Source organism: Girardinichthys multiradiatus, chromosome 2 (assembly GCF_021462225.1).
Source record: "Girardinichthys multiradiatus isolate DD_20200921_A chromosome 2, DD_fGirMul_XY1, whole genome shotgun sequence".
NCBI lineage: Eukaryota > Metazoa > Chordata > Actinopteri > Cyprinodontiformes > Goodeidae > Girardinichthys > Girardinichthys multiradiatus.
The window spans coordinates 48951653-49072821 of NC_061795.1; the positions used below are offsets into that span (position 1 = coordinate 48951653).

Below are 121169 nucleotides of genomic sequence, written 5' to 3' on the forward strand. Positions count from 1 at the left end.
ACTGGGGGATGGCCTCGCGTCTCTCGTTCGGGCTTGGCCCGGCCGGGTCCCGCGAGGAGCAACCCGGCCACCAGGCGCTCTCCGACAAGTCCCGACCCCAGGCCTGGCTCCAGGGTGGGACCCCGGCTCCGCCGTACCGGGCGATGTCACGTGCCTCAATATTTTGTTCCTCATGAGGGATTCTTGAACCACTCTTTGTCTGACCCATCACCTAGAGCCTGTTTGCCATGGAAGACCCTACCAGGGGCATTTAGGCCCCAGACAACATAGCCTCTAGGTTCATTTGAGCACTCAAACCCCTCCACCACGTTAAGGTGGCGGTTCAAGGAGGGGTTCAACTTTTCTTTGAATGCCAAATTTGTGACTGCTACCTGAGCTGGAGTGACTGCTACCTGCAGCTCCTCCAGAGTCAACATGGGCCTCTTGGCTGCTTCTTTGATTAACTCTCTATTGCCCAACCTGCCAGTTTAGGTGGACGTCCATGTCTTGTCTGCAGTTGGTCCATCCTCTGTCCATGTTCAGAAGATGGATTGAACAGAGCTCTGGGAGATGTTCAAAGCTCAGGATGTTGTTGTAGAACCTAGCTGGATCAGGATTAGGAGACTTCTAAAGGACATTGGTTGCACTTGATTTTATTTGAGTGTATCAAGTATTTTTACATTTACTTCACAATTATGTTGGTCCATCACATAAAGTCATATAAAATACATTGACGATTGTGATTTTAGTTCCACAATGTGAAAAATATCCAGGGGTTTGAAAACTTTACACAGATACTCTTGTGAAAATGCAACTGTTTGAATCTAATTTCACACCATTTGTTGGTGTTTTGCAGTTTTGTGATGGTCTGAGCAGTCATTCTTTGTTTAGCAGCTGTCGTCTCTTGGCAGTGCCTCAGAAGCAAACTTGTAGAGAAACTCAGCATGCTGACGCCGATCTCTTGCCTCAAAAAAAGGTGCAGAAGATGGAAAGTGTTTTCTGAGGCCTCCTGGGTTTCTTCCTTCCACAGGTTTGTGCCCACTTGTTTCAGTAAAGTACAGATTAGTTAAATGAAGCTAGAACCTTGAGAATGCAACTTTTCTTCACGCATTGTATTTAATTTCCTTGAAGCTGAAACTGCCTCTCTGGTTCTTAAATCCATCAATCCACCAAAGGTGTTTTAGCTAAATGTCAGGTTTCTGGGTAATATTAATCAAGTTGGTAAAGTACATATATCCCACATCAAGAGCTCAAAAACAGCCCACAGTGTCACTGAATCCCAGAGAGAAACCCAAAGACATATGATCTCCATTAAGCATTTAAAAGAAAAAAAACGTTTTCAACTTGTTGTTTAATCACATTTGATCCCACTCATTTGTCTCAGAAGACATTCATCTTTGTTCTGTCACACATGTAATGACATTATTACAAAAAAAAAAAACGTTGGTTGCCTCTGAAGTACAATAATACATAATTATACCCTTGTTCAGTTCCTCTAAAAAGAAAGATTTTGGCATGTCCTCTTCCCATCAATCCGCCATGGTATGTGGCTTTAGCTGAGCAGTGAAGCACTGTGTGAACTTCTGTCTCTGAATGCTGCTGTGGTTGAAGCATTTGAATGAACCAGAATCAGCTGCTTTCGCTGGTGTCTTCTCAACTTAAACTGTCCTTTTACATATAAAGCAGCATATGTGAAGCTGGACAGCTTGTCAGCTGCATAAACAGAACTACAGAGCTATATAAATAAACCTGACTTGACTTGACTTACAAAGCAGGCAGAGACAAGTGGAGGAGGCATAAATAAAAAGTGAAAGAGTTAGAAGGGTGAGATTTGTGCTAAACGGGAAGGAGAACATTAGTATGCAATGCTCAACTCTGGTACTTGAGTTTTCTGTGACGCTGCAATCCACTGTGGGCTCACTCTGCTAATGATCCAACAGCATAGCAATGCACCAACAGAGGGCCCTCTGAGTGGTTCATGTTTGATTTTTACATTATGTGCAAATCTTGAAACCTAAAGCTGATGTCTGAACTAAAGATGTTTAGAAGAACAGCTCAATAAAATGATTTGACAGATGATAAAACTTGTTTTCACAGTATTGTCCTGTCAGAATATTTGTAAATAGATTGATGTTCTGGGAGTTTCTAACAAACACTTCAGTGAAGCAGATCCTCTCTGTGGGTCTGTAGCTAATGAGTACCAGCTTCAGCCAAAACAATCAGAGGAACCCACTGTCAGGCTTATGAACAGGTCCTAAGATTGCAATAAAGAGTGAGAAGTTCAGAATTGCAGTGGCAATAATTTTTATTCACCAAGTTTTTGAACAAAAACAAACAATCTTACTTCGGTTCTTTGTTCACAAGAAAGACATTTTAAACATAAATATAAAACAAGAATTGCTGGGAAAGAAAACACTTTTTTGTAATGATATAGATAGTCTCTTTACAAAAGAGGAAGACATGGTTCAAGTTGCCATCATAAGATGCTCAGAAGACATGTAGCATTTCTGCATCAATTATCATTTTCTTTGATGTTATCCTAAATTTGTTCTGTTATCCTCAGAATGAACAGTATGTAGGAAGGGATGAAGAAGTGAACTGGCTTGAAGCTACATTAACAGCAAAGAGGAGTGTTGTAGCTGTTCAATTCTCTAGCCATCTGCATCTGGCTACCGGCTATGTCATCCAGCTGATTTGTTCACTCTATTCAGTCCTATTATCCAGCTAATAAAGGGCTAAAGACAATCATCCTTGGCCTGTTCATGTTGCATGTGTAGTTCTAAAGGACAGAGCTTAGGAGCATGTTGTAAATGTCATCTCCTTCAGGAGACTCCATGCTGTTTGTTCATTAAAGTATGAGTGAGGAAATGTAATTAAATAAAAGCATAATGCAGCCCATCAAAAGCACAACAGAACATAGTTTTCTCAACTCAACCCCTACCAAGTGGTCATCCCATCCATTCTTTGTCTTCTGCTATCCAACATTGGGTCGCAGGAGACAACTCCAGACCAACCTCTTTCTGTGCCACAATCACTGTTCAACAAGTTAAATCTCTAAAATCTGTATTCTGAGGCCAACCTTTAAAAACAGGGGCATAGTGGTGAGACTGGGTCTTTAGAATCGTAAAGATTGAGTGACATCAGGAGGATAAATTGCCGATTGCGGCTATTTTCATTACCAAGGAAAAATGCCAGATTTATCCATTCTCGGCTACGATAGAAATATGATCTTAGAAGGGAACAGCTTCACAGGTAGAAAGCAGATGTAATCTGTCAGCATAAACAGATCAGTTTCCATGATAATGTATGGCATTTTATACAAATACATACATAGACTTTATTGATCTCACAATGGAGAAATGATCCTCTGCATTTAACCCATCCCTTAAGGAGCACAGGGCTGCCATTGTGCGGCACCCGGGGAGCATTCAGGGGCTAAGGGTCTTGCTCAGGCACCCAGAGTGTGGGATTCAAACCAGGGTACTTGTGGCCTCTCTCCAGAACGCAAACGCCCTGCATAACCACAATGCCACCACTCCCCCTGTTATGGCATTATTAATGTTGCATTTCTTTAGTGTCATAATGAGGTTTTTTGATGGACCAATGTGCGGTGAAGAACTCCTGAAGCTCGAGGTTTGCAGATATGACGAGTCTATTGTTCATGGCTGGACACAGACAGGGCAGCAAGCGTGCACACAAACACAAACAACACATAAGAAACCAGCGGGTAACAAAGGAAACAAATGGGCTTAAATACAGGTCCTTCTCAAAATATTAGCATATTGTGATAAAGTTCATTATTTTCCATAATGTCATGATGAAAATTTAATATTCATATATTTTAGATTCATTACACACTAACTGAAATATTTCAGGTCTTTTATTGTCTTAATACGGATGATTTTGGCATACATCTCATGAAAACCCAAAATTTCTATCTCACAAAATTAGCATATTTCATCCGACCAATAAAAGAAAAGTGTTTTTAATACAAAAAACGTCAACCTTCAAATAATCATGTACAGTTATGCACTCAATACTTGGTCGGGAATCCTTTGGCAGAAATGACTGCTTCAATGCGGCGTGGCATGGAGGCAATCAGCCTGTGGCACTGCTGAGGTCTTATGGAGGCCCAGGATGCCTCGATAGCGGCCTTTAGCTCATCCAGAGTGTTGGGTCTTGAGTCTCTCAACGTTCTCTTCACAATATCCCACAGATTCTCTATGGGGTTCAGGTCAGGAGAGTTGGCAGGCCAATTGAGCACAGTGATACCATGGTCAGTAAACCATTTACCAGTGGTTTTGGCACTGTGAGCAGGTGCCAGGTCGTGCTGAAAAATGAAATCTTCATCTCCATAAAGCTTTTCAGCAGATGGAAGCATGAAGTGCTCCAAAATCTCCTGATAGCTAGCTGCATTGACCCTGCCCTTGATAAAACACAGTGGACCAACACCAGCAGCTGACACGGCACCCCAGACCATCACTGACTGTGGGTACTTGACACTGGACTTCTGGCATTTTGGCATTTCCTTCTCCCCAGTCTTCCTCCAGACTCTGGCACCTTGATTTCCGAATGACATGCAGAATTTGATTTCATCCGAAAAAAGTACTTTGGACCACTGAGCAACAGTCCAGTGCTGCTTCTCTGTAGCCCAGGTCAGGCGCTTCTGCCGCTGTTTCTGGTTCAAAAGTGGCTTGACCTGGGGAATGCGGCACCTGTAGCCCATTTCCTGCACACGCCTGTGCACGGTGGCTCTGGATGTTTCTACTCCAGACTCAGTCCACTGCTTCCGCAGGTCCCCCAAGGTCTGGAATCGGCCCTTCTCCACAATCTTCCTCAGGGTCCGGTCACCTCTTCTCGTTGTGCAGCGTTTTCTGCCACACTTTTTCCTTCCCACAGACTTCCCACTGAGGTGCCTTGATACAGCACTCTGGGAACAGCCTATTCGTTCAGAAATTTCTTTCTGTGTCTTACCCTCTTGCTTGAGGGTGTCAATAGTGGCCTTCTGGACAGCAGTCAGGTCTGCAGTCTTACCCATGATTGGGGTTTTGAGTGATGAACCAGGCTGGGAGATTTAAAGGCCTCAGGAATCTTTTGCAGGTGTTTAGAGTTAACTCGTTGATTCAGATGATTAGGTTCATAGCTCGTTTAGAGACCCTTTTAATGATATGCTAATTTTGTGAGATAGGAATTTTGGGTTTTCATGAGCTGTATGCCAAAATCATCCGTATTAAGACAATAAAAGACCTGAAATATTTCAGTTAGTGTGCAATGAATCTAAAATATATGAATGTTAAATTTTCATCATGACATTATGGAAAATAATGAACTTTATCACAATATGCTAATATTTTGAGAAGGACCTGTACATAACTGAACAGCAGGGGGAACCAATGACAAATGTGACAAGACAATCAGGGGAAAACACAGAACAGGTGTGGGTTTGGGGTGCAGGGAGACAGAAAACAAAGGACTTGACTAGGTAATATAACAAAAACACAAGGAGGTATGACATTTAGATTATATGCACTGTAACTTTGATGTTACATATTTAAATGCTGTAATGTATTCTTTTTTTAGTCATGATAATAAATTCTAATACATTTCCGGGTCCTGACAGGATTGTCATAATTAATAACACTTGTGTTTCTGGTCCAGTCCAAAATATTTGTGGCCCGTCTAGGTTGTTTTTTTTCTGTGTGGTTTTGATGTAATGAATCAGAAACAGAGTGATATTATTCATCTTCATAGTATTCTTGAGCATGTTTGTTTTTTCCTCATTGGATTCTCTGTACCAGCTACAGATATCGTGTTCATACTGATTCATATCTGTTCTAACTGGTGTAGAGTCCAAATTCCTTTATTAGTGGCAACAATGTAAAGCCTTTACTTAAAAATGTGCAATCTGTTAACATTTTCAAGGTTTTTATACATAGTTAAGTTAACACTCATCTGGCATGCCTCCCTGACACAGAGAGCCGAGGAACCACGCTGAAGAAGCCTGAACTGAGGCTCTTTTGACTTGCCTTTCCTCTCCAGTCGTCTGCTGAATGCATCAGTCCAGACCAGCTGTAGTTCTCATCAGAGCATCTCTGGCAGAAGAGGAAATGTTGGATTCTGTAAAAAAAAAAAAAAAAAAGATGAAAACAGCTGAGATCGGTGTATAAAAATACCTTCTTATAAAGTGGCCTGCTGATTTAAGTAGCTCAGCAAATCATTTAGACACTCACAGCCTGTCCTTCTGGTTCAACAAGACCTCTGAGATTCACAGGGAGACAAATTCAAATATGTGTTCATTTGAATTATTGTATCTTTGTGCAATGAAATACTTCTGATATGATGACTAATCCAGAGGAAGTCATTATGCCTTACTCGCATATATCAAATGATAACTTGCAACTGAAGATGAATTTGTACAAAGTTTCCACATTTTGTCACATTTACACCACTAACTTCAGTTTGTTCTATTGGGATTTTATTTCATAGACCAACATGAAGTAACTTCACTGTGAAGTAGAAGACAGGTGATTCAGATTTTTTTTAATTCTTTACTATTAAAAATCTAAAAAGTGTGGCTTGCATTTGCATTTAACCTTCCTGAGTCAATACTTTATATAACCAGCTTTTGTTTGAGTTACAGTATTTTGAGGTATGTTTCTACCAGCTTTGCACATTCAGAGTCTGAATATTTGCCCATTTTTCTTTGCAGAAAACCTTTAGCTCCATCCATATCCTCATCAACTGTGAACAGCTTCACTGCTAAAGAAAAGCAAACCAACAGCATGATGCTGCCACCACCATGCATCAGTGTGGAGATGATGTGTTTAGGTGGATGTTCAGTGTTAGTTTTCCATTAGTGTTTTTGGCTGATCCAACCAGAGCACCTTCTTTCACATGTTTTATACTTTTACATGGCTTATGTCAAACTACAGGACTTTTTTTTTCCACCACTCTCCCATAAAGGTCAGATTTGTGGAGTTAACGACAAATGGTTGTTTTCTCACCAGATCCTCTCACCTGAGCTGTGGATGTTTTCATCCCCTCCCCTTCGCCTTCTCCTCTGACTAATGCTCTCCCTGCCCAGCCTGTCAGTTTAGGTGGATGTACATGTCTTGTTAGGTGTGCAGTTTGTCCATCCTCTCTCTATATTCAGATAAGTTCAACAGAACACTGGGAGATGTTCAAAGCTTGGGATATTGGTTTAGAACCTAACCCTGATTTGAACTTCTCCAGAACATTCTCCCTGACATGGCTGTGGTCCTTGGTCCTTGGTCTTCATGTTCTCTAAAAAACCTCTGAGGCCAGAAACAGAACTGCTACAGTTATACTCGGGTTAAATTACACACAGACAAACTCTGGTTTCAAGTTAGGTAACTGCTGAAGGTAACTGGTTGCACTGGATTTTAGAGTAAAGGTGGTTGAACACTAATATATGCCACACTTTTCATATTTATATTTGGAAAACAAATGCACTTTGTTTTTCACTACCTTATTTTCTTCTATCAGATAAAATGTTAATTAAATACATTGTGTTTTGTAACATGTTAAATAGTAATGAAGTTGCAGCTGTTGCTGCAGCAGAACCAGACCAGTGGGTTATAGTAAAAGTTAGAAATATCAGAGGATTCAGTGAATGGTTCGTGGAGAATTTGATTCATCAGTGGAAAGACCTTGCTGTGGGTAATTTTATTATGCAGACGAGCTCAAGTGCCCCTGCGGCCGTAGTGAAAAGGACGCAGGCGGCATGCGGCTGACAGGACACATATGGCACAGTCATCCAGACACCAAAACCACAGCAACGGTCTCTCCATCACTTAGAGTTATCTTGTTTCCTTGGGTTGAGCTAAGAGGAAAACATGGCACCCGGAAAAAAAACCACAGCATTCTTCAGACAATGCCCATGTCTGTATAGCATAAACAGATGGGAGCTCTTGGCTTTGCTGCACCTCAGCTCAACAGTAGTTAGTGATCTATTGTTTTTTTTAATTTTTTTTATTGCAGCCTTGTGCTGTGTTGGCATTTTCAGCTTGTGAAGAATTTGGTCCCTTGAAACAAAAGATTAGAAGCCTCTGAATCCTCCTTAGATGAAGGTAATGATTAAAACAAATATATTTTATTAACAGGATAAACACAAATAGTTCAAATGTATCATGGAAACAGCTGACTTTGTAAATGTAATCAGCTTCTGTTACTTTAAATTATAGTCTTCCAACTTCCTGTCCTATGCAATAGGTCCCTCGACTTGCATTTATCATCAGTCTCTGCAGCTGTGACACGTATCTTTGTTCTTAGCAATGCAAAAACAGAATGACCCCTCCATCTCTGCATCACCATTTAAAGGGATATCTAATCTACTGAAGCTTGCCTGGAAAAAACCAAGAATCTACTCCAGAGCTGGTGTTTCTTTTTCTCTATTTTATTTTAAAGGCAGCGCACACTTCGAAACCGAGATCAAGACCTGTCTCTGCTGCTTACACTTTAGAGGGAGAATATCAACAGGGATGCTGCAGCTGCTGCATGGGGAACGGGATCACAACAAGACAGAGCCCGTGTTTGACTGCAGATGGTTGTGGTTGTATCAAAAGCAAAAGGAAGAGTAGAAGAAAGAAACTGAAAAAGTATTGGGCAAGATCATCAACAAGATAACTGAGATGTGCTATGTTGCTATGTATGGAAGGTTCCTTTTCTGATCACAGGTTAATTGCTTTTTAAATTGAAAAGGTTTTTATCTCTGCTCTGCTGCACATTCAGATTTGGTTGGAAGATGATGCATATGTAGAACTGCAGCTAAATGGTTCTTGATATCAAACAAGCAGGCAGTTTGAATCTCCAAATATCAATTTGAACTATACAATGATCTTCTCCTAAAAAATCTATCAAAACTAAGAATTAATGGAGCTGCCAACATGAACAGACCAGCTAACTCTGTCATTAAAAATGAACAAAGGACTGTATGAATGAAATGCTGCCCCTTCGTGCTTGATAGACACTCTTCTCTGCTACTGCACTTAATCTGTCCGACAGCATCACACTCTCTCCAACTGCACCATTAGCTCTGAGCAGAAAAGCAATTTACTGGTGACAGTTTATTGCTGCGTAAGCTGTGTCAAGATGAATTTTCAGATTTGCACTTCCACAATACTGCCTGCATGTTTTCCTTGATTACAGGAGCCCAAGAAAGGAGATTCTCAGACTAAAGAAAGAAATAAATCATGTAAAGAAAACAACATAAAATTGGTTTAAATTCGGTTCAGTATTTTAATCTTCCACACCGCATCGAAGTTAACATTTATTTTACTCGTTGTGCATTGAGCAATGGACAACCTCATTCCTGCAAAATACTTAAATTATATTTTAGCAAGGACACATTTTTCATACAGAAATGTAACTAACTTAACTATGTTGTCTTTGTAATATTTATCTAAATACTGCAAATACAACATAGAAATTATAACAACTCCTCAGTATGCTCTTTGATTTTAAATGTAGGTGCTTAGCAGGCAGGGTCCTCAAAGAGAACCCAGTTGGGTTATTTGGTCTTATATGTTTTTGTAAGGGATATACTTATTAAAATGAAATACTTTTTGTAAAATCATGTATCACTTTATGCATAAACTTAAAATTCAATTTCTTTAATTGTATAATGGAGACTGCCAAACAAGCTGCACAGTCTCCACATTCAGTATGATCATTATGGACTGAAGGCCCTCTAGTGGTCGGTATTAGATTCCACATGGTTTTCAAGATAAAATAATCAAACCTCCAGTCTTTACAGATAAGATCGATAAACTGTCACAATCACCTAACTTTGAACCACAAAACTAGGAGTTATATTTTTTTTTATTTAAAAAATATGTGCAATGAACACAAATGTTTAAATTCAGGAAAGAGCATTGTTTACTGTTCTAATTTATTTATTTAATGTCTCCAGTAAAACCTTTGACCTTGAGCCTGCTGCTTCGTGAAAATGATCAGTTCCCTTATTTCCAAAACGTCTTTTAAAAGTGGTTTATTATACTTGTTTAGTCTTATTAAATATATATATATATATATATATATATATTGCATACAAATAAATAATAAGTAAGTAAGCTTTATTTATATAGCTTCTTTTACAGATAAAATCACAAAGTGCTTTACAGATGGGCTATGAATTTAATTGATTCTTTCATTTAATAAAAAAAAAAACTGTTAAAATGTGAATAATGTACATGCTTTGTACAAGTTTAACTGTTGGTCACATCAAGCAGCAGCCACAATTGTCTGAGATGATTTCTGTCAGATGTGGTGGATTTACTAATATCCTAAATCCTAACGTCTATCTGTCTCAGTCCAGGGTGCCATTATGTTTAGATATGTGAAATATATAAAAATAATACAATTAAAAATCCAACATTTGACAGTATGTGCAGAGAGCGACAGTGTTACATTTATATAACCCTGATCATCGCTGAACAGCATCTGTTTGATTTTAACGCATTGATCCAAACTTCTAAAATCCTCTGATCACAAAATTCTGACATGGAGCAAATTATTCTCACCACCTCTACCTGAGATTTACATGTGGTAGTCATCCTGTGTGCCTCTGTGTTGATGTCTAATTTCCAGCTCTTGATCAGGTTTAATTTGCCTTCATCAGGGATAAAACTCTTCAGACGCGGTCAGAAGTGACCCGAAACGAGACGAAGCAGTTTCTTTAAAAAAACATTTCTAAATAAAAAAGGATGGCTTTCATGCCCTTATAGATCACAGATGGGTTTTTTTAATCATTTTCTGCAGCCCAATATTAATGCGCATTGTAATAACTTTTGCTCTACTTAAGGCGCATGTCTCACCTCTGGATTTCAGGGGTCACCCCTATTTGTGACGTCACCTAAATGATGTCATGTGACTTGGGTGATGTCCTCGGACACAATGCGTTGGCGCCCTTAGCGTTGGGGTGGCAGTGTGAAATGATTTTAACTTAGCTGAGCCTGATTACCCGCAAACCCAGTAAACCCGAGTTCAGCTGCATATTTAACCCGTAGAACAACCTGTTATTGGCGACAGTACTTCATGCACTGCACAGTGACGGTAGCATGTTGAAGAATCCACTGGTTGTCATGGCAACTCCTACAGAGTGGGGATTTAAAGTCAAACTGAACCCCACACTGTTAACAGATCGCTAGTAACAGTTTTCAAAAACTCCGCATCGGGATTTAGAATCTGGATTAAACCCATCACTTGATGGCAGGGTGTGCGCATGCGCGGTAAATCTCCAGGCCACATGAGTTCGGGTCACAGAAGCGTCAAACTGGAAGAAATACCAAGAGGAGGAATGGATGTGGAGGAGGTGGCCGCCATAATAAAGCTCCAGATTAGGAAGAAGAGGAAGAAGAGGGACTGTGTCTGAGACGGGAGGACTGGATGTTAAAAAACTGAAGCAGTCAGAAGTAAGGAAATATAAAAGTATCTCACTATCTTACACATGTTCTGATTTTATTTTGGCTGCTGTCGGGTTGGCCGCAGAGCTTTTATTTTGAAAGACTAAGCGGATGCTGCGCCTTGATGACCAGCAGCCTGACCTCTGTCTGAATCACGACGTTTCTCCAGCAGCGGCGGCGTTGCTCGGAGCATCAGAGCGCTGATCCTCCTCCTCTTCTCTCTCTCTCTGTGTGTGTGTGTGTGTGTGTGTGTGTGTGTGTGTGTGTCGGGGAGGCGTGCAGCATGTTGTCACAGACCCACTGAACGCTGTTTTATTTTCTGCCTAACTCCCAGCAGGGTGTAAAGCTCCCAGCCACAGACCCACCATGGGTTAGACAGAAAGCCACCTATGGATTATCCACTTTAAGCACTTCAGCGAGGATGAAGGGGGGCAGAATGGACTTGTTTTCGCTGAGACATCCTGACAAAGACGGGGACTGAGAGTGAACAGTGACCGGGATCTGCAGCCCCAACCCGACCCGCTCTACACGTTTTTCTTTTGATTTCTAAACTTAAGTATTTTTTATGAATATAATTCCCTGAAGTCTGCGTGAAGCAGAGATGTTCGCTGAATTACTGTGCGGCGCCGTGGCTCTGGTCCTGTATGTCAACACGCTGGGAGCTGATTTCTGCTACGATGACAGGTACTTCCATGAGTGAATGAACAGAACCCGCGGTTCTAACATCTCTGTCCCTGCAGCTCCGCAACGCTTCTCAGCTGCACATAGATGCTTTATCTAGTTCTGTTGCTCCAACTGCAGGCGTGCAGCGTCTCATCGCATCAGCATCGCAGCTGAGCTTTTCATTAATCCGAGCAGCAGAGTAGCTACCAGAGGGCAAGCATCAGGTATCAATGAGGAATGTGTCTTTGAAGAGCTGCTGAGAGATGGAAAGGTCCCGGCTGCAGACACGTGTGTTTGTAGGCGTTTGGCTTCTTATGAAAACATCAGAAATACACCTTAAATATATTCTTCTGGAGCATGCCGGCTTTCTAAGATCATTATTTTAGTTTAAGGTTAACAGTGAAGTTAGTTTTGTAACCAGCATGCCTTCGTGCCTCAGAACAAAGAATGTCCAGAGAATTGGCTTCCTGAAAATATCTTTAGAATATATTCTGAATATATTGTTGTAGACCTGAAGCACTGCAGCAATATATAGTTCTAGGATTGAATATTTTTTCTTCAGGGCTAATAGTGAAGTGTTTTATGCCTCCAGAATTTGGACAGCTGAATTCATTGTTCCACAGTGTCTCTTGCTCCAGCATCAGCTTCAGACTTTTTAATTGTTCAGCCGTCTGAAACTATGAGCAGCGTTTTTCATTTTTCCTAAAAATAGGGCGAGTTGTCACCCTCTCAGCTGGAAGCCATCAGTCCATGGGGCTCGGTTGGCTCTCAGACAGGGTAAAGCATTACTCATAGCTGGCCTTTAGATATTTGATGGCTGAATGCTTGTCAGTGCCTCAGGCTCTTTATTCACCAGCCATGTCTAGATGTAGGTCAGAGGCATTCCCTTATTTTGTATCGGCTTCCTGTCATCACCTGATATGCACACAGTAATGAAGCAATTTTTTCTAATTTATTCACGTTAATCTTTATTTTTGCTTTAGTGCAGTGTGTACCTAACAGGTGCTTGAACCCCCCAGAGGATACACCTCAGGCAACAAACACAATAACACCCGACAAATCAAAAAGCTGTTTTAAAACACTTCCTGTTCAGGAAATTCTTAAAGGCCTTTTTGCTGACAGAATGGTAGTTTCGTTTTTCTTATATTGCTGTTCATTTGGACCGTGTGCTTAGCTCCTGTGACTCAGTTCATTTTGGTCCAATCATTGGTCGGGTTCTGGGAATAAGGTGTTAGGAGTTTGAAAAAGTTCTGGGTTTTAAACCACAAGAAATTTGTCATCATATTTATAAGATGCCAGAGAAACCCCTGCAGTGACTGGACTTTTCTTCAGCTGCGTGGCGCAGAGTGCAGCCCTATTCCAGCCTTTAGCTGCACACTGCCAGTCAGCTGGATAAAAAGTGGCTACCACACATGTGCCTTACTTAAAAGAACAATACACTTCAGACCAACAGAAGGTCTGTATTGACCAGGGTTTTCACCCCTCTCTTGGGTTCCAGGCCTCTCTCTCCATGTCAGGCAGGTCAGAGTTCAACAAATGATTGCATATGAAGGATTACTTGGTTCTGAGTCCTCCTGCTGAAGACACGAGGAAGAATTTTGTTATTCCTTTTGAAATAAAAGCTCTAAAGTCGTGTTATATTTTTTGTTTTAAATTGTGGTGTAAAAACAGTTATTCTGTGATATTTTTCTAAAGTTTTTCTTACCACGAGAACGTCATGCTGGGCCAGACCAGTTTCTGAGCTGTATGACAGTTGGTGGTGTGTGTCCATAAAGCAGTTGGGGTGCGGTAGCGCTGTAAAGAGGTGAGATGCTGTTGCTGCTGCTGCAGAATCAGCTGCTGTGGGGTTGCTGGGCTGCTTGTGAGAAAATCTTAACATGAGGTCATTTCATATCTGTTTTGGTCCAAGTAATTGGAAATTTCTTATGAAACATATAGATGGCACACTCTGCTAGCCCCAGCTGCAGACATTTTTTCCATCTCATCTGTCATCCAGTGTTATCTGTTTTTAACGCCATGCGTTCAGGCTTGCAATTAGCAGCCGTATGTCTCCACGGGCTCTGCTCAGGGGGAGTGAAGGAGGAGGAGAGAGGCAGGGTGTTGCACAGATTCATTTATTTATTTATTTATGAGCGAAATGTTCTGGGATGCACAGACTGATCTAACTTGCTAATGTGGTGTCAGTGTGGAGATAAAGCTCACATGATTCTGGTAAAGATGGTAGAGAAGCTGTCATGCTGGAACACGCTAAATGTATGATGGGAATAAATCAAGCTATGAACTTACACAAACACCCTGCAGGCATGTAGACCAGAGGTGAACATAATTTCCTGGCAAATACATCAGCCATAGATAATGTAACACCTTATTCAGAAAGCAGAACGGACTGAATTTGGTTGATAATTTAGCAGGAAATGATTATGGCTGTTTTGTCACAGAGCAACATTGATCTCTCTGTGATGATTGATGATGTCCCCTCCTTGATCCTGGTCTTTAATTGGTTCACAGACACAACCCAGAGTGACTGAAAGTTGACATTTAAGATGGAGCTGCTTTCTTATCCAATGTGTGTTCAGTGGTTCCACAGGAGGTCAGATTTTAACTAACAAAACATTTTACAAATGATAATAAATACTTATCCTGTGAAACAGACAGTCTTCTGAGCAAGCAGTCAGTTAAAGCCACTCTCTGGATACAAATTGGTTCCCGGAAGAGTGACCTGCTCAACCGTATCAAACCCCCCCCCCAGGGGATGCTCTTCCTCTTCCTCCTTTGGAAACACTCATCAATAGCACATACCCAGCTTTGACACCTGCCCTGGAAAATGGAAATAATGAGTCATTTAGTCCATAAATCTGGTGCTGTCCACTACTGGGACCGACGGCAGTGGACAGCACAGATAATGTCAGAGGAAACAACATTGGTGCTTTGTGTTTTTGTAACAGATATTTGTAACAGAGGTAACAGATATTTAATAGAGATTTTACATTGTGTCATGTTCCAATAACAAAGTTCAAAGTGTATTTTATTGGGAGTTTAGGTGCTAGACCAACACAAGATCTGTGACTGACCAGGGTTCCCTGCCTCCCACTCCATGTCAGGCGGGACAGAGTCCAACCTGCTGCGACACTTACAAGTAAATGCACAAACGATTAGAGATGAAATATTACTGTTTGGGGTCCTTATGCAAAAGGCACCCAAAGACAGTGATGTAAAGTCAGTGCTCTTACCTTTAAAAATCAACTTTTGAACATGACATTCAGTAATGTTTAATAGTGTAAGGACTGTTTATACAGTAAATCCGAAAACCATGGCATGTATTTGGGTTCATCCCCCTTTACTCTGATGCCCTAAATCAAATCCTGTGCATCATATTTGTGTCACCTAAAATTAAACAGAGTCCACCTCTGTGTGATTTAATCTGAGTATAATGCAGATGAAAGGAAAATACTTCAGTTTCTATATGTGCAAAACTGGTAGAAGCATACATCAAAGACTAATTGCAGCGTAAGGTGGTACTCCAAAGTACTGACTCGGGGGGGAATGAATACAAATGCACAATACCTTCTCAGATTTTTCTTTAATAAAAAAGTAGAAAACCAATTTTCTTTCCACATGATTAAACACATTGATGTTTTGCTTGTAATTTGACAAAATGTGAAAAAGTTCAAGGGGTATTGACATTTATACACGGCACTGTATGTTTCACCTTCATTCAGACAGACTGGTTTTATGGATCGTCCTTCTCTGCCAGGATGCTGATGGATTTGATACACTGTATCCTCCTCAGTCCTCTGTCCTGGTGTGGTCAGACCGGACTGTGTGAGGATGTGTGAAGGTTGCAGGTCAAGAGGAAGGACGCAACTTCCCTGGACGTAGGGAGTGATTTATAGTCAACAGTCAAAGTATAGTTAAAGGCATCGTATCAAAATCTTTATGAGAGGACATACTGTATGATCAAGGGCAGAAGAAACAGAGTTCTAGTTTCACCTAGTCCATTTCACATGAAGAACTGACTGTACTGTCCTGCCTGGCCCGGTATCAGCTTGTCCATGACTGTCTCATTACTGGAAGTGTTTCTCAGTGCAGTGATGTGGAACCACTCTCCTGTTGTCTTTACTGTAGGTGAAGTTGGTTGGAGCTGCTATGTTTAGAGCCCAAAGGCAGCAACCCAGCAGCATGAGTATCTCTGCCTTTTTCCCAGTCAGGCTTTCACTGTCTGCACCCTGTAATTACCTCCTGCCTGTAGACAGGGACTCACTGCATGGTTTAGTAAATGCAGTGACTCCGCTGTCTCTCTCCTCTCCGCTGTCTCTCTCCTCTTCAGCTTTTCAGGCCTCCAGCTCCCATCATCATCCAGTGCTTCCAGATGGGCCCTGATGGCAGCTGAGGGTTTTTCCCCTTTACCAGTGTGTAGAGATTGTTTGAAGTGGATTCAAACGTGAAATGTGGGGTTTTCTTGTGCTTGCCAGAATAGAGACATCAATGTTCCCCCTGACCTGGACAGCCCATAGTAGAATAACTGAAGATAGCCCTGAGACAAAATAACATGTACTCATGCATAAATTATATCAGCAAGGATGTAACTAGCATAAAAAACCCCACAAATTATTTATCGTCTGTTTTCACCGATGATGAATTTTTGAACAATATTCAATTTAATTTTGGCTTCATGGATAAAACATTATATTTTCTTTCTATATTCCACAGAAGCATTTCTATTTCACATGTTTACAACAGATGCTCTTACATTTAGTTTTTTTAACAACTTGCATTGTTACAGTTGTAGATGTATTGATTTAGGTTTTTTCATATGAAATAAATGAAACAATTTTTGCTCATGAATCCAGGTTAAATAATTGATTTGTAATATTGCACTTTTCTAAGTAATGTTTTTAGTAGAAGGTTTCTTTCATGTCTGCTCCTCCCTGATGAGAAATTACACACACATTTCTACCAGTTTTATGCCTAACAACATATAAATAGTCCACAAGAACAGAGAAATGTGTCCTTTTACTCAAGGTGGCAAGAACAAGACCAAAGTTCTTTCTGCAGGACATTTTATTCTTCTCAAGAACTCAAGAGTGGAGCTCCTGGAAGGTCCTACTGCAGCCTCATTTTCTGCAGTAACCAAACCCACCAGAAATTTCTGAACAATCAAACAATACTTTTTGGACACCACAATAGGAAAACGTTTTGCCCAGATGATGCATCAAGAATGAGGTGCAAGATCTCCCAAACTAGACATTTCTCTTTCTTTGCAGAGTATGAATGGACCTTTAATCCTAACCAAACAGAAGTAAACATGTTTAAAACTTAAATCTACTAAATTACAACTAAAATTACAACTGCTGAAGATCATGTAACCTCAGATTTTTGTAAAACTCTGACTTGCCCATTTATTTTAAGAACTATAATTAACAGCAACCAGAAATTTCTTTTCAAGGCTTTCTGCCACCAGCAGTCATTATTGTTAAACCAGCAGCAGAGGTGATGTCCCACTGTGTGTGTAGGAGAGCCTTCTCAGGGGTTGACTCATTTAAAATAAAGACAACATAAATTGGGGTTTACATTTTAAACCGTCAGCATCATATATTAGCCACTAGCATGACTAGCGCATGGCTGCACAGTTGCACTGTTGCCTTGCAGCAACTAGGTCCCAGGTTTGAATTGACTTTGTTTATGCCATATGCATGTTCTGTACATGCATGGGTTCTCTATGGGTGTTCCTGCTTCCTATAACAGTCCAAGAACATGACTGTTAGGGTAATTGGGCTATCAAAATCCCCCCCTTGTCCATGACCCTGCAAGGATATACAGTACAGACCAAAAGTTTGGACACACCTTCTCATTCAAAGAGTTTTCTTTATTTTCATGACTATGAATATTGTAGCTTCACACTGAAGGCATCAAAACTATAAATTAACACATGTGGAATTATATACTTAACAAAAAAGTGTGAAACAACTGAAAATATGTCTTATATTCTAGGTTCTTCAAAGTAGCCACCTTTTGCTTTGATTACTGTTCCACACATTCTTGGCATTCTGTTGATGAGCTTCAAGAGGTAGTCACCTGAAATGATTTTTACTTCACAGGTGTGCCCTGTCAGGTTTAATAAGTGGGATTTCAAGCCTTATAAATGGGGTTGGGACCATCAGTTGTGTTGTGCAGGAGGTGGATACAGTACACAGCTGATAGTCCTACTGAATAGACTGTTAGAATTTGTATTACGACAAGAAAAAAGCAGCTAAGTAAAGAAAAACAAGTGGCCATAATTACTTTAAGAAATGAAGGTCAGTCAGTCCGAACAATTGGGAAAACTTTGAAAGTGTCCGCAAGTGCAGTCACAAAAAACATCAAGCGCTACAAAGAAACTGGCTCACATGAGCACCGCCCCAGGAAAGGAAGACCAAGAGTCACCTCTGCTGCAGACGATAAGTTCATCCGAGTCACCAGCCTCAGAAAACGCAGGTTAACAGCAGCTCAGATTAGAGAACAGGTCAATGCCACACAGAGTTCTAGCAGCAGACACATCTCTAGAACAACTGTTAAGAGGAGACTGTGTGAATCAGGCCTTCATGGTAAAATAGCTGCTAGGAAACCACTGCTGAGGACAGGCAACAAGCAGAAGAGACTTATTTGGGCTAAAGAACACAAGGAATGGACATTAGACCAGTGGAAATCTGTGCTTTGGTCTGATGAGTCCAAGTTTGAGATCTTTGGTTCCAACCACCGTGTCTTTTTGCGGTGCAGAAGAGGTGAACAGATGGACTCTACATGCCTGGTTCCCACCGTGAAGCATGGAGGAGGAGGTGTGATGGTGTGGGGGTGCTTTGCTGGTGACACTGTTGGGGATTTATTCAAAATTGAAGGCATACTGAACCAGCATGGCTACCACAGCATCTTGCAGCGGCATGCTATTCCATCCGGTTTGCGTTTAGTTGGACCATCATTTGTTTTTCAACAGGACAATGACCCCAAACACACCTCCAGGCTGTGTAAGGGCTATTTGACCAAGAAGGAGAGTGATGGGGTGCTGCGCCAGATGACCTGGCCTCCACAGTCACCGGACCTGAACCCAATCGAGATGGTTTGGGGTGAGCTGGACCGCAGAGTGAAGGCAAAAGGGCCTGCAAGTGCTAAGCATCTCTGGGAACTCCTTCAAGACTGTTGGAAAACCATTTCAGGTGACTCTTGAAGCTCATCAACAGAATACCAAGAGTGTGTGGAGCAGTAATCAAAGCAAAAGGTGGCTACTTTGAAGAACCTAGAATATAAGACATATTTTCAGTTGTTTCACACTTTTTTGTTCAGTATATAATTCCACATGTGTTAATTCATAGTTTTGATGCCTTCAGTGTGAAGCTACAATATTCATAGTCATGAAAATAAAGACAACTCTTTGAATGAGAAGCGGTGTCCAAACTTTTGGTGTGTACTGTATGTACATATAGACAGTATAATAATGAATGAATGGATGGGTAATTAGCACAGTTAGCATTATTACCTGCAAACACCAGTCTATGCATGTACGCCACTGAGAATACAGACTCTTACCTTAAAGGGTGAGTTTGAATGTTGTGCATTGAGGTTACCACTCGTAGAAAGCTGTCATAAAGCAGACCTTGTTGGAAAGAAAAAAAAATCTCCAAAGTAGTGAAAACAAATTTTGAGCGTTTTTCTTCTTGCAATAACAACTTCCACACTGAAGAGCATGGTTGTTATTGTATCATTAACATATGGTTCATTCACTGATCAGGAAAAAGATGGTATTTTGGGGTTTCCTATTGGCCGGTCACCAGTCAGGAACAGTCAAGCGGAAAGTTGGCATTTTTTGGTCATCAAGTGATTTCTTGGTGGTCTCTGACAACTAAAGATGAGAGGAAAGTTATGCATTCTAGGTGTAACGTCTGCTCCTCCATGCTTTCTTAATGTTTACACTTAGCACAGCATTTAGCATATTATGATGCCTACAGATGTGAGATATCACCAGTGATTATCAGTGGAAGAATGGCATGGACATTCTCTCCTTTTCCCACCCACAGACTAATAGGGAGTAACATCTTTTGGCAGAACAGGAATGCACAGGATATGTTGCATACTATTCTTGGCTCTGTATGTTTTCTAATAGATTGGCTCAGAAAAGGAAGGGAGCATTCCTGAGCATCATATAAAGTCATTTGCTGTGTTCTAGTATATGAATGCTGTTTAATCTCACGTAAACATTCACATTCATTAAATTATGTTTAATGGTAAAATACTCTTTCCCCCAAATTTGTCATTTTCTGCTACAATGCCTTCATATCAAACTCATTGAAAACAAAATTTGATCATGATCATATTAGATGTCGTACCATTGAAACTCTTTTTATTTGAGCTACGTTAAAGCTGAAAAGCTTGGTTTTAGTTTCAACTGACAACAGTTTTTCTCCAAGCGCTGATTTTCCTGCAGATACCAAAGTAAGTTTTATTCTCACCACAAACTGCAAGATAAGATGCTATGTCAGAGGTTCAATTGTTCCAGAAAATATTATTAGTGAGGAGTCTTAATGTGTTTGTGAGGATCTCCGTTGACTCAGAAAACCCCCGAGAATTCAACCAGAAATGGATGAAGGGAGTTCATATTTAGGTTAATTGGAAACAACTGACTACATAACTGGCTCTTCGTTTTCTTGCAGCCATCAGCTCTTGAATATGTCTAAATCACTCCAGAACTCTGCCAATGAATTTCCAGGCCTGAGCACATTTTAGACATGTTGACCATTGTTCTGCATCTTCTGTGGTGAGGGAAGATTTGTAAAATGTGTGGAAGGAATTAAACATGAGTAAGTGTTTTATTGGAGGACATCTGTGCTTGTAAAAAGGGTGTAAACATGCATTTTGCAAGAATGCTGTGCTTTTCTAACCTCACAGGGAGCTTCATTTTCTTTACCATCTCATTCATGGTCTAAAGGTGTCTTCTCCACACCTTTGTGTGTTGGTTTTGCTTCTTGGTTGGTAAAACCAGCTTTATTTAGAAAAAATATATTTTGTCCACCACATGATTTAGTGTGAAATACAGTTTTTTTTATATCAGAATGTCTTATATGCTGGTATGGAAAGATTTAAGACCATTAAATATTCGGGTTTTTTATTAAGAATTAGCCCCATTGGCTAAAATACCTTCAGAGAAGAGCTTCTCATATCCTTTTACCATTGCTCTGAGGAAAGTCAGCTCCACTCCTCACTTCCAGCTGTGAGATGTATGAGGGGTTTCTTGCAGGTTCAACCCGTTTTAAGTAACCCCACAGCATCTCAACGAGATCAAGAGGCCTTTCCATTTCTTAATTCTCAGTCAGTTCTTGGTCATTTTCTTCAACCACCCTCTGATACATGGTAGAACTCATGGTGGATTCTATAATGGTGAGCTGCCCAGGTTCTGCTGCAGCAAAGCATCCCCAAACCATGACACGTCCACCTCCATGCTTCGCAGTTGCTATGAGGTTATTTTCCTCCAGTGCTGTATTTGGTTTATACCAAACATGTTTTGTGTTCTGGAGCTGAAATACTTCAATTTTCTGTCCAGAGAACATTGTTCCTGATGTCTTGATCTTTGTTATCATTCTCTCTGGTAAAGTTCAGTCTGACCTTCATGTTTTTCTCAGTGAGAAAAGGTTTTCTCCATGCACACCTCCAATTAAGTTAGGGTGAACTTGAAAGGAAAAGTCAGACTTGGGCATGTTGGCAGTCCCAAGAAGGTTTAAACTGGCAAATATCCTTCATAATGCAAAAAAAATATGTTCTTATTGATTTTTACTATTTTATCTAAGAATAAATGTGTTGCATTATTACATTTTACAGACACTTTGATCAGATTTTTGTTAATTTATATTACTTTATATTTATTATTGTACAATTGGTTATGAACTATCATTGTTTCCATAACACACACTGAATAGTTGTGTGAGGGTTTTCCTGTCTACATTTTTTCCACAAGAAAACTGTAAAGTTTTAGAATACTTTTTATCAAAATTAGAAAAAAAGATAAAATCCTTATGGAGATTTATTTAGATATTGCCTGAATTAAACAAAAAAGCAAAGCTTTGTTGAAACAAAATAAGTAAATCAGGATCCTTGAGTTTGAACTGACGTCCTAACTGTTGTGGTTCCGTCAGATCACATATTAATGGTTTGTAATACAGGATTGCATTGAGTTTGTGGTCCTGTGAGACCCGTGGAACATCTCGACGGAGCAGGTGCTTCTAATGTTGAATTGGAGTGATCAGAGTTAGACAAAAAATTAAAGAACAGGTCCTTTTAATACAGGAAACTATTTCACTATTTTATTCACAATAAAGTTTTTATGTTGCTGACATGTTGAACATTAGATGGAAGATGCAAAAAGGCACAAAGTTAAACAGCAGCAGGCACAGGCAGCACTAACAGAGCTTCAGTTAAGGATCTAATACTTAGAAGTGTTTGGCTTGTTATGAGCTATTAGGTTAGATTTTAAAGCTGTTTAATGAACAAATTGGCCTTTGATTTCTGATTAATTAATTATATGGATCAAAAGAATAAATATGCACAGGTACAAATAGGTCTACAAAATGAGGGCAAGAGCTTTTTAGATATTTCAATACATCAATAAGCTCAGTATGTAAACAGGTGCTGGAAATAATCACTAATACCTAAATTCTTGTCACATAACCACAGTAATCTTTAAAGTCATTTCACATGGAGAACATGGCACTTCCACACTGCTGGAAACCCATAAGCTCCAGGTCCAGATGGTGTCTAGACTTCCATCAGTGCTAGAGAACCGGCCACAGCTGAAGTGGAGCTGGTCTCACATTGGATTCAGCTTTTTTTCATACTGTCTCTGAATATTGCGATGATTATCAATAACTGACATTTTCCTCATGTTTTTCACCCTTTCCACAATTTTCCCACCACTCCTTTTGAGCTTCAGCATTTCGATCCCAAATAGATATATCAAGTGGTCATCAGGGCACAGAAGGTCTATCTAACATCCATCCACTGAATATACTTGCTTATTCTGCTAATCTATCTAACAATCAAAATACATTATTCACACACAAACCTTTGCTTCTGTGGTGCTTGAAATACAATATTCAGCGAAATACTGTGTCCAATGAGTCCTTTGTGATGGGATATTGTGAAGATGACTGTAATTTGATTGTGTGGCGCTGTTTTTGGTTGTGATTCTGTAAGTCGCTATGATCACAGTTCCTTGAAGCCCTCATGGCCTGCTGGCCATGCCAGGGTAAGCTGTTTTAAAGCTGCACTAATCAGGCTCTGATAGTCTGTAATCACTGGATTGTTCTGCTGTGGAATGAGAAACTGGCCATATGTAGCATCCATGTGGGGTTAGTTGCTTACTGATAGAATGACGCATTAATGATTGCCTTCACTGCACTGCAGAGTCCTCTTTGGGTATTTCAATTGCTTACGTGCTTTGCTTTTTTAATTAAAAGCCAACAGATTATCTTGCCTAAAACATCATGTGTTCACAGCAGCACACAGATGGACCACATGCTGCAGACAGTCAGAATCTTACAGATAATTGCCTTAAATGGGAATAGTTTGTTATATTAAACTGAGAGGTTCCTCCACATGGTCAGTTGTTTGTGGCAAAGATTCAGGACGGTATTCAGTTATGTGATAAAAGCATTACAGCTGCCAAGAAATACACGGAGTTAAAATGACGGATGGATTGGACTGTTTCAGCAACAACAGAAGATTAGCCAAGTTTCTAACTGAATAGCATTATCCATGTATTGTGTGAGCTTTGTGTGCTCCTAATTCAATGTTTTGAAATGATCCACCAATTAGTAACGGCTGGCTTTGGGTTACGCCGCTGACATGGGTTTGAAATGATTTGACTCCGTTGGCCTGAGTTGTTAATGGGTCCCGACAAGGGCTTGGATTTCCTGGACTAATGCTGGCTGATGGCTCTTAAGCAGTGGCCACTCTCAGGCTCTTGGCCCTCTTCATATTAATGGGATTACCAGCACTGTTGATGAGAGGCAACACGATGTGTAAGCAGAGAACCCCAAGCCATTAGACACAAAAAAAACCCTGTCCCCAATATCCAGCCGGGACGCTTTAGTTCAGCATGGAGATGGAAAATCCTTCTCTCCTCTGCATCTCTGGGGTATTATTCCCTATCAAGGAGCATTTTGAAAAGGTTATGACACAAGTTGGCCCATTCAGAGGCAGCGCCTTTGTCTATTGTTAGAAGAAAGGTTTGTGTGGTCCTTCTGTTCTCCCTGGACTTAGCGAAGGAGGGCAATGGTCGCCAAATAGAGGAGAATTAATCCCTTGTTGTTTATTAGGACAAAAAAAGCAAGACCCCAGTGTTCACTGGCTGAACAGAGCAGAAACCCACTGCAGCACTCAGTGACAAACCTGTCAGAACCAGCCGAGTAAACTCATTATAGTTGTATGTACTCGGGTACGCAGTTCTCAAAACTCTGGCTCTGTTTTAGAGGGACAAAGGATTCACAGATGATGAGCTCACAGATGCTATTGTGACATGGGTTAATCAGTGGAAACATCTGGAACCGTTAAAACACTTTGTGATCTCTCTAACTGGACATCAGTCGCGCTCGTAAAGTTGCCAAAACGGTCAGAATGGTTTATTTACAGGATTTATTTCTGTTTGTTAATTCTAAGCTGAAGTCATGAGTAACTGTAAACCATGTTTTGGTCCAGAAATGCTGACAAGTAGGCTTGGGTTTGTCTCAGATTTGTCTCAGATTCTTACAGTATGATAACCTTGAATAAAAATGTCAATTTCAGGTTGTCATAGGCTTAGTACTACATCAAACAGAAGTGCCTTGAGATGACCTTTGTTGTAAACAGGTGCTATAGAACTAAACTGAATTAAAGCTGTGTTACCTCAATAAGAGCGATTGTTTCAGTTTGTTTAGTTTTCACACCTTGACTGTTTTTATTGTGACAGTTGGTCTCTTCAGTAATTATGAGAAAAACTTAGGAACCTTATTTCAGCCAGCTGACTGGTGATGTGCAGCAACAGGTAGGGGAGGGGTTTTGAAACCATAACTTTTTAAAACCTTGGTATTCTTCTGGTTACCAGCTTATGATTTATGTCATACACTAAAAACATCAGCTGTGAGGGGAGTGCCTGCTCTGCTGCATCAAAGGGAGTAACTTGATGGTTTAGGCTTCTGACCAGGATGCCTCCTATAGACTCTTCAGGCACATCCCACTGGGAGGAGTCCCTACAGGGAGTATAGATCCCTTCTGGCCTCAGAACACCCTGAAATTACCTAGAATGAGTTGGAAAGGGATGTCTGGGTTTCCCTCCTTGACCTCTTACCTCGACAACCTAACCTTAAATTAGAGGAAAGGGGTGGATGGAAGGACGCATCCAGCAAAAAAGTGGCCAGTGTCAAAAAATTTAAATATATTACGTTCATTCTAAAACTAACACATTTCTGGTATATTATTTCAATCCAGTTAATTTCCTGAAGGAAACATGTTTGAAATATTTTGTTGTAGTTGTAGGTTTTAGTGCTTTGTAGGTGGTGTAGATGACGCAGTTACAGCTCAGAAGAGCCTGTGGTTTGTCAAACAACCTGACCTCCAACAATGAATCACAAAGATTTTCCTCTTGTAGCATTTACTTTGATGCAATGTTCTCCGTAATTATTACCATTTGCTTCCACTGGAAAAAAAGAAAAATGGGGATTGGAAGGCCTTAATTGTTTTTTATTTGAGAACATTAAAATCCAAACTTTAGAAGACCCAGCTGGATGCATCCTCCTAGTCTATTTCCTCATTCCCTACCTCTTACCAAGACCACAGCAGCAGAGGAAGGACATCTTCTCACAGGCTGCCTCTAATTGATACTGCTGAGCCTTGGGAAAGCAGAGTGTGGTTTCAGTCTTTTGTAGAATGCGTGCAAAGCACAACAGCATGCCTGCCACCCTCTGGGACACCACATCTTATTTGCAACCAGACATCCAGTCTGGTCCATTAAGTGCTGTAGCTTTAAGTGAGGATGCAGAACAACAAACAGATCCACCACACTTTAGTAACACCGTTGCCAAGCATTTAGTCAGATAGGTGCACTGGTAGAATCGAATCTGGAGCTTCTCTCAGCCTAACGGGACTTTTTGCTAGTCTGCAGGATGTAAAGGGTTGACAGGATATTATTACATGAGATGCTGATCTTCGTCATTTGAAGTTTTTGCTTCAGTTCCTACTCGTCCATTACCATGTCCATTATCGGCAACCTCTCCAGATATTTCAGATGAGTTTTAGTAAAGTGTTGAATTTTGGGTATTTTGCATATTTGAGATGTATATAATGATTACGTAAAGCTGTGCATGCCACAAGGCATGGGTCACTATCAGGTATCGAAGTTTATTAATGTTCTAAAATAGTAACTGCTAAAGTATTATCTCATACTGTCTCTACAGTCATTTTAATGAGACACCAGATAAAATCTCAGATTGAAGAGTTTTCTTTATCTGTATCGATTATAGAGAAATGCAGCGGTTTAAACTAGTCAGCTGGCTGAAAAAGGCAATTACACTTTTTCCTTGTTCACATAAAAGATAAATCCATCTGTTTAGAAAGATCTACAGTTGTGAAATGGTGACAGTCATGGGTTGGAAACCAAAGGAATGCCACTCATCCATCTTATGAAGGTTATTCTGTTTTAAAACAACGAGTTATGAGGGACATGTCTCTCTACCTGAGCAGATAGCCCAGTGAGGAACATTTAAAATAAATGTTACAGGTAATAATATTATAACTGTAATTGTCAGGATGTAATATTATTTTAGCTGCAACAGAAGCAGTTGGTACCTTTCTGGTTTAAATTATTTCAATTAGATTATGTTTATGGCTGCAGAAGATATACAAATTTATTATTGCAATATCACTGTATGCAAAATGCCTTTTGCATGAAACCGCTAGGACTGAAATAAATGTTAGCTAGTTTCCTGAGCTAAACATTAATTCAGCATAACAAGTTTTAAAGTGGTGGTGAAACCATGAAGAAACTACAACTAGGTTGTTTCAATGCCAGAACAGTAGTCAGCCAGTAGGGATGGATATTTATCGTATCATTTATCATTAGCTTGAAAGATTTCTTATAAGAATTTTGATTTATCATGACAATGGTAAATTCCAATTAAAGATGTTTGAAAACCGTCAAAACTGCCATTATTGTTTGAACTGTTATTTTTGCTATTTTTCCAGTGTTGGTTCCATTAGAGCATCAATATTTAAAAATATGATTAAATACAGTTACTGTGTGCAATTTAGTGATAAGAATCACATGTTTTATGCCATTGTTATCCTGAAGGAGCTTATATCAAAATGGGTATGTTTCTTCAAGAGAGGCATTTGTGTTTGTGGAGCTTTGACAGCAGTACATGTAATCACAGCTAAACTGTTGCCTAAAAGTACGATGGAGTATTGGGGCCAGGCCAAGAGAATTTATTTTTGGAAACTACGATAATATGGTCTGAATTTTACAAGAACATAGTCGTCATTTTTATGAGAACTCTTATATAATGTGCAGTTTTCCATGTGTTAAAATGAGGAATGTTGAGCATCTTGTGAAGTTATACTTTGGTATCAGTTTCACAAATAAGAACATTCCTAATTTTGTAGCACATCAGCATACAATTATTAACAGTATCTGTACTTTGAAATGATTGTGCATATGACTGTTTTGAAGAAAGAACCACACAGACTGAAGAAATAGCTTGTTTTGTGGAAGATGAGCTGTCATTACTATTTTATTACGACTTTATTCTAGTGACATTACGTGACATTATGTTATTGTGATATTGCAACTTTTTTCTCATAATATTATGACTTTATTCTCGTAATTTAAAAAACATTTATTCTCTTAGCCTGGTCCTAATACTCTGCCATATAAAAGAGACTGAAAACAAGTTGTAAATAATTATTATCATCACTTTAATCGTTATCTCTTTAAGAATTGTGATAACATTTTAAGTTCATAATGCCAACTACTAGCAGCCAGAAGCTACTTTTTCAACCAGTAGAGCACTCAGAGAGTTCAGACTTCCTCCATGGCCTCTGCATGCCTGCTGCTGACAGGGTCACAAACCATGTGGGAATTCCAAGTTGTCACGCTATGGTCCAGCAATGACAGAGAATCCTTCGAAACCATCCTGGATCCAGATGATGCACCACATAATCACCAAAATCTAATCATCTGTTCCTTGTCCTGATACACACCTTGTTTGAAATTGTCATCAAAATCCGTTCATAACGTTTGAGATATTTTGCAAACAGATGGACAAACCAACAGCGAAATAGTGAATATTTGTTTTTTAAGTAGCTGGAGAGATAAGTCATGATCTAGGGTCTGTGTTTGCTACTGTTTATTTAGTTGTTCAATATCACAACGTTCACCAATATCATCACGTCGAATGTTTTCCTAATATCCTGCAGATCTTATTATGTTATTTCTTTAGTTTTAAACATTTCTGTTATTGGATTGAAACTTTATGAAATCAAATCAAATGCAGATTGAATGAATTTAGTGGACTTTGTCGTAGCCTGGTGATCGGGACATAGCCACACGGTGAACAGCTTGCTTTGTATTATGTGTCACATTTCACCAGCTCTCTCATCAACTGCTTTTCTCTCCCTGTGTCATCATGAATAAAATCAAACCAGTGACTGATTGATGGGACTATGGTCGCTCTCAGGGTTATTTTAGCTTTGTTCTATCAGTATCTGTGGCAGAGATATTTCTCCATCTTTGACCTTTTACAGAGCCCGAATTTCACCCCTGACCTTTATGGGAAGTGAGGTCTCCCTCAGCAGATGGATTCAGGTTTTTGGGCTCTGAGAAAAATGTCCAGGGTTGGCAAAACTGAGCATCACTGTTTCAAATTCCACGCATTGTCCTGACAATGAACTCTTGCAGAAAGAAACTTGACAATCATTACCTAATGAACTGCTAGAACCTGCACCAGATCCAGCAGAGTTAACTTCTGCAAACATGTCCTGCATTAACATTCAACACATCTTCCTGCTGCTCATGGCAGAACCATCAGCAACCCATTTAATTAAAGCTGGTTTACTGGGGAAGTCCATTTTCAGTTTTGTTGGCTTGCAAACTTTATTTTCATTTGTGTGAGTGACTGATGGAGCCCCAGATGAAGACCCTAACCCTTACATATCTCAATTTAAACAATCTGTCACTCAGACACCTAAAACCTTTGCTTTATCTGCCAGAACATGTTAACCTCTCAGAATCATGGACCCGGTTTATTGTTTTAAGCTTTAAAAAGTCGTTCCTTCAGGTTGGAAAAGGACAACGGACTCTCTGAGGGGAAGGGCGGGCATATCAGGGCACTTCTTCAGGCAAATTGGTTCCATATGAGAAGATGTGAACTAATCACAGAGGCTTCTCTTCACTTATGTCAAAGGAAATACATGTAAGTTAACATTAGTTTATCTGTTTGTCTGAGCTGGTTATTTAGTATCATCTAGAAACATTCGCTTATTCAGCACAACTGATGGAGCTGCTGACTAATGCTGTTCCACCTTGCAGCTTCAGGAAACCAGGCAGACTGCACTTATCATCCTTAGCAACCTGTCCACTTCCTGGAAACGTGGCCCAACTCCTGGCTGTGAATAGACTCTGATTGGTTGAAAGCTGGTGCCATTATGTTCCTACCTGAAGCTCTTACATTTGTTTTTCTCAGGAGGTTAAATCTAAAATCAGAAACTCATTGAGAAAAATACAGCATTTTGTTTTAGAAAATAATTATTCATATTTTTCCAGTAAACACCCAGATAATAATGATGATGATGATTTGATTTATTCTTAGTAAAGCCATTCATTCATTCATTCATTCATTCAACCAGAGATTTAACATTTTCATAAAAAATAAAAAGTTTCCTTTTAAACAGTTTTTTTTTTTTTTTTTTTTTTTTGCTGAAAATATCCCAAGTTCAGATGTAGCGTGAAAATATACCCACACCAGACATCCTTTAGAACAGTGGTTCTCAAACGTCACGTTCTGGATTACGCCTGAACAAATACTGATAACTTGTTTAAATTGGCTGTAGGCAGGAAGGATCTCCTGTAGCTCCATCTTACAGCAGATCTGAAGAAGCCTCTGACTGAAGACACTCTGTTGTTGTAGGACAGTCTCATGAAGAGGATGCTCAGGGTTCTCCACAATGTTCTTCATTTTATGAAGAATCTGTCTTTCCACAATGATCTCCAGAGGTTCCAGAGGAGTCCTCAGAACAGAGCCAACCTTCTTTATCAACTTGTTGAGCGTTTTCACGTCCGTGGCTCTGATGCTGCTTCCCCAGCAGATGATGGCAGAGATCACACTCTTAGAAGCAACAGAAATAAAACTTTATGCATGTTTGTTTTTAGACCAACTAATCTAATTGTTGATAGTAAAACAAAATGTTCATTCTGATCTTTACCTTAAGCTTAAATACTTTATATGACACACTGAGGTCAAACTTACAGATACGATAACATAGCAACCTAGTGCAAAAAAAAAAAGTGTTTGCCTTCAAAAAGCTGCCTTAACCTGAGACCTTTACAAAGTAGTCTGCTGTTTGGAATCCATTTTATTTCTCCCATATCAATTTTCTTGCATTTTTAATTTTCAGAATTCCATGTTTTACAAAGCAAAAAAATAAAAGATAAGTAAGCACCTTTCACAGATAAAATCACAAAATGCTCTAGAGTCCAAATAGAATAGATAGAAATATAGGCTTAATGTCAAATAGAGACAGTAAGAACAGCTAATAAAACAATAGGTAGAACATTTACCTAAAGGTTTCTCGAACTAAAACCTTAAGAATATATATAATTGAATGGATAATGTACACAATTTCAACAGAATAGGCAAATAACCCACATTTATTGGGATTAATTTCTTGTTTTTGTAAAGCTCTTAAAAATGAACTGTTATCTAGAAGTAATTTTGTGCTCCATAAAATTGATCCATGCTAAATGGTCTGCAGTAGTAGTACCTGAGTCAGCTATAACTGTAGCCTTCTCTGTTCCAACACTAACTGGGTTGACTGGGTTAAAGAAAGATGCTTTAATGGTTTTTCAACACTTCAGCAATATCTTGGCACAAACAGCTGCACAGTGTGCAGAGGTGCCAGGCTAACAGTAGCATGCTGCCTCTCAGTTTGCTTCATAGAGATAATTTGGTTCATAGCAAGTTTGATTTGCAGTTCTAATTAATCAGCTGTGGGCAAAGCCCACACAAAGAGCTGTTCTCCTGCTTCATAGTGAAGTTATGTGCTTTGAAGATTGGACCTAGTAATGACGTGGACTCTATCACCGCACTGGTCTGCCCCACTGAGCTGGGGCTAAACGGCTTGGACTGGACTCGGATTGACCTGCAGCTTGGTCCTGATTTGGATCAAAGTCTGGAATTTGAGTTTATTTATCTAATTCATGTGGACAACCACATGTGTGTAGAAGACCGCTGTGTCTCAGAGTTCTGTGACGGACATGTCTGGCTGTAAATCCCAAGGATGAATGGTTTTCACTGTAAACAGATGAGTTTCCAGGAGACAAACATTTTTCACTTCCTCAATGAGTTTTTAGTTTTCGGTAAAAACTCGACCTCAGCGAATCAGAGAATCAAACCCCTGTGAAGAATTACACGAGGAGTTACTGAAGCTGTTGTGAAAATGCTCCGGATTTAAATTTGACTGTTTATTTTCCTCGACTGCATTTCTGTGTTTGATTTTTATTGTTGCATACCATGTAGTGCCTCAGCTAATATTTACCTAATAAAGAAAACTAAGCATGAATTTACAGTAAATGTAGTCGACAAAAACTTAAAAAGGATTTTACATGGCCAAATTGGGACTAAATCACGTTTAATTCTAAATACTGTGACCCAAATGAACCCTGCTGCAAATATAGCTGTGCCATTTTTAGGTCCTGTAGTTTTCCAATAATAAAGCAAACACACAACCACTTTACAATGCAAGTCCTTAACTGCCCTTTTCCACTGATTCAGAGGAACATTGGACTTCTTTATAAAAACGTTCACTAATTTAGAGTTTGTGTCTGCTGCGGCCCTAAAAGAACGTTGGTGCAGAACTGAACAGCTGCAGGTTAAAAGAAAATACACTCGAGGCAAGACAAAGAATTTGTAAAACTGTTTAAAGGAATGTATGCAGCTAAGCATTCAGTGAAATGGCTAAAACAGAATATTGTCTCATATTCAGTTCAGTCGGAATGTAACTGTTGAGTTGCTGAGCTGAAAATGTGTTTTGCTCTTCCACTATTTGCAAAAATCCAGAGCTAGACTAGTGTATCCCTACAGGTTGCTTGATCAGAACCACATCTGAGTATTTTGTTACAGCAACAAGACTCAAAGGGACCATTTCATACCTTTAGCCTCTTTTAAGTCAACGCAGATGGAGGATGCTACAGTTTTAATTTTTTTTATTTTAGCAGCTGCATCCTTAAAATATTTCCAAGTAACTGCTTTTTATTTCACACTGTGTCTGACTTCGGAGACTTCTCGTATTCATTGTAACTGTCAGTGACCTCTTAAGCTGAATCAGTTTCTGCTCCTCTAGAGATCCACAGTCTAAACAGATAACTGTTGAAATCTTTCAGCCTACGTTCAAAAACAGTGTTGCATTTCTTAGTATGACTCCATGCATTTCTCCTGAGGGAGTGATTTTATGCTTGTACTGTAGTTAGTTCTTAAAGGTTAAAGCTGTAAACATTAAAGTAATCTGAATCAGAGATTCTGTCGTAAAACTGATCACTGGGATCAGTGTGTGTCCAGACTAGGCAACTATTTAGTTCTCCTTGAAAAAGGATAAGATATCAAAGAATCAAAACTGTTTTAAACCAAGCAAGAGAAAGAAAGATGAAAACCAGCTCATGTTTGCACTGTTTCGACCTCCGCACAGTGAATGTCTTACAAACACATTCTTTGAATTTATTTTCTGAGAAATATCATGTTAGTATGAAAGCATCAGTGATTAAAAAGGGACAGCTGCTTACCTTAAAGATATTGCAGTGCTTGTGCATCATAAAACATCCCTGCAGTCTCACCACGTAAACATGATGGATCAACAACGAGTGCTGCATGAAGAAAATTATAATTGAAGAGTTGGCACAGATGAGAGCTTTCACCTTGACAATCTTTTAGGGCCGCAGTGATGCGAGTTCAACAGCTGGGGTTGCAACCTTTGGCAGGTTTATGAATCTCCACAGCATGCTTTGTGCAGCAGCCAGCATTATTCTCAGAGGAAAATCCATCTGAGCTTATCAAAGGAGACTCCATCAACATTTCATTTGCTCCTCTTTCCAATAAAAATTCAGTTTGCTCTTGAACTCCCTTTTTAGCCGGTCTTTACAAAGTTTTTCCTTCTCTATGGGGCGGGCAAACAGATGATTGATTGCTTTAAAACTGCAAAGCAAGACGAATGGACTATGATGTATGTATGTGGTCTCCTAAGAGCAGTGACATGTCCTCCTGCAGGTCAGATGTTTATTATGGTTTTAAGTTGTTTAGTTGGCTCTCTTTATTGCAGTGGACTCACAGGTCCAGTAAAACAGTGGCTAGATGTTCAGCATGATCTACATGTTGTTTGGTTGTGAGATTATTGAGTCAGGGTTAACAGGAAGCAACTGTTAATTATTTCCTGAATGTTTTATGATTATTAGGACTGTGAACAGGAACGACATTGACTAGAAGTAAAGTGATTATTCTGATGATTTTTCCCTAGTTTGCAGATCAACCCCTGCTCTCATAGAATATATTTTAGAGGTATTTCATATGGAAGCAAATAGTTACCATATTTCAAATGAAAAAGCATTTCCAGAAATGCCCATAAATAAAATTAGTAATCAATCATCCTATTTGCATTTGCGTTTTCTTCTTCACGCCTGCATATTTTATGCCATAATCAAAAAGAAAACAAAGCAGACATTGTTTGTGGTCTGCCCGCAAAGTACTGCCCAGAACTCAAAAACAAAAAAGCATTCCAAGCGGCGGGCGGAGCAGAGTGACGTCAGCAGCTGCTCTTCCTCAGCTCCCTGCTGACCGAGCTACCCATCTTGTTCGGTAGGGGGCGCTGTGCACGTCTGCATTGCATTACATTGCAAACATGCCGAGAAATTGATTGAATTGCAGCAGGGCCAAGCTCAATTTGTGGCAGTGGCAGACAGAACTGGTAGTTCTGGTGGCAGGCTGTGGCAGCCTCGTGACAGCCTTATGGCCTGGGACATCCAGCGTGTTTTTAAGCATTTATTTATAATTTTCTGTGAGTGACAATTCAGAATAGTGCTCTATAATAAATCGGCTGTTTGTGCAATAAATCTTCGTCATCCTTTCAACACGTTACACATACACATAGTGCATAGTACACATACAATCACCTTATGTTATGGGTCTAAAGCTGTTTATTAAATAATAATCAATAATGAAATCATTATTTCAAGGTAACAGGCTATAACAACAATGGCATCCCTTTTGCCGATAATCAGCATTGGCAAGCTTTTATGGCCGGTCTGGCACCTTCTGGCATCCTCGCGGAATCCCTGCCACCCTGCGGCAGCCTGTGGCAGCTTCGGTAGCAGGCTGTGGTGGAACTGCCACAGCAAATGCAGACGTGCACAGAGCTTTGTTTTCTTTTTGATTATGGCATAAAATGTGCAGTCGTGAAGAAGAAATTGCAAATAGGATGATTGATTACTAATTTTATTTATGGGTCAAATAATGCAGCCACATTCTTAAAATGAAAAAGCATTTCTGGAAATGCTTTTTCATTTGAAATATGGTAACGATTTGCTTCCATAATTTTACTCTGCTTTAAATCATTTAGTTATATTCTACACAGCCTTCCCAACCCACACAGCAATCTCTTCCACCAGGAGAGTTAACTTTTCCATGGCTTAAAAGCTCCAGATGTTGGATGAAATATCTTATCACCTTCTGCCTTTTTAACATTTGGTTACACCAGACATAATCATAAATGACATGTCCATCCACTTCCATTCCGACCAGCATTTAGCATCTTCTGCACTGTACATCGCCTAATCAGCTAGAAGCATTGAGGCTGTGAAGCAAAGAGCTCCTGGTTGCAGATAAAACCATAATTAGCTGATCAAGTTATTTACCAGAACTCGCTTTATTATTCTGTTTAAGAGGCCAAGTTGCCTGAGCAACATCATGCAGTCAACTATTGCAAGAAGCTGCCCAGTATGAGCAGCAGGCGAGGTAGTGAGCTTTAGGTGTGTTGCTCTGTAGACACGAGACGAATCCTGCCGGACAGAAAGAGACAGTGGGCAGACTATGGTCTGACGGATTGGTAAAACAGGTACAAAGATAGATAGATAGGTTTTCATTTTTATGTCCATATATCATAATTAACCACTGCCTGTGGTTCAGGTTCTTACTTTGATTTGGATAGTCCATTTACCCTGGTGTGGTTCACTGTAAGTGTCTTTATATCTTTAAAATCAGCGGCTGTTTTGTTCGTTTCCTGTTTTTTAGTGTTTTTTGTTTTTATCCACAAAGTGTTTGGTGTCTCATTTTCAAATAACAAGAGCAGAATGTTTGTTTCTCTAAATGGAGCAAAGTGTAACGTTGTAACATGCAGGACCAGGCAAGGCATCGAAAAGAGAGACCAGGGGGACTGGTAACTAATTTGTTACAGCATTCCTTCTGACTTTCACAGCTACAGTCCTGAGGCATAGTGGAGTTGGAAATAAGTATTCTGAGACACATGAAGGTCCTACATCACAATGCTGGAGCTCTTTGATCTCATGCAACCTTCATCAAACAACCATTTACAGCGCTAAACCTTGAAGAGTAGTACCCAAAATAAGGAACGCAAACAGTTTTACTATATTTAACATCCCGTAACCCAAAAATAATTCTGTTTTAGCTACTGCTCGTTGAAAGTGATTCTCGATAAAGCCATTGGTTGTCCAGAACTTTAAGAAGGACTCCATTAACTAATCTCAGTTTTTGACCGGACGGTGGTGTACCTTACAAGTCAAGTCAAGTTTTTTTATTCAGCACTTTTCAGCAACAAGGCCCTCAAGGCGCTGTACATAAGGAAAAACATTACAATGATACAGAAAATTAAACAACAGAGGTAATTAAAAAAGTAAAATAAAATAAAGAGAATAGAATGATGGATAAGAAAATGAAAGGAAAACTGGACTGAAAACGGAACTAATAATGTTTAGATGGCCCAGTCAAAGGCCACTCTAAACAAATACGTTTTTAATCTTGATTTGAAGCAACTTAGGATTTTGGCGCTTTTCCAGTTTTCTGGCAGTTTATTCCAGATTAGTGGAGCATAAGAACTAAAAGCTGCTTCTCCATGATTGGTTCTGGTTCTGGTTCTGCAGAGTAGATTTGAGCCAGAAGACCTGAGAGGTCTGGGTGGTTGATCCACTGACAACAAGTCTGCAATATATTTTGGTGCTAAGCCATTCACTGATTTATAGACTAACAGAAGTATTTTAAAGTCTATTCTCTTTAGAACCGGGCCGATGTGCTCCACTTTCTTAGCTCCAGTGAGGACGCGGGCAGCAGCGTTCTGGATCAACTGCAGCTGTCTGATCCACTTTTTAGGCAGACCTGTGAAGACACTGTTGCAGTAATCAATTCTACTAAATATGAACGCATGAATTAGTTTTTCAAGGTCCTGCTGAGACATTAGTCCTTTAATCCTGGAGATGTTCTTTAGGTGATAGAAGGATGACCTTGTTACCATCTTTATGTTCCTCTGAAGGTTCAGGTCTGAGTCCTTCACTACACCCAGGTTTCCAGCCTGACTGGTGGTTTCTAGCTGTATTAACTGAAGCTGTGTGTTAACTTTTAAACGCTCTTCCTTTGGTCCAAAGATTATTACTTCGGTTTTGTTTTGATTCAACTGAATAAAACTTTGGCCCATCCATGCATTATTTCTTCTTACGTCTAAGAAAGACGCTCTCAATAAAATTAATGTCTTTAGGACAAGGCTTACAAAGTTCTGTGGGAATAGCATAAATAATGTAGCAAAGAATTGTAATGTACACATACAGTGAATAATTTTTTTTTAACATACATTTGTCTTTAGCTTTAAAACCAGCAGTGCAAACTTTGGCAAGATTTGCTTCCAAGTCAGTAATTTTCAGTCAATTGCAAGTGGACTTCAAGTCGCAAACACCTGTATAGAATTATTTTCTGTGGCGTTTACAGAGAATAGCTCACCCTGAGGAAAGGCAGCTGCAGGGTTTCAGGGAATAATGCTTCACTTTGCACCTCATAAAGGCAGAGGAGCTCGGCTCAAGTGCTGCTGCTGAAGACCTCTCACTGAAGATTCTTCACAATGATCTCTCTGAATTAAAAAAGTTTAGTAAGATCTTTAAATTGATACTACCTGTCTCTATGCAGCGTCATCTTTGCCCTAAAATGCAGCTTATTCAGAAAAACAGTGTCATCATCATCTAAAAGTGCAGCTGTAATTCCCTGCTGGTTCTTCGGCGTGTCCACAGCTGCAGACTTTCTAGAGCACTAAAAACTGCATTTCTAAGCCACAAAGGCAAGAGTCTGGCATGGGTCCTTTGCTACTGATTTAAACTAAGTGTGTACATTGTGTGGCTTTTATTTTACCGCCCAGTTTGCATGATTTCTGATTTTCTCTGGCAAGCTCCATGAAGTGATAGAGCTTGCCAGAATGGTATGCAGAGATAACTGTCCCAACAGAGAGCTAGGTATTCATTCTAGAAGCACCTACAATAATTAAGCAAGAGCTGGAAGTAAAGTTCAGCTCATAAATACACACGGGTCACAGACAACAGGGCAGACCCGGATTACGCTGTAGGGACTATCCGTGCCTTCTGCCCTGGGAATGTCTGTTCCCTCCTGGACCTGTTGCCCTTGTGACCGATTCTCAAATATGTGGAAGATGATGACAATGAATGGATAGAAGAATGGTTGCCTGTGTCAATGTATGCTGAGGTTTAAATGTTAAAGTTTTGAATTGCTCTTCTTGCTTCTCCTATTGTTTCTATTTTCTTTTTTTTTTTGATGAGATGCCTCTCCCATCTGCTGCTACACACTGTTGGTCAGCTGGCTAAAAGAAAAACATTTATCCCACAAGAAAGACAAATTCAGTCATTTGGAAAGATTTATTGCTGGGAACACAAATGTATTGTCATTTTCTGGAAACTATTACCCACCATTTTTATCAGCACTGTTTTAAAAGTTGTGTTAAACATCTCACTGTAGGGTGGCTTCATAAGCAGATAGCCTAACTATCAACCAACTATTACCTGTGTTGCTCTATAGAGAACCGAACAGCAAAAAGATGAATTATTCTGGGCAAAAAACTACTGCTGAATGTAGAAGTTGACTATTTTGTAATTTTGCTTAATTGTATGTGTAAAGATGGATAAAATATGAATAAAATATTTTTGCTGTAATAATTGAGATTGAGAGGAGGAATATAGAAAAAGACCAGATAGTTAAAGCTTTAGGGGCTCCTCCCAGATACACCTCCATTGTTTTTCAAGTTGGGAAGAAAAGTTTGAGATTATCACCTTGATGAAAGATGCTGGTCATAAAGCCACCCTACTGATGTAAATGCTGTAATAACCTTTAGATGGATGTCTTTCTCTGTATCTGGACAGTAAGATAAAATCCAAAAATGAGATGAATTAGAGTTTGGAGCATGGGACCAGAAGTGTTCTGGCTGTAATTGTAGTTCTGCTTTATAAATGACTTGCGAGGCTGTAAGGAATCCTCCCTCTTCACTGACTTATTTGAGGTCAAACAGTCAGAAAATGTTTTCCTCTGAGAAAGCCCGTCCTACTCTGAACTCTGTTATCAAGAATCTCTCTCGCTCGCAGGTTCATGTGATTAAATCCCCTCTGTGTTGTTCACAGCTGCATGCAGCAGTCTTACATGCTCCTTTTTTGTCTTGTTTTGGCGTCCATGTTTTGTATCATACATCATTTCTCCACAGCAAACAGCATGTAATCACGAAGAGGTCATACTTGTCTCTGAACCTGATTAGATCAGCAGAGGATTAATGGAGCAGCATGGCTCACTGACACTAAAAAAACAGGAACACAAACATTTTGTGCATCTGTTACAAACACACTGACATCACAACAGTTCAGGTTTTCATAACATCATGAAAACTTACTTTGTACTGATAAGTTTGCCAAAGTTTATAATTCAAGATAAACACAAAACCCAAACACAAAGGAAGCTACTTTTTTAATTTATACAACCATCGTCCTTAAAATCAGTCATCAACAGTTTTCTTCCAACCTAAAAGGTATTTGCATTTGTTTGCCTATTTAATGAAGCGTGTTTCTATGATGCACATGCATGGATAAATGAGTTGTTTCCTCCTACTGAAGCTTGAATCTCTCTTACTGTTACATACATGTGAGTTAGAGGATCACAAACTACAGCCAGGACAGTTTCCTGACACCTCTCTGTTTTGTTGCTTACCAAAAGCCCAGCCGTGAGCTGAAAATAGACTTTCTGTCAACAAGTTATTTTTCCAGATTATGGCTTCCTCACTCTTTCACTAGGAAATGAGGTTGACACAGGGAATTTCTCCCCATTTAAGTGGTCTTAATACTTAATGCTGTTTTGTCTGCCCCTGGGGCCCTCTGAGTGCGCTTTCCACTTTTTCATGAGCTGGAACAGAATCTCATTACCTCTGGAAAAACTTCCTGTGTTCCTGTGAAACACTGCAGCCAAACGGTTAGTGGGAATCTGGCTGAGTTGTTCTCCTTCTGAGCACCAAACACAACCCAGCAGGTTCTGTAAGGATCCGTTTAAAGGCTCGGCTCAGGTAAATCTAATCTGACTGCTTCCACTGAGAGGAAGAACTGCTCATAAAAATGTGAGTGATGCCATAGTGACTATTTTCTATTTGCTTTGTGAGAATTTGCCCCCAGAAAATACGGTGAAAAAGTATTATGTTCAGTTATTTGCTAAAATATTTATACTCCTTGAGCTCTTTCACAATGTCCTTTTATTTCCACCAACTTCAGTATATTTGACTGGGTTTTATGTGACAAACCAACAGAAAGCTTTTGTATTCCTCTGGGTCAGTACTTTGTAGAACCACATTTTGCAGCTGCAGCATCAAGTCTAAATCTCTACCAGCTTTGCAAACCTGAGTGAAATTTGGCCCATTCTTCTTAAAACAGCCCCAGCTCAGTCTGTGAAAATCAACTTTCAAGTCTTGCCACAGATTCTCAATTAGATTTAGGGTTAGACTTTGACTAGGCCATATATAAATATGCTTTGGTCTAATCCATTACTCTGTATCACTGGCTGTATGTCATTGTTCTGCTGGTGAACCTCCACCTGGGTTCAGATAATCAGATTTGTTGAGTGCACCTATAGATTTTTTCCACCAGAACTGTGGATCTCTGCAGCTCCTCCAGAGCTACTATGGGTCATTTGGCTGCTTCTCTGATTAATGCTCTGTTTGCCCAGCCTGTCAGTTTAGGTGGACCTCCATGCCTTGGTAAGTCTGCAGTTGCTGGTTGTTCTCGGATGTTCTCTGAGGCCTTTCAGGGAACAGCTGAATTTAAACTCAGACTAAATTACACATAGCAGGACTATTGATGAAATAAATGACTTCTGTAAGTATTTTGTTGCAGTGGAGGTAATTGGGGCTGAATATACATTTATGCATCACTATTCAAGTTTAATTTAAGTAAAATCATTTTAAAAGCTTGTCTCTCTTTCCTCCAACTTAACACATATACATTACTTTGTGTTGGTCTATTACCATAAAGTCTGAATAAAAAACACTGGGTTTGTGGTTGTAACATGACAAAATGTTACCAAGTTTAAGAGGAATGAATGATGCCTGGCGTTGTACTTGGTAGTTCAGTAGATGCATTTACAGACAGAATAAGTAATTTGGCTTATAGTTTCTATCAAACAGCCAAACAGTTGCAGTAAAGCTCAGCCTTGGAAAGACATTTTAGGTTCAATGATTCATAAAATCCATGAAATACTGACAACACAATCTAAAATGTTTCCGTATCCTTATCTAATAATGCTGATGAAAGTTATTTTTCACTCCTTTGTTGGGTTCATCTGTTTTCACCAGCATCTTGCGCTCCATGGAGTCTCCACGAAGGAGTGATTCCATTCACTGGAAAGTTGTTATATGTAAAATGTTTATTTAGGTACATTGATGCGCTGTATATAAGTATGTGTGTGTGAGTGAGTAAATGCTTGTGCATACTTTTTATGAGCCCATCTGAGCGTGATTTTACAGTCAGATTCCTTCAGGATGAGTCTGACTTTCGATTGAACAGGCCGTCTGCGGCACTGCGGTCTCCAGACTACTGAACATCATGTCTAACAGGTGGTCCGACAGAGCACTGAGAACCAGTGGAGTTAGATTAGGAGCCTGCAGGCTTTCCCAAATACTAGTAGCAGTACTTTTTCCTTTCATTAAGAAAAGTAATGCAACGCCTTGGGCTCCCCCCGGAGGAGCTAGAGGAGGTGTCTGGGGAGAGGGACGTCTGGGTGTCTGCTGAGTCGGCTGCCCCCGCGACCCAGTCCCGGATAAGCGGAAGACGACGAGACAAGACGCAACTTTTCCGGCTCTTAGCTTTTGTCCGTTAAAATTAAAGGATTGAATTATTACAAATCAAAGTCCAGCTTTTGCCCATGTTTCCTCACAGTATTGAATTTAACCGACTGATTCGACAGTGTGACGCTTAGGTGTTCTCAAGTTGATCCAAAATAGCCAGTATGAATAAGCTACGTTTAACTGGTGAGTTCTCCAGAGTGTACTCCCTTTCTCACTGTGCGTTTACTGGGATCGAGTCCAGCACCATGCAAACTTGTACAGAATCAAGTTATTACTAAATAAATGATGTAATGTACAGATGGATGAACCGCAGTTTACTGTCCGATTTACACGTATTGGCTTTGAAAAGAGAGTTATTTACCCCATAAACAAATTAATTTGTTTCATCCCACTCTGAAGGCTTAATAAAACACAATTTACTCAGCTGAACTGGAAAGTGCATTGAAAAAGTGGTTCAACTGTTAATTGTTTCCATCTGCAGGTCCAGTTTATGTAACTCCACTCAACACTGATTTACAGCATATAATGAGAGAATCATCTGTGCGAGGCTGAACCTTAATTCTAGCAGGAAGCCACTGATCCGTGAGTGTGTACAGTGTTCGCAGCCACCCATGGAAATCCATTTCAAACATTTTCATATTGATGTTTTTCTTGAATTAAAGGTAATCATATTTAGAAGTGCTTGTACTTGTTTAAGGTGACACAAGTGGAAGCATGTGGAACTAGAGGGTAAAAACGCTGAGCATTAGCGTGTCAGCATCTAGGTCATCACTGTGGAGCCTCAGATAAGGTCTAAAGTGATTTTACGGTAAATACCATATTGACAGAATAGAAATTTACAAATAAAATCTTAAATGTGGAATATAATGCTTTGCCTGTTCACAATTTAAAGTTTTAGGCCGATGTACAGTGTTCTATCTATCTCTAGTTGTCTCTGTAAGAATGTCGCTTATTGGGGTCTGAAAGTAAAGAAATTAAGGGCATTTTGTGAAGTATCTTGTCTGTAAAATAGAACTGTCACCTTTGATGAGCCCCTGTTTTTTATAGTGCATGTGTTTTGGGAAGATGGGTGTAAAATTCACAGTGTTGAAGGCGTTCCTTTTTATTGTCACTATCTTTATTATTTTATTCCATAATTATTGATCTACTCACCATCTGAGACCTCAAGTTTTTCTCTCTGTGTTTGTTTTCTGGAAGTGTGTCGATGCGCAGTACACACTTTCTGGCCGTGTATGTAAGTACACCTTAGTAGTACCAGGTTGGCTTTTCTTTAACTGCCTTGAGAAGGTCTGAGCACATTACCCCCATTTTAACTTCAACATTACAGGTTCCTTTTTAAAGTTATTTTATTCGCTTTAAGTCTCTTAATGAATGTTTGTCGTTTGCATTTGTACAGCGCTTTGTGGACCTTGATTTGTTTTAGTGCTTTATAAATAAAGGTGGTATGTACTTATTACTTGTAAATATCCTGCTTTACTTGCACAATGATCACCTGCACTGTTGTATTGCTCTTGCATCTTATACTGCTCTATATTTACTCTCACTCACTTAAAACTGTGCACATATATTTATATTATATTGTAGATATATTTATACTGTTTAATTTGTATTGTATTGCACCGACTACGCCAAAACAAATTCCTTGTATGTCCAAAAACGTACTTGGCAATAAAGCTTTTCTGATTCTGATTCTGATTCTGATCTTCTTCCAGCAGAGTCCATTAGCAATAATGACTCTCCGTTATGAAGTAATTAGTAATCTGAGGTTAATTAGTTGAACTGCTCTGAGATGTACACATAAGACAAACCGGTATTAGGCTGTAATAGTCGCCCAGAAACAGATGACAGCTTCAGAACCTGTTGTCTGTTTTTTCTAGGACTGAGAACATGTTTCAGCTCCTGTTTTCCTTCCTTATCTTATTTTGTTTTAGGCATTTGCTGTCATTTTTTATTGCAGATCCGTTCAGTGATTTTTCTGGAGGAGCGCTACAAGATATCAGAAGCAAAAAGATGTTAAGCCTGACAACAGCATGTCTTTTGTTTTAATCTGAGCTCACTGGATGATGGAATGTTAGAAAGCTCTTCCATTGCTGCTGCGGGAGGTTTTAAAATGAAATCTGGTTTGAAAGCTTGGGAATAATTCCTGTTGGGATGTGGTTTGTAGGTCATTGTTCGGATGCGATTTGTTCTTGTTTGTTAAGGGCGGGATGTATGCATGTGCCTGAATGTTTGTCTGGCTGAGCATGTCTGGGTGGGGGTGGGGAGGCAGCTCCATGTCCTCGTCTCGGTGCAGCATCAGAACTTCTCCCTCCATACGTGGACACAGACTCAGGAGTCACCCAACCCCCTCAGGGTTGACCTACAAATCCTCTCCTTTTAGCAGCTGAGATTATGGAAAACTCGACTAATCTAATAATGTTAATTTACTTATGCAAAGTGTTTGCTACACAAGCCCTTCCACCAACTTGTTAGCAGGAAAAAAATGAGTCATTTATCAAAAGCTGCACTTTTCTTGTTAAATCTTTGTGCAGGGCAGTTAAATAAAGTGCTGCAGTTTCACTCTGAGAGCCTTTGTTTTCTTTCCTTGAGATACTTGAGAAGGAATAGTGGGATTGTAAGAGGCCACCTGCAAAACCAAATTACTCCCAAGTGTCCAAGAAGCATCCAAAAACAGCTTTCTGGATGATTCCAGTCCTGATTTATTTGTGTTCTGCATACATCTGATGATTCTGTGGGAAATCTAGCTGAAGGTGTTGCAAGATGTGAAATATATCTGTGAAGGGCTTCCAAGCAAATTATATTCAGTAGCACTTACCACAGATGACAGTTTGTTACTTGGAGAGAAACTCACCTCAGAATGGTATTTTTGGCAAGCATCCTCTATACTTCATCTTTGATCTGTCTCTTTCAGTTTATATCTTATATGAGTCTATCTGATGTGGAGGTGGGAGCTGCGTGATGATGAGTGAAGAAGGCTGAATAAAGATAAACAGATCACCTGGTCTTAAGTCGGTTTGGATACAGTTTCACCACAGTTGGCTTGTGTAAGTGTTTCTGTACTCATGGTGTGATAAAGCATCAGTCGGCCTCTTTCAGGCCATCCAGTTGGAAATACACCGAAGGATTTTTTTGCAGTAAAACAAAAGTGACTGAAAACAAACAGTGATACGTTCTTAGATAATCACCTCATTACTGTTCCTCAGAAATCACCTGATATTAGAAAGGTTTTTTGTGCAAGGACTTTAAAATAATTGTTTCCCTTCATCATTTGGCCTTCTGATGAAAGATAGTTGTTATTGTGTTGCGTTTATTTTCGAGTAAAAAACCTTGATTCTACACCTAAGATGGATTGGGTAGATTTTAGGTATTTTATGTATGTATATAAATAAAACTGAATTGAATTAAAACTGAATGTTACACAGCGCTGAGTTTTGTTGAACCTCTGTGCATTTTAGATCTCAGATGATGGTGTTGGGTGGTCACACCCTTAACAGCGTTCCACATGTCCTGTTTTTTTCCTCTTGTTGTGTTAAATGTGTTTGGCTGCATAATTAATTACACCCAGTCACTAAACTGTCATGGAAATGTTTCATTGGTCTCCAGGTTTGACTATTTTGAATGGACAGTAGGCCAAATGTTTCAGTTGGACTTTTTCTTCTGTGTCAAAGGTTAAAATAACCATGGAAATAAATTCATACAACTGCATCATCTTATCTTGACCACAATAAAGATTTTAATGTGCTGAAATATGCTTGGATTTTTAATTAACTTGATTACAAAAACACTTAAAACACTCTAATTTCAAACAAAAATGTAAATGTATCGAAAGCATCAAATGTAGTCTAACCATACGGTCATGTCTCCTAAAACCGGGCCCCTAATTATTAAAGTTTCTCACTGTAGTTTTTAGCTGATAAATTGAGGTGTACAGATCAGAGGTCTGTGGTTGATTTCAAATCTCCACTTTTGGTAAAGCGTATATACACTCACCGGCCACTTTATTAGGTACACCTGTTCAATTGCTCGTTAACGTAAATTTCTAATCAGCCAATCACATGGCAGCAACTCAATGCATTTAGACATGTAGACATGGTCAAGATGACTGGTGCAGTTCAGAGCATCAGAATGGGGAAGAAAGTTGATTTAAGTGACTTTGAACGTAGCATAGTTGTTGGTGCCAGACGGGCTGGTCTGAGTATCTCAGAAACTGCTGATCTACTGGGATTTTAACGCACTACCATCTTTAGGGTTTACAGAGAATGGTCCGAAAAAGACAAATATCCAGTGAGCAGCAGTTCTGTGGGAACAAATGCCTTGTTGATGTCAGAGGTCAGAGGAGAATGTCCTGAATGGTTTGAGCTGATAGAAAGGCAGCAGTAACTCAAATAACCGCTCGTTATAACCAAGGCATGCAGAAGAGCATCTCTGAACACACAACATGTCGAACCTTGAGGTGGACGGGCTACAGCAGCAGAAGACCACACTGGGGGCCACTCCTGTCAGCTAAGAACAGGAAACTGAGGCTAAAATTCACACAGGCTCACCAAAATAGAAGTTTGGAAAATCATTACCAGGTCTGATGAGTCTTGATTTCTGCTGCGACATTCGGATGGTAGGGTCAGAATTTGGCATCAACAACATGAAAGCATGGATCCATCCTGCTTTGTATCAACAAGGCAGGATGGATCCACGTTGTATCAACGGTTCAGGCTGGTGGTGGTGGTGGTGGTGTAATGGTGTGGGGGATGTTTTCTTGGCACACTTTGGGCCCCTTGGTACCAATTGAGCATCGTGTCAACGCCACAGCCTACTTGAGTATTGTTGCTGACCATGTCCATCCCTTTATGACCACAGTGTACCCATCTTCTGATGGTTACTTCCAGCAGGATAAGGCACCATGTCATAAAGCACAAATCATCTCAGACTGGTTTCTTGAACATGACAATGAGTTCACTGGACTCAAATGGTCTCCAGTCACCAGATCTCAATCCAATAGAGCACCTTTGGGATGTGGTGGAACAGGAGATTCACATCATGGATGCAGCCGACAAATCTGCAGCATCTGTGTGATGCTATCATGTCAATATGGACCAAACTCTCTGAGGAATGTTTCCAGTACCTTGTTGAATCTATGCCACCAAGGATTAAGGCAGTTCTGAAGGTAAAAGGGGGTCCAACCCGGTACCAGCAAGGTGTACCTAATAAAGTGGCTGGTGAGTGTAGATTTCTTTACATTTCTGTTTCTTTAAGAACTCTAACTTAAGAAAATATAAGTACAGAACTGAAAATATATATTTTTTACCATCCCTTCTGTAAATGGCCACTTTAGGAGCAAGGCAACATCACACTGTATGTTTTTTGATAGCAGTCACTGTAAAACAGGCTTTTACTCTTAGTTTTAAACTATGCCTTACATTAGTGATCATCACGGTTACTGTGGATACCGCTACTTACTGTAAATGTCACTCTCTGTCTGTATTCCTTAAGAATCTAGATCCTTACCTTAACTACGAATGATTCCGAAAAGCGGCCAACATTTCCAAATCCAGCCAGTTCCATGGCAGAAAGCTCCAAAGAGAAATCGGAGCAACAGCCTTCCTGTTATCTGCTGAAAGTCTTAGGGTGTATTCACACTTGCCACTTTTGGTCCGCTTTAAACAGACCAGAGTTCATTTCCCCCCTTGGTCCGGGGGAAAACACTCAAGCGAACCCTGGTCTGGACCAAACAACCGGGCCGAGACCCACTTTTTGAGGTGGTCTTGGTCCGCTTCCAAACGGACGGTGCGGTTCGCTTATGGTCTGAATACAAACTGGCCCCAATCCGAACCAACTGCAGAAAACGTACGTCTCTTTGGACTTAACAAGCCACCGTAGCCGATAGCAAAGGTGTACGTTATACTCAAATCATACCTGGCCAGCTGATTGTTGCAACACCGGGCATGTGGGACCGGGCACGCAGAGCACAGCGTCTTCTTCGGCGTTCAGCACGCATTCTTCAACGCTGTTCCAAACATATCAATAGAACGTCTCAAAATCTGTGTTGAATGAGTTGCTTTTCACTCTCCCAATAATATTGCAGCTGTAATAACGGCACAAATATGCAGAACAGAGGTGCTGCACGCAGCACGTCTACAGATGTTTTCCTCAATTTCCGGGTCTGTGCTCTGTCCCGCCCCTGTCATTTCTGTCCAATGGGAACAATGATCGTCACCTGCGTGGCTTTGTTTACAAGTAATAGTTCACTTCCAAAAAGTACAAAGTGAAAACAAACCACACCAAATGAAAAAAATAAAGTTAGCTTTTGGTCCGGACCAAACAAGCGGACCAAAGGACTTTCCTGGTGTAAATACACCCTTAATCTCTCTCTTGGTCTTTCGCTGCCTGAGTGATCCACTGACATGCCTATTTAAATAGCTTATTATATCTCTGTATTCCCTTTGACTTCAATGATAATGAAAATAACCACTTTGACACTGAGCGTTATGATTACGGCCAGTTAGAGCTTATGGTGCGTTCAGAAAAACCTTTTGACGGCTGACCAAGCTAAAAATCCTTCAATTCCAGACAACACATGATTTCTCAGTTCAATTCTAAATATAAAACATGCCTCAGATGTATCCCACTTATTCAACCTAAACTAGCTGTTGGAATAATCTATTATTTAAAGGGAGATGCTGCACAACTAGTTTTTATTTGACATTATCAGATTAGGTTATTCTATAATAATTCTGGATGTCAGGCAATTGATGCAGCGAAATGTGGATTTTATTTTATATCTCTTCCATCTTAACTAGAAATGCACCACATATCAAATCCCACTCGTCATTGCATTTCCAAAACCCTTCATGGTACAATATTGGAGACGCTGTTTTGTTTTGCTTGGCATTAACCCTCCGCCACCAAATAAAAATATGTGAGCATTTAGATGGACTCCAACTATCCTGTAGTCACTTTGGATGAAGGTCTGAGTGACTGAGATGCTAAAGCTCCCTGAGGGCAGTAGTGTAATGATGAATGGAACAGATAGGGAAGAATGAAGGCAAAAAGAGGATAACTGGTGTTGCTATTGTCATTAATAATCTACTGCCATGAGTTGTGTGCAGATATAGATATCTTGGGCACTTAACACTATACCCTCGTATTTAGAATATTGTTGAAATGTTCATTTATTCCAGTAACTCCATCACTAAGTGAAACACATAATATAGATTCATTCCTCACAGACTGATATTTTTAAATCTTTATTTATGTTAATTATGATGATTTTCTTCTTCCAGCTAATGAAAACATGACGTTTAAGATTAAAATATTACATCAGATTAATAAAAAACATTTAAATACAAAAATGTTTAATACCTGCTTAAAGGTTGTTATTTATTAAAGGTAATTTCAACCTAAAAAACGATGCTTATCAGAAGGCATGTATTATGTTACTGAATATGGATTCATTATTGTTCCTGCTTCTGTTGGCCTTGCTGCTGATTTGCTCCACTGTAATCAATCCATGCAGTAATTTAGCCATTCAGATTTTTTTATGTTAAATAGGAGATTTTTCTCTCAGAGTTTCATAAAACATGAACATTTCCTGAAGGCTGTCCTGATTTACCTCAGAGTGAAAACATTTATCTGAGCTAAATCCAAATGGCTCTGTTTATGAAAACAGGACCACTTTAAAGTTTCTTTGCCACTTTCATGCGTCTATCAGTCTCTGTAACAAGATGCTGAGTGCTGCGTAAAGTGAACATGTGTATTGCTATTTCTGCTCATTGTTGACAGATACGAAGTGACAGCTCTGATGGATGTCCGGTTTGTTGCTTCTGAATCCCGTTCTATCTTCTGTTAGCAGCGGATCATGCGTTTCTAAATCGTCTTGTGCAAGAGACCTTGTCAACAAATCCAGGCCAGGAGGAGATGACGAATGACGCAAGTGCCTGTTCACTCTGCCTTCCGTTCCTTCATGATTTTCTGATCCCGGACACTTGGGATGTCAGCTGCTCTTTTTCTTTGACCTTAACTCCTTAAGGAAAGGTTTCCAGGAAAAAAGTCGCTTTTTCTCATCCTTGTTCTGGCAGCTGACCTGGAAACGGTGCAAAGAGCAGATGACACGGGAGTTGTTTTAGATGAGACGATGAAGTGCTGGAAGTGCCCTATGTTTTATTTTAGATCCGATGAAGGACACAGCTCCATCTGCTTCCTGCCCCAAAGGCTGCAGCACAGAGCTAGATTTAAGGAAGAGACATTGATGAACAGAAGAACAAGTCTTTACTTTTTCTCCCTGATGGCGAGAGGCTGAAAGTATTTACGCATCTAGTAACTTGGTTTGAGGATGGTTTGAACCAGACATGACTGAAAATGAAAAAGGTGAGACAACAGACAGTGTTTGGTACTCACCCCTTCAGAAGCTGTTTATCTGGACGAATCGTAACATTTGTGTCAATTTGTACATTAATAGGGGACGTTTTGTGTCCTCTGTGACAGTCTTTGAATTAAAGTATTTAATGTGAATTTCTTTGCCCTAAATATGGTTTACTGTAAAAAAATGGGGTTATGTACTGTAACTCCAGAAATATCGTATAAAGCAGCAGAACGTCGCTCAGAGTTTGGTTTGTTCACAGTTCACTTCAACACAGTCAAAATCAATGAAGATTAAAAACCTTCAAAAAATTATTCTCTGGGAGATTTGAGCATGAATCTGGGTATTTATCTCCATTATGTATCAGAAATGCTTTTCTCACAAAGAGAAACTGGTTCAATGATGACGTACATGAGTACTGGCTTATTTATGGGTATGGTGGGAGAGCATTTCACACATGTACAATTTTAGCCTTTTGCAGTTTTGACATTTTTATATCTTGACTTTTGAGATACAAAACTATGACACTTAAAACACAACATTTTGTACCAATCATGTTAATTCAGATCCGATTTCACGAACGTTGATTTATTGTAATTTCTATATTCTACTGTACTGAAAGGAAATGCGGTATATATAATTCTAATAAATAATATCTACTAACAGGTCAGCTGGAGTTATTCTGGTTTGATCAAGGGTCAGCGTTTGCCAGATTTTAAAAAAACTGAAATGAACCAAAATGATGGAAAACAGTACAGCAAAACAATCAGAAATTAATATACAATTGAACTAAAATAAATATAAGATTGAAGCATATGACCATTTTTCTGCATTGTTTATGAAAATACTTAACTTCAATGAAAAAGAAATAGATCACAGCTTAATTTCGTTGGTACAAAATACACGTAGGACTGTAAGAAAAGGCAGAATGAAGGTACAACATGGGAGGCATGAATTGTTGGAGGGGCGGATTGAGCCAGAGCCTCAGAGAACTGACCCTGGTCATTCAGCAGGATTCCGTTATCGGTTTCATCAGAAAACAAACCAATTAAAAATGCGTGGCATACCGATTTGTTGTACTCACTCAGGAAGCCATTTGTTTCTCAGGAGGGCCTTTTCTTTTACCTCGCTCTCCACTTTCACAATCAGACCCATCCATCTCCTTTTTCTGGCTCCCTCCTCTTGTCTTTGGTTCTCCTGCACCTGTCAACTTATTGTCCTCCACAGAAGATGAGTAAACCCAGGCAGGCATGCTTCTCTGACCTTTTCAATGGACATTTTCCAATGAGGGGGTTTGGGGGGCTTTTTTCCTTGGGCTTTTCTCACCAGGTTGCAGAGCAGTCAGCAAGAGGGCTTTCATCTTCCTATTGAGGGAGGCGTGGTTCCCACTGCTCACGGATTGTGAATATGGACCACACATGGTCGTACCCCAGTGGCTCACCAAAACTGAAGCCTCGGTCGGCGGCCACAGGCACCGGACTCCCCAGCACTACCTCCTTCAACCAGCCAATAAAGAAATCCTCCAAGCCTTTTGTCTGCATGCTTTGACTATGCCTGAGCTCCTCTGGGCCCTTTGTCTGGCTATCTAGGGGCCTGGTGCCTCTGCTCCACTCCCTCAGCTTTGTTTGCTCCACCTACAATATGCCACCAACAAGTATTCCAGAAATGTAATGATTGCATTTCTTTCTGTTAGCCTGAATGTGCCAAAGTAAAGAACGTAGTAAAGGAGGCTTGTGGTTTTATGGGCCTGTAATGGTTTTTCTAATGATTCCAGTGTAGTGTATGGAGCTCAGCTGACAATGTGGATTATTCACTGGTAACATTTCATTGTTGCTTCAGGTTTCCTTCAGTTCTTGTGAAATTGTAATTTACCTTTAATGTCATGCTTGAGTACTTTAAGTCTGCAAAAACCAGGCGTCGGTCTGTGTCTCCATTTTTTTATTTAAAAGAAACATGTCACTCTTCCTTAATTGAAACAATCAATCTTTTTTATGAAGAGCTTATAAAGTTTCCTTCTTTGAGACGGTTTCTTTTTTGATATCTCACACGTTGGTGAGGTTTTTCCCTTCATTATGCTGGATCTCCTGCTCATATAACTTAGTAAAGGCTGTTGGTACCACCCTGACACTTTATCATTTGTCAGGTTACTGACATTTTACTAGATATTCGGTGTAATGATTTTAAGTAAGAAGGTGTTTTAATTTTTTTTTGTTTTACATGAAAATCCCCTTTTTTTCTGGCTTATCATATAAATAGCAGTAATTTAGTTTCATCCCAGTGCTGCTGAATCCTCAAGCAACAAGGTGTAACATACGTCTGTTAGTGCTGGTGTGCTCAGGTAATGAGCCGACCAGCCCAGACGTCTTCACCACATGGTGCTTTGATGCTCTGCCGCCAACCAGGAAACATCAAAGGGTAGCAGCTACTTCCTGGGTTAGCCTGAGCAGGAACCTTGTTCTTCTCCTTTCATCCATTTAGGTCATTGTTTTGTGTGCAGGCTTTAAAGAAGTGATAGCTACTTTTAGATCTAGAGATCCACCTAAAACACATACATTTCTTCTCCATTTATCAAATCAAGTTGTGATTTGAATGATACAGTCTCATCAAGATGAATAATTGAAGTTATTTTAGTGTCTGGAACCGTAGTAGATAGTCTTTTCTTTAGGCTTAGGGTTATCAGTGGTAAATGACTGGTTTTAGAAAATCCAATACTGCTGACTGTTGTAGTACCTTTCTGCGTAGAGCAGAGTTCAATTTATCGCAACAATGGGAAGAGAAGGAAATTGCCTCTGATTGTTGTTGCTTTAAAGGGAAAAATATTAACTATGGGGGACATTTGTGTTACAGTGACAAAATGGAGAATATGTTACAGAGGAAACTTTACTGTTAAAGAAGGATCTCACTTTTATCTTTTTCATTTCAAGGCTCAGTATTAGATGCAGATATGCACAAACACTGCATAAATAGCGTTTTTCCCTCACTGTCAACATTAAATCAGACTAAACGTCTCTTGTTTCAGGTCATTTAGGATTACCGGAATTATTTCTGGTCATTAATAACAGAATAATGAAAGAGATTTTTCTTCAAAGCCAGATGTTTACACCCATTCTCTCAGTATTTGGTGGAACCGCCCTTTAAATTTGGGTAAAATGTTTTGGGTTTCCATCGACAAGCTTCCCACAATAGTTTACTGGAACTTTGGCCCATTCCTCCTGACAGAACTGGGTCGGGTGTAGACCACCTTCCTCACACATACCTTTTCAGCTCTGCCCTCATTTTTTCATGGAACTGAGATCAGTGCTTTATGACAACAACTCCAAAACATTGACTTTGTTGACCTCAAACCACTAATCTGCTGGTCTGCTGAGGGACATTGTCCATTTGAAAGAGCCATTTGTGTCTCAGCATTAACTTTCTGGATGATGACTTTAGATGATGGTTCAGTCTTTCCTCATGATGTTCTTTTTTATGATGCTATCTATTTTGTGAAGTACACCCAAATGTTGTACCTTCACACTGAGGCAAAACACTCACACACACCATGATGCTGCCAGCATTGTACTTGACAGCAGGGATGCTGTTCTCAGCCTTGCAAGCTTCCCTATTTTCTCCCAAATGTAACAATGGCCATTATGACCAAACATTTCAGTTATTGTTTCAGGAGAGCAGAGGGCATGTCTTTCAAAATGAAGTTCTTTGTCTCTGCGTACATTAACGAAGTGTTATCCAGCTTTTTATGCTGCTTTTGGACTAATGGCTTCTTCATATCAGAGTGACCTTTCACTGTGAATAATGATAGTACTAGCTTCATCAGCATCTTCACAAGGTTCTTTGCTTTTTGTTCTGTGACTGATTCACAAATTTCTCACCAAAAGAAGTTCATGTCTGAGACCCAGAAGCCATCTCCTTCCTGAGCGCTATGATGGCTGGACATTCCCATGAATTTCATGTAAAATAGGTGATAGATTGTTTGGGCTGGTATTCCTTCACTTTGTAATTCTGTATAATGTTAATATTGTGCTTACAAATATTAATGAAATGTAGACTTTCTGCATTGGATCAAGACAGGGTAAATACATATGTGTGACAATAGTGAAGTTCCTCAGGAATCATCTGAGCACATGGGCTTATCTTGTGTCAGACCAGTGGGTGTATACTGGTGTTGATTTATGATTCTGCTCTCTGTAAATGGGAAAAACTCAGTGAGGAAATAGAGTCTGTAAAAAGCACAGGCATGGTTAATGGGTGGTGCGGTTTGTGTGATTTGGTGGCTGTAAATTGTTAAAGGCGTAAATGAGCTCCTTTGCAAAAATGCAAATTGAGACCATGTGGAAGACAAAGCATTTAAAAACACGAAAGAAGCTATTTGTTCTCCTCTTGGACATGTTTATAGGTTTACGAGGCATTGCTCTCTCACGCAAAGGCAAGCTGCACTGGGGATATTGAAGTTAATTGTTTGTTTTCCTCTCCTCTGTTGTGTTAAGCTGTTTTCTTGGTTTAGATGAACACTGAAACATTATTTACTAAATGGAAGTCAACAGTATCCTTGATAATCTTTTTTTGCTATAATAACATAATTTCTCCCTAGCCTATCCAAGGTTTAGATGTTAAGTTATATAGAAAGGACATTTTTGCTGTGTCTCTCTCTGAAGCAGCTCTGATCAAACAAAAAGTCAAATCAGCGATCAGAATGCTGATGAACGTTCAACGCCTAAAGAAACGCCAAATCCATGACCCTCCAAGTTAGAAGTGACAGCCTCCTAAAGGCTCAGTTATAGTCGCGCTTCGGGGTGTCACGCAGGACTCCGTAGACGGCCCGCAAGCCTGAACTAGCGCTTGACATTGGTGCAGTGTTCTCCAAAAACACAGGGGACAGTATGCTATAAAACCAGTGGTTAGTCGTAAAAGAGATAGGAAACACAATGAATGGCTGCGTGCACTATCGAAAACATTATTTCTTATCAGTGTGATTTTGTTTCTTGCCAACTTTCAGATTCATAGGAGTAAAACAATGAAGAGGAAACCTCTTTTGTGACCTCTTTGTAAAGGATCTTAAAAGTACAGAACTTTAACCACTGTTAATGCATACAATCTAACTTTGTAACTCGCATTTGTCTTTCCTTTTTTGGTTTGGTGTTTTCCTGTTCTGGTATTCTCTTCCTTCTGTTCATGAAGAAGTGATTTATTTGTGCGTTTAAATGTTTGCACCTTCAACTTCATTCATTTTGAATGGAGAGTGGTGCGTGGCATGCGTGGCCCACGCCTAGTCCCAAAAATTCGGAGGTTCATGACCAGGCGGCGCGACAGTGCGTGGAGCCTGGATGGCGCCATTGAGTCACTTTTGGCACGCACCCTTGTGCCCTGTTCTGCTCCTTTAAGACGGATTTCCACTACAGAAATCTTTTACAGGAACCAGGGTTGTTTTCTGGGGCCATTATTGCTCGTCTGTGTTTCCACTGCATTTATCAGGCTAAAATAAATGAACTGGGTAGAAATTTACCCCAGAAAAAGGCTTTGGTTGGGGAGGAATATGTTTTTATTCACCAGGAATGCTATGCAGTTTTTATTGATATTAACAAATGGTTTGTTTATAGTCCTATACTTATTTTTATTTAAACAGTGTAGTAGCCTTCTTTTAGTAAGCTGAGTGCAGCAACATGTGGGGGAGGGGGTGACTTTCTGTGGCTGCTCATGAACAGAGCTTTAAACTGTAGCAATAGTTTGCACCAGTAATCGTTTCATTGCATGTATGTTGATATTAAAAAGTAGATATGGTTGCAATGAGGACAACAGGTTTAAAAACAGCTGTTTTACACACAGGAGCTGGAAGATGTTATGGACATTGAAGATGACTCCCCCCCTTTGCACTACTGGCATTCTCCAATGTTCTTCCTACACTTTAGCTTCCCTGCAATAAACCTCAGGGAGCTGAGGCCTTTGCAGTAATGTTCCATGACTCAGGCTTATGCTTCAGGGCTGCTGTGGCTCGTAAACCCTTTTCTTGCAAATAGGTTTAGGTAGAGCAACGGCAAAAAGCAGGACAGATGATGGCGTTGCTCATATGTTCTGCCTCATCATATTATCTCTGGTTTACACAGGTTTTTGCATCCCACATCACTGGTCTGTCTATCTCATATAGGTCTGATTGACCTTCTTTACAGGTCAGCATCCTCTGAACACCAAACTAGAGTGTTTAAATAGCCCACTGGCTTGGAAGGCTGGATGGATCTTGAATGAAACGCAAACAGAAGCCCTGATAGAGTAACCCCCCCTCGCTTGATCTCCCTCTCCATGTGAAGAGAAGCACCCTGAACACGAGAGGAGGAACGAATCAAACAAATTTATTACCATGTGGCCAAAAAGGTCAGAGTGTGACAAAAGCCTCCTGTTGTGAGAAGAATTGCTGTGGAGTGGCCCCTCCATGCAGGGTCTGCGTGACTACCTCAACATTAGACATGGGTCAGGCTGGGAGGAAACAAACAAACGAGCTGGAACTGGTCCGAGAACAAAAACCTTCTTCTTTCTCACTGGAATGTGACATTTTCTTAATGAAAACCAGTTTGGTTGTATTTCCCAATTTGATAATCATTTTCTCGAAAATGTATTTTTCTAGTTGGGACACCATGTAATTATTAATTAGAAATGCAGTAATAGATTGAAACTCCTTAAAGATTAAATGCATCTGTGCTAAAAGGTTTACATATGTTTATTATAAATCTTTAGCTTTAACTTATCTGTCAATAGTTAATAATTGTAGATTGTAGATTCTTGATGTTTTAAATCATTGACCTGCCGATGCAGATATGTGCTGATTGTGATTGCTCTTTAAGAGCTTTAAGAAGATAAGATAGAAGATAAGAACAAAACTAGAAAAAGGGTTAAAGGAAAGAATCTGATTAAAGAGGAATATTAGCACAGCTAGCATTACTAAAACAGCAGGGGCCATGTGTATATTTCAGAGAATGTACAGGGGTTGGACAATGAAAGTGAAACACCTGTCATTTTAGTGTGGGAGGTTTCATGGCTAAATTGGACCAGCCTGGTAACCAGTCTTCATTGATTGCACATTGCACCAGTAAGAGCAGAGTGCGAAGGTTCAATTACCAGGGTAAGAGCACAGTTTTGCTCAAAATATTGAAATGCACACAACATTATGGGTGACATACCAGAGTTCAAAAGAGGACAAATTGTTGGTGCACGTCTTGCTGGCGCATCTGTGACCAAGACAGCAAGTCTTTGTGATGTATCAAGAGCCACGGTATCCAGGGTAATGTCAGCAAACCACCAAGAAGGACGAACCACATCCAACAGGATTAACTGTGGACGCAAGAGGAAGCTGTCTGAAAGGGATGTTCAGGTGCTAACCCGGATTGTATCCAAAAAACATAAAACCACGGCTGCCCAAATCACGGCAGAATTAAATGTGCACCTCAACTCTCCTGTTTCCACCAGAACTGTCTGTCAGGAGCTCCACAGGGTCAATATACACGGCCGGGCTGCTATAGCCAAACCTTTGGTCACTCATGCCAATGCCAAACGTCGGTTTCAATGGTGCAAGGAGCGCAAATCTTGGGCTGTGGACAATGTGAAACATGTATTGTTCTCTGATGAGTCCACCTTTACTGTTTTCCCCACATCCAGGAGAGTTACGGTGTGGAGAAGCCCCAAAGAAGCGTACCACCCAGACTGTTGCATGACCAGAGTGAAGCATTGGGGGTGGATCAGTGATGGTTTGGGCTGCCATATCATGGCATTCCCTTGGCCCAATACTTGTGCTAGATGGGCGCGTCACTGCCAAGGACTACCGAACCATTCTTGAGAACCATGTGCATCCAATGGTTCAAACATTGTATCCTGAAGGTGGTGCCGTGTATCAGGATGACAATGCACCGATACACACAGCAAGACTGGTGAAAGATTGGTTTGATGAACATGAAAGTGAAGTTGAACATCTCCCATGGCCTGCACAGTCACCAGATCTAAATATTATTGAGCCACTTTGGGGTGTTTTGGAGGAGCGAGTCAGGAAACGTTTTCCTCCACCAGTATCACGTAGTGACCTGGCCACTATCCTGCAAGAAGAATGGCTTAAAATCCCTCTGACCACTGTGCAGGACTTGTATATGTCATTCCCAAGACGAATTGATGCTGTATTGGCCGCAAAAGGAGGCCCTACACCATACTAATAAATTAATGTGGCCTAAAACCAGGTGTTTCAGTTTCATTGTCCAACCCCTGTAGGTCCTTTACTTTAACTCTGAGATTTCTGAAACATTATGTAATATCCAAAATGTTCTATATGTGAGGTTGCTTAAACAAATAAAAGAGGGCTGTGTGAAACGGCATTTTGCTTCTCACACACATTAAAATGTAACCTTTGAAAAAACAGAGATGGTTATTATTGAATGTAAGCTTCATTAAACAGAAAAACAAACGGCATCAATTATTTTTTGTATATTTGTAATCAGCATTAAGGTTACATGACTCTGAATTAATTTAGTTAGCCATATGGGTTTATGTTTGCAACATCAAATATCCTAGTGAAGGTATGTCATTGGCAGTATGTGAGCAATACTCGTGGGGAAAAGAAATCTGGACTAAAAACTTTCCGGAATCCCGGATTGGGCTACCCTGGTCTCTCCGTTTACACTCTAAAAATACCACGGTGCTGCTTTGTGATATTGAACCTGGGTGATGACACACAGCTGGCAGATGTTCCATCACTTTCCCCAAACTTTCATCAGACTTGATGTTCTTTTAACAGACTGTCACAAATGGAAATCTTTACATGCTCTGTATTTTAACAGGGTTAACTCATGTTTCAGCACCCAGACTAAGGGGAGGGTTAGTGCACACATTTACATGATTGAATTGAATTTACTTTTTTTTTTATCAAGACACTTGAGGTTCTATATAAGTAAACTGAATTAAACTGACTTTTTTTTATAATTTAATGTTACCAAGTATGAACCAGAGGACTCAATGGAAAAACCTTCCTCATTTCAAAAAAGGTCAGTAGTTAGAATTTATGACATTTCCGTAAACCTTTTGATAAACTGGCAAAATAGGTGTTAAATTTATATAATTAAATAATAAAACAATAATTAATTAAATAAATATGCAAAAACAATACAAAAGGGTGATAAATTCAGACTTTTGATTGCAGGATGTCACTGAAATAAATTTTTAAGAAGCTAAATGCTATGCTTAATTTTAGCTTAGTGAGCTGGCAGGCCAATTATTTCACCAGAAGTTGGAAGGATTGAGACTAGACTGGGAGGATAGTGATACAACATGGATCAACACGGAGAGCCAGCTTCCAGGCGGCTTTAGTAAACTTTATGCTAGATTCCAAGGATTCCTCAGCGTTTTCATCTGGTGCAGCAGTCATACAGATCCCATTTAATTCCAGTATAAAACACATTATGACCTCTATAAATTGCATAAAACAGAAATAAGGAATTAATGTTCTAAGGAAATGAATCAAGTTTCTAAATGCATGCTGGTCCACTCCCTGTTATAACTAATTCTATACTTAATAACATAACATTTCTGATGTTTAATGTTTTTTCTTCTTCCGGCTGGTTTTGGCAGGAATGATGGTGTCGATGTAGCCTGTACTGTTTAACTGGTTTAACTGGACCCAAAATAAATCTGTCTGCTTGTTGATCATTCTTAGTTGTTGTATCTTACAGGATGATATATGGTTAGTATTTTAAAAAATCAGATCTGTCCTTTTCAGTCTAGTCTGGTTCCTTAAGCAAAGCGCCTTCGTGCCTTTTCTGTTGCCATATTATCAGGAAACCTGTGCCGTGTTCTTGGTTCAGGGGGTTCCTGCAGTAACCACCGCTGCAGAAGAAATGTAAATGAAAACACAAAAAAAAAAAACACAAAAACATTAGCACACAAGCACTCATTGTGACGTCTTTCACACCTAAAAGCAAACCAGCCTTCTCTGACTGAGACATGATGACCGTTCCTCTGTGGGAAGGCTTAGCTTATTTCAGTGAACATAACTTCTCTGTTTCTTTTGTCTGGTCATGCATCTTCTTCTCCCTGATTGTTCATCTGAGATTCATGGAGTCAGATTCATTAAGTCACGAAGTTTGTAAAATCCTGATGAGTTGATGATTGGTCCTTGGCTTTCAGTCTTTTTTCTAATATCCGGCCTGGCCTGTGTTTTCTCCGGTTTGTTGGTTGCTGCATCAAATCAATCTTCAGTCTTTTAGTTATTAGTTCTGTCTTTTTTACCTTTATTTAATACTGCATTCGTGTCATAATTAAAACGGGCTTCACTGACAAAGGGTTTGCCTCTCTCTAGATTATTCCTTATCTTAAAAGTTGAGGTTGATTTTAATGGAATTGGCTGGGATCTGTTTTAAGGAATTATCTGAAAGCACACTTGAAAAATCTCAAATTTGTTTTTCATTGACAACATAGAAACTTCTCTTTCTTGAATAAATAGTGCTTCATTAGTAAATTACCCTTTATTTGAACATCCCAAGCTTTTGGAAACATATCACCCAAAAATGTTTTCTACCTTCAGTTTCTGCCGTCATTGTGACAAGCAGAGCAAGAAAGACCGACTGAATGAAATCCAGACGTTGTGGAAGGATTGATGGTTGCAACCTTGAAGTAGAGCTTCAAGAAAAAGTAATGGGAGGTAAAAAAAAAAACTTTTTTACTGACTTCCCTTGTTACAGGCCACATGATCTTTCTACTTTCCTGGGAATTGGTGTAAAGGCTGGTGGTTTGGGGGAGGAATCTGCTCCTGGCTGGAAAAGACTTGCAGTCCTCAGAGAGGTCCTTCTTGCAGCCAGTTCTGCTTAGAAACCGAGCCGGGCCATCAGCAGAGATTTAGCTTTCCTCACCAGCTGGCCTCTTTCCTAGTATCGGAGTAGGAGTTGTTAATGATGATGATGAACATCCACATGGAATAATGATTTGCCATAGATTTAAGAGAGCAATCTGAAATACCAGCTGTGGGTTATAATGTAAATGTTTCTCATTCCTCTGCTGAGTGAGGTAAAAAAGTCACATTGCCTAACCATTAACCACAACCTGTCAGGTGCTGCTTGGATCTGCGACATATGAGCAGAAGAAAGTCCGGTAAGGGAAAAGTGTGCATGGCAGCTCATAGTTCCAGGTTGTAGGAGCTGTTGGCTTCTGACAACCTCACATTGGCTATTCTGAGCTTTGCTGCCAGGAGAATCTGGTGTGGTTTTTAAGCAGCATTAATGCATTTAACTTCAGTGGCTCCACAGCAGTGTGTGATGGAAAACGAAATGAACTTCAATCCAAAAACGCTTTGAGATGTCGTAGAACCATTAAGCCTCTTATGAGAGCATCCTGGATTGGAATAAAGATCTCACTTGACAAATAGGCTGAAGAAAATGAAAGGCATGTCTGAGGGATGAAGTCGCCTTCATCGTTCTCACCAGAGAAAGTGGAGAAACCCAATTACTTGTGTTCTGACGTGCACGGCAGTTTCATCATCTCCCTGCTGATTGTTACAGTGCTATTTCTGGCTTCCTGCAGGCTGGTAGCATTTACTGCATTCAATCCATCATAGTAGGGGCAATTTCCACAATTTCTAGTATTTCACAGAATTTTATGATTTGATGAATGCTGCAAGTCTCTGCTTCGAAGCCAATCCGATATGTTTTGTGGTACACTGCACCAGTCCATTAAATATCCAATTCTCTCCAGTTCAATGTATTGATTCCATAGAAGACAATACTATGTGATGCCATATGATGAATTACGGTAAATCAATGAAAATTTTATTTTTTAATTGATATGAGACTACCTTAAATTACTGCAAAGCTTTATTAAGCACAGGGGGCCTTGTATTATAATTCCAGTACAATGAGTCCATGGTTCAAAACTGTGATGCAGCAGATGTGCTAATCAGCTTGTCAGTAACTGTCAGGAAACTGTTATTTCTAGATCAAAAATGAAAAGTAAGGTAACCTTTTAAAGAGAGTTTTATTTAACTGCTTAAAAATGGGAAAAATGTAAAATTTTCTTAAGTTCGCCAAATGAAAGTAAAGAAAATTTAAAAATCTGATCACAGTTGTTTTATCATTTCTTGCAATGAAGGGGACATATGCTTTTAAATCCTTCCTTTTCATACTTCAACACTGAATTATTCAGTTATGTTCTATGTAAATGCTTTGGTCTGAATACCTTGATCTTGTAGCTCCACAGGCTCCTCTTTTACCTGTTCCGAGGTGCGTCTGAGAGCAACTTGTTTTGGTACTGTCTCTTTAAATGCCGTTGAGTCACTTCAAACAGCAAAAGCAGCAAAATCAAGGCAAAACTCTTTATGTAATAATATAAGCACCAACATCAGCATAAGGCACGATGCTACTGCAATCAGAACAATGACCAGGACGTCACATCAACACAATCAATTCATGTCTAAAATAAAGTTTGTCATTTCAGCGTTATTGGCAGCTCACCGCTTTGCTTCTATTGTTTCCATAGACAGAAGGAACTGAGCCCTTAATAAGATGAAGGCTTTCAGCAAATTCTTCTTGATACTGGAGGAGGTTGATGAAGAACTCGTCCTTGAAGTGGGGAAATGGGAATTTCCCCACTGATGTGGGAACATTTCCATGAAAAATAACATTTAACCAGGCACTTTGAAGAGGTTCTGGTACTGGGGGACGATGTAATGAATGGTGTGGGTTAATAAACCCAACAACTGAACCAACCTTTTCCTCTTTCAGTGTAGGCATACTTGATTTTGGACAATAAAATCACAGCGAGAAATAAATATTGCGGATGCGTGAAATTCATCTGCCGGAATGACTGTGACATAGCAGTTGGAAAAACGCAACAGATGATAGAAAAAACTGAACGGACTGAAAAATTTGTCCCAAACAGAATATAAAGATATCCCTGCAACACATGGAGAGACTGAATTCAACTTTTCTGCCATAAGTCTTTTCTGTAATTTAGTTTTCTTATTCTGAATTAATTGTTTTCCTACGTAATAAAAATGTGATGTACTGCATGAGGTGCAGCCCCCCTTCCACCTTTTCTCAACCTATTTGTCTTTGAGCTAATTATGTGTGTAAATTGTGACTACCACAGGGAGATTACAACCTTGTACGCACCATTTGTTATCACTTGTCATGTGTCATTTGTCAAACTTGCAATTACAACACCTCCTCTCTGATTTTGCAAAGGGGGGCTCATTAGGCAAATTGTCGCCATCATTTTCTGAAAGAAAAGCATCATAGGCGTGCTGCTCTGTCAGAGACCCTGTAAGGGAAGAGAAAACATCGGGAAAAGGCTTTACCATCTCTGTAAGGACTCCTGGAGAGACACAGACCTTCCTCTGCCTCCTTCCCTGACCCCTGCTGGTGATCCCAGCAGCCATTGACTCAAACAGCTTGTGGCTGATGAAGCAGCATTGGGTTAGGTCACGCAGGCTCATCCCTGACAAAAGGGGCAGTCAAATTGTTCCTTTTAGTGAGTGCTGGTGCCTAGAGAAAGAAACCTAGCCTACACATTTGTTGTTCTTAATTACCTTTAAACATGAACATATCTAATGCTTTGCCCTTCTGGCCCTGATCCTGGCAGCAGGAACAAACAAGTCGCCCGAGGCATCGCCTTTCTAAAAAACAGTCCCCTTTCTCCCTTAATGTGTGGATGTGTAACAGTCAGTTTGGAGCTGTTCTCTAGTTCTAAAAGCTACAGCACCAGGAGCTCTGGTTCAGCTGACTATGCTACTCAATCAAACTAAGGATGTATTATACTTGGAGCAGAGGTGATGTCACACTGTGTGTGGGACAGGAGTCACTGTAAAAAATAGTTTTGCTAATAGTTTAAAGCAGACTAAAATAATTACACAGCTAACATTTTAAGCTTGCTTTAGCATCTTATTAAAGTGATAAGTGTTTGTTAGCATGTGTACCCCCTAGAGAATTGAGATTCCAACTTTACCACTGAGTTTTACAAAAGGCTGTCAAAATTTTTTAATTTAAATCCATAACAAAACTTTAAATTGCAAATTGATAAAATAGTAATAACTCCAATTAGCCTTTCTGTTATCTGATAAACGTTTATCTTCATCTCCCTGCTGACTGTTACAGAATGTGTTTTATTATTTGTAGCTGTTCTATGCACTTTATACTCTGTGTCTGATGTTTTATTGAAATGATGAAGATTGTAAAGCGGTCCGGCAGTGAGTCAGTGTATAAATGTTTTTCTCTAACTTCTGTTTTTCTCTTTGCAGCCGTGCAATCAAGACCAATCAGGACCTGCTTCCAGAGACCCCCTGGATAAACATCTTTTACGATGACTTCTGGGGAACCTTACTCACACACAGTGGTAGCCATAAGTCTTACCGACCCCTCTGCACCCTCTCCTTCCGCCTGAACTATGCTGTGGGTGGGCTGGAGCCTTGGGGTTACCACTTAGTCAATGTGGCCCTCCACGGCGCTGTGACTGTCCTGTTTACCTCTCTGGCTCGTCTGCTGCTTGGAGGAGGACTGTGGAGCCTACTGGCTGGCCTGCTGTTTGCATCTCATCCCATCCACACTGAGGCAGTGGCGGGCGTAGTCGGACGGGCCGACGAAGGTGCCGCCGTGTTCTTTTTGCTGTCCTTGCTGTGTTATATACATCACTGTAGGCTGCGGGGGCACGCTGGGTCCTTGCGGCTTGCAGCATGGCTCCTGAGCAGCTTGGCCTGCGCTGCTTGCAGCATGCTGTGGAAGGAGCTGGGAGTGACCGTTCTGGCTGTATCAGCAATGTACGACGTCTGTGTTTTCCACAGGCTTAAACTGCGACAGATCATTATGCTTCTTTACAAGGTAAACTGTTTGCTCTTGCACCAAAACTAAAGCAAGTAGTATCAATAATGACAGACGGATGTGTTTGCAGTGTCATTGCTCATGCATGTTGTTTGCTTTGTTAAACAGCTTAAACTGAAAAACATTTCTTACTGTATGAACAGCTGTGACAATCAGGGCGGACTGTTGTGGCCTGCAGTTGATGCAGCACATATTATACAAAGAAAGCAAACCAAACTGAACAAGCAAAACAGCAGTGGTATTTTACAGCTATGTGAACTCTGCAATGGCTTCTGATGACTAATATGAGATGAATATCTTTTTGACTGGCAATATAACTGTGATATCATAACAGACTCTTCTAAATATGTGTAACGTTGCTCAGCACACAAAATAAATCTCTTTATTAGGTAGTGTCCACAAATCTAGAGCCAGCCCCATTTTGTACCGTGATCCATACGGGGAAGACCGTTGTTTAACCTTTGTAGTGGTCATAAACACACGTAACTCTCCAGGCTTTCTAAGACATTTCTGAATCATTTTCTCTGAAAATTAACTACTTCTTTAAGTTTCACCCAGTTGTTGCCACAATGCAGGCACCAGCATCCTTCTAAAAGTCATGTCTTCAAGAAGTCACACCACATTCTAGACTCGCAGAAGAAGAAAATAAAACATTAACATTGGGACAGACATCCAGATAAACAGCTTTTCATAATAAAAGCATAGCAAGATCCTAAAAATACTCATATCTTCATGTTTTTGGACATCATCTGGGGGATAACGGGTGGAGCCAGCCGACATGGACAGAAAAATGATCGTTTTCTGTATTGAGCTGTGTTGATAATTACCATGATACAATTTCAATTAAAACGTTTAGTTGCTGAGACAGTTTCTGTTTCAATCCAAACGTACAGAAACATGTGATGTACAGAAACTTACAGGTAAACTAAACAGTGAATTCCCCTAAAATTACAGGACTTTATGGATTAAGAGACAGTTTCTCAACTACCAAAGTATCGATGTACAAACCCCAATGTCAGTACTGTTTGAAAGTGCAAATATGTTTGAGCACCTGCAGAAAATACTGCAAATCAAGTTCCCACTACTGATTGCAATCTCTTCTCCATCCATTAAAAATCGTTAAATAATGGTGGTCTCACCTACAGCCTGTTAGTCTACATGTATTGTCTGTCTGTTATTGAATTTTAAAGCCTGCCTTTATCTTTCTTATTGACATTTTCTGTTTCTCGATTAATTATTGAGATTCTTTCATTGCCCAGAACCAGGCATGCGACTTGGGTTTCAGACTCTGACTCAACTCACACTTAAGTCACAAGAATGAAAAACCTCAGACTCGACTTAGACTGGCTTGGACTTGGCCCTCAATAATTTGACTTGGACTTGGAAAATATTGACTTCTAGACATCCCCGCCAGCACCACTTATGTGTAAAGACATGGAAATGGCATTTTCAAAATAGCTGTTAAATGTGTAAGGTCAGATCTGTGGTGTTTGTATGCACTATAACAAACATTTATAAAAGAGGAGAATGATTCTTAATATGCCTCAGTATTCACAGTGGACTTGATATGTGATGTGGCAGCGCTGTGCTACTATATATGTGTTTGTGTGGCTTCATGTTCAACAAAAGAAAAAGAAAAGAAAATGTTTTTCTGGACAAATAACTGAAATAACAAAATGTGATGGCCATTTTATAACTGCTTGTTGCTGAAGCACCCAGTCTGTTCAGAAGACCTTTTAACCATAAGCACCTGTCAGGAGCATTTTCCATTTTCTGTCTGTTTATTGGGCCATCCACAATTTCCCCCATCGTAACAAATCCAACAAGATGGCTGCACAAACAAGACAAAACTGCTCTAAATCAGCCAGTGGGAACATGAACCAGTGCTACTAGAAGGATGGTTAGGGCTAAGAACAGAAGCAAATACAGCTAAAATGCCTGGAAAACATGTAATTGTAATAATTTTGCCAAATATTGTGATTAGGATTAACCATAATTTCCTTCTTTGTTTTCCTTTATTACATTTCCCACCACTCTCTGTGAGTTTTCTTATTTCAGCTGCCACAAAAATATACATTCAGTGTCTGCATGAATTTGCATGAATGGCACTTGTGATATAATATCCCAACAAACACTGCGCACATAGATATTGCGATGTCGATTGTGATTTGAAATATTGTGCAGTTCAGGAAGCAAAGAAAGGAGGAAAAAGCTGAGGAGAGTACGTTTTGTTTAATAGCATAACTATCCTGTTCCTGTTGGTGCTCAGTGTGTTACAGGCTCTGCGTCCTGTCCCCTCATCATCTAAGCTTTATCCAACTCCTGCCCACTGGAGTAAAGCCCGTCTGCTGCAACTGGAAGACAAGACCCCTATGGCTTGTCAGGCATGGTCAGACAGTAAGAAAGCAGGGCCAACAGGCTGAAGAAAATGATGGCTCAAGGCTGACAGTTGTTCATGTTTTTGATTGAAAGTCCAGACACCCTGCTGATCCTGTTGGCTTAGGACAGAAAGGGACTGGGTGACAGAAGGAGTTGTTGGCCAAGCAGACTAATTCTTAGTGGGCTCCATATCTTTAATAAGATTAAACATTTTATGGCTGCAGTTTTACATTTAAACATATTTCTGGAAATAAGCCTAAAATCTGCATATATCTCTTCACATGTCTGATAGTGGAAGTAATGAGTTTCACCAAAGACAACGTTTTGTTCATTCTGATTTTTTTCAAACCTTTTTCTGCATTCCCTGCTGTTGTTGTTTCAGGTAGAGCTTTGGTCTTTAGGATATGATAAAGGGCCATCCCGTTGACGATGTATCAACTCTTAATGTTCCTCCTGTCTGTCTGATGGTAAAATAAAGACCTACCCATATATTTACATTTCCTAAACATAAATGTGCTTCTAGGAAATGTTTTCAACACATTGAACCCACCATCACTACGTATCTCCGTCTTTGATATGTTTTAGTCTACAGCTAGCACTACTAAATTAAAGCCGGAGGTGCGCTGGGTGGCTCAGTTGGTAAAACTGGCGTACCGTTTACAGATGCAGTTGTCCTCGGTTCGATTCCCAGTCCCAGGCCATTTGCTGCATGTCTCCTTCTCTCCTCACCCTCTTTGCTGTCAATGTACTGTTTCATAAAGATAGTGACAAAAGAATAAAATTAATAAACAAACTAACGCCACATGCTGATTAGCTCCTGTCTAACTGTACCTTCATCAGAATAAGGAACAGGCTATATGGAATTAAAATGTTACAGGTTATTTTGTTGTGTTTATATCAATGATGACAGAAGTGATGTTACAAAATAATTAAAAATGGATTTCTCTTTTTTTAATCACATTTTGGTAAAGTAACTGGAACTCAAGTGATCCAAACTCTCCCTGGAGAGTCCACACTCCCAACCATCCTGTTAAGGTTTTCTGTGTTTGCAAATATCCTTAATTTGAGTTTATTGGTATTAGTCCAGGATAACGTATTATTATCACATTGGCTATTTTCCCCTTGTTGATGCCAAACAATATAATATTATCCAGTATTCTTGGAACTTGATGCTATATTTCTCTAATCCTAATTTCTGTCACTTTTGTCTATATTCGCACTCTTGTGGTGCTACAATTAGACAAGGATTGCTAACTGTCCAACCCTTTCTGTGTAAAATAATTTCATGGATGTTTATCAAAAACTTAAAAGTGCAGTAATTCATATCTTTAAAGTCATTACATGGTAAGACAGTTTGATCTGCTATAACCGAAGCATCAACAATGTCCCCCAAGACTAGATCTCAAATTTAAGGGTGCATGAAATTAAACTAAATCAGACTGCCTCAGTGTTTTATTCAAAGATAAAACAGGAATTATGCCTATTAGATTGTAGTAGCAAACACTGTAGCTCAAATGGAGCTCACTTAAAGAGGTTGTGTTGTGTTAAAGTGACAGATGACACGCTGTGTGGATATTTTTAGTCATTTGAAGAATGTCTAACGTTTATGGGAGAAGGTAGTAAAACAGCAAATGTTTCTAAAATTAAAATGCCAGGCATGCCCAGTTTAGTTTCCTCTAACCTGGAACTTAAGCTGATAAGCGTCTGTCATTTAGTCTCAGCCCAGACAACCGGTCCAGCACAGAAACATTTCTTTGTTTGTCTGTAAACGATAGATATGTTCTGATCATGTGTGTGTTTCTAAACCAAGTGTGTGGCTCATAATCCTTCACTGTAGCACATACAGAGATCATCTTCATGTCTGTGTGAGGCCAGGTAGTCATTTTAATTGATGTTGGATGAAGAGGAGCTGCTCTTCAGGGCAAGGGCCTGAGTTAGAATTTACTTCTAAAAGGTGTGATTGCAGTTCACATAAATATTTGTGTCCATTTAGCTTAGAAAGGAGATTTTTCAGCTCAGATAGTATTTATCCATGCTCTGTGGTAAGGTGTAAAAGCATGAAACACAAACTGCCACCCTCTCTTTGATTTTGTCCACGTTTGACTACATTAAACTAATCTCAATGCTGGACTTTAGAGGGAGGTTTCTTGTATATCTGGCAAGCTTTAATGGGCCAGCGCTGAGTTTTATCACTGAGCTCTCCACTTAGTCCAAACCATTTTACATTTAACACTGGAAGTAGAGAATGGGGCCTGCTTATCTGATTGTGGCACCAAGTCAATTACAGTAGTTTTATATCCTCTGCAAATCTCCCTTTGTGTCATTACGGCTTCTGTGTGCTGGTAAGAATGCAGGCAGTCGAGGGTGAGAGCTATACTGTAATTCCTTTGGTTCATAACTCATTCATTAAGGTTCTGGCTGCAGGCTCTGCTTTTATGTATGAAGCTGGAGGTAATGCATGATGTTATCTTGTCTTATATGTTAAATTGGCATAACTAACCTTAGAAATGGAAAAGTAACATTTAAAATGTGTTGAAATATGGAGAAACATTCATTAAGAATTGATGGAAATAAAGAAAATACATTACATATTTCTTATTTCTATAAGAATACACTTTAACACTTGTCCAAATAAAATCTGTTTATCAGATTGACGTTGCTCCATTTATTCATTGGAAATTATTCATACCCCTGGTAGATTTAGTTTTTAAGTGATCTTTTATTAATTTGAACAATATAGTTCATCTGACTGGTAGTAATATTTTATTCTGGCCCAGCCAGAGTCCAAACTAAAATCTGCTTGAGGGGTTAGGGTTATTAGCTAAAGATTAGGGTGATAGCAAGGGGGCCTTCCAACCTCAGAGACTCGGAGCTCATGACAGATGAATCTTCAAAATACCAGAGAAAACATGCAAAACCCTTTCAGAGATTATAGCAAGATTTTTGCTGTAATGCCAATTAAGATTTTTCCATAAATCATGGAGGACGGTGTAAATTGTTTTAGACAGGCAGTTGCAAAGCACTGTTTAGATGGAGTACTTGGTTGGCAATGATGATCCAATGGCCTGCTTGCCAATAGAAGGCATGGCCATTTTGATGGACTTTCACTGTCCTTTATGTGCAAACCTGATATAGATCTTAGTAACCAAGCTTATCTAAATTAAGTTGTAGTTCCATTTTAATAATCTAAAATAAGCTTATTCTTTTAGGAAACCACCAACTACCTTCTGCAGTCATTGGTTTGTATGTTCAGGATTGAGTCCAGCAGCTTTTACAGTGCTGATTGCTGGTTCCAGTGCACGGCTTTCAGTTTTACAGCGTCTTCTAATTAGCTCTTTCCATGTTACATGCTGTCTTGAATGGTGGAAAAACGAGTGCTATGATATTGTTTACTCAGACTGACCTTTCTAATTCTGATACTCCCCAGTTGCTTTGCACATTTTTAAAGCCTTTGTGGCCAAGTGTTGCTTCGTACTGAGCCAGTGAGTTGATAGCATTCAAATGTGATATAGCAGGTATATATGCGTGCATGCCATAATCACGTTTAATATGGAAAAACGTGCTTTTTATGAGACTGTTTCCTGCACGGCATAGGTTATTAGGCTCATTTTCAATCCAAGACAGTGAAACTCAGTTAGAGCTCCTAATTTAGCTCAGGAACAAATGCTATCAGACAGCGTTTACCAGATAGCATAATGCAGTAAATTGTTTGCTCGTAGAACTCTGTGCTGCGTCTTTGTTTACTAGTAAAATAAATGTTTTAAGACTTAAAAATTGCTCTGAATGTAAGTGTTGTAAGGAAAACAATTCCTGTTGGGCATATTATTCTTTGTAAACATCTTCAGGACAACTCCCCTCTGTGCATTATCTCATATTTCTCTGTAGTTGAGCATCCGCTGTTCCTTCGTTTCACGTGTCTTGTCCACATTGTCTAGAAAACAAATGTGTTTTTTATTTCTGGAGCATTCAACATCAGTCCCTGCGGGGCTGAAACGTCTAACACGACATGAGAAGAATCTTTTGACAACACTACGGTGAAACCTAATGCATCAAACTGTAAACTGGATAAAGCAGATTTGTCTTGCTGATGTCATGTCAGCACCTTGCATCCATCATTACCTCCAAAGCACAAAGGCTTCAATAGAAACTCTAAATATTCTTCTGCATTTGTTTTTTCCCATGCAACATTTAAGAGCACAGCAGAAAAATAAAAAACTGGGATGAGACCCAGCTGGCCCTTAGTGAATGTCAAACTTTATCTTTCCTCACCTCCTGTTTTCTGTTCGCACTTCTCCTGTTAGTTCAAGGTCACTGCTCAGGGTATGTGTGTGTTTGATTGTGTGTTTGTGACGCAGCTGATGGAGTTTGCTTGGGCTGAGAACTCAGGTGTTTTGGAGCCGATCATGCCAGAGGTTGGAACTTAGGAATGCCTGAGAGTCTCGGATCTAATTGAGGTTTAGATGTTAAGTGGGAAGTCCCTACGAACACATGTTTGTATCCCATGCAACATGCATGTGTGTGAACTATAAAGCCTGCATGTAAAATGTGTCTCTCATAAAAACCCTTGCTGTTCTTTAGACGAGGTAGAAGGAAACCCAACCCGGGCTATACATTTTACCTGGGGCTCCACAGATGCTCCTCCATGGTCTAATGGTTCCTGTCACTCCGTGATAGATTGAGCCTGGTGGGCTCAGCTAGTGCCCCCTGCTCTCACCCACCTGCTTCTCTCATGGGGATGCTGACTGCTCCCTCTGGTTAGTGCAGGGACATTTGCTGGAGGACCCCTGCATAATCTAAATCTCCTAAAACAGCGATCTGCTAACTGAACTGAAATGGTGGACGTTTTGGTAACTGCATTAAATGAGTGACTTGTCATTCATGGCATTATTATATGAGGTTCAATGGTGAGAAGCAAAGACCCAGGAAGATCTAACATACCTGGAAGAATAAGCCATCTTTTTCAAGACATTTAAAGCCCTCTGGAAGTGAACTGCAAGGGCGCAATATCTTTCCTATGTGAGGTGCTAGAGAGCTCAGAGGGAATAGGGAGAGGGGTATCCAAGGCTTTAATTCAAAGAGACTGTTCAGGTGTTTAGCACATCTAGAAGATAAAAACATGGGCAGGCTCACAGATGCATCTTAGTGCACAGCTTTGCGCCATCGATCCATTGTAGTCAAATGAGCACGAGGCAGGGGGCACCAGGTTGCTGGTCAGATTTGCATCATGATTTGGGAAATTAATGAATTGATCAGGAAATGAAGTCTCATTTAACTGACATTTATTCAGATGAACTACCCCACTCAAACATAATATAAAAGTAATTAGAAGTATTATGCTCATCTGATTCTTAGTGAGAGAAACATCTCCAGGAGGTTCAATAAGAAAGTTTTAGATTTTCAAATTACAAGCTGGTGAGGTCAGACTGACTGTTTTCAGGTTATTTTCTCATGCAGTACTATCTGCAGCGTGTTCAGCTTATCGTCACAATAAAAACAACCCTTAACAATGGCTACATTCTGACATTTGATCCCTCGACCGCGGGAGGGGAAAGATATCAACGGAAAATTAAGAGCTAGACTATTTTACAAATAAAAAAAATTAATCAGCAAGTTTTCTTTATGGTGTTTGCATGGACATAAAAAAGCATTTAATGTATATGTACAGTCTATGCAAGGGAAGGTGTGCACACATACTTGATATCTGCTAAGAGGAGCAGAAAGGAGGATTCTCCCTGACCAGCACTAGCTTCGTCTCCAGAGAAAATGGGCATCAAGTCAGCTGGAACGCCCCTGGAGTTGTGGGTTAGTCCAGATAAAACAAACACCAGCTACAAATCAGAGTATGAGCAGTTGAGCTTTGGTTTTACAGCAAAAAAGTAGATGACTCTTTAAGGAGCCTCTTAAGTCTATATGGAGACCACATCCGAAACATCTGGTTAATCTTTCTCCTCGAACTACTCCCACAGACAATACTGGTTCAGAAAACTCATACATCCCTGTGTTTCAGAGAAACCTGGCTTTTATTTCTAGAAAAATAATTTAAGTTCATTTTAGTTTTGCTGTTTATTGGTCTTTAATTAAAAACCTTCAAGGTTCTGATAATCTGGTAAAAGCAAATAAGTATGTTTTATTTCAAAATAGCTAAATGTAATAAATCAGAGTAGGCTTCAGGTGCGAACCTCACTTTGATTGACAAACCACAACTTTATGGATTTAAACTATTTACATGGTGGTCAGATCTCTCACAGGTTCGTTGTTAAAGAGCGTGTTGCTAACGGGAAAATGTGTTTTTGATATTTGGTGACTATTAATATCAGTTGCGGTGTGTTATACAACATATAACCAAGGATCTGGTGGAGAGAGCACTTAGCCCATGATATACCCCGTTAATTCATGTTGAGGTAAAAAGTAGGACAAGTGTAGCCACAGAGATAGAAAGTGACGTGGGCTGGGTTCACTTGAGCGTATGGTTCATCTGGCCTGACTGAAGCTGACAGGCATCTTTGTGGTAACAGCCAGCCTCTCTGCATCCTGTCTGAGGATAAAAACTGAGAGCAGAACTGAAAAAAGGCCTTTAGAAAAGAATGCAGGTTGGTATAGAGATGGTGCCAGAAGGGTTGAAATATATTCACCTTATTCCCAGCTTTACTTTTCTCAGAAATATTCTTTTTGTTCTTTTATTCAGCTTGTCTGGAAGTCAGCCGAGGTATTGGTGTGTAATGCGAGGCTTTAGAGAAATATTCTGCAGCATTAGTCTCCCAGTGATTCACACTGACACATCACTGTCAATAATGGACTTCCCTCTAATTTGAACAGTTCAGGTGCCTTTTTTGTGCTCTCAAATTATATTTTACATTTGACCAACTGATAGTTTACACTACTGACACAATTTGGCCTTTGTTTTCATCTCTACTTATGCCTGTTATATGGCCCTGTGTTATTTGACACTTCCAGTTAACATATTAATAATAAAAACTTTTTTTTTTTGTTTATGTCTAATTTCCAATCTCAGGTTCTATAAAAATATTTTCACAAAGTAACCTTTAATTATGAAATGGGCAACACAGAACAGTTCCTGTTACATTTCATCTTCGTGCAGAGAAAAGGCTATATTTAACATCCACTCAGCATTGCTTCTGCTCATCTGCCCTCCTTCGGTCCCCCAGTTAGTGTTTTTGTGGTTCGTCTTCTGGCTAACTGATGATTTTCAGGGTGTAGCTACTGCCACTGCTCTCTTCAGTCTGATGGCTGCTGCTCAAACTTTGCAAGGGTTTTGAAAGCAGCAACATATTGTTTTATCAGATCTGAAATATAATTTGCAGTTCTGTCTTTAAATACACACACAGTTATTTGAAAAATGTTGAGCATTTTATTAAAGTCTGTTTTTCTAACATATATGATTTTCAAGAATTACATTTAACAGTACTAAAAAAGAGTTCCCTGCTGTGTTTTATTACAATGATAATGTTGCCATGTGTTGCCATAACCTAACCAAAACAGAAGGAGCCTAAACTGATATGTTGTTATGTTCTTTGAAGCCTTTATGCTATAAAATAATCTTGAAAATACCTTTATCATCGAAAAGACATTCTCTGATGAGACTGTTTCAGCACTTCATTTCTGCTCCAACAATTTTTTCTGCCTGATGCTTTTCTGTATGTTTTTCATTTCTTATTTATATGATTTCTAAGCCTCTTCATGTCACTTCGGGTCTGTGGTTGTCTTCTCATATTACATGCTTAGTTGGTATTCAGGGAGAAAGTGATGCATGAGCAGCCATGCGATGCACTGAAACTCTCCGTGCCCTGTGTGAATAAGCACAAGCAGATTTTTGGACTTTCCGATGCAGTGGAGTGTTGCTCTTTGGCGGCCTTCCCTTCATTTCAGCTCTCACAGGACAACCCCAATTGTTTCCCTTCTTTCTTGTGCAGTTGCTGAGTTGCAGTTTTTGTCCTCAAACATTCGTTGGATTGCACGGAGTAAATGGGTGCTGGCCCACACCCAGATCTAATTTCTGCTCTGTGACATGTTGGAATAATTATCACCGCAGTGAAGCTAAACCACACGGGATGGATGGGAAGTTCTAAACATGGATGCAGACTGTGGAAAGATCCTCCTGGAGAGAATCTTAAAAACAACATTTCTGGAGTGGTGAGACCCACACCAATTTCTTCCCCTGATTTTTGTGGCATCAAAGATCATACCTGTTAGCATCACATTATGTGGGGAACTACATCTAAACGCACTTCAATGCGAAGCGCATCTTTTATTCATGGAGGTTCAAATATGAACTGAATGTACTGTGGTAAATATATCCTTTTTAAATGGTCTGTGCTTTGGCATTGGATTGCAGCAGGTGGTCAAGGTGCTTTCATTCGATGCTTTCACATCTGGGAATTCTTCTCCCAGACCTCACACTCCTCTGTAATCTTTGGACACACCAACGCGGCATAATAGGTGAGTTATTATGCCTTTGTGTGAATTCATGCCTGCATTTGTAGGCTTCTAGAAACTTGGATTGTGTGCACAGAATACTCCCACAACATTAAAGGTTTCTTTCATCTCTCATACTGTTCCTGTCTTTCTTTCTCCCTGGTCCTCTCTAGGTTTTTTTTTCTTTGAGCTCTTTCTCTCTCTGTGGCTATCTTTGATTTACTGTCTCTGCTGAAAGCTGAAAATGTAAGCAATCCTGCTTGTCTTTAATGGTTTCTGTAATACTGCAATGATTTTATGAGGATGTTATCTTTTATTAGCTTTTGCAACAGCTAAATGTAAGGTTGCAGCTTTGGGTGGTAAAAACTATTTTCTTATGATGACAAGTGCCCATGTTATTTTTCCACCTGGTCCTGTATCTTTATATTTTGCAGTAGCAAATACATTAACTGATACTGTAGAAAAATCAAACTTAAAGTTCAGCACACTTATGTAGTGGGAAAAACATTTTGAAGATGGACAGTAAATGTTTAAAAAAAAATCCATGGTGCCACACTTATTGGCACCTTTGATGCCCCTGTCACACTACTGGAAATATGCCCCTCAATTGTGACAGTCTGAACTGATGAAGATTTACTCAACTCTAAATGCTGGATGCTTGAAAGTGAAAGGTAAACCTGCAGCTTGACCTACTTTCTGATTAATTTGGCTTATAATCATCTGACCACTTGGTTTAAACTGTTACAGATTTAAAACCAAAAACAGCTGAAGTCATATTGTCCCTACAGAATAAAGTGCCAGAGCTAACAGAGTTTTTGGTGACTGCCCCTCCCCCACATGTTATTACAGATAGCTTGACTAATTAACCAGCTAACTTGTTAAACTCCAAGGGTTAAGCCACACAAAGTACAATATTCTTCATAACCAGCACATTTACTTGTGAGCAAATTTAGTTGGAGATTATTGTAAAATCTTTCTGTAGGTTTATCTATGCAAAATACAAGAAACTAAAAAAACGATATCCCTCCTTTCTTCCTTCCTTTCATACTTGCTTACTTACTTAATTAATTAATTAATTAATTAATTAGTTAATCTTTATTATTTTAGATTTTACATAGAATGTAAAGGATTTTGAATTCTGGGACTTTGAGTCTGGAAAAATATGGAATTTTACATGAAATGTTTAGGAAGTCTGAGTTCTTGACATCATACCTGTCATATCCATCAGTATAGATATTTGTTGTTTTTCGATTAGATCATGCTGCACATTTCATGGTGATGCTGTGATAACAATACATACCATAAGAATCTCATTCTGGCCGATTCTCTGAACCAAGTCTACCCTTCCAACACACATCAAACAACATACTGATGTATGAAAATCTCCAAAGCTCACTATTCAGTGTGAGATTATTCGGCGGCTGTAAAATCTGAATTTATTTTGAAACTTTTTACACATCTTGATAAAGGGTTCCAGTATATGTGAACGGTCCTGGAGGTTGGATCTTGTTTCTAACCCAAGCACAGATCTACACCATCTACAGCTTGTTTCTCATTTTTCTGTGAAGAAACATTTAAGGCTTTGGCAGCCACTGTAAGCCATCAAATCTCACCAAGAGCCATCTTTTTGCTGTTTGCAGAGTTCCTCTGATGCTCAGCCAGTATAAACAGCAGCAAATGTTATGGTGTCACTGAGACATGGTGGTCAACCTGTAACATGACACACCAGATAGTTTATTTCAAAAAGGAGGTTTGAGAAGAACAAATGTAGCTGGAACAGTTTTCTTCTCTTTTCAGCTTCTGATATCCCTCTGACAGTCCATCTGCTTAGCTTAGGACTCAACTCTGGCTTTGTGTCATTCATCCTTGTGCATTGCTGCAGGAGCTCACCTCCACTGGTCAGATTTGCATCATGATTTGGGAAATTAATGAATTGATCAGGAAATTAAGTCTCATTTAACTGACATTTATTCAGATGAACTACCCCACTCAAACATAATATAAAAGTAATTAGATGTATTACGCTCATCTGATTCTCAGTGATGTCTTTGTGCACAGCTGCACAAAGACATTGATCTCCCAAATCCTTAGTAATTCCTGGGAATCCCTGCATGTACAGGACAAACTTTATTTCTATTGACTTCCTCCATTATCTGCTCCACATACACAATAAGGAGAACCAACCTACTTCATCTTCTTTCCTCCTCCTTGAAGCTTGAATCAGCATCCTGTCACAGTAAATTTGCTGTCGTGGTCACACAGTCTACTTGACCCTCACAGTAGACATAAATGGAGGAAATAAAAGGCCAGAAATCAGACACACTGAGTTTATTTTCCAAACCATAACTGTGGTTTTACTCAATAAATATCTCCTCTGAAATGTCAAGAGGTCTGTATCAATTTTGGTTTTCCATTGTCTTTAAGCTCTTATTGCTCGGTCTGCTTGACTGATTCAGTTTTAAAAATGGGAAAGTGAAAGATTTAGAGTATTTTCAGTTTCAAAGCTTTTCTGTTGATTAGTTTGGAAATTTAGCATTTTTGTAGATGCAACTCAGCAAAAACATTTGGAAAGCCAGGAAGGCAAAATTGCAACGAGTCTACCTGCTCATGTAGAAGGTCAACTCCTGCAACAACAGCCTTTACTGTTGGATATGTTTGCCAACGTTTTTTTTGCTCTACCCGACATATTTCAAGCTCAAGTTTCACTAACCTCTGAGAACTTGGAGAGGTGAAGAAGTTTCCATTCATCCTCACATTTTATGCTTTTTTTCTTGGTCTGTGCAGAATTTCTGTCCTGCATATAGCAAACATTTTACATTCAACAAGACATTCAGTGTTTTCTCTTCACTGAGAGATCTTTGAGTTGAACAAAGAGAAGCATTGCTCCTTGTTTCTTTTCGGTTCTACATTTTAATTGGAAACCAGATATTTACATACACCGTATAAAAATATATACATGATGTATTTTTTGTCATTGCCTGACATTAAATCAGTCTAAGCCTATCCTTTTTTGTTGTACAGACAGATAACATTTATTTAGATTTTTTTGTTACTTTCTTTAAAATTCAGAAGTTGACTTACACTAAAGATCTTCCCAGAATGCACCTTACCTCTTGCCCAGTGACCACAGGAAATAGGCACCACAAACTTGCAAATGTAAGTAGGTATGAAGAATGGATTGATGGACATACACTAGGATCACTATGCCTTTTGAGAGTTTCTGAAAGCCCAGATGACAATGTTATAACTTTTTAAGCTTCTGATTAATGTTAACTCAACATTTGTTAGAAGGAGGTACATATAAGGATGTATCAAAGGACACAACTTCAAACATTACTTCTTGGTGTGGCATCATGGGAACATCAAATTAATTAAACCGAGACATCAGGGAGGAGTTGTGGACCTCCACAATTCTGGTTCATCATTGGATCTAGTTTCCAGATACTTGAAGGTGCATAAAAATGCAATTATAAACAAGCTGGGAATGCCCAGCCATAGTGTTCAGGAAGGAGACGGGTTCAGTGTTCCGCAGATGAACTGGTTTTGGTCAGAAGTATGTTAATCAACCCCAGAACACAAGACCTAGTGAAGATGCTGATAAAGCTGGTGAAAGAAAGTCATTATCCACAATAAAGCAAGTCCTGTACCCGCATGGGCTGAAGGGCCATGCAGACAGGAAAAAGCCATTATGCCAAAAGCAACATAAAAAGCCAGATTACCATTTGCAAATAACCTCAAGGACAAAGACCTTAATTTTTGGGGACATATCATGTAGTCTCAGTAAGTTAAACTTTAAGTTTTTGTTCATACTAACCATCTTAAGATTAGAGGAAAATGAGGGAAGCTTCCAAGCCTGATAACACCTTCCGTACTGGGAAGAATGGGTGTGGCATCATTATGTTGTGTGGGTGGTTTGCTGCAGGAGGGACCAGTGCGCTTCACAACTCGACAGCAAAAAAACCTGGGAACGAATGGGTCTTCCAACGGGACAATGACTCTAAGCATACCACTAAATTATTAAAAAAGTGGCTCCAGGACAACATGTCCATGTTTTGAAGAGGCCATTGCAAATCCCTCATCGCTGTCCCATAGAAAATCTTTGGGTGGAGCTGAAAAGTCCAGCAAGGTGGCTAACAAACCTGTACCAGTTACACCAGTTATTGGTAAATCCTATGTGACTTATAACAGGAAATATTTAGTCGGGTTTAATGTCACAGTTTGAGAACAACGTTTATCTTTTCATACCTCTTATATAAATATTTGGTTTCATTACATGTCCAAATATCTGTAGATGTCAGTTAAATGCATTCTAATTCTTATGGTACATTAGAGGAGGGCCCCTTATGACCCTTAAATTAGGATTCCTTTGTTTCAGCCTTCAGAGTTAAACTGTTTGTGGCATCACTGCTCCTCATCCGAAGCGTGTCTCAAGAGGCGGAGCCTCAATGAAGCAAAGCGGAAAGCCGGAATGTTGAGTGAAATTTTTGAAAGAAATGAATCCCATGTTGGTCCTGTGATTATGGTTAATAAAAACTGACAGCACGGTCTGGCTGGTTTTACAGAATATTGGTAGGAAAATCTCTGGCTCAGATGTGTTTGCTTTAGTTGTTTGGGTTTCAACTCTTCTTTTCTCCCACTGAAGGCCTTTAGAGGTATGGGCAGCAGTAACGCATTAAACCATTAATATTTACCAGCCAATAAAATAATTTTTTGTGTCCAACAAATCTCTGGTAGTTATTGGCCTTTTCCAGTGTTTGGCCTTTTCAGAGGGGGTTCGTCAGACATCTTGTTCTCTGGGTATCCGCCAGCCAGGCGAGCTGACTCAGGACCGTTTCCGATGGGTTCAAGCAAGTTAAAAGCTTTTGATCATGGGAGGTCAAGGGACATTTCTGTGAAGTTTCACCTCATGACCTTTTGCTACATGTAGACCTCCATCTAACAGTGGCTTTGGGGAAACTCAATGGATTAAAGTTGGAGCTACACAGTCACCTCAGCTTTACATCCTGAAGTGATGAAAACATCCAAGTTTAAATTGACTTTTTATTAATGTACTGTGGAATTTGCTCTATGTTCTGCATTCATTAGATTGTAAAAGAAACCTGTGAATGTTTGGGATGTTTAACTCAGCTTTAAATTAAACCAGTTTAGTCTTATAAGCTTGGTCATCCATTGGTGAAGAAAAGAAGTGCTGCTCTCTGATCTTCATGACGATGAAGTCAAACTTAGTTCAACCTGAAATGTCATTTGATAAAAAGTGTTTTAAGGAGCCGAGCCTGATAGCATCGAGTCTGGGGTTTTAGAGAAGAGGAAGGAAATAAAGAACAAGTACAAAGAGTTGATGGTAGCACTAGCTCCAACACTGGCTTCAGGCATTAAAGAGACACTGCAAACACAGTATCAGAAATATTAATAAAGTTTGTCAGGAATGCTGCCGGATCCTGAACAAACTGTAAAAGCTTATTTACCTAAGTTTTCATGTGCCAGCTGCTGCTAATCCTAAACACATGTTGGGAAATTAATAATTAGACTGCTATCTTGTTTGGCTTGCTAAGAATCAGCTTTTACAGCCAAAGGTACTTTGTTGTCTAAGAGGATCTGAACAGCTGTGGCTGATAAGGAGGAGAGATAGATGGTGAATTTGAGGTTCAGGCTTGATTAGCTGTTCTAGCGGTTAGGGAGCAAGGACAAAAGCAGACTTTAAATCCATCCATCAAACCCACAGAAAGATGTATGCAGATGTTCAGGGGAATGTGGCGTGCTTTGTGTTTAAGTGTGCCTGCGTCTGAGGGCTGTGAAGGTGGTAATGCCATTTGATTGGTTCCCTGAGCTCATTTTGACTTCCATTACTAGTCTATCAGTAGAAGGCAGGACCGTGATGAAAGACCCTCTGTAGACAATTGATCTCAGTAATGATGAAGAGGAGGCGATAGGTCAGACGTGCCATTTCTTTCTCAGGATCCCTTCTCAGGTGTTCACTGGAGTGTGAGCCAGACATGGCCCTGCACTTTGATGGGCTTGTTGGATGTGGGGTGTGATGGATTGTTCCTAGAATACCTTTGAAAACTGCTACATGTTTGGTGCACAGCAGCCAATTATCTAAAAAAATTTGCACATTCCTAAAATGTTCTCCAATCTAATTAAATTTCTCTCTGAGCTCTTTCCACATCATTTTGCTGCAACCTTTGCTCAATGCAAGCAAGGTGCTGTTGAAAAAAATACAACAGCAGCAGCTAAAAGAGGCGGGAACAGACAGAAAACAGGGTTTCCCTTAATTGGCCTGTTTTGCATTTAATCTCCAAGGATATTTCATGCGCATGCCAAATACAACTTAAATTGTATCAGTTTAGAACTGAATGTGCTGAAGGCATAAAAGGGACTCAGTTCTCATGCCTCCCCTGGGGTTGTGCTAAACAGCTTACAGACCAAACTAGATTATTGACAAAAGACACAAAGCTGGACGGCCTGGGTTTTCTTTCATAATAGGGCTGCACCACTTAGGAATCTATGGGCTGGTGGTTCAACTGGTTGATATTTAACTGGTGGATGCACAGCATTATTTATTCATGAGAAAATACACATCAGGATTGTGTTGTCTCTGTAGTATGTGCCTCATTAAACGTCTGGAACAATGCAGGCAGTTTATTTTTTGCTGTCAACTTTTATTTTCCCTTGATAGTCAGAGCATTTGGTGAAGTAAGCCTTGAGCAGCACCGCTGAGGTCACAGCTATGGACTGAACTGCAACCAGAGGATTGTTTTATGTCTTCTCTGCTGCCCAAAGACTTTCTTTTACAAAAAAAGGAAATTTTCAGATGCATCAAAATAATTTAAAATGAAACTTGCCCTCAGTCCTTAGCACTATGGATGCAGTTAAGATGGAAGCGTATGAGTGTGTGTTGAGTCTGGGAAGAGTCAGGATGACATATCTGTTTGTCACCAAGCCAGGTTTGAGTGAGTGTGCATGGGAGTGGTTCCAGAAGATCACCGGTGGCAGCATTTCAGGATCCCAAACATGCAATGTTTATAAAAATTAGGAGAAGTAAATTCACAGCATAAACTAGTCATAAAACAGTTGAGATCAGGGTGTTGTATGTTTTGGAGTCTGGCATTTTACTTTCTACTGAACAAAAAGGCTTTAGTGAAATGTTTTCCAGAGTAGAATAAATTCCTACAGAGTGGTTTTCTGTAAGCATATGCTTGGAGCTGCCAGTGGTCCTGAGATCCTGGTGAAAATCCTTGTAAATCTGAGATGGATATATCTGAACCAGGACCTGTGGGGTGTTAGCACTGTACCATAAGCCTCTTTGGTGAACTCTGCTCAAGGTGCAGCTTTTGGGCCACTTCAGTTCTTCACTTTCTGCTGATCTGCTCAGAGCTGCTCAGGCTCTCTGGTTTTAGGGTTAATTCAATAAGGAATTCAATAGACCTCTTTTGATCTTAGAAAGTTGTTAGGCTTTTTCAACATGTTTCGAATGTATTTTTGATACATTTTTCACAAATATTTGACCAAATGTTTCTTTTGTTTCTCTGTGAAAATCACCAAAAAACAGATTTATTTTTACTGACTTTGTACAAACGTTTCTGTTATCTGGATATCTGAGCTTTTTTCCCAAATATTGTTTTCTATTAGGGGCTAAATACAATATTACCTGCCATTGCTGAAATCAATGACAAGTACTTATCTGGATTGAAATAGTGACCTTTTGTTGCTAAGCAACAGTAGAGCTTCCTCATCTATCTCATGATCTTCATGAAATGCTGGACCACTGAGGGTCATTGTTAGTTCTGTGCTGAAGGTTCTGACAGACGTGACCTTTTTCTGTTATATTTGCGATATTTTCCATAAATTGTAATAGAAACTGTATACCAACAATAATTTATCTCAGGACCGTGTCATCTCTGTTCAGCATTTTCCTCTACAGTAGCTGCATGCTGTTCATGCTGTTGTTATGGCGTTTTCTCTGATGTTTCTGGAAAAATTTCCTTCCAGGCATCGGATCCCAGCATTGGCACCGATCATTAACAGACAGTCTTCAAAGGTTAATGATGCCCCTCTTTACAGACAGCATTTGTAAATGACAAGGCAATCAATAGTACAGCCCCACAGCTGTGGTGCTGTGATGTTGATGATCATGGATGAGACAGAGCTGAGCCCTTTGGGTTCAAAACGAAGGTTCAAAACCATCATATCTTCTGGTCCAGAACCAGTGTGCCAGTAGTTAATATTACCAATGTTAGCAATATTATGATATTAATAGAATTCCTAGAAATTCTTAAATACCAGAGAATATGATGAATAATGATCCCCTGGAGATTTTAATTCAAGTAATCATAAACCCGTGGTTCATGTTCTAATATTCTGTATCTTGACCAGTAAACATAGTATCTTTATGTACGGTTTAGGCACAATGTCTGAAGGTTAAAACTACAGAGCTGAGTGGTAACTTTTGCACCGTTGCTGTTATTTTGAACACATTAGGAAATGTCACTTGGTCCGAACATTGGAACGGGCTCATGGAGAAATATATCGTGTCATTTTTCAGTACTCTGCCAACAAGTTATTGAAGAACCAAAGACAATGTGAATATTTCATCAGTATTTCAACACATTTGGGAAGGTGTTGAATATCAAGTCTATATTTATGATGAATGGAGTTCATGTAGCTGTGCTTGGCCTCTACAGACATGACAACCCATGAAGTTGAGAGGAAGAATGATGTGTGTAAAGAAAGGATCTGCTGTTCACTTTTATTTTAAATGTTCTGGTTTTAATAAAGAGAAGCAGACTGAGCCCAAGCTGCCAAATATGTGCAGGTTTCTCAATTAGTTCAATAGTCTGGAAATCATTTTTTCTCTAATGTAGCTGTACTGTTTGGGCTATAACGTAGTATTCCTCTAAAGATGTGAATGTTTATTCTGTGTACAGTATAAAAACGTCTGATTTTGACAAAAGTTAAATAAAACAAATTCACATTATTGTGGTATTTATCTAACCAGATGCTTCACAAACTGTTTTAAAGAGTCTGGAATCAATATACAATAATTCATTACAAGTTTAAACCATTTATATTTTGTAGTTTTTCCTCTTGTCCCAATCTACAACAGTTCGGATGCTAGAAAAGATTTTTCACATTTCACAAATGGAGAACAGGTTTTTGAAATCTCAAATTTGTGTTTTAAAAATTTTCTGGTCTGTTTGTATTTTAGATTATTAATCAAATGCAGTACAGACCTTTAAATAAATATTAAAATAGCATTTTAATTTAGAGCCAAACAGAATTTAGCAAATAACACTAACTTTGCTGTTATTAGCCAGGCAATGTGCACGGCCATATTTTCTTACAGTGTTTTCTCTGTCTGTGACACAACAGGCAGGGTTTGCTCATTAGTGACTCGACATGTAAATGAGCAAAAGAAAATTGACTCTGAGCACAGCTGAGACAAGACAGTCTGGATTAAAGTTGATGTATTACCATAAAAAGTCTTACCAACACCTAATAAACATTGAAACATGACCTACTGTAATTGTTCCTATATATAAGTAAACACTTTTCTGTGTTTTTGTGTCATACAGAGGAAGAACAACCTCCTGCTGCTGAAGGTGCTTTTGTTGGCGGTGTGGGGGGTTGTCTTATTGGCATGCCGCTTCTCATGGATGGGCAACAAGCCCCCAAACTTCTCCAACTCGGACAACCCGGCAGCTGACTCGCCATCACTCCTCGCCAGGACTTTAACATTTTTCTACCTGCCTGCTGTCAACTTTTGGCTCCTCCTCTGCCCAGACATGCTCAGTTTTGATTGGTCAATGGATGCCTTGCCTCTGATCAGGAGTCTTACTGACTTGAGAACCATCCAGACAGTTATATTTTACCTTGGATTAATTTTGCTTGTTTGGTTTGGCCTCTGGACCTCCTTAACATCCAGGACCAAGGACACCAATGGAAAAAGTCACCATTATATTAATGGCAGAAATGGGAACAGTAATGGATACAGTTATCAGTGTAACAACCACGAACACTTAAGCAGCTCTCACACAGACATAAATGATATTAGTGCACAAAATGGTACCAATAGCCACTATGGAAGCAGGACTTCATTGCCCACCACTGAAAATGTTGTGGCTTTCTCCCTGGGCCTCTTGGCCTTCCCTTTTTTACCTGCCACAAACTTGTTTTTTTATGTTGGCTTTGTGATAGCAGAGAGAGTACTGTACATCCCCAGCATGGGCTTTTGCCTGCTGGTTGCTGTGGGGCTGAGGTCCCTGTACGTCCGAGTCCAACGCAGGTCCTCCAGGAGAGTCTTGCTGTTCTGCAGTGGAGCATTGGTCATACTGTTTGGGATGAAAACTATTCTTAGGAATCAGGACTGGCAGAATGAGGAGATGCTCTACAAGTCAGGGATTTATGTCAATCCTGCTAAAGGTAAGACTCTACTATGTCACTATAGTAGATAGACAATATCACTGCTTAAATCTAAGCACATACACAGTTTTAATAAACATCTGTGCACCACAAATACACATTGTATTTTATTGCCTTAATAACTTGAGCAAGTCCATAGGCTTTGATTGTGTTAATGTGCATTGTTTCTATCAGTTTTCTGTAGTACCAAATAATTTAAAGTAAATCTACTTCAAAATGTCACCATCAGGATCACCACAGAGTAGACTGAGATCTTAGTGCAAGGGGCATGAAAGTAGACTAAACAAATACTGTGTGTGTTATTGTTCACCTGCCTTTAATACATCAATAAATTAAAACAGGGTTTAAAGAGGTATTTTGTTTTACGTTCAATACTCTGTTTTCTGACACTATGTGCCTTTTCATGCTCAGAATGTCGTCCTAGCCTGTCTCTGTCACATTCAGCCAGCAAAAAAATATTCAAAAGGCAGTCAAACCAATCAGACACAGATTTAAACCCAAAACTAAGTTTGCAGAGTTGCTGTGCAGAGACACAGGCATGGGCCTCACAAAGCAACAGAAGGACATGTTGAGTTTGCTAATTTCCCTTTCAGATTCTGCAGCGGAGCTGAGGCATGACAGCTGTTTGCTTTGGCAGGCCAGCACGGTAGCAGCAATGTCCCGCCTCACATTCAACAAAGCTAATATGAGATTTAAAATGAGCCCAACGTCAGACACACAAAAACGGTTTGGATTTCTGGAATCCACAAACCCTTTTTTACATAGAAAAAGTGATAGAGGACGCGAAGAAACCAGATTACTCTGGATTTGTAGATGAATGTAGGAAGCTTGAATTGTTTCTGAACTTCTCTTTATTGATACTAAATGCTCATTAGATTCCGAAGGCACATTAATGAAAAATAGGGCTGCCTGATGTCAGGGACACTTGTGGTGCTGTTCCTGTATGTTCCTGTACATTGAGATAAAGAAATTGATCACGATTAACCCATATTTAGGTGACTCTTTGTTTTCCTTCATCGTGTCTCCAGGACTCTTTGTAAGCTTTAGCATCTTGGCCACTGAAGTATGCATCAGGTGTGGGTCCTAAAGTGACAGCCTATCTAGCAGGCCAAATATATTAGTGGCATGCAGAATTTACATGCTTGGCACTTGAAATATAATATCTTACCAAATATTGCATCCAAGCAGTCCTTTGTGCTTGTTATATTGCAGACAATGATACTGTGATAATGACAGAGATTTGATGTATTCTGTAGCCATAATGGAAAACTGTTCATATTCTTTATCTATGAACAAATCAACCATGCTTTATGATTTAATCATCCCTTTCATTATCATTAGTGAAGATGCTTCTGGCTATTGCTGCACAATATTTGTGTATCGAGTCGTAGTCAGTGTTGCAGTATCAATATGTGTAAATTCACATAGAATGAGATGGAGTATTTCGTATATTTCAGCGACCATGAACTCATATTCCGCATATCATATTTTGCCAGTCGGACCAGTGCCCATAATGCCCACACCTGATCTAGATTTTAATGAACAGGATGCTGAAGCTTCAGAGTGGTGTAGACATCATTCTGATGAACAAAAGAAGATAAGGGAGGAAAATGTGGCTTAATTCAAATTAATATTGCCATAACAATATCCAGCAGCTATAGAGAAACCTGCCACCTTTCCCTGTATAATTAAGCCCTACTTATTGCCAAAACATGAGGGTCTGAACTCACTGCATGAAGTCTACTTGTGTGTACATTCACAGCACCATGATGCCTTTATCGGCCTTTTGTTCAGGATGTCCCAAACAGAAGTTTATTTTTCTTTACAAAAAACTCATCACCTGCTGATGTTTCTATGCAGAGCAATTTCCTGGCAGCCTAAGCTAACATCTGTTTGTTTCCATTCTGTTTTCACATAAATCTGTTTGTAATATATTCCTATGTGGTTGAACAAAAACTGCAGAAAATGTGATTTTCAGTTTTCTTAACTTAATTTTGAATGTTGTAAATGTATTAAGTACTGATTTCAGCTGCTGCCTTCTGGGACAGTTGGAGCACAGCAGACAAGCAGTTGTAGCAGTCCACTATAAAGATCAGTATAAAAGAAGAATGACCCGTGTTTGTTCAACAAAATAATGTCTGGATTATAAAACTGTTCAAATCATTTGCTGGAATAAAAAAAACAACAAAAAAAACTGGTCATGCAAAATACAGCCTACACAAAATGCCCGACAGTTCACCAACAATAGGCTCGATCTGGACCTTGAGCCAAAATCCTGGGTTCGGATCGGGACATCCCTTTTTAGATTGTGAACATTTAGGAGATGGGTTTTTCTTTAAGATGTTGTGGTTTGATCTATTATCATCTGTAATATTATGATGTTTTATTCACACCTGCTTATATGTTTATGCTATATTCTGTGAAAAATCCTTAGATCACCTGTGAGTTGCTGATCCATGCTGGTAAATTCCAGCTCAGTTAGGTTTTCAGTGTACCCATGGTGGTCTTCCTTTTAAGCACAATCACTGCAAAACACAGTTTTTTATACACAGAGAGCCATTTGGTGTGTGAGAACACCCGCTGCAGCAGAACTGCAACTTTTTAGACGTTACAACATTATACCTGAGATGCTAACAGGTTAACAAACTTTAATATTACTTATTGAAATGGTCCTTCATGCTGCTATTAGACGGTTTTTTGCAACTAAACAATATCTTCATCTTTAGTTAACCTTTTCTTCTGCAACCTGTCAGCTTGGGGCAACCTTGGAAATGTTTTGAAGAGCCAAGGAAAGATGGATGAGGCTGAGCAGGCTTACAGAAACGCTCTGTATTTTCGCAGCAACATGGCAGACATGCTGTATAACCTGTAAGTATGCATTATTTGAATATTTCTGTGCTGTTTGATTTGTTTGCACTGGTTATGGTAAATTTCTCTCTGGTTTCTGTGGACATCAGTTTTCCTTCACAAACCATATCACTCAGTGTTTTAGTGTCGTGGCTAAAGAACTGGAGACCGTCTCCTTTCATGCTGCACATTGATCACAGCTGTTCTCTCAGGGGAACTACCCTCTTGTCTTCTATTCCCTAAAGTGTTGTTTGCCTGACAGTTGTATTAATGATGCTGTTTTAGTCTAAAGAGAAATGTAGAACATCAACCAGTTTTCAAACAGTGCTCAGATTTCCTTGCTTTGCACCCTTATCAGCTGCTGTTATCTTTATTTCATCATAAAGGAGATGTTTAGCTCCAAATACCCCTCTGTTGAGATCTAAACTGTCTCACATCTCATCCTTCTTTTCTTTTTGTCTGGTAAAGCGGTTTGCTGCTGCAGGAAAGCAACAAGTTCTCAGAGGCTCTGCACTACTATAAGCTGGCCATTGGGAGCCGGCCAACGCTGGCTTGTAAGTACAACTCTTCTCTTTTTATTGACAACCTCCAGGCCTCGTGGTTGTGGCTGTGCTGTGTCCAGGCAACAGTGAACAAAGGCTGTGGTTATGTAAAGGGAAAGTAATGGATCGCAAAGGGCAGTGGGTCTACGGCTGAATTAAACATTCAAGCACAGCTGTGTGACCAGCTTTCAAAGCCCGGTTATGTCAACAGATCAAGCGAACGTATGATGTCATTTATAATGACTTCAACCCTCAGTTCTCTCGCTGCTTTTCATCCTCCTACCTCCATTTTTTCTGGTCCTTCTCAGTTTTCTCATCTCACACTCACCTCCTAATAACAGTCAACTTCTGCTCCATGATTTCTACAACCTGCTCATAATCTTACCTGATCACCTGACAATAAGCTTCCCCACCACAGTTCCAGGCTTCGGTCAATGACAGAAACAGATAGTCGTGAACGTCTCATCCTTTCTCTGCCAGATTAATTGAACAACTAATTAAGCTTACGATTAAACTGGGAAATTCTAATTCAGCGTGCAATTATCCAATCTGCTGCAGTCGATAACACGCTTAATTTATATCCCTGCGTGGCCGACATTTTGAACGCTGAATGTTAATGTGACAGTTAAAATGTTCTTTTCAAGGTTACACCATTAATCACTGCCTAATTGTGAGCTAACTAGGGCACATTGTTAGGTTTGTATTCAGCCCACACCTTGGTCTCTGATAAAGCACAATTTATTTGTTTCATACCCACTGAAAGAGAGTGTAAAATATGAAGCAGACTCTGTCTGTGTTTTTTAATGCTTCTTTGCAGGTTTTCACAAAGGAAAATGGTTACTGACCAGATCACCAGGTAGAGCAGATGAGGCGGAAAATGTGCTGAAATAAAAAAAACTTAAAACACAAGAGGAGTAGTGAATGCAGTAGGGATAAAAACAGGAGAAACCTGTTTAATTCCCAACCTGTCTCCTTTGACTTCATGATGTTGTTCTTGGCAGATTGATCTGATGTGTCTGGTTTGTATATTCTAACCACCAGGCTTTTTAAGAGGAAAGTCCACTGAGACTAATTACTCGCCCGGTAGGTATTGATCAGAAGGTCTCATCTTTGATCAATCACACATAAGTTCAAGAGCCTGCAGATAACTCCACATAATGCCTGCAAACAACAACCTGGAAGGTTTGAATCATTCAGTTTCATTCAGTTTCAGCAATGGTTGCTCACCTTATCAGAGTGTTTAAAATGTCTCATTTATAGGAGTGTAATGACACATCCAAGTCATCCAAGACAAGATGAAAGATGATACTAGCTCCATCACAAAAGAGAGGTCAAGATTTTACACATATGATTGGAAAAACTAGCAATCCCAATGTTTTTCTATTTACAATCAGGGTCTCAAACGTTTTACAAAAGCTAGAACTAGTTTAAAATATTCCAGCCTGAGTTTGATCAGTCCATTTATTGTGGTCTTTATGCATGATTAGTTCTAAGTTTTTCCTATTGCAACAAGAAGTGTTAAAATGTTCCCTTTTTCTGTTTTCCCAAATAGGATGAAGGTTTCATAAATGTGTTTTAAATAATCTGTTTGGTGTAGTTATGTCCAGCTCAGGTTTGATCATCACATTATTTTAAATTTAAGAAGAGGATCAAATGCAGAAATCTGATGAACAACTGGACAGTGCATCACAAGATGTCTTCTTAATAAGATATATTGTTGGTTTTAATATACAGGATCTCAGTACAGCCCTGGGGATTGGGTTTCAAATCTACCTGTAACTTTGCACAAAAACATAAGCTGCTCTTGTTAAAAAAATTCACACAGATCCAAGCCAATCTACTGTATCATTTTGAGGCTTTGCAGAAAAACTTTTTTATTTTATTGACATTTTTTATAAACAAAAGTTCATCTTCATTAAAAGCTTAAACCTTCTGATTTAGGATCTATTTAAGAGTTGAAGGAAAGTTTTTTGCTGCCATGCAAGATGGAGGAATACAACTCATTTTGCACTGAGAAATGGATGTTGCCATCCTTTGTGACCACAAAGGATGGATTTACAACTGTGAGGAATATGATATTACAGTGAAAATCAATAAACAGACATCACTGAGCTCATGTTGGGCTGAGTGCTATTGGATCAATATATTTATGCAGCACCATTCCAAACAAGTCATCTCAGAACACTTGACATAAAAACATACAAGTCCATTTCAAATGCAGCTACAGGCAATCCATTTCAGCACAATAAAATCCTCTTAATACAATTCAGTTGGTTACAGTTAGATTTCTATGTAATCCAGCTAGAATGCATACCAAGGACTAAGTAAATTAAAAGAATAAAACTTCCCCATGTCATGAACCAGGGGATTAGATCAGGATGGATGTCCACCTGTCTTATCCACACGCTCTGCTTGTTTCTTTCACCAGCGGCCTACTTGAACACGGGCATCATACTGATGAATCAGGGTCATCTGGACGAGGCCAAGCGCACGTTCCTCACATGTGCGGACATCCCTGACGAGAACCTGAAGGACCCTCATGCCCACAAGAGTTCAGTCACCAGCTGCCTGTACAACCTGGGCAAGCTGCTCCATGAGCAGGGCCATCAGGAGGTAACGATGCAAACACAGAAAAACACACAAAGTGAATTTTATTTTAACAGATCTCACATGAATATAAAAGTCAGAATATCCTGCACTAATATTCCTGATTTATCATTGTTTTTTAAACAATAATTTCTGGACTCAGAAATTCCTGTTTAATAAATACAATAAATTACAATAAGTTATATAATAAATTATATAATTAACAAAAAAATTACATGTTGCCTTCTTTTAATAACTTTTAGATATTGAGGTTATACTTTATACACCAGGGTAGATTTATTTTGCAAATATGAAGACACAGCAGCATGTTTGTCTGATAAATAGTCCCCCTGCTACTGTGGGAGTTGAAGGAGCCTTCTTCATTCCTACATGAAGGACGTATTAAAACTACAGTAAACTGAGATAAAATGCAGGAAGCTTCTCAAGGATCCTTCAGGGGACAGTAGTAAAACACTTGCCTTATTACGGACATTTTTTTTAAATTGCTTTTGTCATCGGGGACATTGTGTTTGTACAGATAATCCTCAGGCTGTTCTGAATGAATTCACTCTATTTTGTGCTCCTAAAGAACCACTGGGCCATCTCAAAAGGCTGTTTCCCTAATGCTGCACATTTATAATGTGTATAAGCAGTGATGCTGTAGATTCAATCAAAACCACAGCAGTAGTATTGCTGATTCAATAAAAGACTTTATAAATTGTTGGCATGCTTGAGACCTTAAACAGTCCCTTTTCCTCTGACCTCTAACCACAACATTTCAACAATAAAAGCAGTTTTGGGTTTCTTCTACCATTTAAACTCTGGGGTCCTCTGAGGTCAATTGGTTGACATACACCACATCCACTGTACCACAGTCTATAGCCCACAATGTTCTAGTTGTCCTAACAGCTGTGACACAGGGGATAGACCCTTTGTGCTCAGCTCTGTATGAACCACCCAACCGGAGACTCCCGATTCCACGCTGTGTATTCAGACTCAGGCTGCGTTGGAGCAACGGCTTGTTTCCCCAAAGCCAGATTTATCTGGGAGGTTCTAACTGCTTTTTCTTACACAAACATCCCACACATTCTTTTTCTTCTTTCTTTGTTTTTTCACAGGAGGCTATCTCCATGTTTAAAGAAGCAATACATAAAATGCCAAGACAGTTCGCACCACAGAGCCTTTACAACATGATGGGTGAGTGCTACTGTTGCTGCAGGATTATGAAAAGCTACCATAAATGGTTAAAAATATAAAATGTACCACACATATGTAAATATAAGGACGGACGGACGGACGGACGGACGGACGGACGGACGGACGGACGGACGGACGGACGGACAGACAGACAGACGGACAGAGACAGACAGACAGACAGACAGACAGACAGACAGACAGACAGACAGACAGACAGACAGACTATTTTGCTTTTTTCTTGTAACTTTCCTACTTTGTCCTTTCAGACATTTGCCGTTTAATATTTACACACAGACACAAACTGTAGAAACCTGGGATGGCTGTAATCCAGACTTGGTAATGCCCCAGGCTTGTTTATGTGTTGGCAGAATAAAATGTGACAGAGCTTTTGAGATCACGTCAAACTGGTGATTAAAGCTCCCGGCACCATTAAGGGGCGACAAGGCATTTCAAATGGAGGCACTGGGCCAGAGATGTGTGATTTCTGCTGCTTAGTGGTGCTTCCTTACTGGACTGATTTGCACAGTTGGCTCTCGTGCTCATATCTGTTTCCAGTTTCGCTCACTTTGCTCCTCTCATGCTGTTTGTCAGACGCCAACGAGCAGAAGCTTTCATCAGAGGCAGACCTGGGTGGTAATCTGCACCCCGCTGGTCTCACTCCAATGCTCTCTGTTGGGCTCAGGAATGTTGCTTACTGTGAAAGTGGTTTTCAGCTCCTTGGACTCAGTGTCATTTCTAATTGCATGTTAGTTTTTGTGCTTATTTCACACACAGAACCCCAGCCAGGAACCAGAGTCAAAGACGTTGGCTGCTTTAAATCCCATCAATAAAACAAGAGGTCACAGATAAAAACCTTGAATAAGTTGCAAATAGCAAAGTCCAGAGAAACTCAGATTAGAATAAAGTTACAGCAATAATTATTTATTGGAATAACCACCGTGCTTCATTATTGAATTCAAAATGATGTTAAAGACCCAGTTTTTAGTTTCAAAACTAGTACAGTAGATATGGGAATAGGAAAGGAAAAAAGGAATGACGGAATGGAAACTGTGTGGTTTACGAAAAAAATTAATCTTAGTTTCTTGGCAACCGGATTCATGATAATGTAACAAAAATAACCGATTTTCAACCTGATACAACATGCTAAATTGATGGAACCATATTCTTAATATTCCAATTCTAACCCTATGTAAATTTATATTAAATTATGCATGATTTAAAATATGGATTTTAAATACAATGCCAAGTTGTAGGAGGATATTATTGTACATGAGCATCTTTTAGATCATATTTCTGTAAAAACCATGTAGCCCCTTTAGAGAGTTGTTTTTTGCATCATAGAGGCAAGATCACAGAGATGCAGTATGTGTGCTTTCAAAGCATGAAGGCGGGATTACAGAACTAAAGGGTCAGCAGCAATGACATGATAACATGCAAAGTGAAGGGTTGGGAAGTTCTTCTATACCCAGTAATCTGTGCCTAAACTCTGTGTCTGGATCCTAATGCAGGCTCCCCAAATGCAGTCAATGCAGGAGAAACACGGTGCCTTAAAGGCGTTTTTATACAACCCAAGCTTTTCCACATGCTGTCATGTTACAACCACAAGCTTCAGTGGATTTTAATGGGAGTTTATGTGATAGAACATCACAAAGTAATACATAATTGTGCAATGAAATAAAAATTATTGTTTTCAAAAATCTGAAAACTGGTTTCAGTTGAGAATTTGGGGAAATCGTTCAGTCTTTAGATGCACAGAGCCAACAAAGTTTTGTCTGAATACAAATACACAGTTTGCAGATTTTATAGTTTTTAAACATTTTGAAAATCATGTAAACCTTGCCTCTTTCTTCTTCCTCAAAGTTATGATATTAATTTAAATCATAAACGTTAGGCCTGTTGCATCTGTTCAAGAGCTTCTTCTTCTTTCAGCTTGTCCCTTTCAGGGGTTTCCACAGCGAGTCATCTGTCTCTAACTAACTCTATCTTCTGCATCTTTTTCTCTCACACACACTACCTTCAAGTCCTCTTTCACTCCATCCATTCTGTAAATCCCTTGTCTGGTCTTCTTCTGAGTCTCCTGCCTGGCAGTTCCAGCCTGAGCATCCTTCTACCAATGGACTCGCTATCCCTCCTCCTTAAATGTCCAAACCATCTCAGTCTGGCCTCGCTGGCTTTATCTCCAGCACATCTAACAGGAGCTCTACCTCTGATGTTCTCATTTCTGATCCTATCTCTCATTATTCCCAAACAGAACCTCAACATCTTCATCTCTGCTACCTCCATGTATTTTTATCTGTTAAAGAGCATAACTGTAAAAGTGATTAGTCCCAATCTCTGTTTAAACCCTAAACCTTGATCAATAGATGTCGTTCATTTTAAAAAACATGTAGACTATCAACATAAAAATGTTATCTCAGTCTCAAATTTAGCCTGTTTCATCAAATGTATTATAAAACCTCTGTTTGTTATTAGCATACGTCGTCAGATTGCTGCAATACTTAGACGAATAGAAAGCTGAGACAGAGAGGCCACTGTTGTTTCTTGCAGACTGATGATTCTATGTGTGGGGAGATATCTGATCATGTCTCATTCATGAAGGTATTAAAAGATGATTCCAACAAATTACTCAGTAAAAGTGTTTTACTACAAGAAAGCTCACTTTTACCCTGTCAGAATTATCATCAGTTTGGTGTCTTAGCCTCTGACTCTGTGACTCCTGATCTGACCCTCTCCTTGCTCCCGCAGGAGAAGCCTACATGCGACTGAATAAGCTGCCTGAAGCTGAACACTGGTACAGGGAGTCGCTGAGAGCCAAGTCGGACCACATTCCTGCACACCTCACCTATGGAAAACTCCTGGCTATGACAGTAAGACTTTATTTGAAGCATTTTGCACCTTTTAAACACTCTGGGTCACACTCAGTTTCCAGGAGGTCTGCAACAACTAGTTTCAGTGCACTTAACATTGTTACGTCTACTTGTACAGTTGCATAATTTCTGGTTTGGCTTTCTGTGGAGAGGTTTTGTCATGTATTCATAACAATATCCATATTGGTCTAATCAAGGCTGGGAGTGCCCATCTCCAGTCTCTAGAGCTACTGCTCTGCAGCTTCTCCATTCATCTTTTACTTAACATGCCTTCATCAAATTTTAGATCACATTTAAGATTAAAAAGAGGGGAAAAGTTAAGCTATGTTTGTAACACAATCTGCCTAGCAGCACCTTGGAGGATCCATATTTAGCACGCTGTGAGGTTGGCTGGAAAACAGAAACAAAGGTGTGAAACCACAAACTGTGGGATTAGGTTTTCAGAGGTTCTTTTTGTGACAGGAATTTCTCAACATGGCCAGAAAACATCTTGAAGTTTTGGTAAAAATACAGCATGTTTTATTTTGTATCCTTTTGCAGGTTTTACTATTTACCAGAGCAAAGCCAACAATTTATTTCAACATAAAATCATTGTAATTAGCTAAGGAAGATGCTTTAATCTGAATTCAAACTCTGGTTAGTTCTTAAAATAACATGTCATTGTTACCGAGCTGTTGTTTGGTGTTCTTTGCATGGCTAAATTAAATTGATATTTGAGCATCAGGCTGGATTGATTTTTTGTCCTGCGCCCTGACTGTTTATGCAGATGAGATAAAAGTCAGTCTGTGAGCTGATGTTGGTTCCTGTTAAAAATGGAAAATAAAATCTGGATGTCAAATCTTGTGAGTTGTGAAAAAAAACCTCATCGCTAAAGAATTTATTGTTGATTTTGAGGTGAAAACAGAGTTCAGACCTGCAGGAATAAATCTTCTCCAGGATGGATGAGCTTTTAATCCTCTTGATCCTACGAGTTTTAATATTGTCAAAGGAGGAGACGTTAGAATCTGCACCACTGAGGGTCAACTAAAAGAGATTATTTTCTCATTGCAACGTATCTGGAAATTCCTGCCTATATATCTGCTGTACATGCAGCCTATACTTGCACACTTGTAGCTTTAGCCTCTCATGTCAGCAGCATTTAAGCATGATCAAAAGCAGTACAGGAAGTTGACCTGCCCTCTAGCCCTCAATCTTCACCACCTCTGCTCTCCCTGTGGAACAACTGCTAATGATGAAGACACTTCAGATGCTGTCGGGGGTTTCAGGTTCACATCCCTATGAGCTGCAGAGAGGCTGCAGGGTCATAGAGCGGTGAAGTGTTGGATGGTGGAGCTGGGCAGGTAGCAGAGGGAAGAAGAAGTTAATCACAAAGATCAGTGTTGCTGACCTTCTGCACTGACCTCTCCATGCTTCCGCTGACACCACTTGGGGGCAGGATGGGTTTCAGGCCCTGTGCCCTCTCCGCCTGCTGGGATGCTTGCAGTATTGAGTTCAGACATATTCCCTTCACTTCCTCAGCTGATATGAAGCAGGCTTCATTCAGAATTACCTCTGCGTGAGAGTCAGGGATACATCTGCAGATTGTCTGATGTTATTAAGGGATATAAGGTGTGAGGGATCCACAAATGAGCTCAGCATGGTTGTTGCAAAAGGAAGAATGCATACAGTGAGCTGAGTGGAATAACAAGTGGGTAGCATTCAGCTCGCCTTCTCTTTCTTCTAGTCAACCCCCTCGTGGCTTTATTATGCTTTTGGTTTTGAGGGGGGCTGTACAGAAATACATAGTTTACTTTTTTAGTTGCATGTACAGAAAATGTCTTTACATCTAAGCCAACTGTCTCTTGGACTGAAACATATGGAAGATAAAAATATAATAACTGAATATTAGCCTGCAGTGTTATATGCTTATTAATTACATTTATTGTGTATTTCACAATTTTTAGGTGTAGTTTTCTGTTTTCTGATGAGAATGAGCTCATGAATAGAAAGGCTGGGATTGAAGAATCATTACCAATCATTAAAAAATCTAAATACATCAATTCAGTTTTATTTATACAGCCCCAATTCACAACACATGTCGTCTCAAGGCACTTCACAAACAATTTGGAATGGTGCGGGTTGTTGGGGAGGTTAGAATAAACTACTGTTTGGCCATTTTAGAATGGGCTATATGTAGGGGTACTAAGTAAAATAATACACTGATAAAGGTTGTCCATGTAGAGCCCACTGGTGGCCATTGTTATACTAAAAACCAACTATCGAACAGTGCAGTCAGATTCAGGTATTTATTCAAATTGGTTAAAAGTTTTTCTAAGGAAACCCAACAGATTGCAGTTTGAGAGAACAGAGCAGAGACAGAAAAAGAACACAGAAGCACTGATCCAGGAGTACTTTCTATGGGAAGGAAAAGTAAATGTTAATGGATGTAGCTCCTTTAGTCGTTTCATCTAGAAAGAAAGAACAGATAAACTCTGAGCCAGTTTTCATGGTTAGAGTCTGAAAGAGAGAACATAGAGTTAGTTACAGTAGAAGCTCAGTCAGTAGCCATGTCTAGGAGAGAGAAAGGGTTAAACACTGAAAGACAAGCCCATGTGGATCATCAGTAGAAGGTGAGCATTAAGTTGTTGCCAGCAGAAGCTTGGACGATGCCCCTCTCCAGAAAGGTGTCACAGGTAGACACAGAGTCAGGCCAGGTGTAGCTTCTAGGAAGAGAAAAGAGAGAACAAAGTTAAAAGCTGAAATACCAGCAAATAATGCAAAGACAGTAGTATGGAGAATAGAATGGGAATGTAGCAGAGGGAGTGAAGGTGGTCATTATGTCCTCCAGAAGCAGTAAACGGTAAAAAATAATCCACTGACTGTGGTTATAATCCCATTTCACTGGGTGCATGCTTAAGACACACATGCTGAATCCACAAGTTAAGCTCTGTCAGTTTATAGGTGCTGCACCGCAATAAGTGGTGATGTTTGGATATGTCTGTGCAATGCTCCGACTCAGCTGCAAGCGTGTGATTATCAAAACAGACAAAAAAGAAAAAAATCCTCTCAGCTGACTGCATGAAGTTAGGTACCAAAATACACAGCTTTGCTGCAACTGAGCACAGAATATTGGTGCTTTTCTCCTTCTGCTTTATAGTGTAACACAAATATACCAAGCTATTATTAGCTGGCTAGTTAGCCAAGCTATCTGCTCCAGTAGCTAAACTGGAATTGATTTACAGACATGCCTCATAGCTTCCCAACTGTAGCTTAAAAGCAGCATTTGCCTAATATGAATGAGCAGTGGGGCTTTTTATGTTTCTTCACCACTGCTGTCCATGTTTTTCACAAATCTTTTGGGAATATTTCCAAACAGCCAGCTTTGTGTTTCTTTTAAATAAAGGAAAGTTGGAATAGACTTCTTTAATCCAGTTGATCTGCAGTCCCCAGCTGTAGGTGGGGGAGGGTAGCATTTGTCTGTCCATGTGGCCGGAGAAAGCTGAAACCAGCTGTTTAGCCACAAAAAAGACCTCTAAGATCACTTGTCAAACAAATGATGAAAAATGATGCCAAGTGACTTTCATTTAGTCCCAACTGAGAGCTCAGATCTGTCAAACAGATGTAAATCTGTTACTATGAACTGGCGGTCAAATGTCCCCATCCTTCCATCTGTGAAATGCAGAGATGTGATGCTGCTCATGCGTGACCTTTCATCCAGAGTACACTATCAGCTCAGTACCTCCGTTGGTAAATATCTTCTTGATTTTCAGATTTCTAGCTGCAACAGTGTAACCCCAGCCACAGAATTTTACAGAAGAAAATGTAGTTCTTAACTCAAGCCTAACTCACTGTAAATCGAATCACTTTAATAAGTACACCACCAAATTTTACATTATCATTAGTGGTTTGGACCCTTTCTTTTAATTTAACCTACTGGATATCATTTAACTTGAACCGTTGTTTGAATTCTTTTTGTAATAGTTCAAAAAGTTTACCTTTACCCCTCATTTTGTTGTTTCTAACCTTTCTGCAAAACATCCCAATCCTTTAACCCTCAGGGGTTCCTTCATTATTTTCAACCTTTTTCCATAGTTTTTTGAATGTCGTTATTAACTTTGGTCACCACGCTCCCCTGACCTAAATCCAACAGGACATATCTGGGACATCATGGTTAGGTCCATATGAGCTGCACCTCAGACTGCCCAGGAGCTCAGTGATTCCCTGGTCAAGATCTTGGATGAGATTCCCCGGGAGACTTCAGATTTAACCATCCTTTCGTTCCTAAAACATTACAGATTACACATCAGCATGATTTTATTTCAAATCTAATGTTTTCAAAGTGTTCCTTTAATTTTTTGAGCAGTGTAGAAATGGAAAAGCAATGGTATTGTATTCAAAAAATGGATTTTGAATTGCAGTACCGTTGAAGGGACACAGATTGCTCTATTTCATTTAAAAACATATTAAACAATGGCAAATTTAAAATCACAAAAAAATGAACAGGTTTGACATAAAATTGAGCAAACTCAAAAATGTCCAACGATATTACTGTTCAAACTTATGTGTATTATTTATTAAAAGAAAAACAAACATCATATGACAGAGCATAGTTATGTTTGCATAAATATTGCATGTGCTTTTGCTGATGCATTCACATCGGTAATCGTTGATCGGACGACGCCTGGAGTCCTACTGGGAGCATGAACGTTTCGGTCCCAGCTGCCACTTGCTTTGGCCGACTGTTCTGGTTGCTTTGAGCCGTGATTGGTTCCATGTCCCAGTCTCTGTGGTTCTGAAGGGTTTCAGTGCCTCCCCCAACAGTCTGTGCCAACCCTCCCAGCTTCTAGTATTGATTTGTTCGTCTCTCTGAGGGCTGGAGTGACTGTATGATTGAATACATCTTCAGTCAGATTGTGTGATCCCCATAAATACGTGATTCTCTAAATCCCTGCAGACACATAAGCCTCTCTCTGGCTGCACTCTCCCCTTCCCTGCAACATTTCCCTGTCTTGTTTTAAAGCAGTTGGGCCACACACACAGGCCTTTGGCGCTTCAGCTCTGGAAGTGTTTTTTGCTCAGATTAAAGTGTGTGATAAATGAGTCTTTGCCCCGTCTGGTTTGCTGTGCCAAGCACGACACTGTGCACTTTTGACGGATGACACGTGAGCATGAGAACATAACACTTATGGTTCACGTTTTTCATGTCTGTTTATTGGAATTTATTGTAAAGCAGGTCTGTGGTTGAGGGAGGTACATTAACTTTAAGCAGAGGTATTTTGGCCGTTGAGCAGAGCTTGGTGTTTTTATAATGAGCAGTTTTGAGAAGGTGTTGAAGAAATAATGACACAGTTTTAATTCTTCTCTCTCAGGGCCAGAAAACAGAAGCTGAGAGGTACTTCCTGAAGGCTATCCAACTGGATCCCACAAAAGGCAACTGTTACATGCATTATGGTGAGATTTGTGTTTTTCTTTCAATTTGACACATCCTGACTTTATTCTCACATCTCAGTTATTCAATTTGGCAGTTTTAGACATGCTTCTGCCACAGTGATGCACAAAGGCAGGAATTTACATGTTTTGGACACTTGTTCAAACAGTGTTTATTGACCTTTATGTCACGTCTTCCTCTAAACATCACCAGTCTCACTCTGTACTTGGTTAACAGAGTTTTATGCGAACAGTGGATGGTTTCCTCTCATTGTTCACTGCAGTTTGATGCAAATGTGGAACGTGATGATTCCAGCATCTCTCTTGTCTTCCATTGTTTCCCTGTCCTGCAACACCTCTGAAATGTAAATATTCTTTTAGTAATCTTTACTTTGAGAAAGATGTTAAATATATCACCTTTTTCTTTGAAATACTTTTGTTGATGTCACCTAACCTCTAGATTACAAGAGACTTAAAAAATGATGTGAATAACGACCAGTATTGGATCAGGATCAGCATCAGGATCAGGATTACTTAAAACAGGCTTTTTAACATGTTAGATTGTGCTTTTATACTCTAAGGCTGCCTGAGTTGTTGATGTAGTTAGTTAAAAAGTCTTGTTAGCCAGATTAATTGGGGATGTTTGGATCTTTAAAAGTCGGGACTTATAAACAGTCTGCATTCATCTAGTAAACCAGGAATGTGTCTGGTCGAATATTCTGACATAGTTCAAACTGAAGTTAGCTGAAGAACATAGTGCAAACTTTATGGATGATATATCCCAACATTCAATTTCTGCTTGCCTTCAGGGTAAAATGAGTCCATGGTTGTTAGACGACATTATTACCATATAGTTAGGGATGCACTGATATTTGTCAATGTTATGATAAAAAAATAACGACCACACCGCCAATGTTGCTTCTCTGATTCAGCAAAACACCCACAATCCTGCACTGCACCGCTACCACTGTCACATGACCATACAAATAGCACATGGCCAACCCCCTTCCCCCCCCTCCAGAAACGCAAACAGCAACAAGATGGTAATTAATATCGGTTATTAATATCGGCCTAGTTTTACTTATTGGTATGGTAACAAATAAAAAAATGACAAAAATGACAAAAACATCGGTGATACTGATGTTAATGGCAAAATATATTCCAACTCTAAATATACTGCTGCAACTTTTATTTACTAAACAAGTGTTAAACAACCTTGTCATGTTTCTATTGTGTATGAAGATACCAGCTTTGAGTAAATAACATTTCTGCATCGCCTTTCCACACATCAGATAATATAGCATATAAAATGTAATCTCTCTCTAATCCAGGTTAAGACAGATTTTTTGAACATTTCTTAAAAAATTCTGCAACATGAGCATCTTGGCTCAGATGCTAAATGTGCTGCATAGAAGCTCAACTTCTGCCAGATTTACGTAGATTAAAAAAGTAAAAACAATGGTGCAAAATTTGTGTTGCTTTGCCTCAGGTCATGAAAATCACTGTCTGCAACGATGAGGCTCAGCTCAGAATGTTAAATGCTTGCAGTGGTGTATTTCTAGATCAATTCTCTCTGTTCTGATGCAGTAGCACTTTGTAAATTTTACATGGTTTATGGCATGGGGTGCATCATAAATGATACATATTTCTCATATACAGTTAAGCCCAAAATGATTCATACTCCTGGCAGATTTAAAAATTTAAGTGAATTTCATTTATTTAAGAGTTTTTTGTGATTAGAAATAAGATAATTTCCGAGGGGTATCACTATTAAAAAATTATCATCTCTCCGTTTGTTTTTCTGTTTCTGCTGATGTTTTTAACCCTTGATTTTGTTTTATGAGCTCCAAGTCTTTGAGGCTGGAAGGCCTCCTTGCCATCGGCCCAGTCTTTAGCACCCTCACACATTCTGTCTGATTTAAGTCGAGACTTTGACTGGGCCGCTCCAAAATGTTATTACTTCCAGTCAGAAGAAATAAAACCTAAATCTGCCATGAGTAAGATGCATTTTGGGCTTAGCACTATGTGGCAGAACTTGATGTTTCATAAAATGTGCTTTATTTCATTTCATTTGCGTTGCCAAAAAAAGACTTTTTAGATTTGGAAACGTACATGACAAGATAAGAACAGTGTCACGGTTTTTTCTGTTTATCTAAAGCCTCCAAGGCTTTTACCCTCAGCCAATGTTACAGACAGAAGTGGTTGAAAAACGTCTTTTATTGTGAAGTGAGTATTTTTCTCACTTCAGGCCCCTACCATAGGCTACAGTTTCTTCCAGTCATGGAAGAGAGTCTGCCTAAATGCAGTGTGTGGTTCATTTGTTCACAGTGATGGGCCTAACAAAAGTACACATGGTGATAATTCCTCTTTATTTTGGACTTGGCATGAATCCCTGAACTGAAGGCCTTGCCAGGCCTCCATGATCCCATCTGATTAGCTTCATGCACAGAGGTTCACTGTTAGTCAGACACACCTATAAAAGTGCAAACCTCTTCTAAGAAATATTTTCACCAAACAGACGCGGATCCATAAAGGTCCACTAATCTGAACAAACGGCTCTGAGAAATGACCAAAGAGGGATGGTTTGTAAAATTCATATCTGGTATTTCAGGGGCCGACCAGAGTTTCCCTGTGGCTGTGCCAAAAAAAACATTATTGCACTGTGTATCCCTCTGTGCCTTTGTAAGGATCTGTTTATGTTTTAATAGCGCTGCTGTTTTCTCCTGGTAGGTCAATTTTTATTGGAAGAGTCGCGGCTGCTGGAAGCAGCAGAGATGGCAAAGACCGCTGCGCGCCTCGACGGTGGGGAATTTGATGTGGTCTTCAGTGCTGCTCACATGCTCAGGTATATGCTTCAGTACAGACCTTTTTCATTCTTATTTTTGATTTCTGTGGTCTAAGTGCACATGTACAGATGCTACGCAGTATTTCATTCTGTGCAGATGAATGGTTTTCCTTGGCTGGACTGAAAGAAGTGTGTGCATGAGAGAGAGAAATCTACTGTCTGCACGGTTTATCCAGGGGCTTACTCCATTCCTCAGTGTGCGTGATTTTCTTGGCTGGACTTTGAAATCCCTCTCTCTGAGCATTGGTAGAAACTAGGACCAATGCTTTAACACATCACAGCTAGAGAAGTTCATGTTCAAACTTCGGATATCTCTGTATCTCTGTCTCACTTGAAAGTGTGATTGCCTGAAGAGCCTGAGCAAGAAAAGCTCTCAAGATGTTGAGTTGATGAACATGGGTCATGATTGGAAAAGTATTAACACACTAAAGAAATGTGCCAGCTTTCTGGGTGCTGCCACATGGATTGAAAAAAAATGTAGTCATTGTTAAAACTTTTCATGCATTATCATTCTGATCCTGTGGGATTCACACCACCAACAGTATAAAGACCTTCTTCCAGGGGACAGACCCATGGCAGCTTAAGAGTTTTTCAGGTAATGCTTTGAACACATCTCTGCCTGCCTGGCATGGGGTCCTGCTCCTCTGCAGTTCATGCTCTTTATGTGTTTGTCTTGGACACAGACATGGAAAGACCTTCAGTAGATGGGGACAGATTTGAACCTACGCAGGATAAGGAAGGAGATTACAAGGAGAAACATAAGTTCATGTCATTTATTGTTCCCTTGGGTTTTGACCATTTGGGTTCTGAACTAATATTTTCCTCTGCCTCTTTGGAACAGTGTATTTTTTAGGCTTTAGTGCAGGTTGAAAATGTGAATATAGAGATTGGTTAATTGTTGAATTTTTTATGTTTTGCCATTTTTCATGTTTATGACTGATAATGGAAAACTTTTCTTCCACTCATGGTTAGAGGTTGGATGAAGCCAAAGATCATAAAGTAGCTGTGTTGTTTTAATTCTGAATAAAAACAGAAACTACCCAAATCAAAAAAAATCTAAAGTTTAAATACCCTACCATGCTTCTTAATACCATGAATCCCTCCTTTAACATCAACAATGGCTTGAAGTCCGACGTGATAGTTCTCTTAGATGGTGAAGCTGCCCATTCTTCTCAGCAAAAAGCCACCAGTTCCTGTAAATCTTGGTCTTGCATAAGCTGCATGTTTAAAATCCAACTAAAGTGGCTCAAAGGTACTGAGGACTGGAGACTGAACCAGAACCTGCTGTTTCCTGTGGCAGGTCGACTTGACCTTGTGTTTTTTTATCATTGTCACAGTAAAACATCGAAGTACATCACATGCACAGCTTCCAGGCTGATGAGTAATGTTTTTCCTCCAGTATTTTCTGATAAAATATTGCATTCATTTTGCCTCAATTCCATAGGGCTCTGCAACTCACATCTTCTTCAAACCATCAGTGATCCACGTCTCACATTAGCAATGGTGTACTCCTCATCAGAGCTCTTGTTGACTCCTTTGTAAAGGTAGCATTGATATGTGTAACTAGAAAACTCTATTTTGCTCTTTTATTTTTATACCAGTCTCTCAGGTGCTTGCTATGTTTAAGCAGGTTGGTTTGTGGCTTTCAGGTAGTGTCGGCTTTGTTTTGGCGACTGTACCACGGCGCACGGTTTACCTCAAATGCTTCCTTATTGTGCGTCTTCAAACACATTGAAAGATAATACATAACAAATTTGAATTTAAACTTCTGCCAGAAATTTTTAGCACAACTGTAAAATTTAGCTCATCCTTGAGCTGCATTTGTTGGTTCTGTTGCCTCACAGAAAGAAGATCCAGGGTTCAAATCCTGGCCAGAACCTTTCCGTGTGGAGTTTGAATGCTTTTTCCATGCATGCACTGGTTCTTTTCTGGTACTGTGTGTGGGTGCTTGGCTGTTTGTCCAGTGTGTCTCTGTGTTGCCCCATGAAGGTCTGGCATCCCGCCCAGCTTGCACCCCGGCCCTCGTCCATTGACTGCTGGAGATGGGCGCAAGAGGTCCTGCAAACATTAAGCAGAAAACAACAAATGGATGTTTGATAAAATGTCCTTTTATAAAATAAAAGTAATCTTAAAAAACAAGCACAGAAACTTAAAAACAGTCTGAGAAAAATGGACAAAAGAACAAAATCTAAAGTGTTTTAACCCTGCAGTGACCTGGTCAGTGTGACCTGATGAAAACAGCTGATTGTTGGATAATTTGCCACAGTTCCAGACGTTTTGATGCCTTTTCAATGAGAAAACAAATCCTATTAAATATGACATCCTGAACTAGACCCAATCTAAAACAAGAACCAGAATTTTAATGACATTTTTCATGTCATTGGTGTAAAATATATAGAGTCTCCCTTTGATCTTGAAACAGTCAAACAGTTTGGTCTTGATGATAATCTTTTAAAAGGAGACTGGTTTAACTGTCTCTGACTCTGTTCTGAAACCACACTGACAATGATTCCCTAATAAACTTTGACATCCTTAATGGGTCCAGCAGGCCTGCTGCCTTTGGTCCAGTTTATATAAGGGGTCTCCTCACTCAGCCATCGATGACTATCCTTGACTTTGTCAAAGGTAAATTATTTGTAAATAGATGATTATTGTCATTAGGGAAAGACCTGCAGTTGTGGATCATGAAGGTGATTTTGGAGAGAACAGAACATTAACACAGAAGGAAGAAATATTGGTGCTGATGGACCTGCAGGTTTGAGTATAAAACTGCAGAGTAGAGCATTGATTGTAAAGAAAAACCACAAACATACAATTTATGAGCATAAAAACATTTATGTCTGAACTGCAGATCTGTTCTCAGCTAGAAGGTGTCATATGTTTTAGGCAATAATTCTGTCAGGTGATCTTCTACAGATCCTGTTTTTCACAGTGAAACATGACATTGATTTCTTTTTTTTTTTGTATTCGTCTTATTTATTTATTATAATCTCACGGCTAAATAATCATGTTTTTCTTCAGTTTTAGAATATCTTTCAATATATCATTCTACAATCTCCAAAACTAACTAAATAAAAATACACACTGACTTTTTTTTAACTCAGATTACAAGTACAAAAATTAGAATGTAATCAAAAAAAGGATTTCTTTCATTTCAGAATAAAAGTCATGCATTCCTAAGACACAGAGGGAAATATTTAAAGCTAAAGACCCATAACATAGGATTCAAATCCAGAAATGTGGGCCCACTGAACAGTACAGTCATATTAAATAAATTCAACATATGTTCTGATGAGGCTCGTTTGTTGGATTAAAAGTACCTTTTAAAAATAACCTTCTCTAAGCACGTATTAAACATATTTTCATTTTGTTATTAAAATGTTTTTTTTTTGGTCTGATGTAATATTCTCATCTTAAATGTTGTGTTTTAATTGGCTGGAAGCAGAAAAGCATCATAAAGGTTTGAAAACATCAGTCTGTGTCTCTCATTTTCCTCTGGACAACAGCCCAAAGATTATCTCTGTGGTTTAGATCAGGCCAGGTTCCTGGTGTTACCATGGTGATTAACGCAGCTACTGGTACCTTTGGTAGTGTGGGCCGGGATCTCCATAAAGCTTGTCATCAGAGGAAAGCATGAAGAACTCTAAAATGTCCTGGTAGACGGCTGTTCTGACTTTGGGCTTGATAAAACCCAGTGGACCAACAGATGGTCCACACCTTTTCTTTCACCAAACTTTACATGCTTGACAACCACATTTTTAACGATGGTTTTTTGTGGCTGACCCTAACAGAACATTTCTGTATTAAAAATCCTTTTTTAGTGGTCAGTCAGTCATTTTCTACCACTTATTCCATAGTGGGTCACAGGGGAGCTAGTGTCTATCTCCAGCAGTCTATGGGCAAGAGGCAGGGTACACCCTGGACAGGTCGCCAGTCCATCACAGGGCAACACACATACAACCATGCACACACTCATTCATACACCTAAGGGGAATTTAGAGTGACCAATTAACCTAACAGGCATGTCTTTGGACTGTGGGAGGAAGCCAGAGTACCTGGTGAGAACCCACACATGCACGGGGAGAACATGCAAACTCCATGCAGAAAGACCCCAGGCTGGGAATTGAACCCGGGACCTTCTTGCTGCAAGGCAACAGTGCTACCAACTGCGCCACTGTGCAGCCCTTTTTTAGTGGTCTTATGTAATATTAAAATTTTCTGAAAAACTAAATGTTTAGGTTTTTATTCACTGTGGGAAATAAATAATTAAAATGAAATAAATGCTTAAAATATCTATATTATCTATATAATAAGTGTTTTTGAAGTGAATTGCTGGAATAATATAGCTTTGATTCGATTTTATTCCAAAATCAGTTGGTTGATTTGCAGGTTTAATTAGAGCAGAAAGTCCTTGTTACACTATGCTTGACACAGATCAGCTAAATGATGCTACCCAAGAAAATACCTTTGGATGAAGCTTCTTCATGCAGTTCCTCTATGTTATTTTCTCCTTGACCCCTGGGAACCGGTAAACGCTCAGGGTTCAAGGCCTCATCCAAAGCCAGCAGTAATAAAAATGACTAACGATCGCCTCTCTCTGTTTTTCCTTTTCAGACAAGCCAAACTCAATGAGGCAGCCGAGAAGTATTACGGACAAGCAGCAAGTCTGAGACCCAACGTAAGTAAAACCTTCACTCGCTATTCTTCCTCATTACTATTTACTTTGATGGACGCTCTGCAATTACAGTCAGACTGGCTTTCCAATATCATTGCTGGCTGCTCTGCCTTTAACAACGGGATTCGTTGTCAGTGCCGCTCAAAATAATGAGGGCTTGGTTTTTCCCGAGCTCAGAGGTTTGCTTGTGCAACATCCATCAACAAGTTCAAAGAAGAAGGCAGAGTAAGCAGATTGGAAAGAATAATGATAATAACACTCAGCCAGGATACTGTGACATCTTGAAAATGAATGGGCTCAGTCTTTAGGAGCTCCGACAGGATGGGTCAAGTTGTTTAAGGGAGGGTCTGCAGAGGGTGGGAGTATGTTTAACATGTGGTCATCCTATTTGTTCCCTTTCCCTGATTAGAAACAGACAGCTGTGGATTCACGATCAAATACATCTTTACAATGTTTTACGGGGATTATATTTTGGCCATGTGTGCACACAAACTCTGGTAAAATATGCACAAACACTCTCAAACAAGACCAGCAAAACTTCACAGAAGCCATGGAGTTCAGCTCAGAATCAGCTCGTTGGTAAAAATGTCAAATCACGTTGTGATTTTTCTCAAGTTTATTAAAAAACATTTTAAGAATGTATCTAAAAGAAAAAAGTTTAGTATGTTTTAAACATATTAATAGTGATAAAAAGTATCTTTTATCACTACAAATGTTCCCTTTTTGTGTATCCTTACATGGTGTGTAACGTCATCCCATCTACATATAATTTATCATAAAAGCTGAAACATTGTTTAAAGTAATAATAAAAATTGATTAAAATTTTGTCAAACTGCAAAACCACCAAAGCTGCACAAAAAAAAAAAGAAATCAGATTTAGAGGAATTCCCCACATTATGAAACACTGATGGATTTCAACAAATAATGTTTTTCAGTGTGAAACTGCAGAGAACATGGAGGTTTTTTCTTTGAGAGAATCCAGAGTATTTATGCAATAGATCTAAACAAGAATATATTGAATATCTGCAATGGCTGGACCTTCAGGCTGCCTTGCATTAGAAACAGGTATGGTTCTGTTGTGAAAATCACTGCATGAGTTCAGGAACATTTTAGTTCAGGAATACTTTTTCTTTCAAAGCTTCCAGAAAACAACCATATCAAAACAACATGTGGTTTTACCACCGCCTACTTCTGGCTCAGTCTCATTTAAGATGACCCACGGTGAAGTAGAAGTGAAAACAGATTGTAAAGCAGTGTAACAACCAAGTCTGTGATTTTTAATCATTAATTTTTTTTTATAATGGGTACTACATCCTCCCTTTTAAAGAGGACAGGTGCCATCTAGTTTGTTATCACCCCACACTTATAAGTATGTATCCATGGTGGTTTGGAGGTTCCTTAATGCATGTTATGACTGACGTTCAGAGCTGAAAATTAGCATTATTTGCTACAGATTTCACAGTTACCATCTTTCTAGAGAACAAATGCCAACCCACATTCTGCAAGGATCTGATGAGCCGACAGCTGGCAGTATTCACCACACTATAAGATGAACCACAAACTGCAAATAATTAGTGACTGCTACACGCAAACACTAAGACAACTTTTGGCTCTTACTTGATCTCCTTTTCCCTTTTGCCATCTGTATTACACATTGTGGTGGTACAACTCTCATTTAAAGGGATAGCTCAGATTTTCTACAGTGAGGTTCTGCGTTTTTATCAATAATCGTTCCTAAGCAATTTTAATCAAAATGTTTACATGGGTAGGGCTTTTAAGCTGTATTAATGGATAATATTGGTCCACATTTTCTGTGATTGTTTTCACAGCCCTATAACCTCCTTGTTGTTTCATTAGAGTTACACTGAAGCTGTAAAGTGACTTTTTGTATTTTCCTTCAGGCTGCAATTTGTGCATCAGCATCAAAGATGGTACTGTGTTCTTCCGAGTCTTGTAGTTTAGAAATGGGTTATTATTATGATATTCAGAAAAAACAGCCGATGTTGTGGATCAGCAAATCAGGTGGACCAATACCCGGTTGCCTTCACCAATGTGACCTTTATGTAGTGACACGTAATTTGTTCAATTAAAACACCAGCATGAAACTTAACAAGGGTCACTTTTATAAAGTTCAGATCATTAATTATCCGCTGATATTTCGTTGTATCCCATGAGTGTGAACATTTTTATTTTGAGTCAACTTAAATTTCATCAAAACAATCTGTAAGCCTACCAATCTAAAGTGGCTGCCATATTTTCTATCTTGACAGGTGTGCTGATGTATTGAGGAATGCTTGTGTGGGTTTAAATGTTAGGACATGAAGCAGATCTTGTGGAACATCAAGTCCTGTCACAGCCTAATAGTGTGTGTTGCAATGATGTGCTCCTCTTGTGAATAGTGTGTGTATACCTGAAACAATGGTGTGGAATTTACAGTGTTCTGCTAGGTCAAGACTGGGGAGGGTTATTTATTACATCAACATCTTATTGAGTTAAATTATAATCAGCGCTGCTGTTGTATATGTTTACTCTGCCAGACTGAGAGACGACTATTCCCTTCATTCAAGGCATTTAAGTCCTTAAGTTTTGTTTTCTGCATAAGATAAATCCAGTTTGATTCTTGGTCAGAACCAGTTGCTCTCTGCGACAGACTTCCTTGTAATGGTTTCAGTTCTTCGTGAAACGTCTGAAGTCATAAAGCCACGTCTCTCCTCAAGTTTGCTTTGCACTCACAGTCAATTTGTTATGTAGCTATTGCTTTTCTCTTCTGTGCCCATACTGGCAACAGCAGAGGCAAAGAGGCAGCCGTGCAGGAGGAAATGAGGGGGATAAAGAGAAATAAAGGCTTTTGAAAATAGCAACTTACTGCAGAATGTTATGGAGCCAGGAAAAATGCATGAGTATAAATCAAAAATGTCTCAGAATATGAAGTAAGTGCAGAAGTAATGCAATGAAGTGTTTTAAGCCAAGAGGACGAAGGCAAATTAACACAAAACTTGGTTCTGCAGTTATTTTTCACTCAGTGTTTCTAATCTATCTTGTTCTGCTCAACTACAATGTCAATCTTGTGGATCATTTTTCATATTGTATTGTATCAAGGTGACTGGATCTCAGTGAGAAGAAATGTTGTCCTGCAATTCGAAATTAGTGGGTTCGATTCCAGCTTCCTCCTGTCACATGTCGATGTGCCTCTGGGCAAAGTGCTTAACCTCAAATTGCCTACGGATCTGCATATCGGTGTATGAATGTGTGCACATTAGTGAGTCCATCTGGGAGAATGTGGCTCTAGTGTAAAGCACTTTGAGTGGTCAGTATGACTGGAAAGGCACTGTCCATTTACCGTTGTATTCAAATGTATTTCAGGGGGTTTTATTAGTTTTCTCTACTTTTCTTCAGACTTCTGTCTTTAATAAACTCCCACATTCACCCAAATGCTGTTCATCTGAATTTTCTTTTGCATAGACTGAAATCTTGTGGAGCTCTTACAGAACCCTGCTGTGTCAGCTCAGAAGGGTACCGTTGGCTGCTGAAAATTTCAATGCATTTGTTTGTTTTTTTTTACTAGAAAACAGACAGGAAAATGACTAATATTTAGAATTTTGTTTAATCTGCAAATTCTAAATTGATTGCAAACTAAAAAGTAAGCATTCGTAATATTTTAGTAAACCTTATTTTTGTTGCCTTAAGCAGTGTTTTTCAACCCTGCATGGTCCTCAAGGCACAAGAACATGCATGTTTTGGACGTTTCTGTGCTTTGACAGACCTGATTTCAATGGATGGCTGATTAACAGGCTTTTGTTGAACTGCAATCATCTGAATCAGGTCTGTTAAAGCAGAGAATTATGCCTGAAACCTGCAGGGCAGTGTGCCTTAAGGACCAGGGTTGAGAAACACAGGCCTAAACCTACTAGTTAACATAAACATAAGCATCTCGAGAGGCCAAGCAGGATGTTATTTTACCATTTTGTTGTCCTGACAGGGATTTGCGCTCTCCATATACACCCTTGAGTAATTATCAGTGTGCCATTTTAAACCCAGTAACCTCACAAACTTATAATAAAATGTGATTGCACCTTTAATCTTCAGAAAAACATCAAGGTTAGAATTATCCAATAAACACGTAATTGTCACCTAATGATCTTAGATACAGTGTTTGAGTGTGGTCCATTCATTACTACTACTATTACCTCAAATCATGTCCATGTGTATAAACAGTTCATCTCGAAGCTTTGTTTTGTGGTGTGGCCCTGAAGCCAGTGAGGTCAAACTCGAGGTAATTTATTGCACAAACACTCAGAATTACCGCGGCCATTAAATCCCAGAACTGCCTCTGCAGCATGAAGAAAAGGTTTGGCAGCCAACGTTGGAAATTCAATCAGAAGCTAGTAAAAAGACAACAGGATAATGAATAACACCAAAGTTTGCTGTTTTAATTATTTTGTTTGTCAGTTTAATTTTGCCTAGAAAAGCAGAAGATCTTTAGGCTTTTTAATTTTCCCTTCATTAAGTTCACCCACCTCTCAGTTTCAACCTTCACTTCTGGGACTGAAAATGCCTCGTAACCCTAATTCTAAAAATGTCTGTGTAGACTTCGCCCAGCATTACACCCATACATAGCCTTGGAAAAGTAAGGACACCCCTTGAAATTTTTCATTATTTGCAGCAAAGAGTGCATCACTGTGTCGTGGAGAGGAAGGGATGCATGATTTCAATTTATTTTAAACAAATTCTGAAAATATGGAATTAATGGAAGGTCTGTCTCATTAAACCAAAGAAGAATCCTTTAAATGTTTAAAAGTTCATAACAAAATCTAAACATATGAATATTTATAAAACACCTTTTATCAGCATTTAAATAAAAGCTATTTTCAGGCTGACTGTGTTGCTTGTGGAATAGGACATTTTAAATTAATAACTACAGAAAGAAAGCCTACTTTTTAGGAAACAAAAGCTTTATCTTTTTTTCTATGAAATAGAAGTACGGAAATTACAATAAACTCAGCAGTATATCAGGAGCTTCTTTGCTGGATGAGGCATTCTTTCCACATCTCTAACCAAAATGGTGATCAGATGTTGCCCCTCCCTTGGCCTGCATTCTTCTTGGTCTTGACATGATTGCACCCGAGGCACTTTTCCTGTACTTATATCCCCATGACTCATCCGTCACACTGATTATGACTTTGCCCATTGGCACCAGCAGGAATAAACATCTCGAGCCACTTCAAAGAGGTGGTTGCTCCCTCTGACATCTATGGCCACAGACCAGACACAGTCAGGGACAGGCAGAGACTTACTTACCAAACTCCAAACACAGTTTGGGCGATTGGACAAAAAGGGACCAGTATCATTTAGGTTCTGCTGGGATGACTCAATGTTCCATTACAGTTAAAGAGCATATCATGAAATGGTTTTAATCATCAACAGGGATCAGATCTTTGTAACAGAAGCTAAGATGACTCTGAGGAAATACTACAACATTTGTCTTTTTGGAGTTTTATTCCCTGCATGTCTTCACTCATAGAAAAGACTTTAAACTACATATAATTTCCAACTAAAATGTTCAGTGAACAGACAAACTTCCCTATTCATCAGCCCGTGGTGAAATGTGAATTTCACCACATGCGTGCCCTTTAAAAAGAATAAACTGATTTACAAATATTTTTGATACATGTGTTTAAAATGAAAGTAGGATGGGATGAAACAGTAATGCCGAGGTAGAAAGTGGGCTATGAGGTGGGGTATAAATTGGCACAGGACCAAAGTGACCTGGACAGCGGGAACTGCAGGATCACTGCTGTACTGCAGCAAAATATATTGATTTAAATTTTGATCATATCTTAAAATGATCTTTTTTATGTTTTAGTACCCTGCAGCTTTGATGAACCTTGGAGCGATCCTCCATCTCAACGGGAAACTGCAAGAAGCTGAAGCCAATTACCTCCGGGCTCTTCAGCTGAAACCAGATGACACCATCACCCAGTCAAATCTGCGTAAGCTTTGGAACATCATGGAGAAGCAGGGCCTGAGGACCACAAGCCCCTGAGATCTCGCATCCTGCCTACATGCCATCTGCAACCCAGACCCAGGAAGAAGGACGGCGTACGTGCCCTGATTCTGCTTTCTCATCCAGGAATGAAGGAAGCGACTGAGGGAGGATATTTGCAGAGACGCAGCGACTGGTGCACAGCCCCTGCTAATCACCATTGAGCTCTGCAAACACCTCAGGCCTGCAGCTTTGCTCAGTATTGCTTACAGTTAGGAAGGTGCTACGTGGTATTTGGATTCCTTTCTGCAGATTTACTGTGCTCACAGAATCCTTTAATTTTTTTCTTCATGAACATTTCAAGTTAAAGTGAGGCCACAGGTTCATCGCTCTAGCAGGATGAGGAATGAAAAACACAGTGCTGAAGGAATTTCTGTCAGACTTTAGTTTCACTACATGTTTTTTCTTGAAAATGAAGAAAAGGAGGTACAGTCATACACAGGACACAATTTAACTTCTTAAAATTTGCATTTTAAACTGATATTATTCATATTTTCATTATTTGCCTTTGAACCTTCTCAGTCACTTTAAATCTATTCAATTACACTTTGCTCTGATATCTCCCAGTATTGATTCCAAATTGTAGCAGCTCTCCTGATATTCAGGGAAAAGTATAAAAAGGGAATGCAATGCAACTATTGCCGCACTATAATAGTCTCTAAATTCTCCAAAAGGCTGTAATTTGCCTGTTTTAGCAACCATAAAAGAGGATAACTAAGTGATGACTTTAAGGCTTTGAAATCTTCTTCATCCATGTACCAGTGGTATTTTTTACTTTTTTTGATTCTTCATTCCTGAAAATGCCACAGCAGCAACTTGGTTGGAAGATAAATATTAAACTACCCTGGTAACAAAAAGCTTACAGCTTAAGGTTGCAGATGGAAAACCTTCTTTCAGGTCCTTAAGAAGTTCTACAGGACCTGAAAAAGAAGAGTTCATGCAGCCAAATGTAAATGTCAAGCTAATGTTCAGCTTTTATTCTTACATGGATCAACGCACAGTCACAACTCATTCAAAGAGGAATGTTTAAATGTCTTTATGTTCGAATAAAGCTACTTCATTGTGTTTGTTTAAATAAATCCTAATATATAGCTACCATGTTTTAGCATACAGAACAACACAGCAAACTGTAGCTCCAGTACTGAGTAAGTTTGGCTCGTTACAATACAGGACAAGGGGTTCCTAGTATTCTTAAAGTGGTTCTTAGGTCTCATTTGTATATATTTTGTTTAGTTTTCCTATATTTGGTTGTTTATTGTCAGCTTTTAGTAAAAGAAAGTGCACCTTCATAAAAGTTTATACAGTATTTCTTATTATTTGTTGGTCCTAAACATTTTGACTGTCTTCAGTTTACCACATACTGAGTTATTGCTCTGTTGCCTGTTAGGGATATCCAGAGCTTATCCCTGGTACCGGATGGGGGGTCCAGATCAAAGCATGATCTGCATCAAGATGTCAGATAGTCTCTGAGATTTGATCCCAGCTGGACCCTCAGTGAGCGGTGTGGCTGCATTTTGTGCAGTCAGTTATTAAATATCACAAACTATATTAACGTTTATAGGCTGCAACACAATATTCTAGCTTGATCTAACAAGTCTGGATTTCCCCCAACAATTCAGCCTTTATGATGGTGATGACAACAGAACAGAGACTGTACTGGGGGCTGCAGCTCCCAGTCTCTGTCTCATGTACCACAGACTGGGAGCCGCAGGCTGGGCTCATTTATCCCCAAATAGCAGCTGAATCACCAGTCATTAAATGTTACAATGTTCTAAACAAAGTTCATAAAGCACAAAAACTGGGACCGCTTTGACATGTTACAAAGTGAATTATCAACAAATCATTTCCAAACTGAGAACACATGCTTGTGTTGGTTGTTTCTTTTCTTTTACTGCACTTTAAAGCTAACACATTTTAAAGCTCATACAGTGCTGTGGAAAAGTATTTACCCCCCTACAGACTTCTTCTGTTGGTTGTCACTTAAATGTTTAGAATCAAATACATTTTACTATCAGATAAAGATAACCTGACTAAATATAAAAAACATATAACTACAAATAAAATGATGATGTGAATCTGAAGAAATTCAAGAAAAGATGAGAAACAGGGTCAGTGACAACAGTGAAGTCAGGAATCATTGACAAGTCATTCCAGGGCTTTCCCACCCTGAGATTCCCTTTTGGACTCAAGTGAATCACACTGAGAGCCATTTTCCACAAATGGAGAAAACACAGCGGTGAATCCTCTAAACACCAAGACTGGATAGCAGAATATCTGACCTACAGTCAAACATAGTTGACCATTGCACCAGTATGGGGAGGGTTTGGTGCTTCAGGACCTGGACAATCTGCTGCAGCTGATGGAACCACAAACTCTGCTCTCTAGCAAGAAATCCTGAAGGACCATCAGTCCACCCTTGGCAGCGATTATTAGGTTTAGCTAGGAGGAAATGATTTCTCCACCTGGTGTGAGTATGTTTTTCCCTTAATGAATGAAATAATAATATATATACTTTATGTATTTATTTGGGTTATCTATGTCTGATTTTAAAATGAAATGTGTTTGATGTTCTGAAATATTTAACAATAATAGACAGGAAACAAATCTGTAAGGGGGCACTTACTTTTTCACATCGGTGTATGCAGCCAGTGGCAGTTCTAGACCAAATTTACCAGGGGGGCCAGGGTGGGGCCAGTGTTTTTTTTTCATGGGGCCACAGAACAAAAGAATGAAACAACAAAAACAGGCTAATAGTATCTTGTTTAATATATTTAGTGACCCAAAGAGCCACTTGTGGCTCTGGAGCTGCAGGTTGTAGACCCCTGATCTAGCAGATGAAAGCTGCTAAAAGTGAAACACCTTAATTTTTAATTCACTGTTGAAGTAAAACTGTAAAAGTAAAAAATAAACTTGGTCCAAGCAATCAATCAGTTAGAGTTTCTTTCCCACCACATATCATCATAAGAAATTGATTTAGCATTATTCTTCAGTACCAGGGCCATAACAGGGTCCAGGACCAGTTCTACAGGGGCCCTGGCCCCTGTTGGCGCCTGTCTAGAGCCGCCCGTGTATGCAGCATTGATTCTAATGAAGTGACTGGGACTGAGTAAATGCCCGATCCTGATCCGGACATCCCAGCTGTTGGCAGAACCAGCTGGCGCTGTGTTTTTCCCATGTAAAATGAAGGAAGATAATTTAATGGAACTTCTGTCTGTTTTCGTCATTACTGAGATTATGATGCGTGGTGTTATTTGTAGCAGTCACATTGTTGTCTCCACAGTGCTGTTTCTTGACTATGACGGTGATAAGGAAATGTTAAGAGTTCACTCTGATTTCTTGTCACTCACACACACCCACACACTCATTCCTGGTGTAAATATTTTAAGTGTTAATGAAGAAACACAAGATTTTTTTATGTCAATAAGAAAGTGTAAAAAGAAAAAGTGTTTGACTCTGTGTCTCTGCTCAGGGATCTCAGGCAGTGGGCTTTTGCAGAAACTTGTTCACAGAGAGTTTACTAAATTAAAATTTATTTTTGAAATGTGTTGTATTTGTATAAATTATCAGGATTTGTAGCCCTCTCCTCCTTTTTTGTAAAATAAAAATCAAACGATGCGCAAGAAGTAGTCTTTTCTTCCTGCCTGTGTTTTTTTTCTTAATACATTTGGTGGTTTTCTGCTCACAGCTGAGCAGCGTTTTTGTTTTTAGAGATTATAAATAATCTGAACAGAAAGACATATTGCCTTTAGTAAGAATCCACATCATAAGTGAGGTTGTCTTTGTATTCATGTTTGTAACCATGTTAGGGTTAATGTGGTGCTCCTGCCTGCTATGGAACAGGGCTTTATGGGACATTAAAGTCCTTCCCTGCAAATGTGCTAAAATGTGTCATAAAATAGTCTTAAATGCATCTCCATCCTTTGATATTTGGACAATAAAGCAGACATGTAAATATTCCCATATGAAAGGGGTAACACAGTGTGCACACATGGCTGCTGAGCTGCATTTCCAGCCGCCCACACAGCGCAGACACTGTGGACGAGCAAAGGGCTCGTCCCTGCGAACAAAACAGTCTGCCGTGTGATGTTTCTCACAAGTCTGTGTGGAAGGTCTGTTCAAATGATCTGAGCTCACCATGGTGCCCAGCTTTCTTTATTGGACTGGAAATCACAGATGCAGCTCAGTCTTTTACTTTGACTCTTCTTCTCAAAACACAGGTGGTCCTCACATTCTGAAAATGGGAAACTGGTTTGTGGAGCTGTGGAGCTACAAGGACACAGCATTTCATCTTTCTATTGAAAGCAATTCAAGGAAATTTGAGGGTCATCAAAAAATGAAACACTCAACATAGAGATTCATTTCACACACACTGATATATTCAACTCTTTTGATTCTGATAATTTTGATGAATCTGGCTCACAGCGAATGAGATTCTTGGAAAATCAAATTATTTAATCAGACCAATGAAGGATTTTAAATGTGGGGCTACGTATCAGTATCTCCATTCAGTACTTGGTCTGGTCTTCTTTTACATAGAATACTGCATTCCTGAGGTGTTCAGGAAGCCCAGGTTGCTTTAATGGTGACTTTCGGCTCGTCTGCATCGTTGGTTCTAGTGTCTCTCATCTTCCTCTTGATGAGAGCCTATGGATTCTCTGTGAGGTTTAGATCAAACCAGTTTGCTGGTGTTACCATGGTGATTATATCAGGCATTGTGGGCAGTGTGGGCCAATACCAAGTCCTGGTGGAAAATAAAATCAGCATCTCCATAAAGCTTGTCAGCAGAAGAAGGCATGAGAATCTCTAAAATGTTCTCAAACCATCACTGACTGTGGAAACTTTACACTGGACCTCAAGAAGCTTGAATTCTGTGCCTCCAGCCTTCCTCCAGACTCTAGAACCTTGGTTTCCAAATGAAATGCCACTGAGAAGAAATCCAGTCATTTTACTACTTCATTCAGGTGACATTGTTCTGATTTTGCCTCTGGTTCGGGAGTTGTTTAACTCAAGGAATCCGACAGTTGTAGCCCATTTTCTAGAAAGGTCTGTGTGTGGTGGCGCCTGATGCTCTGACTCCAACTACAGACCTTACCTTGTGAATCTCTACAAAACTCCTGAATGGATTTGCTTTAGAATTCTGCCAAGGCTGCAGTTATAATTGTTACATATTGACCTTTTTCTACCAAACGTTTTCCTTCCACTCAATTTCTATTAATATGCTTGGATACAGTATAGAGAGGTACATTAAGGATATTCTACAGGTATTTACTGAAATGTACTTTCATTGACAGTAGAATGAATTAGGCCAAAACATCTTCTACTACATCAGGAAAAGATTTACTTCAAAAGATAATAAAGCTGTTGAAGTTTCTGTGACATTTTTGCATCTACATCAACAAAAAGCACAAAGACTTTACATACATTCATTATTCCCAGATATCATACTGTAACAACTATGGGATGCATTTGACAACATTTAGTGCAGACATACTCAACCATCCTTCTTGATCTGTTGTTGTTCATCAGATTAAGATTTCCCTTTGTTGTGCTCTCTGTTTTTATTATAAAATGCCTTAAAACACATGGCATTTTCATTAGCATCATGACCAGTTCCATGTTGTTGAGGTTTCTTTGTGCATGCAGTAATTAAACCAACATGTCTTGAATGCTGTTTCATTATACAACTGAAACTCTACCTCCAGGAGTCTGATAGATTCATTCTGCCACAACATTCTAACTTTAGAAAAATGAAAGAAGCAGTCGCAGACTGTTTATGTTTATTTATTTAGATATTAATGTCAAGGAACATTATTGAAGAAATTATGTTTCTCAGCTTTTCATCCTTATTTGGCATCAATCCACACAACACTTTAGGGTTTTAGTGTTTTTGCAAGATGTTCTTTTTTCAGATTTGATTAGGGCTTTTCAGATAGGAGGTTAATGGTAAAAACACACAGTCAAATCAAAGATCCTAATTTCACTGACATTATCATCACTACAGCAAACAAAAAATAAGTTCTGCCAAGTAAAGCCTCAGAAGAACGTAAGAAATGATGTTATTG

The 121169-nt window shown here is 39.5% G+C and overlaps 1 protein-coding gene and 1 long non-coding RNA gene across 3 annotated transcripts; both read left to right on the forward strand.

Annotated features, from left to right (window-relative positions):
• Positions 1–5404: 5404 nt before the first annotated feature.
• LOC124855714 lies at positions 5405–6929 on the forward strand. Its single transcript, XR_007035128.1, has 3 exons — positions 5405–5461; positions 5954–6503; positions 6689–6929. It is a non-coding gene; the product is annotated as an uncharacterized LOC124855714 (long non-coding RNA).
• Positions 6930–10849: 3920 nt separating this feature from the next.
• tmtc2b (transmembrane O-mannosyltransferase targeting cadherins 2b) lies at positions 10850–118730 on the forward strand. 2 transcript variants are annotated; one of them, XM_047345716.1, is made up of 13 exons: positions 10850–11411; positions 11737–12086; positions 64292–64868; positions 85253–86099; positions 88853–88967; positions 89415–89500; positions 91917–92101; positions 93193–93271; positions 96017–96138; positions 101487–101568; positions 104275–104389; positions 109004–109067; positions 114928–118730. In XM_047345716.1, the coding sequence occupies exons 2-13, from the start codon at positions 12004–12006 to the stop codon at positions 115105–115107; spliced, it is 2535 nt and encodes an 844-aa protein (XP_047201672.1). In that variant the 5' UTR covers positions 10850–11411; positions 11737–12003; the 3' UTR covers positions 115108–118730. The 2 variants fall into 2 exon arrangements, with proteins under 2 accessions (XP_047201672.1, XP_047201681.1); XM_047345725.1 differs by having other exon boundaries at positions 11740–12086.
• Positions 118731–121169: the final 2439 nt, after the last annotated feature.

Bases quoted from the DNA above. Each gene is read 5' to 3' on its own strand.
- tmtc2b (XM_047345716.1), top strand. From the start codon at position 12,004: ATGTTCGCTGAATTACTGTGCGGCGCCGTGGCTCTGGTCCTGTATGTC. The intron at 86,100-88,852 runs GTAAGACTCTAC...GCAACCTGTCAG, and splicing joins TTATGTCAATCCTGCTAAAG to CTTGGGGCAACCTTGGAAAT. The intron at 92,102-93,192 runs GTAACGATGCAA...GTTTTTTCACAG, and splicing joins ATGAGCAGGGCCATCAGGAG to GAGGCTATCTCCATGTTTAA.